We start from the raw sequence: 116,549 nt of genomic DNA on the forward strand, positions 1-116,549 counted from the left end.
CTGTCAGCTCTGTGTCTGCCTGAGCCGAGGGCAGGGGCCTGGTGCGTGTGCACACCACGTGCATGCTTGGGAAAACACTGGTGAACCCACAACAAACTGGCAAAGGGAGTTTCATGGTTCACTGCTGCTTCATCTCTAGAAATTTTTCCAAGTCTGAGTAACAAAAGCTCCCTGCTGCCTGGGAGAAGATGGGCTGGGTAATAAAATCCTGCTCTCCAGCAGCTCCTTTGAGCTGCTCATCAGCAATGTGCTATCCTCAGCGGTAATTGCTGCTTTCTTCTGTTGTTAACTAGATTAAGGTCTTTTGAAGCTGGCAGGTAGAAAGTTGAATACACTGCAGGGCTCACCAGCCACACTCCAAACTCAAGTAGACTTGACCTCCCTTCTCCCTGTTAGCAAAAGTGCTTGTGGTGGGAGGTTCGTGTCTCTACGTAAAGCCTGGAGCCCATTTTCACACGCTTGTGCTACTGGCCGTGCTTGTTGCCACCAACTACTGCTAGTAACTGCGTGGTTGCCACTGAGTCACCAGCAGGCAGGTTGCCCGTGCAGCCCCACGGCTCGGCCAAAGCACGGAGCCAAAGCTGACGGTGAGGCCCCAAGTCAGCGCCGAGCAGGGCCCTGGGTGAGACCCCATCTCTTGGGAGCGGTGGGACTGCTCCATGAGGTATCTGCCTTGCAAAGCCCCCTGGAAGGGGAAAATAAAACCAACCACCACCACCCTTTCCAAACAGAGAAGCAGCCTTTGAAGAGCGGCTCGTTTAAAAATAATGCTGTATACAGCTCAGCTTCCAGATCAAAGTCTGGCTCTGGAAAAAAATTTTTTTTTTTTCTTTCCATAAGAGAACCTCACATGCAGCTGCACTAGCTAGTAAGCTCTTCTGCTAGTAGAGTGTTTGTGGGGGTTTGTCTTTTTTTTTTTTAACACCTCTCTGAAGCTTTAACAACTAGCACAGACAACCAGCAGTTTATGAAGCTGTCCCTGTGGAGGGGATGAAGCAAACACTATGCAGTCATGGCAGAGAGAATAGTCTTAAACAAACAAAAAAACCCCAACCAACAAAAATTCTAAATCCACCAGTGAACAACAGTTGCTGGAGCCAGCCCTTCTTCTCCAGCCTGTCAGCCCCGGGGCAAGGTTAGCTGCCGTTTCCAGAAGATCTGATTTATCCTCCATCCCTCGCACTCTTCATGTCCCAGCACGTCTCTCAGTGCACTTCAAGTATTTTAACGTCAGGTGGCTTCTGACTGGAAAAAGGTAAAGGAGACCAACGGATGGAGTGTTGAGCTGGGACAGCTCTGCAGTTTGTACATAGGCCATGAGAACAGCTGAGGTGACTCAGACTCAAAGGCTTGTGTGAGCTAAAGGCATTCCCCAAGCGCCCTATACCTGCTCTTGTGGGAACAAGGGCAAAGCAGGGCGTTCCCACACCTGCTTTTACTGACCTACATCTCCTCCTGGCCTTGCATGGTCCAACGTAATCACCATCACCATGTCTGCCCGCAACTGCCTGCCAAATCCCCCTATGCATTTCTGTCTAATTTTGACTTCAGTTGTGCAAAGTATCACTCAGGAAAACGGCCCCAGCATGGTCACAGCCAGGCCAGGTTGTTCTGACTCTAGAGAGAAATGACTGATCTAGTTTAATGCCAGGGAAGGACACCTACATCTTGCTCCAACTGCTCGTGGCTCTTGCAAATGCGACTTTCAAGAAAAACTGGCAATTTTTTTGCCTACTGCTTCCATTTCACTCCGTAGCTAAGTATGATGAAGGTCATCAAAAGCAAAGCATTAAGGAGGCAGCAAGAGTTCTAGCTACTTTCCACCCGAAAGCACCATAATTACAGTAGCTGTAGAAGAGGCAGGAGCAACTCTGGAGCAAACACAAGAGGTGCCACGCAGCCCAGAACAGGGGAGGAATTATAGTGTGTTTGTAAAGAGTTGACTGTGGAAGAGGGTTGTGCAAACAGAAAGGGTATTTGGCTAAGGATAGATTGAGCGTGAGCATAACTCTCCTTGTTCCTTTGGGAAAGCTCCACACTCAAGCTAAGGCATGAATCCTACTAAAGGCCTTCAGGTTTCGCTGCTTCTATCGCAGCTGCTCGCTTAGTGTCACATTCCGAGAACGGCCCTTTGGTATGCACCTACCAGCTGTCTTCTCAGAAGCATGTACACTTTGGAGTGAGGTCCATAGGGCAGGACCGCTGGGAAGGAGACTGTCACAAAGACATTCCCACCTCTGAGCAGTCCAGCTGAGCTGTTCCAATCCTCTGAGCTCCCACGAGCGCTGGTTGCACACGGAGGTGAAAAGGACGGGCCCTCGGCTTTTACAGCCAACTTCTTGCTCTTGCCTGGCTCCCTGGTCCACAGCGTCCATAAACATGCCCATGTAAGGTTTCTTAAATCCAGTAAAAGTTCAAAACCCACCGACTGCCAAGGACAGCAGAGCTCTCCAGCTTCTGCACAAAGAGGTTTGGCTGAAGCGGGGAATCCCACCCGCTCTGGAGTCATGCTCTTCAGGACACTGCTGCAGAAAAGCTGAATGACTTGTCAGGTGCCAGTGCGGGAGCAATGGCCTTTGAGTAGAACAGCCAACTGCAGCTCCTCTGAACTCACTCAGAACAAGAGTTTTTCATCACCATCTCTGCATTTGTAGGAGGCTGGCTTGGTCTTCCCCTGGATGGCGGTTTGAGGAAGGGGCTGGTTGGGTAGAGCAGAAATTGCTTAATGGAATGTGAACAATTATGAATGGCACAAGCAGAGATAAAAAAAAATGCATTCAGAATGTCTTTAATCATGTAACACTAAAACTTCTTTACAGTGTCATGGCAATCTACACTTCACCATCTGTTTGATTTTTGTTCTGCCCCCATTTCTCAAATACAGAATAAAAATGACATTTTAAAACAGAACACATGGCTGTTTCTACAAGACTTCACTGCTTCAAGTGAGTATTTTTTGCCTGTTAGTCTTGTATAAACTTCTTAGATTACCAGAATTCATTCTTCCGTAAGAATTTTAAAAGATCAAGCTCTCTCCTCCCTACCCTCAGACCTCCATTACATTACTAGGTGTGCCTTCTGGGTTAGGATGGCAGCCTTTCTTCCAGGCTCAGTATGCACCCCAGAAATGGAAAGTTTGGGGGGAAAAAAAGAAAAAAAAAGATACAATGAGTTATTTTAGGAGTATCTGAGTGTATTAAAGTTGAGAGGTTAGCTAGAAAGATTATATTTGGGACAGAAGGATGCATCAAGCATCCATCAGGGCTTTGGAAGATACTCTGCACTACATTACACACGGAGGGATTTTGTTATGGACCATCAAAGAAACTGTTGCTACGAAAGACAGAAGAGACGATCTTTCCAGTGGAATTTATAGTGCCTTCGCTGTCCGAGCTGGACTCCGAATCGCTGCTCCCCGAGTAGGCGCCCAGGCCAGGCAGGATCCCAATGCACACGGCTGCTGAGGGACAGTGGACTGTGGAGCCTCCCACTGAGCTGCTCCCCAAGGGAACACAGGATGGTTTTTCTGAAAGACAGGTACCTCAGTCAAAAACCAGAGTGCAGGAAAGGGCTTTTAATCAGCCCAGGAACTGCTGCGTGTCACTCACCTGCTATTGCCACAGAAGTGGTGGATGATTGCAGGATTTAATTAAAGCATAAGGCAGCTTTATGCTGCAATACAGCTATTCTGACAGGAAGGACTTGTTACCTCAGGGGATTTTTTTTTTTCCCTCATCACTAGTTTAAGCCCAGCTCTATGCTGGCATTACAGATTTTCATTCTAAAGTTGTCAGTTTGATGCTTGTCAAGTACCAAACCCACTAAATAAGAATAAATAGCTCTGCTTTGTGTAATTGAGTACGTTTTTGTGATATAATGGCATAGTTGAGGAAAAGTTTTATTCCATCATTCTAGTCAACATCTCCTATCTTCCACAGCTAATTAATTATTTCCAGTGTTTTGAAAGTTTGTTGAACAGAAGGAGATTCAGGAGGCACCTTGGGTTGTCATTACACAATTGCAGCTCACCCTATTTGTGTCGGAGCATCTTGACAGCAAATCAGTTGCAGCCCTGACAGCTGAAACTGAAATGCAACTTTTTTCCTAGTTTCCCATAATTTTCTGAAACAAATTGGTTTCAGGACGGACAAGATCACTTTATAGCATGAAAAGCTAATAGTGGATGTATACAAATACATCAAATAGTGCTGTGAAAAGGAAGGGGATGATCTGCTCTCCATGTCTCCTGTCGACAGAACAAGCACTGGGCTCGAAATGCAGCTAAGGAGACTCGTAATACTTATCAGGTAAAACTCTTTAAGGGTAAAATCAGTTAAGCATTAGAATAAACTGCCTAAGGAGGGTGCACAATCTCTATCTGTGGAGATTTAAGAGCAGCTTAGACAAACATCTGTCAGGAATGCTTTAGGCAGGGGATAGGCTGATGACCTGTAGAGGTTCTCTCCAGCCCTATGAAAGCTGTCAGCACCTACAGTTACCATTTCTGCTGCTTTAAGAGAGAACATGCCAATCGCAGTCTGCTGTCTTGCATAATGAAGGAGCAGAAAAGCAAATCCTCTATCAGATTTAACACCAAGTCAGTTGCTGTTCAGGTGAGAGACAGACAGCTTCCTACATGCAGAAATCAGGACATACCTTGATTCTTTTCATCATGATCAGTATCTAGTTTCAACCTCTTCACACTGTTACCACCATCTGAACTGTGGAAAAAATAAGAAAGTGTCTTGTTCCTCAGAAGCAACCACTTAATTACTGTGAAGTTAAAGTCACATTTTTACCACAAATGCCAGCAGGATCCTCTGATGACCATCACCACTTCTAACTGCTGTAAACTGGGTCTCCTCGGGGAACATGCAGGATCCTAGAAAGAGGCAACACCTACACTGCAAGTATCACCCGTTAACCTGGGAAATGGAAACACGCCTCTGGGAGACCAAGTCAGACCTCTTGCACAGAAACCCAGAGCTGCCTATTCAGCTGGAAGTACCCCCCAGGAGACCAGGAATGACTACCTAAGCTTCAGACAGCCCACATGACCACAGGCTTGCACATGTGGATGATTATCACGCTTGCTGGTGCAACATCCATATCCTTTTCCCTTCCAGGGTTTCCTTCCTCTTCTTCAAGCACCCTGAGAGCCTGTTCTAAAACATCTAGAAATCTTGCACCCAGTAAGAAGCCACTGGGCTTTGCAGCAATTCACACACAGCTGCACTGTCTGACCTAAAAAAGAAAGGGGTCCTTTTTGGGTCCAAAGTGATCTTGGGGGAAAGGAGTGTTACCTGGACTTATGACTCTTCAGAGCTCCTACAGCTCTTCCTTGTCACTGCTAGTTTCTTCCCCCCCCCCCACCCCCTCTTCCATGTTCCCAATCCTAAGCCATCCACATAAACAAATGTTTCCCAGCTTCGGCTGTGATGAACTAAAGTGATGAAGTATGAGCATTTTTATGCATTAACTCTTTTCTGTCCCTGTCAGAACGTGCAGTACAGACGAAAGGTTATTCTGTGCAGGGAGGTTTTAATAGTAATACATCCTTTACAGGAAACTACAAAGCTCAGAGAGCAGATGTTGAGCTCACGCTACACTTGGTTTTGGCCAGTTTGCAATAAAAGATAAGATGGCAAAAATAGAAGACTGCAAAGCAAGTCTGCGATGGCACTGACATGTCAGTTAAGATGCTCTCTTCAAATAGATGCCATCTGCAGACTTTGGATGTGCCATTAAGCACATGCCAGCTCCTTCTCTACATCCTACTGGATTAAGTACAAGTAGTTACAAGAAAAAAAAAAAAAACACATTGTTGGCTGCTTGTTATCAGTTCAGGGTTTTTCTTCTCTGCCTTCCAAAAACCCAAACAACTACCCAACCCCCTCCCCCCCATTGGTAGTTGAAGTGCTTACTTCAGTTTTCAGACACGCAGTTACTGCTGTACTGGGAGCTAAACATCACCCTACAAGATAAGCTTCTAAAATAATCTCTCGTTCTCTGGGACAGATTCAAAAACACCGACTGAATTTCGAGATGTCAGTAATCATCTTAAGTATTAGACAACTCATCTGTGGGAAATAAATCTGGTCCCACATGCCTAGTTTCTTCATAACCTGTAGCACACCAGCAGCTGCGTTTGCAGGCCAAGATCAAAACAGCAAACAGAACACAAACCCAGCTGCCATCTCCCTGGGATGGAAAGGGTGTTGATGTATCAGTGCAAATCAGCAACGAGGCAAGTTTACCTGATGCCCTCAGGATCAAATTAGTACACAAAGCTCTTCTCTTGTAACCTATGTCTCCCCCATGCTGCCCCCAGCAGCAATTAAAACAATCTATTTTAGACACAGATAAAATTGGCTGATAGATAAATTATGCAAATCTGAATGAAATTACATGTGTGAGGTGACACTGATGTCTACAAATAGATGTAAAATAGATTCCCTCTAGATCCCCAAGCAGGATTGCCCAAGCCTGGCAGTCTAGAATGAAGAGTCTACCCACTTGTTTTACACACGCTTATCTATTTGAATTGCTTCATGTTTTTCCCACAGTTTGTGAGAGCCTATAGAAACAAGGCTGATCTTTTCTTATACCTCCCCCCTTTTTTCTTTAGGGCTAAGGTTCACACCTCACTCTCTGGAGGCAGTTTTGGCCTGCCTCCCTTTACACTGCAAACTGGGTTCCGTTCCTCATGAATTTATAGAGGTGTGAAACTAACCTTCTGTGTTTCACAGCTCCTGCCAACAGCTTTGCCTGAGAGAATTTGTTCTTGTTTTCCACTGACTTCATGGGCAATTTCTTCTCAGTTTCCTTCTTTGGGTCCATACTGACTCCCACTTTGGTGAGAGTGCTGTGAATTAAGGGTTAAGGATCAACCAAGAAGGAATGGAGAGAACAGACACTTCCTCTCTGATATATTTAGCCAGCTCTGCTGACAGCAGCGACCGAAGTTCATTCACATATTCTATCAAAATAAACTCATTTGTAATGACATTTAGCAGGCACCTTTGGCCAAGACAGAAGAGACTTCACCCTCTGGGTTCAGAGCTCTCTCAACTATCAATAGCAGCTCTCCCTGTAAAGACGTCCAGGCAACAGACTAGGAGTTGCTTTTCTGAAGTCAGAAAGGCACAACACATGACGCATCCAGCACCCATAAACATATCCATCATCTGCCTTTTCCTAAAGGTCTTAGAACAGCAAAAAAGTCAGACTGGACTAAAAAAAAAAAAAAAAATTTAAAAGGCAATGCAGTACTTCCCCCTTCTACAGGGATTGACACATTTGTAAATCAAATTTGCTGCTTCAGCCCCTAATCCTTGCCAAAAAAGCTAAGTAGCAATATGTGGACTCACTTCTACTCCTCAAACCCTCCTTTTGCTGAGCCCAGCAGACTTCAGCCTACCAAAGCAAAACAGTTCAATTTTCTGTTTTGATATTTATCACTCCAACTTTTCAGCTCATCTCTTTGTAAGGGCCACAAGGCTGTTACTGCCAGTTTGAACACCAACCCCAAGAGGAAGACGACAGATCTGATTAAGGGTGCATGTGGTCTAAGATTCACCCAAAAAAGACTGAGACTGCACAGAAAAGCTAAGTAGCTTAAAACAGCGTTAGCAAGGTGGAATGCAGCTGATACCTAAAATGAGGTGGACAAGCTTAAGCAGGTTCTCAGACGGGATGAGGAGGAGCTTGGTCTGTTATTAAGGCACACTCACTCTGCACACACATTGTCTCCTTCTGTGGCAGGATCTAGTCCCATCCCTGATAACAGTTCATGTCCAGCTGTATCTGATGAAATAAGGGCCATCAAAGATCCTGTTTGCTAACGAGGTGCCACTGGAGTCACAAAAGCTTCTGCAAAGGCAAATCAATCTAATTTAAAGGGGTATTTGTTCTCTGACCACAATTCCACTGCTCAGGTGACAACCACAAGCTTAATAACACAGTTATTGCAGATAAATATTGGGATAGTGAATTTCACATTGATGGATCATACAGTTGAAGTCACAGGTTTTCTCCCCCACTGAACATCTGCAAATCAAAAACTCTTACACCTTCCTTTGAATTGACACACTCAAAGTCTCCAATCACTTGACAATTAGGAGTGTTCAGATGCCATTGCTTATTTGATTTACCTGAGGATACAGCAGTAACCCAGACTGCTCTCTACCTCAACTCAAAGTCTTCTCAGTCAAAACCAGGCTGTTAAATTCTATTTATTTTTTAAGATGGCACAGGAGTGCCATCCTGTGGCTATCAGAAGCCATCTGAAAGCTTGTTGTGTGTTGGTTTAATGTTGCAACACACAATTCCACACGCTGCAGTGTTCAACTTCCACATTTAGGATCATTACTTTGTTATATTCTAATACTGCACTACAAAAGCCTGGCTGAGGAACCCAAAGACTTTTCTTTTAAAAGATACCAAATTACAGGCTTTTCACTTCCATCCAGGATGCCACTCTCCTAACACTCTTCAACTACCAGAGACACAGCACATTTTTAACAGAGATTTTACATATATTGCTGCCATTAGCAAATGTAACACTATACCTAGCCAAGAAGCATCTCCTCTCAGGAAGGCTACATTAGAAATAAACCTCTCAACCTCAAACATCAACTGCATTAAAAAAAGCTGTCCTACAGTAAAGCCTGCTTCTTGGAGGGGGACTTTTCCTATATTTACATAGGATTTAAGACAAGAGGATGTTGTTCGCAAACACTTCTTGGAATTGGCTTAAAAAAATATCTGTAAATCTTTAAACAGTCAGACCAGTGGGGTCTGGATAGGGTAAGAAGCAAAAAAACCCTAGTTGTTCATGCACAAGTAAGTAAAATTCCTATGTATCCATGCATATGAATTTCTTATGCTCAAGGGCACATTCAAATATTCCAAGGCATGTTTATCCTTAAGATATATGATTTCATGATTGTTCACCTAAAAAATGAAGAAAAAAAACAAAGAAAAAAAGCTCTACCTGAATATCGACGCATGTTTTACCATGAAATGAATGCCTCTGGGTAGCTTAAACTGGATGTTATACCAGGAAAAGGAGCAAATAATCAAACCCACTGGGTTGGCATTCCTCTTATTAGTTTGGAAGAGCACTTGAACAGTACCTCTAGATCCAGCACGTTTACCTAATACCCACTGTTTTTTGTCACTGTAGTGATAAACCATTAGTAACAACCTGCAGATGCAAAACCACAAGAATACCCTCAAAAATTTCAAACACACATGAGTCATTTTGCAATTTGCTCTGAGGTTGCTTGAAATATTATGGTTAAAAAATGTGGTTAAAAAAATAAAATTTAAAAAAAGGAAATGGAATGGGCAAAATTTCTCAGTTTCTCATGAGATGAGGTGACTATAAAATACTCTCCCTCTCTCCACCCCATCAGCAATAAGTTCCACAGTTTAATTTACAGCCAGACTTCAGATACAGAACCAGATTATATTATTAAGACTGCAAAGACTGAGGTTAGATGGCCTGTACATCTTGAACAGGCCCTGCTCAGTAAACTCAGGGATCAGTGTGTTATGTGGCTAATTCCAGACAACCTAAGATTCCCTCTGGGCTGGTATGGTTCACCCCAGACGTATGTGACCTAACTAGAGCTGTCAGCTGCTTCCACAGCACAACCTCATACTGCACAATCCCTGCATGAGCCAGGCCCACAAGCAACTGAAACTAAATATATCCTATGAACATCCCATTACTAGATCCAACAAATCAAGAAAACATTCCAAATCCATCAACCAACTACAGCCTATTCTTGAAGTAAAACAATGCACCAGTATTGCTTTTTCATAAATGCATTACTGAGATAACTTAGATGCTCTCCACAGAACACACGTTCTAAGTTGTAAATCATTAACTAACACAAGGTAATGCAGGTCTTTGTAGCGTTGGTGCTATTCAGCTTTTTTTGCTGACTGGTCTTGGTTACCTCCTTGTGTCCACAGACTCTTTCATTTATACTAAAGCATCCTTGAGAACTTGTGCTTTGTTCACTGATGGCTTAAAAGCAATGGTTTTCATTAGGAGGCAAAGAAACCACCAGGTTCTGCGTAGATTCAGTAAACCTCAAAAAAACCAACATTTAGCTTAGAACAGAAATCCTCAACTCATTCCAACCTCCCTTGACTGGCACTAATCAGAGAGAAAAAGCATCCTATATTATTTTCTAGCACATCATGAAAATTTGGCATTTAACAGCAGAGGCAAACTCTTCTGCCCTTAGTACTGCCTAAAAGTCTGTATTACCCAAAAGAGCTGAGTCTCCATGGGCACCGACTTCCCAAAAGAAAGTCAGAGCACCTGCACAGATGTATTTAATTTCTCAACCTGCAGCTATCATCAGCAAGGGAGGAAGTAACTAATACTTCAAGAAGAATAACAGAGAGAGCAATTCAAACATTATTTCAAACAGGCATGTTAAAAACAGCCAATATGAAGTCAGAAAAACAAACAACAACACTTACTTTTCCATAAGAAGACAAAAGCAAATGATTAGAATAGGCTGGTTTTTCTTTATGTTCTCTTTCTCTTTTTAGCTATGGTATTGCATGCCCTCAGTAACAGAAAAAAAAAACCACAAAACCCCAAACAAGGGTAGGGAGGAGGAAAGAAAAATGCTAAAGACATGTGGGGACTGAGGGGTGGAATATCAAACATTACAGTGGGAGATCCAAGCTACAACGAGAACATTAAACTTTAAAAGCCTATCATTGTACATGTTCTGTAAAGCAGTTTTATAGAAAGAATGTCAATGGCAGAATAAAACTACAGCCCAGTCTCTTATCCTCTCCTATATAACCACCAGCCATTTTAATACAAAGGATATTCTGTATTCGTTTAGTTCTTTCAGCTCTTCTTCTCTTCGTTGCTTTTCTAGTAGCTCCTGCTGCCGAGAAACCTCATCAAGGAAATGTGTCTCATCTTCATCTAAGCCTCTTACCATATTTTCTGAATAAAGGAAAAGAATGCATATTGATAAGCTAAAACCACTTAGGGAGCAGCCATTTATTGTGCGTTACTTCACCACTCTCTTGGAACATTTTTCCAATGATTTCAAACTCCCCCATAAATGTAGGTAAGCGTCCACATCTCACATATGACATTTCTAATATTGCTGAGGTAGAACAATTTGCACAAAGACACTGGGAACGTGGGGAGTAGAGTCCTGGGTGACTGAGTGACTTGGGTACTCCAGCAGGCGTGCTGCTGCGCTGAGAAAAGGGTACAAAGCAAACTCCACAGGCTGTCTGCTGGATTCTGTAATTAAGGAGTAAAAACACTTCCCAGTTAATGATACTGGATGGTAACAAGCCAAAACTCTTACACACTCAAGCACACAAACTAAAACTAACACAGTTTGAACACACCACCATTAACACAAAGAAAAGCAAGACACAATTCATAGGAAGCCATGAAATGCTATTGGACTTGCTGATATAATTACAGAAAATCGACCGAGTTTTCACACAAGCAGCCTTTCTGCTGTTCTGAAATGCCATTCAGAACAGGTTACACAAAACAAGGAATAACCACATTAAGCAATAATATATATGTCGTTTTGGTTTCAGACACCGAGTTCAAGTCTGTCTCCTCAGAACCTGTTCTTAAACCAGCCGACAACCAGAAAAAAACCACATTACTTCTCCCCATAAATCTTGCCTCAAAATAGGAAGTACATTTTCTTAAAGCAAACAATTAGCAACTGAGATTAACATCTCTTTAAAAAAAAAAAAGTAGAAGCAAGACAATTCCTAACTTCCAAATAAAAATAAATTCTTTCTAAACATGCTACCCTAGTTGAAGGAAAGTACATGCTAGTGCAGTAGGAAGGTCTTATTTTCTGTTCTGCAAATATTCAACGTCTCTCAGTCAAATGATTTAGTAAAAAAGAGAATTTAAAATATTTTTTTAGAAAGACCAAACTACTGTTTGTAGTCACCCTCAGAAATCTTAACCCAAACATCACCTTAAGTCTTCATTAGAGTTTAATTCCGTAAGAGGACTTTTTAGGCTTTTACATGAGGTCACTGGGTTTTTTTGATCTTCACTCACATAGTCAAGTGCTATCCGCTTTAACAGCAAGCTAAGAAATCCATTTACACTGATAATTGGCAAGCTTCTGCCTGACAGAAAAGCTCTAGAAATCAATTCTTATTTGAGGTTATGTTTTAAAGGCTGATCCCTACTCTTTCCAACTCTAAGAATGCAGAACTCATTTATAAATCTTTAAACAGTAACTTGTAGCACCCACTACTACTGCTGAGGGCCCCTTCAAACAGACAGCAAAAGTAGTAAAACTCTGGACATTTTTTGAAGCGAGTGACATGAATTAATTTCATTCTCTGCCTGCCTGATCTGCAAACTAAGAGAAGCGGCCATCGAGATCCTTATAGCTGATGTCATTGAGATTCCCTACCAAACAGTCTGCAGTAGGTTTTGTCCCCCAGGTTAGCAGGTATCTGTTATTCTGCAAGGGTTGCAATAAAAGCAGCAGGTGGTTTACTTCTCAGTTACCCCCCCTCTAGGATGCTTCTCATTCCAGTACTTGGTTTACAGGTTTCCTGAACCAAAGGGAAGACATTGCAGATCTAATATAACTGGGCAAGGGAAACAGTTTAGAAGCCTTTCTCATCCAGGTTGATAGCAGTCAGTTTTCTGGTGACTACTTGGACAAGAATTGCTTAGTCACATCACCAAAGATGACTTGAATCAAAATTTACTGAAGTAAACTGGAAACTCTCCAGCTGGAAAGAATCCTGTAGGTACAGCTGGAGACTTATAATGTGTTAATGCTGCTATCTGTACTTTCCACTTTTCACCGCTAAAAATACAAGCGAAACTTAAGAGACAGGAAATAACTTCCACTTATCATGGCTATCATAATCGTTCAAAAAGAAATTTTTAAAAGTTGTATTTTAGAGAATACTAGTATTAATTTTCATTCAAAATGCTCTAACATTCTACTAAAATTATTTTACTTTGAAAAGGAAGACATTCTTGCAATGCAGAAAGAAGAACTGCTAGTCTGTATATGGTTTTTATCCACATAAAACGTTCAGGGTAACTGTGTGTTTATGCAAACACGATTCTTCAGATTCTTCAGCATTAAGGTGTTTCTCCTCCCAAGTCCCATCATCGAGTCTGACTGATCAGAATGACAAAGCACTAAACTCCTTTTCTACTCCTTCTCTACTCCTAATTCCCATGGATAGAAAAAATATTTATGAAAATTTTAAGGCAAATTCAAGCATATTAGGGGACAAATTTTGTCACAAGTGGCCAAACTGGGCTGAACTCTGATGAGGTAAACTAGTGGTCCACAGTCCACCCAACACTGATCTTTAGGTAGTCAGTTCCTCCCACTTACCTTCTCCCAAAGAAATCTGCGTACAAGAATGATTCTAAAAACATCTACTACAAAACAGGAAAGGCAACCATGTAATCAGTAACACACCTGATAGCATCTGCAGGGGCAGGAAGCATCACTTAAAAGAACTCAAATATTGTGCCATAGTTAAAGGTAAAACATACTTTTGTTGTGATGCAAATACAAGAGAAATTCTAGACAGAATCCAGTTTGGCAAACTAGAGCTTAAAGAACACAGTAGTTTGAGGGTAAGGCTTCCTGCTAAAGAACCAAAATCAATCAGAACCCACCTTAAAATGGAGTCCCACAGTATCATCCTCACTTCTCCTGAGACAGAGCCAATAGCTCCCTTTTTTCCAAAATGGTTGACTAATATTTTTCTAGTTCTCATTATCATCTTTGCACTCAGCTGCACATACACAGGTGGTACAATGCAAAGGATTTTTCTATAAAACCAGAAATTCAAACATCCATAGAAATTATGTTTCCATTTCATTAGAAGAGTTAAACATCTTCGTTCTGAAGAATCAACTTCTGTATGTTTACTTTTTCCAAACAGTAATCTTGAGCCTCAAATCACTTTTGTGTCAACTAATTACGGCTTGGAAATGTAACAGTTGCTGGAACGGGATTTCTTTTTATTCAAATAGAATGGTGTTGTCTTAAAGCATGAGTTCAAGAGTCACAAAACCACGTTACATTTCCACTTTTCCGTGGACTGCCATCAGGGTTTTTTTTTGATTTAATGTGTAAAATAAACCTAGTATCCCACACTTTACAGGAATGCAGCTTCATAACTGCAAGCAACTTCTGAGTTTTGCACGTACGTGGTGCTGTCTCAGTGCCCAGAACGGTACATTATCTGCAGGAACATCTACCATCCTTAAAAAAAACCAAGATTTCAACAATACTTTTCTCAAGTTTCTGTTCATCTGTCAGAGAGGCAGACAAGACACTCAGGTACATCCCTTAGGCAGATGTTGTATACAGCTGTTGCACACAATACATGAAGTTTTGGTACAAAATAGTAACTGCTGGTGCTTACTGAATTTAAATTGCTCCTCAAACTCCTGCTGCTTCTTTTCCCTCTGTTCCTGAAGTCTTTCATACAACGAACGTGGGTCATATGCCTCCTCTGGGCATTCTGAAAGGAAGGAACCAATCAGGAAATGAGACCATTTGTTAGAAATACTAAATCAACAACACTTCTTAGTTCTTTCATGTAAAAACCTTTTGAACTTGTAGAATACAAGGTATTACCTTTTAGTTCTGTTTTCCACAAAAGTTAAATATTCTCCGATCTCTTTCCTATAATTATTAAAATGTATCCCATACCTTCTGGATCCTCAGGTTTTCGGACCTTTTCCCATTCCTCTTGCCTCCTCTTTCGCCGCTCCTCCAGCTCCGATTCAGACACAAACCTCTTGTTAATCACAAGGTCAGCAGTACCATCTCCCCCATCCATTGTGGAACAGTCCGTCCTAAAAACACAATATGAAAGACCCAGGGGCCTGATTTCACTTGTCAGTGCAGGAGACATGACTACACATCCTGAAAAACAGACCTGCTGCACTTACAATAACTTGAGTTCTCTAAAGAACACTACATAGTAAGTACTGATTGAGATACCTACTCACTGCATAACTGCTAAGACTAATAGCACCACCTATTACTCCTTCTTTACTATTTTTCATAATTGTATTCCCTATTGTCTGCCTCAGGCTGCTCTTCTAGAAGTCATATTTTAATGGACTTTTCCCCCTCCCTACTTTGGATTTAACTTGCTTAAATAAATATATTAAGAAAAAAAAAAAAAAAAGAAAAACCTCACACCTACACTCACATCCTTTTATTTCAGTTCTTACACCTCTCTGCTCTGGAGAAAGGATCTGACACTTTGCCCTCACTTTACCTAAGTTCTTTTTGCCCATCCTGTGAAAACTTGAGAAAGCTTCCCTGTTTTCAATGATTTGAATACATATATTCAAATAACAGTGAGATCTTGGAAATTAGCAACTAACTTAACCTTCAAAAGCACTCTGCACCTCTTTGCAGCTCTGGGGAGAGGTAGGCTTGGACAGACTATGTGTGGGGACTGTCGGTGGGGGTACACAGAGCTCAAGAGGTGAGTGAAGGAGGGAATTCCCTTGGGCTAAGACGGGGCTGGGATTAGAAAACAGGAGCAGCACTTGTGACCAAGTGAGCACAGCCCCTTCTCATGCAGTACACCCACCCTCTGCTTCAAGAGATCCTAATACTCAAGTACTGGTCAGATCACTGTTTCAATACTAGGTGCAAGGTAAAGATGCTCCAAGGAGTCATCCTAAGAAGGAAGCTCATGGTCTTGACACCTGTAAGCCCAGGATGAAACAATTTGCTTCCGCCAGCCTTAAGTGGCTCACTTCAAGATTTATTCTGTCAGCTCCATGCTACAGAAGGGAGGCATTAATGCCTATTTTTGTTTCTGACATCAAGCCTGTATACACAAGTACAATGTAAACACAGCATCAACCGCTAGCCATTTAGAGTCACACTACTCTCACACTTTTTTCTAGTTTCTTCTTATTTCCTTGGTATAACTTCGGTAAGTACCTCAAGGACTTGCACCCTGCACTGCCAAGTATTATTAATTTCGGATCTCACCCTGCCTGCATTTCAGTGCTGGAAGTGAACCCAGAACACTTACTCTTCCAGGGAGGGAGGGATGCAGTAACCCAAATAATGGAAGGAGACAATTTATCATTCTTCCTTCATACCACTCCTGCAGGAAACAGAGTCCTGAAATTCTTACAAAAACTGATGCTTTTTGTGAGCTATTGTTTGTAATACAGATGACAAACTGGGGTCTCAGAAGAAATCCAGATCAGAGCACTGGACAGATATTTGTCACAGCAGGATGCATTCTTAAGGCGGGAATTATCAAAAGGAGACAAGACAGAAACATTGTCTTAAGAAGTGGGGAAAGAAAGGACAGACCAAGGGCTGGTGAGTTTCTCTTTTTTTAACTTTTCTTTCTTTCTCTCTCTTGTTTCTTTTTTAATATCTAACAAAAATCCACCCTCAGACAAATCCACGTTTCAGAAAGCATGGAACACCTGCTCTTGGAGTGTCATTTCTGAAGGTGGTTCAAGCTGGAAACCTAGAGAGAAGAAAATTGAATCTTTCTCCTGAATACAGGTTCTAATCACAGGGCTAGCTTTCCTCCCAAATGCTTTATAAACAAGATAACCTGGATCTCCACTTGTGTCATCTCAACCCGTCCATTTAGAGAGGAAATGGAAGGTTCCAATACAATGGTGACAGAAGGTCATAAAAACAAACTGAAAGAGAGGGATTTAGCAAGAGCACAGCATCATCTGGGGATTAAAGCCTTCAACACCAAACCACCTGTCTTCTGGATCAGCCAGTTCGCTCAGACAATGTATTTTAAGATATCTGAAGTGGATTAAGGTTTAATTATGACTTGAAATACAGCTATGGTCTTTTCACTACAATCCTGGAAACTGGTGTCTGATCAAACACATTTCAGCAAATAACGACTTTACTGTGCCCCATCCTGGGGCACAAAGACGTGGGGAAAAAAGTAAAAATCAAGCAGCTTCACATTTAAGTTCAATTGCACTTATGAAATTTGCTAATCTTGGGTGTATTCTTTGCCCTCTCCTATCTGAAACATACCGAATCTTCCAGACCACAAAAAACACATATGTTTGGCAACTGTCCCCTGTTCACCTACTTTTTTGCCTGTATTCTAGTGAGTGATGTGCTGTCAGTGTAAATAACAGAAGTTTATGTCACAGATGTAAACTGCACCTTGGGATACTACCAGACGGTAAAACCACCAGGATCAAAAAAATAAAACTTCATGGCTCTTGCCATCACCTAGGCTGGAACAGATACAGAGCAGAGACGATGTCGTGTGCAGCTTCCAATACGTTCAGACCTCCGTTAAATAACGGCCCCTCTACCCACCACTGCCACAAACTCGGGCAGCCCTCCCCGCAGCTCTGCAGCGCGTCGAATAAAGTGCTGTGCACCGAGCCTGGAGCCACCCTGGAGCCAGAGGCGAAGAGTCGCTCCCCACCATGGCGTAGTCAGCCTAAAACCCGTCCTCGGGATCCAGCACCCGCTACTAACGGTGCCCGAGTACGCTCGGAGCGGGTGAGCCTCCCGGGCGCAGGCCTGGGCGCGCTGGGCCGGGGCCTGCTCCCAGCCCGCGCCGCCGAGCCCTCACCGCGACCTCCTCTCTCTACCTTCTCTCCACCTACTCGCTCCGGGAGCGGCCTCCCCCCGCCGTTCGGCCTCCGGCCCAGTCCGCCGCGCTCACAGGGCCCGGGCCGGCCCTCTCCGCCCCTGCGCCCGAAGGGCCCCACAGCCCAGCCACGGCCGCTTTCTCCGCCACGCTCACAGAGGCCCCGGCCGCTACCCCACACCTGGCCGTCCCCCAGGGCTCGGGCCACCGTCGCCAGCACGTACCACCGCGGCCGCCAGCCCGTTACAGCGAGAGGCACAGCCCGACCCAGAGCGCCGCCATTGATCCCTCCTCACAGGCCCGTCCCGGTTCGCTCGCCGCCGCCGGCCGCCCCGCCCCTTCCGCTCACAAAAGCCAACCGAGTGAGCCCTTCCTTAGGCGGCACCCTCCCCACCACAGCCAATCCGCGCTGCTCTTACGGAAGGCGGAGAAGCGCGCGGAACGGCCGCGCGCACGGCTGACAGACGACGTCAGGGAGGTCCCGCGCCTCGATTGGGCGAAGCGCTCCGGCTGGGGCCGAGGCCGGGGGCGGGGCGGGTCGCCCGGGAGACGGCGGGGGGCGGGGCCAGGCGGGGCGGGGCGGGGCCGGGCGGTGTGTGGCCTCCATCTTTCCGCCGTGCGCGGCCGCGGCACAAAGGAGCGGCGTCGCCGGGCCGGGCCGGGCCGGGGCAGAGGGGTGTGGGCCCCGCGGCAGCGGCCCTGCTGCCTTCCTGGTGGGGCTGAGGTGAGGCGAAGCGGGGCGGGTGCCGTCCGCGGGTGGTGGCCGCGTGGCGGGTGGGCACCGCGGGGCTGAGGTGGAGCGGAGCGGGCACCGGGCTGCCGCTGAGGGGAAGGGGCAGCGCTGGACTGATCTCTGGGGGCGGCGGTGGGCCCGGCGCACCGGGGGCCTGTTGAGGCCGCCCCTTGGGTCGCTAAGGGGTGGGTGCGGTGCTCGCCCCCACCCCGCCCTCCGCTTCCCGGGAGCCACGAGTGCCGCTGCTGCCGGGACAGGGTCCCGGTTGGGGCGGGGGCCGGGAGGCCGCCCGGGTGCGGGGCCGGGCCAGCGCAGCCCTGCCGGCCTCAGGCAGCGGGCGCGGCTTATTTGTGCAGGTGCTCCCCTGGCTTTCGGGGGAGCACGCTGCCCCGCTGGGGTCACCTGTGCCCCCTGGGGAGGGCAACCAGCGAAAAAAGGCGGGTGGCCACGATCCAGCCCTGCTTGCCTTGTGTCCGGCTGGACTGCTGGCAGGCTGGGCTCTCCCAGTGCTGCCCGTGGAGGCCCCGGAGCTGCTAAGAGCGGGGCTCAGGTGTAAAGTTAGGAGCTTGGAAAAGAAAGCGTCAAAACTTGAATGAAACGGGGGTTTGCTGGAATGGGGCACCCCAAGGCTGCTGGTGTTCCGGGCAGTGAGGTGTTACAACTTTCCAACTGCAGGTCTCTGGTGCTGGGAGATCTTCCTGGTACTTGTATGACTTGCAAAACGAGGGCTTTGCTACAGTGGTTTGGTGCGGGTTGGGTTTTGGTATGCAGGGGACAAAATTACGTGCTGCTCTGGGACCTCTTGGGAGCTCAGAAACACTCAGAAGAATTTTGCTGAGCCCTTGAATATTTTTGTATTCATGTAAAAAGTAAGAATCATGAAAACTATTTTACTGCTCTCAATGTGAAAATATTTGTGCAGAGCAAGTTTTCTCTCTTTTATGGAGAAAGTATAAAGATGTGGAGCGAGCTACCCAATGCAATTATTTACCTAGATCTTTTGTTCTGCGTACTTGGGCGATAGATCAGGCAGCGGCACCTTTCCTAGTAGTGTGGTAACAGCACAGCACTGCTTTGCTCAGTTCAGTGCTTATAAAGCAGGTCTCTCACTGCTTGTGTTATGCCAATATCAAGCATGCATTTCTTGTTTAAGCCCTTTGATTCTGTCCTGATGCCCACTGTTTCTATCTTGCATATCTTCATTTTTCCTTTTTTTTTTTTTTTAATATTGCTGTTTCTTCTGTTGTGCAGCAGTAGGTTCAGTGTCCCTTCTGGGTAGAGTCTTAATGTAGGTCCTGAGAATTAACTGTAGTCATCTTGGTTTTAATTTTCTGGTTTGTTACTGCAAAATCTTGGTCTGAATCTCTCGGTATCCACCGCAAGCCCAGAGTTCATTTTGGTCCTTACTCTGTTTAGCAGTATTTCTCACGCAGTGGAACTTTGGGGAAGCACAAACATAAAAGCTGCCTTTTCTCTTCTAAATTTATTCAGCCTTGAAGATACTGCACTGTTTTCTGAATGCTGGTGTGTTTGGTGGTTTTTTTCCTTTTATGCCTGTGTCAGTATTTGTTTTCTTCAACATAAGCAAGAGATTTTTCTTCCACTTAGCACTAGCTTTGCCTCAGGTTTTTAATTTTTCTGTCCTTTGTCTTGCAGTGAATGCATTTATTTGTTTTGGTGGTTTTTTTCCCTCATGCTGGTCCTCAGTTCAGTTCTTCTGTTTTACTTGTAACTTTCTATACATCCCTCAGTGCTATGAGGTTATTGTTGTGTGGCAACCTACATACATTTGTGAACTGTGACTTTTCCCCTGTTTACTTCTCAGTATTAACATTTTTGCTATTTCCCTGCTAAACTATACAAATCTTTTTAACAGTGGATGTTCTCATCACCTACGAGCCATCTGAAATACTCCCTCGCATCTTGTCTCCTGTTGGACTCCTGTATTCGGCTGTGGATTTCTGGAGGATTGTGCATTCTCAAAACTTGTCATATTATTTTAGGAGTCTAGGATGCTGTTAGATGTATTTTTCTTTTGCATTTAGATAAATGCAAAGAATTGATCTCAATCTGGCCCATTCTTCTGCAAGTGCTTTTGCATGTGTCTTTGTTCTCTGCTGAAGCCCAGTCAGCAAAAAAGGTCCTTTCTCCTGCTGGCACCCGTTCCTGTGTCTCTTCCTTTATGACATTACTGTTACTGCTTTGTGCCCCAATCTCTGCTGTTTGGTCTTGTTTGTAAGTCTGGTTGAATAGGTTGTGTATTTCTCCTGGTGTGTTCTCTTTCAGGTGCACGAAGCACAAATGTAGCTACATGATTGCTTCTCGTTGTCTCTTCCCTCTTCATCCAAACACTCTCTTGAGGTTCCTGCTAACTCTGAAAGTTTTCAGTATCCTCTGTCAATCCCTTGTGTAGGAAGCTCCTCCAGGATATTTTAATCCAGTCTTTTACATTCTGCACAACTCTTGTCATTACTCCTGCTGTTGCTGAGTGTTAGCTTAGTCTTGGTTATTTACCTAGTCTCAGATTGCTGATACATCTAATTCAGCTAGCCACACGCCTCCCTTATCTTCAGCTGTGATATCGGTGTGTGCTTCTGGGTAGGTGGGGATATTTGTTTCCTTAACGTTTTTAATTTTCCTTTTTGTTTACCTTCAGCATCCTATACATGGAATTTGACTGCAGCGCTTCATCACTCGGTGGCTCCCTTAATCTCTCTGTTATCATGTTCTGTGCTTTTCTTAATGTGTTTTTTTCTCTTAGAAGGGGTGTGATGGTTTTCTGCATAACTTCTCAGCGCTCTTCCTTGGTACGTTTTCAGTATTTTCACGTTGGATGTCTTGGCTCTCAGCATGTTTCATTTGCTGTGAGCCTAATGGATGTGCTGAAATAGATTACTTAGAATATTTTGGTTCCCTCCTATAAAATAAGACATCATATTCTGCCCATCAGATGATATCAAAGTCCATTTCCCTCAAGCTTTTTGTTTGTTTGTTAAAATCAAGGAATAAAATTTAGTAATGTAAGCAGTAAGTTAGTGGTAAAGGTGGCAATTTGTCATGGAATGCTTACTGGCTTGTTACTCTTTAGGCTTCTTTGTTCAAATTTCCTTTCACATCAGTATCTCCCCTAGCTGACCACATATTGTATTTTGAAACCTCTCCTATTGGTCACTTAGATATGAGGCAGTATCTTCACAAAATGGAGCAGGGCTTGCCGTGTGCACTGTTAGGTTTCCCTCTTGACACAGGGGCAGCAGGTTAAAATACTACTACCACCTTGTAGTAAATCGAAGGCAAGCTAATGTGATGAAGCTTGTCGAGTTCTGCTCCATTGTCAATATGTTGTGTTCAGCATTTTAAACTGTTGGGTTTTTTTTTCCTCTCCTGATTGCTCAGTAGACTTTGAATTTATTCCTTGCTTTAAAGTAGTACAGGCAGAGGTGCTGTGCTGGGATTCATTGTCTTCCAAGTATCTCATTAGAATTGTGTCGTTTAGTGCTTCGTGTTTCCTTGTCCTGACAATGTATTTTGTTTTCCCTTGCCGGTTTGTATGTGGTGACTGTAAAGTTGGCATGGCATGGCAGCAGCTTTGCCAGCACAATCTTTATTTGCTTTTCTATTCTTCATTATGTTGCTGAGGTCTTATGTAAGTCAAATGTTCACACATGACTCATAAGGTTGTGTGACTGACCAATGCATCATGATCTCTCTTCAGCTGGGCTTGTAATTACCTGATACCTTGATCTACCACTTTAGAAGCACAACTCTGCCATGGGAGCTTTGTGTATTTGGTAGGTTTTGCCCATTCAGTAGGGATACCTGACAGTTCAAAGTCTGATGTGAGGTACTGTTCCTTGTTTATTAATGGGGGTTCAGTGAGTTGCCATGATAAGCGACAAGAAATCCATCCTTTTCCTGATATATCTCTTCTCTTGGAGAAGCAGTGGTTTCTAAGCATGCAAAACACTTGCAACTGCAGTTATTTTTCTCCTGTTCTAAGGCTTTTTTTTGATACAGGAAGCTCCACTCTTGCTGTAAGTTTCTGAATATCTTGGTGTTTCACTGGACATGAGGAGAAGGATGTCCTCAACTCTTGTTGAGGACATTTTGATTTGAAGTATTGACCTGGCTTTTTGGATTGCTTGGTTCAGTGCATGTGCACAAACTGATATCTTAATACAGCTTGAATCATAGGTTAGAGGACAGCCAGTAAACTACATGCCAGAAGGCTGTGCCGTCTGTGTGTATCTTACACCCTCCTGTAGACAGTGGGACTTGCTAGAAAGTGGTATTGAAAAAAGAAAATCCATCAGGTATGCTGATGCTCTTTTTTTCTGCCTGGTGGCGTGGAAAATGCTTAGAATTCTTCACTGCTTTTAAAAATGTTCACCTAATGGTGAGTGAAGAGGGGGGTGTGTGTGTGTTTGCACTCAAACTCAGGTCAGTGTATCAGTCCTGGAGTGAAAGATTTAAAAATAATTGAACAACAGGTAAGTTGTTCTCTCTTTAGAGCTTTACCCCTCTGGAACATTTAGTGAAGTAGTATCTACATATAATTATCAAAACAGTTTAATCTTGTTTCTCCTGAAATTTCTCAGTTATGTAGGAGAAGCCTCAGATGACTGTAACTTCGTGTTCCTGATATCATTACAGCTTCTTGAAAGCTTCTTAAATTGTTTTTGAGCTTTCCACCTTTTCTGATGCACAGTCATAACAAACTAAATTGGTTACGCACTCCTGTTTAAACCATTTGTAGACTATCTTGTGAAACACATACGTGTCTTTGGCCCACTTCCTAACCCTCATGTGCTTGTACGAGTCGTCTCTTCTCAGCCACGGGAGCTCTGAAACCCATTGACCAACTTCCTCTGAGTGACGAAACAGGCAGAGGCTTTAAAACACTATAAAAACCAAAGAAATACCACAGCTCAGTGGTAGGAGCAGGATACCTGTGAGACCTCGAGTCAATGGATCTGCTGCTGACAGAAGCACTTGTGTTACACGCGGTTACTTACTCGCCATTGGGATCTCTCCTGCAGCATGCTTTCCTGGTAGACTTATAGCAGGGCACAGAGCAAAGGTCCTCAGGGCAAAACCTGAAGAGACGGATGGGGAGAAATGAAGCTGGGTTCTTGTGTGGGTTTTTTGTTTTTAATAGTTGAGATAAGGGGATCTAGTGACCTGCCCAGACCCGTGCATCAGCTTCTGTAGACTTCAGCTCTGGAAGCCCCAGACAGATCAGGGATTCTGCTTCCTGTGAGTGCTTCTGAGGCAAGTTTGCTAACCTAGTGACCTACATGTTATATTTGACTCGGATGGCAGTCTCCTGAGCAGCTGTCACTGTGGCCAGTTACAGGAGGAAATAGAATCAGAAGGATGTCTCCTGCCCTGCTGGTACAGTGCTGAACTTAGGTTAGCCCAGAGCTGCTGGCTTTCCATGGTTGGCCACAAAACTGGCTCTCGGCTATGGCCACCAAAAGATCGGGCCATCCGCCGATGCTTGAATTACTAAGAAGTGGAACTTTCTTCAGCCTGTTTCCTGCTGCGCTGTTAGGTTTTTCATGTTTGAGATGATAACCAGTGTCATAAAGTGATAAATTTGGTGAGGCTGAGAATGGGAGGGTGTAGACATTGTCTGCTCTGTGCTCTGCTCTCTGAGGCAGTTGTCAGACAGCCGACAATGCAAGCTTCCAACTGAGGCATCACTGAATTTTTCAGCAATGTTATCAAAATCTTTCACACATCCAAAACTGTTCTCAGTGTATTTTATGCATTCGTAATAGCTTAGTCATGCCATCTAGCTGGGCTCATTTCTGTCGTCTATAACGGGAGACTGTTCTGTCTTCTACAGAGTAGTTCAGTACCTAACCTTTCTTTGAGAACAAGCCCAGCTCTGACTTGAAAGAACTAAAAGCACTAAGATTAGTTTACAGACAAGAAACAGCACAACTCTGGGTTGTCACCATTTTGGCTCAGTTACATGAAGCTGGTGGTTTGCTGACAAGAATCTGCCCCTGCTTGTAGCATCTTTCTGTAGCCCGTGGTGTGATTACTCAGCTGCCTCTGTGCTAGCCCTAGATCTAGTTCCCATGGCAGGACTAAACCGTGTGACTCTGCTCGGTCTCTTGATCTGTCCCTCAAAATGCTTTTATGGTTTATATTTTGTTTATGAGGTGCAGGAAAATAAGTATGTATTGTTGCAATTTACTACAAGGAGTTGATCTCCCTGTGATTTCAGAACGCTTTCATTGGTTTCTGCATAATAATATAGGTAAAGCCTTATCCTTTCTGAAATGGACTATTAAATTTACTAGAAAAATGTTTTTTAAAAAAATGCATTTTGTTTTTTGTGTTGTTTCTTTGCAATTCTACACCTCTGCTTGGTACCCAGAGTCTACCCTTTACTCCCAGCACTGTCTGTTCTGTAATTTGTTGGTCTGTCTTTTCTTTTTTTAATTTTGAATTCTGATATCATGAACACTTATGTAAAAACTTAGCAAATTTCTTTATTATTAATATCATCTGTAACTTTCAGGGCAGTGAAGAAGATGAACTTGAATTAATTGAAGGATTTATGTATAAGCATCCAAATGAATGTGCCAAAACTAAATATGGGATAGCTAATCAATTTTATTTCATGTGCTTGTATCCCTTCAGTCTGTAGGATTAGTGTTCCCTGCCATCTGCAGGGTGTTATCCTTATCTTCCTGCCACTTCTGAAGCAGTGCGTTATACTCCTTGGGCAATTGCTGAGCTTGTACGGCTCTGCCACGCCACATCACGTCAGCCTGCTGGAGGCAACTCTTGTTCAACTTCACCGGAGCTGTCAGATACCACTATCTTTTTAAAAGATCGTTATCTTGGAAGTGTATTCATCTGCCTCAAAGCACAACTTACAGCTTTGTCTCTGAAAAGAAACATAATGACCCATGTACAGTTTGGGGAGACGAGAAGCGTAAAGCGTGATTGATACCAGCATTGAAAGGGTGGTTTAGATATAAAGCAAAGCTGAGGTTTTCTGGAGGCTGTGGTACAAGGGACAGTTCCACCTAAATGATCGTGAGATGACAAATTATGATCTCTGAGATGGGGAAGCTTAGAAGGTGGTAAATGCTTCAGTTTCTCTTTCAGAAGGAGCTGTAGCAGAACAGTCTCCGATGCCTGAGGAGCCCTGAGCACTGGTGTCTCTGTATCCAGAGGTAAGGGAAAACCTAGGCAGGGCAGGAGTCTCTTTACCAGGCCTACTTTGGAGAAACTAGTAAGTAAGAAAGTGAAGTTCACTTTAAATCCATGTTGCAATTTTAGCATTCCTGTACCTGCTTAAAAAACAGGTTTAAGGGAAGTAGAAAGACAAAGTAGTCCAGTGTACAGCTGATCGTAAAAATCTGACTTTCACAGTGACTCTACAGAAAAAGAAACTGCTGTGGTGGTAGTTAGTGTCTGCTTCTTTTCCCCTTTGACTATTATCGCACCAAGCTGAACAAGAGATCAGATCCTTCAATTACTCTGTGTTTCTAATGAAGTTAGAATTATCTAGAGTGCAGGATTAAAGCCCTTTTTTTTGTGTAAGCCCTGCACAACCTTGCAGGTTTTCACTGACGGGCACTTGGGCAGAAGCTGGAAAGTTTTGAGACGTGATCAGTCTCTTTCCCTTTCTGTGCAACAGGCGTGCTCAAGGTCAGCCTGCTTTCAGTTTAGGGTGCTTTCGCTACAGCAAGAAAGCAAATGACTGCAGCAGTGGCTTTGTCCTGCGGATGGTGACACACTGCATGCCAGTAAATGCTGTTTCCCATTGAGTTTTGACACTAGTCTTAACCCTCTGGGATATTTTTAAAGAAAATAGAATTGAATTAGGGGTTTGCTTCAGATTACACAATACGATGTTTGGTTACTACGTGCAAAAGAACTGGCAGGGCATTTACTCGCTCCTCCTGAAGCCTCCGGTCTTAGTATTGCGTGTGCTGTGTGGTGGCCACACTGGATGCCAAGTAGCTCTTTCTCTTTAGTTGGACAGGTCTTACAGTTGAGAGGTTGACCTTAGATCTCGATGTGATCTCCTAAGAAAGTCTCAATTTCATGTTACAATTGTATTTAATTTGCTGGAGATTCTTGGTTTTATCACCTACCCTGATCATTCCAAAGCTGATATCCTCTCCGTGTTATAAAAACTTGTAGTTGCTAACAGGCTTCTTCCCCTCTTTTATTCCTGTATCAGAGTTGATTATCTTACAGCAATTCATAGTTGTGTTTCCTTCTTGTGGTAGTTTTAACTTTCATCCAACTGGCATTACAAGTATTTTCATGTCTTCCTTTTTAGGAGCATCATTTCTTTGGGAAAGAAATGCTGAGGAAATATTTCTAATTATTTTATCTCCTTAATAGGAAGCTGCTGCCCAAAACTCTCATAATTTTGCATTTGAACAGCTGTCAACTTTACTGTCTGGTTTGCTGACTGAGCTCCTGTGTTACTCTGCTCTTGAGAGGCGAAATCGCTGGTCTTACTCTTGTAATGGTGGCAGGAGCTGGAAAAGTTCTGGTAGTTGAAACCCTCTCTACTCATTTATGTGCATAAGGGGTTTTTTTGTTTGCTTGGCAATGCACTCCATTTCATGGAAAGGAGAGGCATTTTCCATCATGAGGCAGTATTATGGTTGGCTGTAACCGAATATTTGAGGGGATGAATCACTGACTCCTGGGCTGTGTATTGTAGAGAAAATGAGCCTAATGCTACTTGGAGCTGCCTTCTCCATTGGCGTGCTCTGTCGGATGATCGAGAGGAGGCCTCTCGTGGGTAGGCTGGGCATCCACGCTGCCCGGCAGGTGCAAATCCACTCAAATAGCATTCCTTTCAATGGATGATGGTTTCAGCTTTCCTACTTGGATTCCCAGCTGTGGCAGGTTGGTCAGTCTGTGCAGCTTGCAGCTCCTTTGTGCATCCATGCACATGCTTGAGCCTGCTGGGAGAGCAGCTCCTCTGCTGTGGTGGGGATGGTCCCACAGCTGGTGGGGGTGTGTGGGGGGGCAGGGCTCTGGCCATCTCCCACTGGCTGCTGTTCTGTGCAGGGGAGACATCTGGCTCAAAGAGCACCTGAGCCTGGTGCTTTGTTTAGGAGAAAATATGCCAGGGTGGCTGTTTGGTAGGTGTCCTGCAGATGCTCTCTGGTGTAAAGGAGGAGGAGGAGGAGTCGGGCACTGGCATTCTCTGCTGTTCCCACAGTATCTGCTAAGGGTGAGAGGTATCAGTACCAGGTGGTACTTATAGAATGAAAACTTGTATTTTGATCATATGTTTGGCAGTTATGTAGTTCTGCATCCCAGAGTAACACCTGATAGTCAGAATCCAGAGTGAATGGATGACCCTGCCTATTGAAAAGCAGGTACTGGCTGCTGCCTTTACCATTTCTTGCACTTAAAAACATGGGGTCAAGCTTTTATTAAAATACCATTTCAAAGTAAAATAAAAGTGTTATCACTTTTATAAATCTGGCTGCTGTTGTGAACAGCTTTCATAGTCTTGTTATCGCTTTCTAAATTTGCCAAAGAATATTCCTCGGGCAAGCGCTGCAAAACTGATTGAATGGGGCTTTTTAGCATTGCAGTGTATCTAAATGACAAAATCTAATTGTGTGGAAAAGGGGTCACAGCTTTTAACATGGAGAACCTGTTTTCTTTCTATTCTGTAGCTTAGCTCTTGCTGGTATTTTCATGCACAGTTGCTTCATCTGAAGACTTTCAGTTCTACTTTGACTTGCACTAATTGTTTAAGAAAATGGTGTTTGCACGATGTCGTCGTAGCCCTGACAGGAGGCAGCAGGTTTCTGTTCCAGTGGCCTTCCAGGGAAGCTTACCTTTATTCTTGTGCTGTTGCTTAGGTGCATTTTAGCTGTTAGCTCGCAACAGGTTTGGGTTAAAGAGTGTTTTGATGTGATGTTGAAACATGAAAAGTGAAAGTCACAAGCCACACTAAGTTCTCTAACAGCATAATTTTTAAGAAAACTAGTACACTTTGGTTAACAATTGGTTATGGCCTTATAATGGAAGACTGCTAAATTTTAAAAGCAGTTGCAGAGACTTAGCTGTGTAACTACTGAGAATTTAAGTGGATTATGAAAGATTAGTTCTTTTCCTTAGCTGTGCTTTAATAGCAAAACAAACATGCGACCTTTGTCTCAGGAGACTGAGCTATTGACTCTCGGGCGAGTGCGCTAGGAGAGGGCCTATCTGTCGGTTATTGTATGCTTGCTGTTAAGCTCAGCTTTAAGTATCTGCGGCCACATAGGACAGGAGGCTTATCTTGGCCTATCTTGATACTGCTGTTGTGATATTCTTGTTTTGCTCCTTGAATTTTTTCTCCTTTTAGACAAAGTCTTTAAAAAAAACCCTTCTTTTTTGTTCCCACGATATTTGCAAGTAGACTGTTAAGTATTTTTGGAATTAAAAATCCTCATATTTTTGTGTCCAGGTTTTGTTGAGAGCAGTGATTTGCAAAAACTAGGCTTGAAGTCAAATTTTAAAATTTCTTGCCATCTCTGTGTGCAGAGATTGTTACTTCTTATTGAAACAATATATTTATCTTTCTTGATGTGCAAAATGCTTTTGGTCTTGTGTGTTGGTTGTGTCACTGAGGTCTCCGAGTTTGGACAGAAGCAGAATTGATCACTCTTATCACTTGCATCTCCCTTTTCTATGGTATTTTCCTGTTCCATCCTGCAGCTGGCCTGAACTGCTCTTTACTTCAGCAGTGAGAGTGACGGAGCCAGGATGGCCACTGGCAGCCTAAGGCTAAAGTCACGGTTTGTTATACTGTTGTAAAGCTGTCCTTAAAAAATACGCCAGCTCAAATGCAATCTAGTACATCACTGTTCTAAAATACTTTTCTTACAGAGGTTTTCCTTTGCACTTCAGAACCTCTCTTCGTGTATTCATACCCCCTCCAGACAAGCTGGTTTGTGAGGTGGATCTGTAGCAATCTCTTCTTCTACCTTATGTTCCTAATTACTTAGCCTTTCAGTTCGTTTGAGGCTTGACAACGAACTCCTTGTACACGATGGTAGGCAACAGCTAAGTGAATGCTGTCAAACTTGGCTCTGTACTAAATAAGGGGAGTTTATCCTGTCATTTCTCTCTTCTCTTTATCTAATCAACTTTTATAGTGTACTTGCTTTTATTTTTTGCTGTCCCTACTTGAGGGTGACCTGGAGCAGATATTATTGCTTTGCTGCTTCCTCCTGTAAGCTGTAATTTAAGGGGAGGAGTCGGTCACTGCTCTGCACTTGGTGCTATGGTGTCTGGAATACCAAGGCTGTAAAAACAGATCGGGTTTTCTGTAGCTGTGTCTGGTCCTAAAGCTAGTAGGTGGCAAACTAGTTTTTGAGGCCTTGAGAGAATTTCCCCCCTAAGGGCTGAATGTAGCTGAAAATAACAGCATGGCTTGATGTCATGGTGGGTGTAGGGAGGAGGTGGAATACATCTACCTAAGAGGCAGTTTCCAAGTGAATTGTTCTTTCTTTTCAGTCTGTCTTCAGGGACTCTTCAGCGTAGTTCCTAAAAGTGAAAGCAGAGTCAGCTGTAATGACTTACTGCCCACGATAAAGGCTTATAGAGTGCTGCTTTTCCAGATACAACTGCGTCTGTGCCCTGGAGAAGTACAGTCCACTTGTGTTACAGCACTTTGTGAGCAAGCCCAACTGTTCCTGAACCAATCACACTTAAGGGTGAGTTGATCATAATCACTTGGTTTTAATCATGCTTTAAGTTGTCAACCAGAAAAACCTAGGTTTCAATTATCAGTTTTAATCTTGATTTACGTCTATTTTTGTTTCCTTAGGTAGGTTCTTGTTGCTAATCCCCAAAATACAGCTTTTCTGTACTTGTTTTGATGACAAGGTAGATCCACTGTGTTAACGTTTTCGTGAATTACAGAACAGTTTAATTCAGATTCTTAATCTGTAAGTTTTTTACGTTTTAGTACTGTGTTACTAAAATGCTCTTAAATGATCTAGATTCATAAATGCATGCATATTTTCTCCTTAGGAAGACATGCCTTGCATTTAACATAACTAGCTCTTTTTAAGAAATAAAAAAAGAAACACCACTACCCCCCTCCTCCCCATTTTACAGTACCACTTGTGATCTTACACAAGATCTACGCACTCTGATTGGCACCCTCACATCTGCTTTTACTTGCTGGCTGAAGATAACAGCCGTATTGGCTCAGATGGAAGGACTCCTGAGCCTGGTGGTCCACCTCTTGTTATGGTCGAACTGTTTAGAGTAAGGCAAGCATGTTGTGATGCTGAAACCCTTTTAGTGATCTGTGGTGTAGGAATTTCTTGAACAAGAAGTCAAGATCTTGTAATTTTTTGCAATCCCTTGAGGGATTTTTTTTTTCTAGTTAGCCTTCTGTTAATTTCTTAATACTGAACTCTTCACTGTGCTAAAAGATAATGTACTTCATACTGCAGAAGAGTCTGAGAGCTTGTTTGCAGTGCTCTTCCAGTGACAGCTGTACATCCAGAGACTTGCTCATATAACCAGTGTCTGGCTTCCCAAATAATGTTATTATGATCTTGTCCCAAATGGCAGCCAGCAATTGCATGGTTGTCAGTTGGCTCCAATGGTAGGGGGCCTTTCGTATTTGAAAGGTGGCAACTGTCTTTGACTTTCTTTTAATTTTATGGAGCTACATGTTAAATAGATTATTTAATAATTGTAGAATGGTAATAACCTGTTACAGGATATTCACCATAACTCCCAGCTTAAATGTTAAATTTGCATGTTATTCTTTTAAGAATCATTTAGTCTTAAAAGTTACTTACTTATTCTGGCATGCTTGAAATGCATAAGTAGTGAAAAGATGTCTCAGGGCTTTCTTTTAGCTGAGACTTTAGGTAATGTTCTATAGACGTATACCCTATGGCTTGAAAAGTAACTTGAAATGGGGTTTTGAATCCTTTTACTTGTGCTAGCGTTCTCAATTTAATGGTTCGGAGGGACTGCCCTACAATCTGAGTTGCTAGTGGGCCTGTATTTGATACAAACCATTTGAACTGAGAACAAAAGAATGATTGAATTAGTCTTTGTTCCCAAAAAGGGAAGATTGGTTTGACGCTAGATCCGAACAAGCATACAACCCATACAGAAAACACCATTTTCAAAATCCCAGTTAGATTTGTAGGCATTAAAGTGGTGTCTAATTTCTGTTTGTTTCAGGGTTGGTACTTGGTGCTGCTTTGGGTGAAAATCCAGCTGATGTAGGAATGTTCCAAAAAGATGTGTTTACACACAGATGGACTAAACAGTTCACTGTTAAATCTATTGTTTGTTGAGATAGGCCATAACTGTAAGATTACAGTTTTGGTCTGGAAATGATGCTGAATATTCCTGATGTGAAATGAGAACCTTAAATGTACAGCCTTTATTTGGATGACCTAAGCAGTATGTGTCTATAAAGGGTAAAGAACAAATGACCTGGTTTGTTAGTACTTAGTACTTAAAGGGTAGCAGTGTGCTAGATTTAAGGACAAAGTTGTTCCTCTGCATCCAAAAACCATGGAAGAAATGGGAAATAGCAGCTAGCATAGAAAGGAATGGTGTGTGGGCAAGAGCTACTTACCCAGTGAACTTCCTCCTCCTCTTCCTTTCCCCCTCCCAGTAATAGACTTCAGGTATAAACCTGAAGGTGCTCTATCCACCAAGTCCGAATCTGTTTACTAAAATAGGAATTCTTCTGTTATTCGTTAGAAGTAGTAACACTGACTTTTGTTTTGGGTTTGCTCTTTCAGACCTCCTTCTGGATGACCAATGTGTATTTTAACCGATTATATTGGAAACTAAGTCTCCAACTTCCCATTCATTCCAGCTGGTAGCAACGCTTATAATGCAGGAAAATCACAATTCAGGATCACACAAACATTACTCTTAAAACTTTCTAGATGATTGTAGTTGCTTTGGTTGTGTTCTATGCTAGCAGAAGCCTTTTTCAAGGTTTACTGTTGACTCTAGAGCACCACGTTCCCCGTTTACTGGGAGCCTTGGGGGCTAGCAATATGGGAAACTCATGTGTTTGCCGCGATGACAGTGGAGCAGAAGACAACGTGGAATCTCAGAGTCGGCAAACGGAGAACAGTAGAGCACGCGTACCTGAAGCAAGAAGCCACCCAAGGGACCCTGTCCGTCCACCCAGGAGGGGTCGAGGGCCTCATGAACCAAGAAGGAAAAAACAGAATGTGGATGGTCTAGTACTTGACACACTGGCTGTAATTCGGACGTTAGTAGATAAGTAAGTACCTCCTCAAGGAATAATTCAACATGAATGAAAATGTTCTTGTCTTCTCTCAAACTGTGGCTCCATCCTCTCACCGATCTACACCTGACCCTCCCTGAAGCAGCCGCGTGTTTCCATCTGGAGGCTTAGGAGAGGAGCACCTTTCCTAGGTAATAGCAGTAGCTCCTGAATGCCCAGGTACAGACTCTTCCAGGAGCTGAGGAGCTTTCTCAGTTCCTGTATGGGCCTACACCCAGATGGGATGAGGAGTGTGCTCAGTATTTCTTACCTGGCATAGATACACAGTTTAGAAAGCAGTGAGCACTCCAGAGTTTGGGAACTTCTGTCCTAAAAATTGGTTGTTGTGCAAGTTGTCTGTTTTCAGGCTGTATTTACTACTTTGGAAATGGTTAAGCAAAACTGAGAGCTTTGATCTTTGTTAGCTTGCATAAACAGACTGAGGTTTTCTTTCCAGTTGTAAGTCTGACTACTTTTTAAAGACCGCATGTTGTGACTGTTTAACTCATGATCCCAGTGTTGCATTCCTTGCATGCTCAAAGCATCCATTAAGGGTGTGGGAGATATTTATGGATTCATCCTTATTTTTTTTGGTTTTGCGCTGCTTTCTACAAAGCTTAAATAAAAAGCTCTAAAAGGACCTTAAAATGATGGGTTAAGTTAGCTTATCACCTTTTGGGTTAGGTGCAGGCTAGGAATTGGAAAGGCCAAAATAGAAGGAAAAAACACTTCTAGCTTCACAGCTGGGGTTTGAGTTTAAGGTGGATGAAGCTCAGGATAAGTGAGCTTTGATTCATATACCTGCATTGTTACTCTGGAATGTAGTTTGCCTTCCTGCTATAAAATGTTTTAAATGGAAATACCAGGACTTTTTTTTTTTTCCTGAACATTTAAAGCTAAAGGTTGTTTTTTTTAACAGGTTTTATTTTGTGGTCTGTCTTCAAATCATTAAGTTAAAATCATGGCAAACTTTTTCAAAAGTCTCTCCCTAATCTTGCATGCCTTCCCCTTTCCCCTAAGTTCAGCTCCTTAAGCTGTTTCACAACGCTTTTGTGCATAGTTGATCCTGTTCCTGTGGGTCTTGCAATCGGTTTTGTAATCTTGTAAGTGCTTTCCTATGCTACTGAGGGACAATAAGCATAGTTATTTCACTGATCCTAGACTCCTGTTTCTGACAAATTCCTAAAGTTACTGTATTTTTTCTTTTAGAGAGACTCCAGTGAAATAATTTTAGACTCACATAATCACATAGGTTGGAAGGGACCTCTTGAAGTTCATCTATTCCAGCCTTCTGCTTACAACCCAGGCCCAGCAGGAGCAGGTGGCTCAGGATTTTATCTAGTCAAGTGTTGAACATCTTCAGGATATAGAGATATGCTGCCTCTTTGGGTCCCTGTTCCAGTGTTTGACCACCCCCATGGTTTAAATAAGTAATTATTTTTAAAAGTTGGAATTTCCCATGTTACAACACACCCCTGTTGCCTCTTGTCCTGTTGCTGTGCACCTCTGAGAAGAGCCTAACTCCTCTCTGCTCTTTCCCCTTACATAGTTGCAGACAGCAGTATGATTTCTCCTCCTTTCCACTACCCTCCCTTAAGGATGAACAAACCAATTTCTCTTAGCTCCTGCTTGTATGTCATGTTCACCAGCTCTCAACCATCTTGGAAGCTCTCTGCTAGACATGTTCCCTTATAGCAATGTTTGTCTTGTCTTGGGGAGCCCAAAAGTGGGGTGTACTGGTGTACTAGTTTCCCTTGTTTCATATTAGGCATTTGATAAGACACAGCCCGTTTTGTAACACAGCTAAGTTCTTGCAGATAAGACCTATGGCTGTGAATAATGGAGGAGTCTGTTTGTGAGGCATACTAAATGTCTGAAAAAGTTTAAGAAGCCTTTCTGCTACACCTGAAGCTAATGATAGCCCTTTTTAGACTAATAGGAATGCTCACTTGGAAGGAAAAAAAAGATCATGTCTGGAAATCTTGGTTTTCATTCTGAGTGAGAAACTGTAGGAATAAGTATGTTCCATTATCACCTGTTCGTAGAACCTGATTTTTCAGTTTTGAAAACACAACTGAAGGAAAAGGTAGGGAAGCTGATAAGTCTCTTTTCATGTCCAAAAACGTGCAGGAATGAAGTCAAACTAAAATGAAACCGTGTAAGTAACAGCACGTTGGAAATACAGGCTTCAGTGTGATAGTACAGCCTTAGAGCGCAAAAGATAGCAGTCTAAAGAATGGAAGGCAAAATGCTTTTTCTGACAATTTTTCCGAACTCTATACTGAAAGTTAATACATGGGAACACTGAGATGAATTGTGAATTAGGTTGTTATACTGTGATCTGCAATGAACAGTTGCTTTCCCTGTTTGCTATTTGTTTGGGTTTTCTTGGGTTTTTGTTTTGCTTTATCAGATCTCAAAGTTTGGACCTAAAACATCTGCACCTGATTTTTTTTGATCACGCATCTAGAGATACCTCCTTTCTAGAAGGAAAGGAGTTAAAGTTCATTTCCTAGCCTCAGAAGGATAAGTACTAATTTTTGGACTTTATATGAAGTGCTGCTTTGCAAATGAAGAAATTAGCAAAGTGACTGTTTTGTTTCCATATGAGGAAGGTGTGTGCTGGAGGGGATGTTTGGGAGTTAAGTGGTTAAAATGGCAGATCAGTGGGACAGGACTCTCCTTTGCTCAGTGCCAGTACTACGAACACCTGCTACCCATAACAGAACTGGAAATTTTGCTGATAAAACTTCATCATTTTTATCTAGCCTTTACTTACGGGGTGTTTTTTTTCTTCTTTGAGTCTTTACATCCTTTCTCTTGAGCTAATTCTGCTTCCAGCATTACACTTTTTTCCTGCTGGGGAGATTAGTTTCTAGAAGAAAGGGAAAGAGATGATTGGAGGAAAAAACAAAATACTGTTTCGATTGTTTTTGGCAGTATAAAAATGGGTTAAACTTCACTTTAGCATTTTCTGGTGGAAATATTTAAGAATATGTTAATTTTTTGGTAAGAAAAGCATGTATTTACATCATGTGGTTTTAGTCAAAACTGAGAATTTTCTCTTCTTTTTTAATTAATCCCTCCAAAGTAAGTAGTTTTACTATCTGCATGATTAATCTGAGTTGAAATTTTCTAAAATTCATCTGTATTTCGCATTTCCAGTTTCATTTCAGAGCTGCGTGATGGAAATTGAGTGTGGAGCATATTCTAAGCCTGGGGTTAGTTTGCAGTGCCTAAGTAGCACTGATTAAAGCATTTAGGATGTGCTGCTGCTTAAGCTTTTTCTGGACCTAGAGGCACTTACTGAATAGGATTTTGAGATCTTGCCTTAGGTACTTTCAACTGCAATGCCTGCTCAGATAAACAGACCTGGCCATAGCTTCTTGTCCTTGCTCCAGCAAACCAGGCTGAGGAACTGATCTAATCGAACGTTTTGTTTTTCATGTTGGAAAGGGGATTGGGTTAAATATCTTCTGTTAGACTGCCTTAGCTGTTTCTTACAGCTCTCGTTAATGAGTGTGAAGTCTATGATGCTGTTAGGTGGCTAGCTTTTCAGTTTTGTTGTTTCTGTTTTTTTAAAATGTTTATATATTTAGCAGAGAATTTCTGGGGAAAAAATCATCTTTAAGCTATGTCCCAACTGCTCTTGGTTCATGACCTCTGACATAGTCTCTTGTTAAATACTCTGAAGAACCCTGCTAATGAGTAGCACTAAGCCTAAGCATTATGTTCAGCTTCTAGACATGCAGATATGGATCACCATTTCATTTATCAGCTGTTGTAGATATGCAGATGTTGACTTTGAGCCAGAGAAAGGCTCCAATCCCATCTGTGATACAGATCTGAAAATGGAATTATCAGTCTGCAGCCTATGTAACTTCCTCTTGTTAAATACTTACTGGATTCATTTTCTGTGTATTACCATTTTATTCAGTGTATTATGTTGATGATTGTGCATAAATTTTGACCTGTGTAATATCTCTTTCAGTGACCAGGAGCCTCCATATTCAATGATCACGTTGCATGAAATGGCAGAAACAGGTATCAAGGCACTGTGGGCATTTCAGTTGTGACTCCAAAGCAAAAAAAAAACCCAAACAAGCACCCCTCTTTTCTTTGTGAAGAAAAATACATGCTAGCAGTATGTGTTATGACTTGCCGTAGCTCTAGGGATGTGGGATCCAAAACACAGTTCTACCCTTCAGAAGCTTCACTGAGCTCCTTGCATTTGCCTGAGTTTTTTATGAACTCCTTTAAACTTCCCACGTGAACTCTCCAGCAGCCAGTGGATGGCCACAAACACATTGTAACGGCATTGAACTGCAAGCCACAAAGAATGTCTGTTTGCAGTAAGGCAGAAACAACCCGTATATGTATGTAGACGTGGTTTAAACCCATGTCCTCCAGTGTTGGCAAATAATACATGCTTTTTGGTTTGGGTTTTGCTGTCCCTAGACCTCTGCTTTATTGATGTAGTTGTTCCATCCCTGTCCTGAAGTACTCCTGCAGGATGAGCCAGGTTTGTGCAAGGGCTGTTCTATCTTTGTTACAGCAGGAAAAAGTCTCCCAGCTCAAGACTGCCACCAAATTTCTGGTTTAGGTTAATCTTTGTCTCTCTTAGTAGAGTTGGTACTGGTCTTAGGAAATGTATTTCTCTACTAAAATAAATTAATCAACCTGATGAGATATTACAGCAATTCAGTAAAATGTTTTTCAGGGGAATATGCTAACAAATCTCAAACCCCAATGTGTTACTTACATTCCCTTGTTGCTGAAGGGAGCACTAAGTCTCTTCAACCTCACTCGCTTGTATGCAGAGACAGACTCTTTATTTTCACTTCTAAGGGAACTACTTTCTTGTAAATCCAAATCTGTTTACTTTGAGTAGTTTAACATATGTGGACTGTTATTTACTTGCAGTAGGAGCCCTTGTCTACTCATTAAACAGTGAGAGCTGTTCCTTATGAAAGCAAATTTTCTTTAGACCACCAGGCACGGGACAAGCTAATGTAGTTCCTCTGAGGCCAGTGTTACTTAAGGGAGCTCAAGAAGGGTGCTCTGTTTCTGACTAAAAGAAATATTTTTTCAGTGTCATCGTGGACGCAGCATTTAACACTTAGGAGTTCAGTGTCCCGTGGCAACTCTTGAGTATCACACTGGAGCAAAGTGCTTGTCCATGCTGGTTATGAGTGTTCCTTCCTAATACTGGTGGGAACTGAAGGATGCTCTGGCCTGGGCAAGACTGTTCTTCAAATAATAGAGGTGTTCACTATTACCCAAGCTGCTGTAAACGTCTTTTTTTTTTTTTTTCCTCCTTGAATTTAAACTTCTAAACTACTGCAAAGAAAGACATGGATGTAAAAAGTAAACTGGTTGGTTGTTTTTTGTTGGGTTTTTTTTTTCTTCCCTAGCGTCTGTAAACTCACTAGGTATTGAGGGTTTTTCAGTTTACATTTATGGATATATTTTGAACACTCCAGAATTGCAGCGTTAATTCTGAGTGTTGCTTCTGTTTTGTGGTTGACAGATGAAGGCTGGTTGGAAGTTGTCCAGTCTTTAATTAGAGTTATCCCATTAGAAGATCCCTTGGGACCAGCTGTTATAACGCTACTACTTGATGAATGTCCGCTGCCAACAAAAGTGAGTCTAAAGCGTGTGTATTTATCTGTGGCTGAATTTCAGTTATTCATGGCTGCCACACCCATGATAGCTTCTGGGTGGGTTTCACCAGTGATGCAAGACTGCTAGCTGTCCAGAAAATGGGTGTAACTTGCAGTTTTGAGTAATCTGTGGCGACTTTGTATCTAATAGCTACTTAATGCTAGAAGCATGGGGGGAGGAAAAAAGAAAAAAGTTAAATCTGGTCCATGGGGAAGAACAAGAGGCCTTTGGGCTTTAGCTGGTTTCCTTGCTGTCCTCTCCTGCCGTGTAGTACATGCGTATGCTGTGCACTGAGGGTGTACAGATGCTGCAAAAGCAGTACAAGTTCTGGTTTGTTTGCAAGTTCTGAAAGCTGTGCATTTATAAGTCACTGTTGAATCTGTTCCTGCCCTGCACATGAGGAATGCGACACAAGTGGGTGTGTTAAGTTAAATAAATGTCATTTTTTGGCTATTAAATATCTAGATACAGTTTTGGCAAATAGAATACTTTTTTTACTGACTGCTAACCTGTTTTCCTGGTTTTTGGATGGAATGATGATCCGAGGTGTTCATACTGTGTTGATACAAATGTTTTAGTGAGAGCCTCAAGTACTTCAAGATGCTAACCACTGTTGAATCCCTTTAAATGGGATGATTGTACAGAGAACTTGTCTGTCTTCAGATGCTTGTCATGATCTCATTTATCAAAAATTGATGATGACATCATTGCAGCTTTAATTTATCAATCTACTTCTTTTGCTGCCAGCTTTAGTTTTCAATTTGCATTGTTAGGGATGTAAGAAGATGGCAGCTTCTTGTCTTAGGTAAATGCATGAGTGGCTGGAGAGCTAGTCAAGCATTCTACCTGAAGAGGGTTTTTCTTCTCTCTAGGCTATTGATTAAAGTCATCTGAGACTTTGAACAAGTTAAATGTTGTATGATGGCTTCACATAGACCGCAAAATGATTTTTAAAACAAAGCTATGACTAGAAATTTTCCCTGCTTTGAAAATAGATCAGGAGATGGAGGAAGAGTGTTTGTTTGGTGTTTTTTTTTTTTTTCTCAGCTGTATAATGTACTTGGCAATCAAATGTTTTGTTTTTTGGAAGCCACAAGACTTATTTAGGTATTTTAATTTTAAGGAGTTAGCTATGAAATAGTTGACCATAACAAAACAAAAGGAATAAGATGCCTGTTTCTGGGGTGCACAGAGGTGTGGTTTTTTTCTGTGCAATCTCTTCAGAGCACAAAGAGCTGCAGTTGTGGGATCTGCTGGTCACATGCAGCCTACTGAAGTGTTTGCTGCTGTTCATTTTCTTTCTCTTCAGGATAAGTTTAAGTTTTTGGTCTTAAGGGTTTTAAGTTGGTGCCCTACTTCTGTGACAGCTGGAGAACAGCAGCAGGCTGTATTTCATTTTCTGTTATTGTAGGCCATAAAGTCCATGAAGTTAAAATGGCAGTGCAGTAAACTGTTTATTCTATAAAGTCTTTAACTCAAAATAGTTGATCTCTGTGACAGTTCTAATAATGTCTAAAAGCAGTATCAGAGTATGTCAAGAGTCTAATTTTAGTGAGGCTTTTCCATCCCAAGTCTGGCTCAGTCATCCTTTCTTCTTTCTCTATTCTTCCCGCTTGGCATCAGTCTTGTTCATCAGTTCTGGTTTTGTGGCTTTTCTTTTGGGAATGTAACTACTTTTCAGTGGGATCTCTGTACAAACCTTGCTGTAGTGCAGTAAACTGAGTGAGTGTGGATCAGAACACAATTAAAAAAAAAAAAATATATTCAGCTTGAGCAGTACTCATTTTTCTCCAAATGGCCTGCTGATGACTTCAATATGAGGAGTTCTATTTTAATTAGATCCTAGCCTCAAATTATGCAGCTCCAGTCTGAATCAGCTGAAACTTTCATGAGGTCTGGGAAGTTGAGGGGAATTTGGAACTTTGCGGGGTGGGGTTCTCCCTGTGGGGGATAACTTGTTCTGGCTCTAGATTAACCCCTAACTGCTCTGAAAATAGACGGTATGCTCTAGATCTGTCTTTAATTTTATCCATACTATACTGCCTGAATGAAACAGGTCAAAGCATGGCATTTTAGATTTATTACCCTCATTGGTCACTTCCTAAATTAGTGTGACTACAGAAAGCCACTTATGCTCTCAAGAATACCATTTGACATCCTGTAAAGTTGACAGCATCCTAAATTTATGATGGGGCTGTGGGTTCTCTTTTTGGCACATGTCTCTTTAGTCCTGAATTCAGAAGTCTAAGCTGGCCCTTTTCTTTTGGAAAGGGTGTGAGTTTCAGGACCCTGGAAGCAGATTAGGTGGCAGTAGTGCCATACGTGCTGATGGGTATTGTTTGCCTTTGTTTACTATTCTAGTTCCTGTTGCTATAGGTAGCTCACTTGTGTATGTCCAGAAGTGTCCTGAGTTGTTGATCACAACAACGGCCAACAATCTCATGGTAATTTTAAAATTACAACTCTTGGGTATGTTAAACTTTTCTTCTCATCTGTTCTTTATTATCTTATCTTAGAAGATAACCATCCCATGCTGTCTGTAATATGATGCTGACTTTAGTAATATAGTGTAAAAATAATTTATTGTACTATATTGAGTTAGGAGGAAAACAGTATCTGTCATCAGTAACGTTGAATAGGTTTCCGATCTTTTCTTTTTCAGGATGCATTACAAAAGTTAACTGAAATACTAAACTTAAGTGGAGCTGCTGCTTGCCAGGATGCTTGTCACCCTGCCAAACACAGGAATACAACTGCAGTACTGGGATGCTTAGCAGAGAAGTTAGCAGGTAAAGCCGTGGGGTTCTTCTGAAAGTTTGCATCTGGCTCGCTGAAGCACCTTCTGCTTTAGCGCCCACGATGCAGGCTAGTTCAGAAATATTTTTCTAAGAACTAAATAATATTCTGCATTGAGGGGAGACCTTGCGTGACAGAATCTACTGCTTGCTTAAAATGTTGAACGCTCACTAGCTTGGGTCTGAATGAGCCATTCACAATCCCAGATACCTAAAAAGATTAAATCCTTCTGATGCGTGGTTAGTGATTGTGGAGCAATGTTTGTTTATGGTATATTGCCTTAGCACTGGTGGTCAGTCTTTTCTGTAGACCTATTCTGGCTGTGTGTGAATTACTGAGAACACATTTAGCCAGTGAGAACAACTTTAGCCAGTAGGCAGGAGTATCACGTTAGTAGTCTTAGAGGCTGTATAGAAACGAAAAAGATGCTTCTGCTAAACACGTATCATTCTATTGTAGTTAGCTGAAAAGATTCTCTCTTCTGTGTTACTTAAACGAAAACTGCTGGGGTTCTATTTTAAGGTGACTTTCTGAATAGAACTTTTTATTCCCTGTCACTTCTACTATCCTGCTGGAAACTTGACGATTAAGTTTCCTTCCTGCTGATGGTTAACTTTGAGTCTAGTTTTTTGCTCCTCTTCCGAAAGCGGACAGGAAAAGGTGGAAAAAATGATTGTCTGGTATCACCTAATGGTTATTAAAAAATAATTTCAATATTTCTGTCAAAAAAAGTAAAAGCACAAGGGCAGGAAGCATTTTTGTACTATAATACTTCTACCCTGTTACACTAAGTCAAAATGAGATCCTGTATTTACTTTCATCTTAGTGGACATGGATCTCATTCTGCCAGCTCAGGCAGCAAATCTGTTAAGGCAGCATTGGAACCCGTTGCAGTTTGTTATAGTTTGTAGATGCCAGCGTTTAATTCCCTTGTATCTCTCTTGACTAAGCAGACAGTATTTCAGGGCATGTTTTTCTAAAGTGGCTGCTTGCAGTGGTGCTGCTGCAAATTGTATCATTAACTATCAAGTATATTAGATGCTCAGTTTTGTTTATTTTGGGTTATCATAAAGGGAGCTGGTCTTTATACTTTGAGTCTGAAAGTAAAGGGGAGCCAGTCTCTATTTAACAATAATAAGCATGAAAATGCTAAGCAGAGGCTGGTGGATTCTTACCTCGGAATCTCAGAAGTGTGGCTAGAACACTGTGCCATACCCATTTACAGCAGGTAAACTGAATATGTTTGTAATCTGCCAGTAACTGTAGTTATTAAATGTGTAGCAAATATTTGACTGGGAACAGTGGTAATTGTTCTAGATTATAGTTCTGCTTTGCTGCAAAGTTCTTAGGTGTTCTTTAATTTGTTGCCTTGTGTTTAAAAGATCTGTGCGATGATGAGTAGTATATGGTAGTTCCCATGGATGGATTTAACTGTTAATGTTCTTGTAGGTCCTGCGAGTATAGGCTTACTCAGCCCAGGCATATTGGAATATTTACTTCACAGCTTGGTAAGTGTCTTTTGTGTGTATCCATACATAGCAATTATAATGCAATTTTTTTTTTCTGTTATTGTGAAAGGTTAGGGTCGTGTTTGGTAAATACTGGTAACGTGTTATAGAAAGCTGAGATTCCAGAGAGTCGGTGGGATCTCCATCCCTGGAGGTAATTACAAGTCAATAGGACAAGGCACTGAGCAGCCTGATCTACTCGAACTAGCTGTCCACGGGAGGGTAGACTAGAGGAGCTTTGGAGGTCCCTTTCAACCTAAAGCATTCTCTGACAGACTAACAGCTTTTCCTATCCATCTGTGCTGGGTATTTGTTAAATAACTTTTCTTACTGTCCATGTTTAGAACTTCCAGTCCCATCCAACAGTGATGCTTTTTGCACTAATAGCACTGGAGAAGTTTGCACAAACAAGTAAGTATTAGCCTAATTCTGCCCTTAACAGTCATACTATGGCTTCCACTGCATGATCATCACTTGCTTCTTCCAATAACACTTGTGAGCATGAGAGACTGGGTGGGTGGAAACACAAATAAGAGAGAATTGTTTGTCCACTTATGGGCAAGAAGAATATTTATTGCTTTAGTGACATCCCTCTGCCACCCAAAAACCTTGAGATACTTGCTGAAACTCAGTGCGTTCCTTCTCAGATAAAAATTGCTGTAGAAGGACTTATAACATGAGGCCTTTGTCACTGAAATAAATCTATATTAGAGATGGAGAACAGCTATGACTGGGTGTTTGCAGGCAGGAAGAAAATATTTACTGCTTTAATGACACCCCCACCCACAAACCCTTAAGAGATTTGCTAAAACCTCAGTCCTTCTCATCTTAGAAATTCCTACATAAAGACTTATGACATGAGACATTTGTTACCTGAAAAGAAATAAATCTGTATTAGAGAGATGGAGAAAAGCCGTGAATAGAGAATAGTCTCTTGATGCAGCTCCATGCTGTTAAGTGGTATATCTGAGTGCTAAGTTAATTTCCCATCTGCTTGGGGAAAGAATTTCATGCTGTTTGTAATAGTGAGCTTTAAAGGGGTGGGGGGGGTTTCTACTGTGTTTGTAAAATGTTACTATTTTTAACTAAACTTATTCCTAGTTTATAGCAATTATTCTGTCTTGCTCTTAAATTGCAGGTGAAAATAAAATGACAGTTTCTGAATCGTGCATTAGCGACCAACTGATCTTGCTAGAGAAATGGACAGATAATCCAGACTATTTAAAACGCCAGGTTGGATTCTGTGCCCAGTGGAGTTTAGACAATCTGTGTAGGTATAATGGATGGATTAATTTAATATTAATCACTTCTCCAAAGATAATGGAGGACTACTTTGGGTTTGTTTTTATATAAGCACTTACTGTAAATATACCTGACTGCATTTTTAATCACTCTTTCCCCCCCCCCCAAAAAAAAAAAGGCAAATAAATACAGTATAATTGCATGGAAAGGAAATTTTGGCAAGGAAAATGTTTGTGAAAGGAAGTGGTTTGTAGTCTGCAAGTTGGAGCGGCAATGAAAATTCTTCTTTGCACCATATTTCCTGTAACCTACGCTTCAGCAGACGTGTTTAGCTGCTAAATAGTGCAGCTGTGTCTCTGAAACAGCTGGATTAGCTGGTGACAGTCACTGCTGTGATCATACCCCAGCAGTGCACACTCTCAAAGAATTATTAAAGACATTTTAAAGTAAAGATATGGTCTTGTGATCAAAAGTAGAAAGTGTTTGACAAAGCACTTTACTAGATCTGTCCTTTCGGATGACTGACAATGCTCAAATTCACTTGTGATTTTGAGGGTGCAGCAACTCTAAGGACCTTGCAGTTTCTTATGCCTTTTAGATAAATTTGGGTATAAGTGTTATAACAAGTGTTATAACAAGTTTGGGATATATAAAGGGTCCTAAGATAAGATCTTTGATTTGTAAATTAACACACGTGTGTCAGCAGTTTGACACCTGGCAAGATAAATGCCTCTGATCCTTCCACGTGAAAAGGGGATGCAGGGACAAAGGGCTGCTTTGGCTCAGTTCAGGTTTGTCACCTACCTGAAAATGAGAGGGTAAAAAAACTTTAAATCTTTCTTTTCCCCATCCCCAAAATCTCTTCCACTGTGAATCAGAAAAACCCTGCCCAACTGCTTATACAAATACAATGGTAAACCATGAAACAGTGGCATCTTGGTATGAACTTGGATGCTTTATGTTTGCCCGTGGGTTTCCTGAAAGTACTAATTAGATTGTAGGAGCTCTGGTCAGAGGCATAAGTTGTTTTCTCATGTTTAGAGGATATTTAAGTGATGCTGTTTTCACGTAAGCAAAATGTCAATATATCATTCAGTTATGCCAAAAATTAACTGGATCCTAGAGAGATTGATTGCCACTGTGCAAAACATTTAAAGTTTTTCTGCAGCAGTGATTAAAACTAGTTTTATTTTGCAGTTTTAAAAGAAGGCAGGCAGTTTACGTATGAGAAGGTTGACTTGACCAACATCAGGGCTATGCTGAACAGTAACGATGTCAGTGAATACCTGAAGATCTCGCCACATGGATTAGAGGTAGGATATCAATTTGTGATTTCAACTTAAAAAGGAATCTGAAGAAAAAGGCAAGTTCTAACTATTTTTATTTGCTTCTTGCTCCTGTGACTTCCTAGAATGAATCAAAGTTCTCTACCAGCCTTGTATAGAAAACTTGCTTTGTCAGAGGGTTGTAACATTGCTACACTGATCTTAATTGTGGAAAAGTTCATACTAAAGTGGCACCTGTATCTGTGCCCCAAAATTTCAGAAAAGTGAGGAGAATGCTTAGGAACCAGCTGGCGCTTCACTCATTTTGACTAAAAAGTATGATTCCTATTGTTCTCTCTGGTCTTAAAAAGCCCATAGCCATGTGTTGGGTATTCTTTTTTTTTTTCCCCTGTTACTTTTTCTTAAAATTTGTTTGACTGCTTACAGATGAATTTTCATGAATTAACACTGAATACCTCTCCATCCTTTGTACCAGAAGTCCCCAAACAACCCATGACCTAAGTCTTCCTGTGGTGGTTATAATAGGCTTTAAATCTTTAAATTGACTCTGTCGACTTTCTACTTTTGGGAGGGGTTTTTTTTTTTTTTTTTCCCCCTGTGGCTTACCACTGAACAATTTTCATCTTGCCTACTCACTAGTTTGTGTGACAGTTATTGCTACAAAAAGAGGTCACTTTCTGTCTGAAATGCCTCTAAAATTATGTTGGTGTATTCTTATATGCAAGAAACTTGATGTAGGGAAGGAGGGGGTTGTTTGCATGATAATTTTGTAGAAACTTAATTTTTGGTTTGGTTTTGGTAGGCTCGATGTGATGCCTCATCCTTTGAAAGTGTTAGATGTACGTTCTGTGTCGATTCTGGAGTTTGGTACTATGAAGTTACAGTCATTACTTCGGGAGTGATGCAGATAGGATGGGCTACCAAAGACAGCAAATTTCTCAATCATGTAAGTACGTGTAATGTCATCTAGCTGATGATGTAACTTCAGTATTTTTCTACTCACGACACCTATGAAAATAGTTCTAGTTATTCTGTGGTAGTAATTGAGCACTTGGGTGTTTCCTTCAATTTTTCTGTACTTCTGCAAAGCTATTTTTGCTGAATTTAGTGGTACGAGAAAAGGCAGTATTGTCGTTGCTACAGGCTGACACTGTTCACACAAGTCATGTATAGCTGCTGGCATTGACAGCTTGTTATCTACTTGCTGTTGTCTGGAGGCTACAGGGAAATTGTTACTTATTTCTTGTGGCTTAGTCTCTTGCTGGAAATTCTTTAGATAACAGCAGTGGTTACTGTCTGGTTTTGGAAGTAAACAATTACTCACTAAACTAGCAGATAATCATGCACTCAGTTCTACACAGGTCACCAAGCAGCCATTAGGTTACACTCTTTAACGTACTTTCCTATTAAATTAACTTTCACAAGGGAAATAATTATTTAAATTGACTCTGGGATAGCATGTATCATTGGATCTGCTGGTAGCAGAAATGTGGTATGGTTTGGATATGTGACAACTTATTTTTAATTAAAAAGAAGGATTATAAAGAGATTAAACCCTCTACCTTCTTGCCTTTATTCTGATAATACAGAATAATAAGTACACTGTATTATTTTATAGTTTGATTTGCTCTCCCTCGCATCCAGATAACTTAGTATCTTAATTCTAAGTATTCTTCTTCCTACTGTTTTACTTTTAAAATTATGTACTTACTAGCATTAAAGCAAAATGTGCCATGTGCACATGAAGTCCAAACCTATAGTCAGTCAAAGAATAATCTCGAATGTAGCAGAAAGTAACTAGGACTTCTTTCTTCTTAAATCTCATTGTAATTGTATGCTGTAGCACAATTTGCTTCAGTATTTCTATAATACTGAGAAAGCGTAATGATTACTACCCAAAAAACTTCTCTGCTTCAACTTAGAGAGGACTTCCCATATTATCCCCTTCCAAACTTCCAGTAGAGTTCATTAAAGTGCAAGCTAGAATTTTAGTACAAAAGGCATTGTGTGGCCTAGCCTACTGCCACCGACCACAGTGGAAATACAGCACTGGGATTTTAAGCTGACACTTCTCCTGGCTGAGCTTGAATAAGAAATGTATCTGTAGCTCTTTTTTATTGTAATTGCATGGCTTTCTGTTCCTACTTGGAATTTAATTTAGGAGAAGAAATACATATATATGTGTGTGTGTGTGTATATATATATGTATATAAAAAACCCCACAGAGATAAGCAGTTAAAACTGCTCATTTCTGATTATTATAGAAAAAGTCATTCTACAGCTGAGTCAAATACAGAAGCTAATATGAAGATAGGCCAAATACATACATGTCAGTAAGTGTTGATGGTGGGGGGTATGAGAGAAGTAGAACAAGGAGATGGAAAAACACCAGTGTCAAGAAACCCATCAGGAATGGGAGAGTAGCTTTTCTCACCATTTAACTTAAGTCTTCCTGCGAGTTCGATGGTCTTGTTCCACTTCCAATTATTTATGTAAATAGCATTGTCCTCTGCTGGTGTAGAACATGCATATATCTCTACATCACGTCCAAAGTCCAGTCCCAGGGATTGCAAGTGTGATTTAAAAAAAAACCCCAAGCAACCAAAAAAAACCCCACAACAACAAAACCAAAACACCACAGCCAAACAAAACTACCGTACAGACCTGTCCTGAGCACAGGCGTTCTAGCCACTGAGTGTGGTGGAAGCTGTTTGAAATAAAAGGCAGTGTGTCTGCCTTCTAGACTGCTAAGAGGCTTAAAAGATTTTTCCCACTTACTGTGAAGGAGCTTGGTGTATGTGCATTTTTCTGTCTGTGCTTCCTGTACAGTGTATGAAAATAGGAGATGTCACATCTCTGAGCAGGATGACTTTTCTGTTCCTACAACTGTTTTGCTGGTGGCTAAATGCTACTGTTACTTAACTTCCTCAGGTGTCTACCTGAAATACGAGGATATTATCTTCTGGGTATGTCACAAACACAGTCATCAGAGTAGCCATATGCTCTTTATTTACAGCATGTGTAACAAAAAGACTAGTCCTAAACATGATGTTAAGCATCCATTAGCTGGGCTTAACTTTAATTTGGGACATTGGAGGCTTGTGTAATCAGTCGCTTGTCTACTATTTGCACTCCAGACAAACCACGCTGAACATGAGGAAGTTATTTTCTATAATGCTTTTGGGTTTCATGTTTGGACTCTCCTACGTGACAGATTCTTCTTCCACTCTGAAACCTTTAGTTTTGCATTTGTCTTAGACCTTGGGACTGTCGCTTGATAACCTTTTCACAAATTGAGGGAAGCTGGCACTGAAAGGGACACAATATGCAACAAATTCAGTGAAGGGACTATGGGTTTGTCTGCTTTCTGTGTGCTGTATGTTCTGGTGGCACTTGGATATCTTGTGGGGGAAGGTGTCACAGTTCTGGTACTGGGACTTTGAGATAAGAAAGCGGTTATGCTTCTGTGTTGACTTTTTAAGATGTAAAATTAGCTATTTGGGTACTAGCCTTATTAAGTATTTTAATATACAGGACTGATTTGAGCTCAGAACAAAAAACACTTTGGAGACAATATCCCTTTCTTCCCCCCCCCCTCCTCAGCCCAACAAATTCCTTTTGATGTGAAAAATCAAACTAAGATTAGTACAAAAAAATTACCTTCGCAGGGGTGGGAGAAAACCCGTCCTGCTCTTGGATGAATGGTTTAGTTGAATAAAAGTAGACTTTAGCCCTTCTGTGTGAGGAATGGCTGCAGACTGAAATGCTTTACCCTTTTCCTAAAGGAAGGTTATGGCATCGGGGACGATGAATACTCCTGCGCATACGATGGCTGCCGGCAGCTGATTTGGTATAATGCCAGAAGTAAACCACATTCCCATCCCTGTTGGAAAGAAGGTATTCAGTCCATCTTTTGCTGTCTGTTCTCACTCGATTTCTGCACAGGGTTTTTTCCTCTTGCAGGTGTCTAGAAAAAAGTTTGTTAGTAGGTACAAACAGAGCAGTTACTGCCTAATCCTGATGATACTAAAGGTTTAATTATTGTGCTTTTACTACTATTTGCAGTGGTGTAAATGTACAAAGTGGGCACCACGCTCCTGTTCTGCAATCTGTAAAGAGAGTCTTGTTGGCTAAATGCTTCTTTACATAGGCAGAGTACAAACCATAGCATCAACTAACCCTGCTGGAAACTTAATCATAAGACTTTTTTCTTAGATGTTTGTAGTCCTACAAACAGGGTTGAAATGTTCCTTTCTAGGTTGAAAGAGTTATTTTAGAGAAGTGGAAAAAAACTGTCTAATTTAGAGATCAAGGTTAAGGGGGAGTTGCACTGTCTTGCTTGCTTTAAATTGTTGGATAACTACTGGGACAGCAAAATTCTGTTCTTGATCTGAGCTTTGAAATCTTGGTAGGAGTCTGTGCATGCCATGCTTGTGTGCACTGTGCTGTCTTTTCTTCTATTAAAAATTTCTCCCAAGGCTAAATTAAAATGCCTCTTAAAAAATAAGCATATGTACAAGCATATATGAAACTTGGACTTTAGCTAGTATGTGTTCTGAGGATATCTTCAACAGGTGTAAAATAGCCAAGGAGAGACAGAGTACACTTTTTTGGGCTCTGGCAAATACTCTGCAATACTTCTACAGCTATGAGGTTTTAATGCTCTGGCAGACTAAAATATTTTTTTGCTATTTTGTCCTGTTTTTTTTTTCTTGAGTTACTGTCTGTATCTATTTTTTCCTTACGCTTTTGCAAACAGTTTTTTTTTAAGTGAGACAACTTATAGTGAGATACATGATACTTAAATGCCAACAGCTGAAACAGTTATTGTTTTAACAGAAGTGAAATCTTTAAATTATCTTTGTTCTGCATGTAAGGAGACACAATAGGATTTCTACTAGACTTGCAAGAAAAGCAAATGATCTTCTATTTAAATGGAAACCAGCTTCCTGCTGAGAAACAAGTATTCTCATCTGCTGTGTAAGTATGTGCTTGTTTGGAAGGACAGTGACCTCTATGGATAATTGTTTTAATTATATGAAGTGTTTCCCATTTGAGATGTAAATTCATGTTTGCTTACCTGAAGCCATCATTAAGCAGGTTTCCCAACTGAAAGTTGCTTAGAAATCAGTGAGAAGGATATAATTTTACAGGTGGATTTCAGGGTCCAAAATAAATACTTTGGACCTTCCAAAGGTAGTTTCACCTCAATGTTTTCTACTGTCAAACTAGCACAGCGTTGAAATAGAATGGGGCTGTAGCAAAGGCAAAGAGATTTCTAGTAGTGCTTGAGAATTTTTTTCTTTTTGAAAAAATAAAGCTTCAGTCGTGTAAATGCTGAAGAGTGTGTATTAACTTGCTGCTGTTCACTGGGGCCAGTTCCTGTTACTGAATATTCATGGCAGGACATCTCTTGGGTAGCATTACAGAAAGGTGTTAGGCTTATTTTGCCAACTCTTAAAATTAACACGTGGCTAATTCCTCTGACTCTCATGGAGTCGTTCAGCCTTTTAGTTCTGGAAAGATAAGCTGGTGTGATGCTTGAGAGAGAAGCTATGCTGTTTAATTCAACATTACAGTACTTTGTAAATTAATACTTCTGTGCTGATTTCATTTGTCTTTTCTCCTCAAAATGAAGTTCAAGTTGCAAGCAAAATAGTTCAAAGTCTTGCAGAATATCTTGTCTATTCAGCTTGCAGTACTCTGTTCTTCATGTGGAGTATGTTATTTATATACTCAACGGATTCTGTTACTTGATTAGAACTCAAGGTATTAGTCCACTTGGGCCCTTTCAGTAAATAAAACTGCAAGAGGTGATAGTTGTGGTGTTTTTACAAGATGTCTGTGTGGCTGTGAAGAAAAGACAGCTGCCCTGAGGTAATCCTGCAAGGGCGAGGAGGAACAGATGGGCACTGTGCTAAGAGAGCTCAGACCTGGATTCATCCTGCACAGGTCCCACACAAGTGTATGAGTGTTGCAAGCTCCTCAGATTTGTGCCTGTTCAGAGCAGCAGGAGTGGTGGACGTGGAGGTGTCCTTTGCAGTTGGTACTGCTCCTTGTAACTCTGCTAAGCAGCAGTTGTTTGGAAGAAAAATACTTTTTACGTGCTGAAGGAGATATCTGAGCTGATCAGTGCAAAGAGGATCAGGTTATAGGCTGTTTGGATGTATCTGCTCTTAATGTAAGTGTGACTAATCCTAGGTGTAGAGTAGGCAGCCTTTATTGGCTGACTCAGTAGTAAATTCAGATAAACCCTGAGAGTAAATTCAGAAGTTGAGAACTAAATAAGGAAAGTATGTGCAGATGAAACTGGATGTATTAGAGGTTTTTCTCCCAGTTAGCTGTAGAACACTTCTACTAAAGGAACTTGTCTCTCTGTTTCAGGGTGTATTTTTGTCTGGTAATAGTAGTAACATGTCTGGAAAACTCTATTATTAAGTCATTCTAAAATGTCTGTTGTTCATCATATTGCAGGTCTGGCTTTTTTGCTGCAGCTAGTTTCATGTCCTATCAACAATGTGAGTTCAACTTCGGGGCAAAACCTTTCAAATACCCACCATCAATGAAGTTTAGTACCTTTAATGATTATGCCTTTCTGACAGCAGAAGAGAAAATCATTTTGCCCAGGTAACCCTCCCATCTCGTTTGAGTGCGTTTGCATACGGAGGAATAAAATGCTTCACTTCCGAGCTGTATGTTATGTTGTACTTAGCAAAGTTAATATTTAAGGGGGTCACACCTCCATAGGTCTCTTTCAGAAAAGGATTAGACCATAGGCATCAGTGCAACATAATGAGCAGGACAGGAGATATACAACCAAAATCCATTAAATTAAAATATTTTTTGTAATGCTAGCTAAATTTAAATTAATTAGTACTGTACAGTAAACTGTTTTTATTAAAAGTGCCTCCTGCTGTCTAAGAATGCCTAGGTTGGTTGAGGAAGTATAGTCTTAATTAGAAAAAGATGTCTTATTTAAAATTGACCTAATTTATGATGTTGGCAGCATGGAGGTACTGCGTGATTGTGAGACTTGAAGTTGTCCTTGTTTTCTGATCCAGATGAAAATTTCCCCATATGTGAATGATAGTACCAACAAAGATTATTCAAATTTAGAAGTGCTTTCCCAGCTAAATATAAATCAAGCCAGATAGAAGGAGGTTTGGATACATTTTTCCTTAACTTACCAAATTTCTGTCAGGAATGAAAACTAATAGCTTTTCTAGTTTAGATCGTTAGTAGTAAATAACTTACTGGAACACAAACTGTAACTATTTATACAGTGTAATCTGGGATGCTGCGTACCCCAGATTTGCAGCTTTGTCTAAAGATGGCCCTCTAGAGTGGTGCTGATGTATGTGGTTGAAATAATCTTTTGTTGCATCTAATTAAGTGGGGGCAGGGGTTGTTGGAGGTTCTATAATAAAATTCAGAGGCTGATTTTGAATTATGTACCTGTTTGATCAAGTGTACTTGAGGTACTTAAGTGTATTAGTGTTTAAAAAGAAAACAGAAAACTGATGTCATTCTGGCATTAACTCTTGTGGTGTTGAAGCATTTACCTGTGAGAGCTGTTACTTGATTGTGCCAAATGGCATAGAAAGAAACTGGGGGAAACTGGTTTCCTGTTGATACCTGACTGGAGAAACTTGGCCTCCTGTGTTAGAGCCTGTTTAATATGTGATAGCTCTGAAAGGCTCCATTCAAGGTTGGACACTGTTGCTCTTTGTGTAAACAAAAATCATCCCTGCCCTACAGCCTGAACTGTTTGGAAGATGATAAGCCAATCCTAAATTAAACAATAGCTTTGATCTTAAAATTGATAGGAAAAAAAAAAGGCAAGGGGCCTGATTGGACCCCAATTATCTATTGCAGGAGTTAACATAAACTCATGTAGAGTTGTGCTGAATTTAACGCATCTAGTGTTGGGGCATAGTCTGGGCTAGACGTGTCACCCTGCCATTGCACAGTTCTGATGGGTAGTGTCTGTGTTCCAAATTGGAAGTGTCTTATTTCATCAAATGGGGGATTTTTATCCATTTACCTTATGGCAGTTGCCATACTAGGCTGTTGATTTTATTTTCAATTTCTATTCTTTTAAACTGTGTTACAGCACTATAGGGTTTCTGAATTTTGTTGATACACAGGTTTGTGCAGGTTTTTTTTTTCCATAACTCTTAAAAGTACACAGATAAAGAAGACTTTTTTTGGAAGTGTTCAGCTGTGGGAGCTGGAAGAATTGTAATCTAACACCCTCTTTGTCCCTTTGTGACAGAGCAGAATTCTGACAGTCGAAGGCTGTTCTGAACATCTCTGGGTGTAGTAAGCCTTCTGTTTGTGGGGAAGTTATGATCGATGTTTATCAGCAGCAGTGTTGAGCAGCACACGGCAGTGTTGCGTTGGTCTTGATGCAATACTCAGAATAGTGCTGAATCTATCATGTTGAGTCAAGCTAAAGTGTGTGTGTGTGGGGGGGTGTCTCTTTCTTCAGACACAGGCGCTTGGCTTTGTTGAAGCAAGTGAGTATCCGAGAGAACTGCTGCACACTTTGCTGTGATGAGGTAGCAGACACCGAACTCAGGCCGTGTGGACACAGGTAAAACCTTAAAAATAACCCAAAACCTAAGAAACAGGAAAATGTGTGTGTTTGATATTCAACTTGGGTGAGACCTGCTTATCTTGATTGACTCCCCAGCATAAAGGAAATAGCCTCTCCTTTTAAGGGTGTGACAGATAGAGGTTAAGCACAGTATTTCCACTGTTCCCCTCACCCTACCCCTGAACAGATTTAATCCCTAATTGTGTGTATGTTTGGGGTTAGAGAAGTCCTGGGGCTATGTACGTCTGCCGGGCTACTGAGCCGTAATTCCCTGATGTCAAAGGTTTTACCAGTGAGTAGTGGTTTAGTACTGGTGCTGCAAAATCCAGATTACATGAGGAGAGCAGAAAATTCATTATATACTCAAATACTCGCTAAATGCTCAATAAATGGATTGTCTCAAGTCACAAATTCCTCTAAAAGCTAAAAATGGGACAGCAGTATGAGTAATACCATAATAGCACTTTCCTGCATTTAAGCAGCCTACTAGGAGTTTAATCTAGTTAAGTCCAGTTCTTAGTGTGTTTAGAGCACTCGTGGAAGCGGTCTTGCCATGGGTCTTCTGTCTGGATGCTGCGAAGAGACGAGATGTGCCCAGTGTGCCCCAACAAGAAGCAGGGACAGCTTCACGCAGGGCACCGGGGCTGCAGTTCTCCAGACTAGAGAAGTGTTAAGATTAACAAAAGCATGCCAAGTATAATCCCGACCAGCTGCCCTAGCAGTTTCACATCTAAGATGCTGAGCAGCAGGAGCTCTTCTCTAAACCTCTGGATCCACAACACCTGACTTGCAATTCCTAATCTCCACACTGAAGGACTTATCTTGACTGTGTTCCTAGCAGGTTAACTAAACTGCTTAGTGCTCGGATCAGTTTTTCATACTGTAAATGCAGGCTTTAACTGATTTTTCTTCTCCTTCAGTGACCTGTGCATGGAGTGTGCCTTGCAGCTGGAGACCTGCCCTTTGTGTCGACAGGAAATACAAACCCGAGTCAGACAGATCTCTCACATTTCATGACACACGTGGAGAAATACCACAGACTTGTTTTTAATGAACTCCAACCAGTACTGAAAGGGGAAAGCATCTCTAACCAATCTTTACGCACATAGAACCATAGCCACGGCCAGATTTCATGCTAAACTGTAATCTGTTTATTTTAAAAATGAAATCTTTAATAAGCTATTTCAAGTTACCAGCAGTGGGGACTGGTGTCAACAGTTAAGGAGAGCTGGTAGGTCAGTGTGCTATGGCTGTTGGTTCCTCCAAGCAAGACCATAGGAGAGTGTCTCTCTTCCTCCCCCTTCTCGCCTGTCGCAAGTGCTGAAAAAATTTGCACTGGAAGTACACGTACAATGCATTTTAGAAAAGAAGAGAAAAGAAGTATCTCCTACAACAGGGCTGTTCTGTCTTGTGCTCAAAAGTCTCTATTTTTGGCAGAAGTCAGTACTAAAAAGAGAATGCCAATGTTTTCCTGTTTAATGTAGCCTCCTGCTGGTCAGAGACTCTGTATTTTCCGACAGTGGATATTAAACTGCTCAAAGACTTAATCTGTACACAGACTGATTTGAAAAGACAGTGTGGAGACTGTAGAGAAACTCACATGTTTTAATAACTCGGTGATTCCAAAGAATGTTCTGATTTGTTTTTAAACGTTAAAAGATCGGTGGTATTTTCAAGTACATAATGTTTCTGATGCTTTTAACTTCAGTACCCACATTTTTTTGTGAGGATATAATTTTCAGGAGGTATTCTTAACTAATTATAACGCTGGACTGGAATTAATTTGATATTCTGGGTATTTTTTAAGGTATCATCGAACATCTTTTTTAATCAGTGTTGTTTTTGAAAGTTATATTCACTTTGGAAATATTGAGCTGTCTTAAAAGGTTGGAGGAGAATTTTGGGCCAGTTTATTTAAAAAAAAAAAAAGTGTTATTTGGATAACAAGTTCAGTCTTATTCTGTAACTCTTCAAAAATGCACCTTGCTTGCCATGTGTCAGTCCTGCTCTGAGCAGGTTTGGGGCCACACTTCATATTTGTGGTAGGGATCATACAGTGGGAATCTCTGCTCCACTTTAACACATTTGTGATGTTTGTATATTAAGGATGCATTTCAGCAGGCACCTTTTGACTGTTTTACTAGGTTTCTACAAGGAATCAGGGTTCACAGCTGGTGTCAGTGAAGTAGCACAAAAATCGGTGGAGTTATGCTTATTTTGCACCAACTGGGGATATGACTCAGTCTCTTCCAAGACTTGTACAGGTTGCTTTTTTTAATTACCTGGCTCTATAGAACTTCACTAATTCACACACAACTTAAACTAAGACCGTCTCACTTCTTGGCAGTGGTTCAACAGCAGAGGCTGTTGTAGTTAATTCTCATGCTGTGGTGTGTCTTATTTTTTTAAATCTTTCGTTATCTTTATTGTACTATCAAGTATTAACAAAGCAGACCTGCTTCCTACTGACCTGAATAGGAGCCAGAGCTCTGCACACAGGTCCCAGAATCGAGCGCTCTAACAACTCCTTTCACCTTCTGCCTTTGCTAACTCAAGGGTGCTGAATTTCATCCAGAGATACTAATTAAAAAAAAAAAAAGGAAGTGTGTTTCCATTGAACCTCTGGAGTACAGTGTGTGAATTAGGAAAGCTCTGTCCATTTTCTTGTTGACTTCTTTTCCAAATATAGACTGAATCCAAGAACAGAGTGCTGGTTAGTCTTTTTGCTGAAATTTGAATTCTCTTCCACCTTGAATGCCTGTTTTCATTGAAGTCAGACTGGCAAATCTGTGCCATGGGGATCTCATTTCCTCACTGACTGTCCTTCACCATGTTTTGCTGTAATCCACGTTGCCAGTCAGGGCTGAGTCCCTTCCTGCTCGGTGTTGAATGAGCAAACATGTGAACACCATCACTGCCATAAGGATCTTAGAATTTCAGAATAACTTGAAATGAGGTTTTAAATGCTTCCAACTGCGATGATAGGTTTTTATCCCTAAGGTACAAAGATACAAACCATACTTTAGGGAAGAGGTGAGACAGAACCATTTTGAACTCTGCCTTAATAGATTCTAGTAGCTTCAGGGCTTTGGTTTCCCTGGCCAGGATTAACTGAGGTAAAATTTTCAGAAGTGCCTAGGACTCCTGATTTGTATCAACTGCTGTATGAGATTAAGCTCTTAAGGCCCAGGTCCACAAAGACTTCGAAGTGTCTGGTGTCCCCTTGAAAGGGAGGTGACCCAAGAGCCTTGCTGCCTTTGTGGACACGGGCCTAAGTGCCTGTGTTCTTAGTTGAAAAGATGTAATGCTTTGGAAAATTTTGCCCCAGGCAGTCTTCCATGCAGCTGGTGCTGGGCAGAGGAAGCTAACAGCACCAGAGGAGGGAGCTGTGTTGCAGAGAACTGTCCTGTTCATTTCACAAAGGGAAAGACACTACAATTCAACGGGCTTTCTGTTGCCATCCACGATGGGGGTGGATTGATCTTTGTAAAGCTTGATCCTCCATGCCTGGTGCAGCGCCCCCCTCGGTCCCCCTGTGCCCCAAAGGTGCTGGGGAGGTGAGGCAGAGGCTCTGCAGGCCCTCAGAAGGGGAAGTGAATTGTAGCGAAGTTGTCCATTCAATAATAAAAACGTCTTGAAGGCTATTTGCTGTTCTTTAATTCTTTCACTTCGTTTTGGTGCTGGAGGGTGATGGAGGCAGCCTCGGGAAGCGGAGTCCTCCCTTGAACAAGACGTTGGCTCTGAGGCAGAAGGGCAGGTCCTGCACCAGGCAGGTGCCCGCATTTGTGTGAAACGTTTGAGCACAGGCTCCTGCCGAGGAGACACGAATTCCGCCCGGGTTCGGTGGGCTTGTGCGCCTGAGGCCCTGGCTCGGTGTGCTGTCCTCCACCCCCGCGGCCCTGCTTTGTGAGGGGAAAACCCACTTTAAGTGGGTGGGGAGGGCTGCGTGCGTCATAGCGATGCACGTTGTTATCTATGTTTTCTTTTTATTTTCTTCCTGGGGCAGCTTTGCGACGCCCGGACACTAAACTCGCTCCAAGACGCCGGTGCCCGGCGCCCCGCTGGGCTCCATGGCCCACCGTAGGGCGGGCGCCACCTTCCCGCCCGGCGCCGCCCGCGCGCTCTCATTGGGCCTTCGGGCTGTGGGCGGGCCCTCCGCGGCTGACTCCGCTCTCCCATTGGCTGCGGGCGGGGCGGAAGGAAGCGTCTCCCAGGAGACGGCCGGGCCGAGGGGAAGGGCCGCGGGCGGTGCGGGGAGCAGTTCACTGCCGCTACCGGCGGTAGGTGCGGGGCAGGGCCGGGACCCTGGGACCCCCTCCGGGGCGGGGGTAGGTGACACGGGCCCGACGCTCGTGTTCCTCGGGAAGGGAGGGCTGACAGGGGCGGGTCACCTGGGTGCCTTTTGGAGAGGGAAGATGGTGGCCCGGGTCCCTTTGAGGAGGGGGAGGTGAGGTGGGCCGGGTGCCTGGGTCCCCCTGGGGAGGGACAGGGCTGGGGGCTTCGCTCTCCCCGTGAGCCAGGACTGGGAAGGGGAAGGTGAGGGTCGCGCTCATCCCTCTGCGGGGGTTATGAGGTGATGCCATAGAGCTGGCTCCCACCCTCGGCAGGCTGCTCTGAAGGCCGGCGTGGGGTGTAACCCACCAAGGGTGACAGGAGCAGGGTGTCCCCAGCACGCACCCAGAAGCCAGCTGGCCCGTCTTCAGTGGCCGTGGGGTGCTGTGTGCCCGCTCTGGTGTGATGGGTCAGCAGCTGCTGACAGCCACGGGCCAAGGGCCTGGCCAGGACACAGCCCAGTGCTGGCCAGAGCCCCTAGCCCAACACATGGGATTGCTGTCCAAAGCCTGGCCTGCAAGCTCTCTGGGATTTTTTCATCTTAGCTGGCTTCATTTTCTTGTATCTTTATAATAGTCATAGATGCTTCAGGAGAGAAGATATACAGGTCACCTAAAACTCCTTTACAGAGACTAACTGCAGGTCTGTGCAGTTTTGAGCCTGTTGTCTGAGTAGGTGGAGAAGGTTCCTAGAGAATTTTGAGTTACTAGGGAAAAGAAGTAGCAGTAACTTTGGAAGAACATGATTTTGAAATTCCGGTGTTTAAAAATTAAAGATTCTCACCTGATTTGAGAAGTGCATGGTAATTTAATAATTGAGTTTGTACTAATGCCAAGTCACATGTTATTCCTCAGTGCTTTGTCTGAAAAGAAGTAACCCCTAACAGCAGTGATATAGCAGATTGCCTGTCCTCCAGTCTGGTTATGCAGTAACAATGGAGACTTCTGATGAAGAAAATTTCAGTGTAGCTGTGTGAGTATGCTGTGTTCTGTGTCAGATTTTCAGTAAGATAGTTATTAGTTAAAATATTTTGATAGGAATACGATTACTCAAATGAATTTAGACTACACTGATTAGCAGATCCTGCCTCTTAGGAGAACAAGGGCGCAGAATGCAAAGCTCCAAGAAGGAATAACATCAGTTCAGAGTTCAGGGGAAGTTAAACTAAATATAGCTGCAATGAGCGTAGCACCAGGTAGCCCTGGCTGAGTGATCAAAATAAGCACCGTAAGGCTGAAAATTTTTCACTGTGTGTGTTCATTTTAAATTCAAAATTTCTTCTTTTCAAGAGCATATGCTTTCTTATATCGCAAACTCTAAGAAGAGACTATTCCTCTGTGTTTGAATGTGCTCATTCTAGACGTGTGAGACCTTTACAGATAGCCTCAACGAAATTTTACACCGGCAGATGCTAAAACACTGCTTTATTCAACATTTGTCTGGCATAGTTGTGGCATAAAGCTTGTGGCAGAAGGGGACGTGTGCCTGTGCCTCTGTTGCTCTAGTTCTTTCACAAATGGCCACGTGCCTGGACTTCTTCAGCAGCACAGGTTGTGCTGGCCTAGACTAGACATGATGAGGTGACAAAGGCTTAAACCACAAGATCTGCGAGCGTGTGTTTCTTCAGGTGTGTTGTATAGAGAGATGGAATCACTGCTATTTTGGAACAGTTAAAATTCCATTATTTGTCTCCCAAGCTTAAACTGGGGCTTAAATTAATACTTTAAATTTTATGTTGCTGTTAGTGTAAGCTATAAAACCAACAGTAGCACTGTTTTGGAGGAGGAAAAAGAAAGTGGGAATTATCCATATCAAAATCTCCTGTCTTTGCATGTGAATGGAAAGTGAGGAGCCCTATGCCTGAGGTCCGAAGTGTGGTGCTCAGGGTATATAAGGCCCGGCTCCTGGCCTGGTGGTGTCGTGCCCTCTGGTGGAAGAGCACGCTTTTCCCGTCCCTCACCTTGGGTCTCCCAAGGCTTAACAGATCAGAAATGTTGCTAGAACATCACTTGGTGATCGAATGCCTTTTTAAATCAAATATATTTTCATTTTTCCTGGTCAGAATGAGCCCTGTGGCTCATTCTAGTTAAACTGTTGTTGGATTATTTTCACTGGAGTATTATTCAGTAGCAAAATAACTGTAATGAGTTTTTAAAAACTTAGTCTGAAAGAGTGTTCTGCTCTGGTTACTAAAGAGAAATTTGAAAGAAAAGTAGAGAGACATTCAATTTTAATTTAATTTAAATGGTGCTTTCACTAATCAAAGCTAACTTATTCTTAAAGACAAATGTCCTATGACGCTTGTTTCCCTTATGTGAGAGAAAAGCCTGTCTTTCATCTGGAGAATATAGGAAGACTTCACCCCCCCACTAAAGATGAACTCTGAATGCCGAGGCCAAGGAGATCCTGTGGATTATTTAATGTGTCTGAACAGGCTGCACAATAATTGTTTTAGCAGAGGGATCCAGAGTCCTGAAATGCTGGTACCAAAGGTTTCTTCCTTGGATGACTTCAGATCCATAATAGTGTTTAATATTTGCTCATGATGAAATGACCTTAGGAGATTATGCCAAATGTAGCATGCAGGGATGTTTCTTGCATAAGAAAAATATTTAAGTTTCTTCAGTTATATAATATTGTGTATAAAGACCAAGTGTTTCAAAGTATTCTCCAGTGTCTAGAGTTCTGCAATCACCATGTAGATACACAAGAAGAGAGCAGAAGAAAGCTTGTGGTAGCAGCTGGGATTTCTGGATTGGAAAATGCTTAGTTTGATGTTCTAATTACACCCTTTACATCCTTCTGCACCAGGGCTGGAATTACCTTCACAGTAATGCCAGTAAAACAACATTATTTTTTTTCAATTAGGCACCTTACTGGGGGGAAATACGGTAGAGGCCTGATGAGAATCCCCATGAAGCAGTTTTACCATCACTGTCGTGGATTATTTTGTAGGTTGAAACTAGGAAATGATTCACTTATCTTGTAATTACTGGGTTTATTTGTGCTTAGGCTTTTGTTAACACTTTTTAACTTTTATTTCTGCTGTGGTTGAAATATATATTTATGCTGTACCGTCTGTCTTTGCTTTCAGCTCCTCCCCTTCTGATGCAGAGTTTGATGCAGTTGTTGGGTATCTGGAGGATATCATCATGAGTAAGCTCTGCAAGTAGTTACAGACAACAAAATGGGTGCTAAACATACTCCACGCTGCTCTTCTGTTAGCAGACATACAGAGCTCAAATAACCCTTGCCTGCTTTATGGAAGCTTTCCTTCCTTTGTTCCCATGACCCCTAACCTGGTAGCATAGTAAAAATGTACACAGAAGTCTTTTGTGTGCTGTTTGCACAGCAGTGTGCTTATGAGTCCTGAAAATTATTCTCTGCGCCGCTGCAATACACTGCTGCTTAAATAAAGAGTAAAGATACTTGTAAATCTCACATAGAAGTCAAAGCTTTCTGGGATTTTTATGGAAGAGACTGTGAGAGGTAGCCCTCCCTTCCCCAGCCGTGCCTAAACCTCTCCTAACCTCTCCTCTCAGAAGCTGCCATGGTTTGTTCAGGCAATTTACAGTAGTGCCTGGCTGCTGCTACTGCAGGCAGCCTTTTGTAATCTGTAGTATAAAGTGCCCGTGCTGCACTGTAAGCATGTTGTTCCTTATCCTGTCTCTGCTGAACACGGAGAACAGTTTATTTCTTCTGTTTCTGCAGCAGGATTGCATAACTGGAGATGAGTGTCATCACGTCTTGCCACTTTGCACTTTTTGAGACTATCCTTCTGAGTTGATTTTGTTGCATGTAACTTGCATGTATGTGTACAGCTGTAATGTGGCAGGACCTGTTCGTAGCAGGAATGTTGAATGGAGCCAGTCTCATGGTGTGAGCTTAGGCAGTAAAAGGTGCTCCATTCTCAGAACCATAATTGTAACTGAGAAGTCAGTGTGTGCAGGGAGGTGGTTTACAAGGTGCCAAGACAGAATTCATCATAAGCCATCAGCTGCTTCGTATGAACAGCATAGAATCTTTTCATCATAGAATCATAGACTGATTTGGGTTGGAAGGGACCTTAAACATCATCCAGTCCCAACCCCCCTGCCACAGGCAGGGACACCTTCCACTAGCCCAGGTTGCCCAAAGCCCCGTCCAACCTGGCTTGAACCCTTCCAGGGAGGGGGCAGCCACAGCTTCTCTGGGCAACCTGTGCCAGGGCCTCACCACCCTCGCAATAAAGAATTTCTTCCTTATATCTAATCTCAATCTACCCTCTTTCAGTGTAAAACCGTTACCCGTCATCCTATCCCTACCCTCCCTGATCAAGAGTCCCTCCTCACCTTTCCTACAGCCCCTTTCAGTACTGGGAGGCTGCTATAAGGTCTCCCTGGAGCTTTCTCTTCTCCAGCTGAACCCCCCCAACTCTCTCAGCCTGTCCTCACAGGGGAGGTGTCCACATCCTTCCCAGAGAGATGTAGATTCTGCAGCCTGTTGCCTGGTGATGTAGTTGAATCTGGAGAAGGGGTAACAAAGCTAATTTTGAATGTGGTAGGGTTTAGAAAGCTGAGACTGATGTATTTTAACACTGTGTATAAGTAAACTTTATACCTGTTCTGTTGAATTTGGTGGTGACCTACCATGTTCATTTTTATTCTTACTTCCTTACACAACTGGAAGAAAATTCTTCAGCAATTGAAAATCAATATGGGAATTTCATTAATATTTTTTAATTCAAGGGAAAAAAAATATTTTGAATTCTTGTAGGGAAGAGATATTCACTTTATAAAAAAATACAGTTGTTCTGCTGACTCGAGAGCCTGAACAAGAAGGGGTTCAGAATAAATAACATTAATAAAACATAAAGCAGGAGAACTTTTTTCCTGTTACTAAATGTAAACGAAACTTGCCAGAAGTAATTGCAGACCTTGATAGGTAGATGTGTTCACCCCATTCCATGCTGAACACACAGCTGCTGCCAAAATGCAAACTGATGTGCTGCTGCCCTTAACTGAAGTAGCTGCCCTCCGCCAGCAGCTTCTGTCTTCACAGCTCAGCAGCAGCTGCAGTGCTGGTGTGACTGACGCCGCACGTGTACAGGGCTCTGTGGTTACAAGAGGGGAGCAGAGGACTAGTGAATGTGGGTTTTGTGTTACAAAAAGAATGACTAAACTCGTAACTGTATGATGTGTTTTTGTTGTGTCCAGATGATGATTTCCAGTTAATACAGAGGACTTTTATGGAGAAGCACTACCAGGAGTTTGATGACTCAGAAGAAAACAAGCTTGTCTATACTTCTATTTTTAATGAATATGTAAGATATTTTTTCCTATTTTTTGTATGTGTTGCTTTTTTATTTTTATTAAGGTCTCTGTCAGGTCCTGTATTCCCCCCTTTATAAAATACTGGGTTTATATGGAGTAGAGCCAACATACTGCTTGCTGTCTCCTTATGAAGCAGTGAGCAAGAAACATGTTTTCTGGAGCTCTACATTCCTTTCTTTGTCTCACCTGAAAATTTCTGTAGATAGTTTGGAAGTTGCCTACCTCTCTTGAATAGAAATTTAGCCTATTGCTGTAGTGAGTAATGTGTTTAATGTGTGTGCATAACAAAGTTTGTTCTTTTCCAGTTGTATTGTTTCATGTATTAGATACTTCAAATACATTCATGCAAAGCATAATTATGAAACCATTAGTCAGTAGCATTAAATGAGTGAAAAATAATTTGTTACTAGATACAAATAGCCTGTTTGTTCTTACCAATATTCCCAGCAAAAACGTTCAGCTCTGTGCCTCAGCTAAGGAATCTGCAGTTGTTTTGCCAGTGAGGACAATACAACGTGTCAGTACGGTGTCGGTGTGAGGAAGATGCGCTGAATTGAAATTTGTTACGATGTTACAGGGTGGTTTGTTTGGATTTTTTTCAGATCTCTTTAGTAGAGAAATACATCGAAGAAAAGTTGCTTGACCGGATTCCTGGTTTTAATATGACTGCTTTCACAATGTCATTGCAGTAAGTCTCTGCTTTGCTTTTGGCTGAGGGGTGGCTTATGTGCCTCTCAGTTAATTCTTTTTATCTAGATTAAAGCTTAGGTTTGACAGTTTTCCCTTTAGAAAGAGGTTCCTCTTTAATCAAAAAGAAAAGAAAAAGGTGCCCATGCAGCCAATGACTGACCACTTTTCTTGCCTTCAGCATGTCCTGCTAACTCTGTATTTTTGAACTGTCATGCTGAAATAGGTTGGGTTTTAAGGGATAGGAAGAGAAATCAGAATGAGACCACTAGAGCATTTTCATAATCACCGTCACTTTGAAGCTAGACCCTTAAAAGGTTAGGGTCTCATTTATCTCTTTTAGGCTCTGTGTTGGACACTGCAATAGCCTGGTAGACTTTCAAGAGTCGTGATGAAATGCCTTTATTGCAATTCTTGTACAAAGCATCCAGAGGAGAGTTTGGTTTGTCTTAAGCTTTTGCATTTGGTCACTTGAGCTTAACCAACTTCATAAAAATATCCCTTTTGAAAGGTCACTGGTCTTCCCCTTGAATAAGAACATCAAGTGTAATTGGGAACTGAATCTTAAAATATTTGAATCAATTTCATTTTTATTTTTTTTAATAATACATTGGGAAGTTGCTATGAATCACGTAACACGCTTAGAAGATCGACTGTTTTAAGGTAAAGCTCCTTTTGATAAAACAAAACAAAGAAAACCCCAACCCTTGACTGTTGAAGTCTTGTTGAAATATGCTGCTATGGGAGCACAGTCTTTCTTCCAAAGTGTTTTCATCAGAAGTCCCTTACATCAGTACAGTCCCTCACTCTCAAGGGATGTGTATGAGCATCCTGTGCCTCTCCCCAGCTTTTCTCACCTTCCAAGGGACTGTCTAGCTGTTTCAGTGCTCATGATAAATAAATAGATAAATGCTAGTTGAGTTTTACTTCTGTTGACTTACAGGTCAGTTTCTCTGGTTTTCAAGGACAGATGTGATACTCTTAGCTCTTGGATTTAGAGAAATATATTAATGTATTTGGATTAGAAATACTGCAATGTAATATTTAGCCAAAGTTTTGCTTTATGATAGACCTGTAATAACATTCTTGTTTAAATTTTGATATTGTTCTACTCATCCTGGTATCCTTTTTGATCTCATACCATTTTAAAATAATGAATTTATTTCCCACACGATTTTCTAATTCCCCAACTTCTCTCTATAGACAGCACAAAGATGAAATGACAGGTGATATATTTGATATGCTTCTCACATTTACTGACTTTCTGGCTTTCAAAGAAATGTTCTTGGATTACAAAGCTGTAAGTATGTCAGATTGTTGATTTTCATTGGCATAAGGGCTGTTGGTTTTGTGTAGCTCTGCCTGAGAGAGTACCAAAGGTACTGTTACTACAGGAGGTAGCAGTATTTATTCAAAGTCTGTACCAGGGTCAAAAGGAAAAATAACTGCAAAAGGAAAATAACTTGACTGAGTGGTTATTTAAACTCAAAATGCACATTTAGTAATTTCTAGAAAACATGAATGAAGCTGGCATGTTCTTCGGGAACACACGCTTTGTGCATCTCTGAATGTTGATTTCCAGTGAACGTAAGGAAACACTTTTTCACTGTGAGGGTGACCGAGCACTGGCGCGAGTTGCCCAGAGAGGTTGTGAAGTCTCCGTCTGTGGAGATACTCAGAAGCCATCTAGACATGGTTTGGACCAGATGACCTCCAGAGGTCCCTTCCCACCATGACCTTTCTTTATTTTTTTTTTTTCCGGCCAATACAAAATTAGCTTTTTTAAACTTACTCCATTTGTATTTCTCCTCCTCTCTGTCCAGACTAGAGAAACATTTTTGGATGAGCTTTTTCCTAAGGAAATGAAATACATGTAAATGCTGTCCGGTGTCTGTCCAGTCACATTTGACAAAGGAGCAAAAGACTCAAAGTTGTCAGAGTCACGCCCTCTGCCGCCTCCCCCCAGCCCTTTAAGTTTTGTGAAAATGGGGGCAGGCTGAGGAGAAAGAGACGGTCTGTGCCTCAGCAGCAGGAGTAGTTTGAGTTGGGGGTTGCGCCTGGGGCTCTCCTGGGAGGCAGCCTGCAGAAGCTAGGTTTAACTAGTTCCCTGAGCACGGGCTGAGCCTGCTGCCTGGGCGTTCTTCACCCGATGTAAGCAAGGCTCTGCCCTGCCCTGGACGCGCCGCTGGCAGAGCGACAGCGACCTTACTCCAGGGATTCCTGCACAATGACATTTGGGTTCGTGTTCAATTGTAGATGCTCAGGTAACATGTAATTTTATATTGATCTGATGCAACAAACAGAATATGTGTTGCCTGTTTCATTTTTTGAGCTGCTTATTCCAAAACAGCATTAAGTCATGGATTTTTTTTTTTCTTCCATGTCTCTAGGAAAAAGAAGGTCGAAGTCTGGATTTAAGCAGTGGGTTAGTTGTGACTTCATTAAATAAATCATCAGTATCCTCCTCCTAGAAGAGTTTACGCACTACTTTCCTTCTCCAGATGAGTGCTGCTGCACTGTACATTAAACACTGAGGGTCATGGGAATCGAGGTGCTTTTACACGATGAAAACTCATTCACTCTCCAGACTCTTACCTTCAGAGGCCTGACCCTAAAACCATCTGTTTGTGAATTCTGGTTGGCGTTCAGTGACCACAGGGGAAAGACAGTTTCACCTCTACCAGATTAATTGTTGTTAATAAATACAGTGTTTGTACACCAGCCTAACTGTTGCGTGTTCTGAGAGGCCCAGCACACTGAGAGGACAATAAATAGACCTCTGTGTGTGTTATTTGGGTTGGCATCTTCACCATCTCCCCAAAATGTAGCACTTTTCAGAATCAAGATGGCAGTGTAAAATGAATATGTCCCTCCAGCTCTTGGATACATAACCTCCGAGTTCTTCCCTGTCAATGTTTTGTTGTTTTGGGGTTTTTAAAAATATTTTAATACGATCTCAATTGCTACAGCTTTCTAATGGAAGGATGTGTTTTAATATGTAGATATTCTAGCGTAAGACTGTCTCTTATCTCTGACAGTTGATTTATTTTTGCGTAAATCTGTCTGCTACCTGGCTTTTATAAGTCTCATCCTTATTATGCAAGGCTCTCCGAATCACTTTTGTTCAGGCCCCAGCTACACTGGGAAAAATAACCACGATAAACCGAAATCTGGCCTGTGTATGCAATTTCTTTTTGTCAGTGGCACAGCTGCATTAGTTCTTGTAACACAAGCTGGTTGGGCACAGACGTGTTTGCCACCATGTCATTTACTGCTCTAAATAACATGCTGATGAAAAGGCGTGTGTTTACTGTTAAACTGCTAGCAACATTAGTGCAGCAAGGCGTTTTTCAGCATCCGTTGAAGAATAGGCGAGGGGCTTGCTGGTGGAATTGCAGCCATTAGCCTGCTGCAAAACCCCAGGCACACCTCTGGTGGTGGTTGGAATTAAACTGCGTTTGGAGCTGTAGGGACCCCCTGTTCTTAGGCTGTTCAGGCACATTCATCTGCTGCTTAATGGCGTGCTCAGGCAATGTGAGTGCATCTTTAAAAGCCTAAGAGTAGTTAGAAACACAGGCTGGTGAGCAGAACCCTCCGCTCTGTCCCACAGCGGGTTGATGCAGCAGGGGAGATGTCCCTCAACAGCAGTGAAGGTGTTGCTCAGGGGCTGTCACCTGATGAGAACCCGGCCTAGACAGAGCAAAATTATGGCCAGGCTGTGAGAAATTTTTGTTTGTGGACAAGAAATGTCTTACAAGAACAAACGAGATGAAGTCTTGCTCGTATTGACATCTGACAGTAATTTCAACAGTGCTGGGATTTTGTTCTTCAACTGAAATAGTTTTTGAATACTAGTGAAGACTCCCAGCCATGCAGGTAAAAATAAGCCATACTTGCACTACAAAATATGATAAACAGGTTTGTGAACAGACCATAATGGCTCTTTAAAGGCTTGCTAGCAGTGCTAAGTGTAGTGTCCTAGTATTCTGACTGTATACCACGTTTATGAGTGCTGCAGTAATGGATCTCATTAGGTTTCTAGTGTGGTGTTTTATGGCTCTGCATATTTTTGTCTGGAATTATTCTAGAATGTTGAAATGTTCATAAGTATACACAACCAGGTATAGACACACACGCTACCCTTTAGAAAAAAAAAAAAGTCTACCCCTTCAGAATTTTTTTACCTCCTTCAATAAATTTATACTTCTTGAATTTGAATGATGAAAGCCAGAAGCTTTAATAACAAAAAAAAAACCCCAACCAAACAACAAAACCCAAAACAACACAACTTCTTAGAAATCCCTCCAGGTGTGTTTTGATCAAAGGCTTTTTTTTTCAGTGAGGATGTCACAAGCTCAGTTTGATTCTCTTTTCAGCCACAGTAAGCTGCTAAGGCAGCGTGAGTACATCCCTAAAAATGCTAAGGTGCAGTGCCATGGTTTGAAATGCCCGTTCCTGATCCTTCCGACGGCAGCGAGGCTCCATCAACTGGGGTCGCCCCACCACGATACAGGGTTTTTACAGGTCTACTGACCACCCGCTGTAAAAAACAGCTGTTCTGTGAGCACAGAAGTGGGTGCTCAGGCGTGCGTGGGCAGTTAGTGAGCAGAGACGATGCTCTGAGATGCTTATTCCCAGGAAAAAAAAAAGTATGAAAAATCGGGGTTTGTTTTTAATACAAACTAGATGCAGCTCCCCTGCCGTGTAAATCCCGAGGTTAACATCAGAGAAATACAAGGCTTAAATCTAGTTGTTTTTCTACTGTCAGTGTACGGGCTGGAGTTCTTCAGTTAAGTCCTTACCTCTTTGTATAATGTTGACTTTTTGACATCAGGAACAGATTTTATCAAATTTTAAAAGGATCCTGTTGACGTATTTTAATTTTTGATGGTTGAGCTAAAACAATTACTTGCAACTAAAGCTAAAAATATCCTTGTCATTTTTTTTACTGACAAAAGTTTTCATTCTTTTCCTATTACAATGGCTTCAATTAATTACTTAAACTAATGGCAGTGTAAATAAATACCTCAGGCAGTTATTTTCTGAAGGGAGTTCTGTTGTATTTTAAGCAAGGTCTCTTGGAATTTCAGAGCCATCAAGGCACGGTTGGCCATGAATTGTTGCTCTGATGGGGAATTGTATCTCGGTGTTTCCTGCAGTACCTTTCTTCCCCTGTGCCACTCTCTTCTGTGTTTTCTGTGGGCTGCTGTTCCCAGAACAACTCATCCCTCTGTGACACTCCTGTCACTTGTCCCTGGTTCGATGCATTTTCCACCAGGCAGAGGGGCTTTTTAAAGAGGTTAAGATTTCTCTATATAATGGACCAGCTGTGTGCAAGTCTGACTTTGTGTTTGAAGAGTTTTAACATTGTCATAACAATGCATGAGGAGGCTAATTTTTTTACTGATTTATATATATATATTCATAGTTGTGGAAACTTGACCTCACTGGAAACCAAATAAAGGCAGATTGGCCAGGGGCTAATGCTGTTTGTCCAGTTCTTTTCAATTCACACCTTCCATTAAATTTCCTGAGCCTCTGTAGACAAGCTGCTCAAACTTTACCCGTGCAGAGCATGCAGTAAATTTTGGCTCACTGTGCACCAGCTTCCCTCTGCAGAAATACCCGGAAATAAACTGAATGTGTTTCATCTCTTTTTATTAGCTTGTGCAAGGAGGGCGTGGAGGGGAAGGTTGCTGTGTCTGGCTGGGCTTGGCTTCTAGTTCTGACCAACGCCAGTGCGTGTCCCCAAGAAATAAAAGGTGAATTTGTCGCCTGCAGCGTGGGGGAGCAGCACGGCTCTGTGTTCTTCTGAGGCGCTGCCCCTCTGTGTGTTCCCAGAGCATCTGCAGACTGAGTTTGGATTTTTGAAGACCACCTGTAGCTAACAGGCAAACCTGCCTTGCCGGTTAATAGGTGGTGTGTCTGGTGCTGAGCCCGGGGGAGGGAGCACGGCAAAGCCTTGGCACGGCGTTCGTGTTCTCGCAGTCTGGAGTGCAGCTCCGCGTGTGCGCGGGGATGGATGGGTGTGTGCGTGTGGGCAGAGCAAAGCCAGGTCAGCCCTGGGCACTTACTGCCCCCTCCCCAGGGCCGGGCTGTAGTGTCCACAGGCAGTGGGAAGGGGCAGCTGCCTCTGACGGTGCCAGCTCTGCTCTTTGCTCCATGTATCACCTTCTACCAAGACAAATTTTTTATTGACCAACTGCAGTGCTGGATTTAGGAAGATTTTTATTTGAAGCATAAAATTTGTACTTCATGTTTTCAGAAATCAATACAAGAAGGGTTTAGACGTTTTCCTTTGCTTAGCCTACATCCTCCAGCTATACCACTGTTTATGTATCATATTAATTGCAATTACTTACACTGTAGCTGCGAATGACCAGAGACAGGAACCTGGGCTTGGTTTAGTGGATTTTAGTAGTGGAGCATGCTGATTTGGCTGAGCCCCCTCAGTGGAGCTGCTCCAGCGATGATCTGGATGAACCCCAAGGACAAGCAGGAGCTTCAGCCTCTAGCGAGTCCAGGTCCTCCTGTCAGTGACGGTGCCAGCGGGTTTGTGCTGTGGGTGCATCAGCCGGAAGCATCATCAGGGACCACAGAGCAGTGTCCATGCAACCCAGTACTGATCGTGGCTGCCAGCACAGGCTGGCCCAGGAACGAGACCTGGTGGCACGCGAGACTCTGAGCCACAGAGCCTGGCATGAGCTGACCCAGGGTGGCCCGTGGCTGGGCTCTGCTGTCTGCTCCTTACATGTGGTCAGTCACTTGGCTGGTGGCCGCGTTGCTGCCGAACCCTTTCCAGGCGCGGAAGCTGAAGAAGGTGCTCACCCCGTAGGTGATCATGGTGAGGCAGGCAAAGAACTGGAAGAGGAGCACACCCCGGGCGTGAGTGTGGCAGCTGCCCCAGCCCCATGGCCCTCACCTGCCCGCCGCTACTTACGGACGCCGCGGCTCTCCGGTTGTAATCCCACTGCCGCCAGGATGTAGGCTGGACGGCGGCCGCACACGTTACGAAGGCAGTGACGTACAGGATGGTCGCTGCAGCATTGAAGATCATCAGCTGTGAAAGAGAAAGAGGAGGTCATGAGGCTCAGACATCGTGCGCACTGGGATGAGGGTTGAACAAAAAGCTCAGTTTCGCGTTCCTCCCTCTTCCCCAGGAGAACCAGAGGAAAAGGGTCCAGCCCCTCATGCTGGGAACAAACCTCAGGTGAACATCTCATTAAATGCACCCCAGGTTGCTCTGAGGGTTTCAGGTTGACACCATGACTGCACCAGTGACATGGTGGCTGTAACTTTCTGGATTGATACGGGGCTCCCTGTTCTGAAAATTTTCTAAGCAATTGAGGGGCAGAACGAATGTCATTGTGCAAAGTGCAGGGGACTTTGTTCCATCAGCCCAGAAGAGCCTGAAGCCCTGGTCCTCTTGGAGCATCTCCCCAGGATGTTTCCCACTTGGGACCCCGCCTTGCTCACTCTCGGCTACGTACCACGAGGGGCCAGGGGATCACATAGAACTTTAGCTGAAGCTGCAGGAGGTAAGTCATGAAGAAAAGGACTGTTACTATCCAGAGGAAGATGGACACGAACATCACCCAGCTGTATGCCGCGTGGAGGTAGTACGTTGTGTCGGCGATGAGAGCCCACACCAGTAAGCCAAGCACCTGTGGGGTGAAACGGAGAAAGCGTTCGGGTGGTGGTTCCTGCAGGGGGGGAGCAGAGAATCACCCACAGCACCTACAGCAGTTGGGTCAGCCCAGCTCCAGCAAAGCAGGGACATGCGAGAGCCCAGGATGGGGACCCCACCCAGGACCCTCCTTGCTCCAGGGATGGGCTTGTCCACCCCTTACAGCAACCCCAGGAGCTGGTACAGGGATGTCCTGCAAGGCAGGGTGGGGAAACCTGGGCATCCTCGTCACCAAAGGTTCCTTTTCAACCATGCCCAGGGCCAGCCTATGCAGGTAGGGACAGTCTGCTCAGGGGTAGGGACATCTCATGGGCTGGATGAGAACTGGATGTGTGGGGGCTCCTGAGGCTGCAGCTCAGCCTTCATCTCCCCCAGGTGCAGCTTCTTAGCTTCTCTCCACTATTTGGTTAGGTCTGGGCTGGTCTGGTTTATACCTCCTGTATATACAGCTTCACGGGCTCACCTTTCACCATTCAACAGGCTTAACTGCACAGTGATCGCAGCATCGTGTGCCTGCAGAGTGATCCACAAAGACACCCCGGTACGTGAGTCTGTTTCTGGGTCTGCTCCAGGAGAAATAAGCAGAGCCAGGGCAGAGCTGATTCCTCCCCTCCCTGCAGCCCCCAGCAGAGCCCGCAGGGCAGCTGTGGCAGCAGGGAGCAGGTCTCTGCTCTTGGCTCCCTATCAGGCAGGGGTGGAAGAGCCCAGCACAGGTGGCATTTCATTCATTCTTTTTTTTTTTTTCTTTCCCCTCCCTGTTCTGTGTCCACCCCTGATCTTTGGACTCTGGAGGAGATGCTGCCCTGCTTCACTCACAGTGATGGGGCCAGGGAGCAGCCGCCTTCTCCCCCATCCCCTCCCTGGGGAATTCTCTGGAGCACCAAGTTTGTGGGTGTTTTTTTATTTGGAAAGCCCCCAACCCATGACAGAGCAAGCAGAGAGTGAGACACCAGCACATAGCGCTGGAGCCTGGAAAAGCAAAGCAAATGGTACTTTCTGTGATTTGCCCTGTTTGTTCTGCAGCCTCAACCACAGCCTGTGCATGGGGACACAGAGCCGGGGCTCTGGCAGGGTGCTGGTGGGCTCTGCTTCACCGTCCATCACCTCCCGGCTGGACCAGAGCAAAGTAGGGAGCCTGGGGAGCAAGGAGGCTCCAGCCCTGCACCCTTTGCGCTTCCCAGCATGACCAAACATCCTGGGGAGATGCCCGCAGCAAGGCTGGGGTGTGAACATGCCCCAGACACAGCCATGATTTATTCTGGTTCCCAGCTGGGGTTGGGATCTCTTTGAGCAGAGCCAGGTGAAGGCATCAGCACCACCCGGCTCGTGCGCTCACCTCCGCTTTGGCAGGGCGTCGGCGGAGTCGTGTCCCACTGGTGGGGAGGAGAAGGGCTCTTTGGAAAGCCTCTGCCCCTGCGTAAGCCTGCATTGCTTATTGTCACAGAAGAAACACAACAGCCTTTGTCCTGCCCGAATACAACACCCTGGTGCTTGGCTGCCCCGACAATGCCTCCTTGTCTGTCACATCGATTTCTAACACTCGTGATCGCAAAATATGCGTTGGGGGGAAGCATGATTAGGAAGAAGTCTCTGTGCTCTTGGAGTGGGAGGCGGCATGTGCGAGCTGCCCTGCTCTGGCTGCTGGGGGGAGAAAAGCCTGTAGGAGAGAGGTTTGGGGAGCAGCAAGTCTTGGTGGGAGCTGGGCGAGCGTCTTTAATGGTCCGGCCCCAGCAATGGGCTGGAGAGGGGGGGGCAGGTGTGGGGTTGAAGGATCCCTTCTGCTGACCTTGGTTCCATCTCTCTTTCCCGATGCTTCTCCAAGACACCCCCTGGCCGCATCCTTCCCCGACCCTTCCCTGAGCGTTTGTTCCTGTGTCACAACCGGCCCAGCCATGCCCAGGGGTCAAAATCTGGAGCAGGGAGCCAGGTCCATGTCAGCTGTTCCACAGCGGCTGCTCAGGGCACATTCTGCTGCTGCCCCCGCCAATGCTGTCCCAGGGAGAGGGGACGAGCCAACAGGCTCCCACTGGAGCAGGGCAGCACCGTGGGCAAACACCGGGGCAGGTGACACGTGGCCCCGTCCGTGGCTGAACTCCCACCTCTACGTGCACACATCGCACTCAAGGTCCCGGGCACCAGGAGGGAGCAGCAGCAGGAGTTTATTCTGCAGTTGCCTCCGATGCTGAAGCCATGGAGAGGTGATGCCGCTGCTCGGTTCGAGGCACAAAGACCCTTGGGCTTCTCTGAGAGCGGCCAGAGCCTGACGGCTGGGGAGGACACCCTGGAAGGCCGGGAGCGCCCAGGGAGCGTGAGAGCCCCGCGGGCTCCCCAGGGGCAACCCCAACACACCTCGGTTGCCACGGTTCTCCATCCAGCCCCCCCTGACCTTGCGGGGCAGCCCCTGCCCGGTGCTGGGAGCTGCCAGGCGTCGAGCCGAGTTACCACCGGCAAAGGGCGTGAGGCCGAGAAGCCGGACCCCCCTCCCGGTGCCCTCTCCCCGGTACTCACGGCTTGGGCTACCATCAGCCCGCCGAGGGGCGAGCAGAGGAAGGCGCCGTCCAGGGCGGCGGCGGAGTCCGGGGAGCCGCTCCGGGTCCGCGCGGTGCCGGGCAGCCCCGCCATGCCCCGGGCACCGGCACCGGCCCTGGCGCGGCCCCGGGACGCCTCCTGCCCCTCCCCGGGCGGGGCGCGGGGCCGGCCCCGCCGCCTCCCCCGGGCGTCGCCAGTGGGTCCTCCCCATCCCCCGCACCGCGCTGGGAGGGGGGGGGCGCCGGGCGGAGCGCTGGGCTCCCCAGTACGCACTGGGGAGCCCGGTACCGGGGCCAGCACCCCCTCCCTCCTCCTCCTCCCTGCAGCGCTCTGCCTCGGGCTGCCCGGACACACGAGGCTGGGTGGCAGCTCCCCGTGCCCGCCAGCACCCCTGCGGCGGTTTAGTGGCCCCCAGCGTGTCCCGGTGCCTGGGGTCGTTCCTCTTTGCGCATCTCTTTGTTGAATCATAGAAGCATCGAATGGTTCAGGTTGGAGGGGACCTTTGAAGGTCATTTAGTCCAACCCCTCTGCCATGAGCAGGGACATCTTCAACTCCATCAGGTTGCTTAGACCCCCCATCCAACCTGACCTTGAATGTTTCCAGGGATGGAGCATCTGCCACTTCTCCGGGCAACTTGCACCAGTGTTTCACCACCCTCAACTTCAGGACGTTCCTACCAGCTCCTTTCTCCAGCCTGTCCGTGTCCCCCTGGTTGGCAGGACAACGCTCTGGAGTATCAGCCACCCCTTCCAGGTTGGTGCCATCTGCAGACCCGCCGAGGGTGTGCCCAGCCCCGTCATCCAGATTGTTAATGAAGACGTTAAACAGGATTTGACCCAGTACGGAGCCCTGGGGTACACTGCTAGTGACTGGCCTCCAGCTAGACTTTGTGCCTGGACACCAACAGCTTCTCTAGGAGGATTTTATGGGAGATGGTGTCCAAGGCCTCTCACGAGTCCGGACAGACAATACCTGCTGCTCTCCCTCGTCTGCCAGGCCCATGATGTCACAGAATCACAGAATCATCTCGGTTGGAAAAGCCCTTGAAGCTCCTCCAGTCCAACCATGAACCTCACACTGACCGTTCCCAACTCCACCAGATCCCTCAGCGCTGGGTCAACCCGACTCTTCAACCCCTCCAGGGATGGGGACTCCCCCCCTGCCCTGGGCAGCCCATTCCAACGCCCAACAGCCCCTTCTGCAAAGAAATCCTTCCTAAGAGCCAGTCTGACCCTGCCCTGGCGCAGCTTGAGGCCATTCCCTCTTGGCCTGGCGCTGGTTCCTTGGGTCCAGAGACTCATCCCCCCTCTCTGCACCCTCCTTTCAGGGAGTTGTAGAGGGCCATGAGGTCTCCCCTCAGCCTCCTCTTCTCCAGACTAAACCCCCCCCAGTTCCCTCAGCCGCTTTTTTTTTTTTTTTTTTAAATTTTTAAAATTTTAAATAATTTCTAATCTACCCGGAGAAATCCACAATCCATTCAACTCGAGCTCTTACACCAAATGAGAAGCCGCACGAGCATCACTGAGGCACCATCTCATCGCAGAAGTTTATCAAGCTGGTGGCTGCTGCAGAAGCCGTGCCGGATGCTCCTGAGGACCTTCACTTGCCCGGGGACCGTTCCCGGGGGGTTCCGCCACCTTCCCAGGGGTGGGGGCGAGGCTGAGCGGCCCGCAGCTCCGCGGCCGCCCTTTGGGAGTCGGGGGTGACACCCGCTGTCCCTCGGGCCGCTCTCCCCGGTCGCCGTGGCCACTCCGGGACGGTCGCCACGGGCGACCACGCGCCCCAGGAAGGCGGCGGCGGGCGGCGGGTGCCGCGGCGGGTCAGGATGGCCGAGCGGTCTAAGGCGCTGCGTTCAGGTCGCAGTCTCACCTGGAGGCGTGGGTTCGAATCCCACTTCTGACAGCTCCTTTTTGCGCCGCCCGGTAACGGCTTGTTTTATTTGGAGGAGGAGGGGGCTGATTTATTAAAAAAATCCCACAGCTAAGCGACCAAACCACAACAATTAAAAGCAATTAACGAATTAATTTTAATTAGCGGTATGAGGCCACTCGCAAAAGAGTTGCGAGTTGTCAGAAGTGGGATTCGAACCCACGCCTCCAGGGGAGACTGCGACCTGAACGCAGCGCCTTAGACCGCTCGGCCATCCTGACAGCGCTGCGCGGCTCAGCCCGCCCCGCGCTACGGGGCTCGTAGGCGGCCGCTGTGGCCACTCCTCGCCACCCCCTTGCCCCGAGGGGCTCCACCGCCGGGTGGGCTCCTCCGTGGCTGCGGGGGGGGTCTGTGCGCCCCCCGGCCAGGCGCGGGGTGAGGGTGCCCCCCGGCAGCCCCCTGCGGTGCCGCTCGTCGGGGTTTGCAACCGCGCTTCGTCTGTGCCGCGGGGGTTTGTGGCCAATTCTCAGCGGGCAAAAAGCTTCTCAAAGGTGTAAACTCGCTGTCATTGCCCTGGTCGGCTCACAAGCCACACAGGAGTAGAAAGCACCGTTAAGGTGAAACTTTTAGAGCAATGTAACAATATTAGGTCAAGAAAGATGTTCTTTGTTAAAGCCAAAGGCATCCCGAATCAGCAGGACAAGTTGATAGCCACCTTGGAGCAAGGACATCCCGGAGCCGTTAGACCTTGAAGAGCGCCAACTTGGCAAGCAAACACGTGGTCCATGTATTCTTCGCTGAACTGCCCTCATTCTAATACTAAAAATCACACCTATAGGTCAAAAAGGTGAAGACCCTTCCCCTGAGCATGCGCAGTAGAAGTATTGTCAGCAGTATTATAATTGTATGTAAATTAACTATTGTAATTTACATTATTAAATGTAAAAAGTGCTTGTAGCGCTCAGACACAGGAGGTGGTTTAAGTTTCCTATGAGCTGTCCTTGCTCTCTGCTGTCTTAGTAAAAGTCCTTAAACTACTCACCCACTGCAACGTTCGCAGGCTCCCACCCACCCCGGGACCCACGCTGGGAGTGTTTCTTCCAACTCTCATGTCTTTCTCTTGGTGTTATAGAATCACAGAATCATTCAGGTTGGAAAAGCCCCTTGGGACCATCGAGTCCAACCCTCAGCCCGACTCTACAAAGTTCTCCCCTACCCCACATCCCCCAACAGCTCATCCAAACAACCCTTAAACACACCCAGGGATGGTGACTCCACCCCCTCCCTGGGCAGCCTATTCCACTCTCTGACCACTCTTTCTGGGAAACATTTTTTCCTCATGTCCAGTCTATCCGTACATCTGTGACATGGCAATAAAACCACTTCTCATACCTTTTGCCTTAAACAACCAATCTCCAGGCACTGGCGAGAAGCTCGGGGTATGAGCGGGTGCACACACCTCACACAGCTGGACTCGAGTCCTTGCTTCACCAAGCAGTGGTCTCAAAACACCAGTAACAAGCCATAGCAGCAATGAGAACAAGGAGTTGAGAGCCTCACAACTCTGGATATTAACATTTTTCTCAAAAGACACAGAAATAGGAGCTTTACTCCTTACATTTGCTTACATTTATTGGAATATTAAACAAATAATCAAAGAGAGGAGAAACTTGGAAAACAACAACGCCTGCAAGCTTTGTGTATAAATACAGCGCAAAAAACCCCATTGGTGTGCTTGATTTGGGGGAAACCACCAAGCACCTAGGCTTGCACAACCCTAAAATAAATAAGAAATGTCTCAATATCTCTCTTGAGTGTGTGATTATTGACCTACTGCACACCAGGTGATGAATCCACTTTTCAGACACCACCACCATGGCTGTGCCCCAGCGAAACAACGCGGCGGGTTAAATCAGGAGGGCGAGCTCACCTGCCACGATTGCTTCCACCTCTCAACAGAAATACCCCGGGGAAGCCCCGCCAGGGTGGGAAAGGGCCTTCGCCCTGGCTGGTGACAAGAGTAGGGGGCCAGAGGGGGGGCAGTGCCCAGACCACACAATGGTGGGAAGTGTGAGTCAGCATCCCAGGCGGGGCCGCCATCGGCAGTGCGTCAGGAAGCGGGGGGAGGAGAGGAAACACCCCAACCATTCACACTGTATACCAGCTTATTTATGTATTGAAAAGGGACCAGAAATATCCAACAGTGTCCCTCGGAGGATGTGATGGAGGATGACTCTTCACTATGTGGGCCAGTTGCAAAGAAGTCAGCACTTGGATTTCAGAATCACAGAATCACAGAATCATCTCGGTTGGAAAGGACCTTGAAGATCCTCCAGCCCAACCGTTAACCCAGCACTGACAGATGGCAACTACACCAGATCCCTCAGCGCTATGTCAATCTGCCTCTTGAACACCTCCAGGGATGGGGACTCCCCCCCTGCCCTGGGCAGCCCATTCCAACGCCCAACAGCCCCTTCTGCAAAGAAATCCTTCCTAAGAGCCAGTCTGACCCTGCCCTGGCGCAGCTTGAGGCCATTCCCTCTTGTCCTATCACTTGTTCCTTGGCTCAAGAGACTCATCCCCCCTCTCTGCACCCTCCTTTCAGGGAGTTGTAGAGGGCCATGAGGTCTCCCCTCAGCCTCCTCTTCTCCACACTAAACCCCCCCAGTTCCCTCAGCCGCTCCCCATCAGACCTGTGCTCCAGACCCTGCACCAGCTCCGTTGCCCTTCTCTGGACACGCTCGAGTCATTCAATGGCCTTTTTGGAGTGAGGGGCCCAAAACTGAACCCACTCATCGAGGGGCGGCCTCACCAGTGCCGAGTACAGGGGTAAGATCCCTTCCCTGTCCCATTTGTCTACAGAAAAACCTCTCAGCACCTCTTGGCAGCTCCTCCTTCTTTTCTGGAGTATATTTAATATTGGTTTTATACAAAATGCGGTATTGCATATTCTGGAGAAGTGAGGACTGCTAGGGGACTGACGAACATGCCAGGACATCTGGTACACGGGACTGGAGCGTGCCAGGACAGGAGGGTGTCGCAAGGTTGCACGTCCCACCGAGAGCAGCTGCAGCTGGAACCCCCTCAGCCACTGCTGAGCCCCAGAGGGTGACCCGAGGCCCAGGTCTGACCACTGGGCATGTGCTCCCCAGGGCTTGATTTAACCCTTCCTCAGAAACGGCTTTTTCTTGAAATACTTCAGCTGGCAATTAGAAGGAAGATCTGTACTGAGCCTGCCCGCAGCTCCCTACCCTGCCTGCCCATGGGTATGGCTCGGAGGAGTTCTTGGCTGTCTTTGCGTGAGCTGTCACCACGAAAGCAAGCTGGGAGAGCAGCCAGATGGGGGAGAAGTGAATGGGGATGGAAAGTGAAAAAAAAAAAAAAAAACCACATCCAGACCGACATAAACAGCCAGCAGTGAAAGCTATTTTTTGAACGCTATTTTTTGAACATTTTGCTCAGCCCATTGTCCTGTGGTGAAAATCCGGTCGGTCTCAGAGCGGAGATGTTTATCTGCATGAACATGCTGCACCTCAAAGAGCTGGAAACGACACAGCAGCGCTGAAATCGTGTCCTCCACGGTGCCCCTCAATGTGTGGGTCCAGCTCCTGCGTGTCCTCCACGGTGCCCCTCAATGTGTGGGTCCAGCTCCTGCGTGGGATCCACGGTGCCCCTCAATGTGTGGGTCCAGCTCCTGCGTGGGATCCACGGTGCCCCTCAATGTGTGGGTCCAGCTCCTGCGTGTCCTCCACGGTGCCCCTCAATGTGTGGGTCCAGCTCCTGCGTGGGATCCACGGTGCCCCTCAATGTGTGGGTCCAGCTCCTGCGTGGGATCCACAGGAGCCTGGCACCTCCACGGGCTGGGCTTGTCCCAGAAGGTCTCTCTCCTGCCCCGGGGGAGAAGCCCAGCTTCTGGAGGTGTCCAGGACCCGCAGGGAGGTCAGTGTTTGGGAGCCCCGGTCCATCCACACCAGCTCCAAGTTACCAGCACCCAGCTGGGAGATCTCCTTGTGGTACAGAACCACAGGGCATAGGGCTTTGCTAATTAACTCCAGGGCAGAAACAGCAATTTTTAGCGTGGATGCTTCAGCCAAGGAAGCAATAACCACCGCACGATGGCATTGTCTGCTGCAGCATGACACAGAGGCCCTTCCACCTCAGGAAACTCCACAAGAGCCTTCGCTGGGGGCAGCTGTGGTGTGGGGTCCTTGGGGCAAGCGGGACCCTTTCAAAGGGCAGGAAAAGCCTCGTGGCTCCTGTCACCTTCGGGCTGGCGAGGGGCCTTGGCTGCAGGCCAGGAGCTGGGGGCACTTCGGGTGGGTTTGTTCTTTATCAGCCATCCGGTGCGTGTCCAGGGGAAGTGGCGCATTCTTTGCCGATGGGGGTCTTTCCTCTCAGCGGATGCCTGTCGGTGGTGGCTGGGGGGGCTCGCGGGGACCGGCTGCACCACTGCCCTGCACCCCTCCCAGACAGAGCCTTTGCTCAAGCACTTACCAGTGCTCCCCCATCCCCTCTGTCACAGCTCTGGGGGTCCTTGGGGGGTCTTGCTGCCTGCAGACAGGCTGTTCCCTAAATTTCACCCTACTGGTCCGAAACGGTTGAACCTGCAGCGCTCTGGTGGTGGCGGCTGGATGTGGAAGAGACCCCCCAGGGAGGTCTCTGGACTGTGGTCTGGCTCAGGGAGAAGGGGCACCGGCCCATCAGCTCCTGCAGCAGGCGGTTTGTTTTAGTTTGGCACACAGGTGTGATCAGGACTGTCGTCCATCCCAAGCCCTGGTCTGAGATCAACCCTGTCCTGGGGGGTACTAGTTCACCAAACAGCATCCTGAATCCCAGACGTGCCTCATTTCTGCTTCCTTCAATTCACCCAGTGCCTCCTCAGGTTGATCCAAGGAATCACGGCCCTGGGCAGGGATCTTCCTTATCCTTACCTCCAGCAACCCCTTTTTTTAACTATCCCAAGCCAACACTGAAATGCTAATGGCCAGCACCTGTAGCCTGCTGCTCTGTTAGGGGGTGAGACAGCTGCATTGACCCTAAAAATACACCCCACAGCCACCATAGCTGATTGGGAGCCCAAGGAGCTCCTGCACCAGGTAATGGGGCAGGTGTGATACTCCCAGAAAGAAAGTTTGGGTAAGACAAAAGCATGTTTCCCTGGGATCAAGCTGGTGAGGGAGCAAGTCACTAGTGGAGTTATAGCTGAAATCCAGAGGGAGTGTGGAGGCTCTGGGCAAAAGCAGAGGAGGAGATACCCTGTTCCTACAACGTGGGGTACAGAAAAGCTGGGGTGGCAGAGGGAAGGGGTCTGGTGACTCCCTGGTCTCTCAGCTGAGCCAGCAAGGCTTGAAAAGGGTTAAGAGCCTGAGCAAAGAAATGTGTGTGTCTGGGTTTGTTACCCTGCCCAGCCCTTGTGTTTATTGTGCTAGTTCACGTAAAGGCTTGTTGCTGTTGGAAGCCTTGCAGGCTCCTGAGGCTGTTTGCTGCTGCTCATGTGTCCCTGGGCACTGTCGGGGAGTTTGGCACATGCCCGTGGCTGAAGCTTGGCATAAAGAGCCGCTCGTATGAGCGCAGTGACAGCTCTGGTCTGGAGGGCTGTGATGTCCCATTTCTCTAGGAGACTGGCTGGGATTTGAAAGTTTGTGGGATGGGAGGGCTCAGCTCAGACCAGGGGGTGCCAGTGGCCCCAGCACAGCCATGTCTAGCAGGTCACAGCACTGCACATGGCACTCTTGTCCTTTGGGGCTGGCCCACAGGTGCCACCAGCTCTGATGGAGAGGGGTCAGCTCCACCGGCGCCGCTCAGAGGGGTTTTCTGGATCTCTCCTTCACCCACCATCGCGGCTTAGCGATAAGCTCACATCAAACTCGTCCCACAGAAACTGTTGGAAGGCACACATCCTTCTCGTGCCCTGAGGAGACGGGAAGAGGTGAGCCTTTCTGAGAAGGCAATAAACAGATCTGCTTCTGGTAAGCTTCTTTCTTCATGACTGGCAGGATTCATGTGCAAACATGTTGGATGGAGAAATGAGAAGTGGGGATGTGGAGAGGTGATGATTGTGCTGGCCCATGCATGCTGTGGGATAGGGCTGAAGGGCTGAGTCTGCAGCAGGTGGGATCTCCTGAGTCCCTGAGCACAGGGCTGTGGCCAGGACCTGGCCGTTCCCACCAGAGGAAGGACTCTCCCAAGACAGGGGGGTTGCTGGCACATGCACTTTCTGCTCCTGCTGCTTCAGGAGAGAGGGATGGGGCAGTAACTGGGGCTGCTGCGAAGAGGCACTGCCTTATCCTGTCCTGCAGCCAGGGCAGCAGGCACTAGCCTGGCCCTGGGCTCTGGCAGAGGTGAAATAGCAGAACCATGGCACTTTGCTGCTCCCCACCTTCCGCCTGTTCCCACAGTGGCCCTGGTAGGACCCTTTTCCAGGAAGCAAAGGAGGGGAGACACCCCTCTACTGCCCTGGGGTGAGACACAGCACAGCCACTCCTACACCAAGGGAAAGCCTGGCAGCAGCTCCTGTGGCAACTGTGGTCTCCCACAGCGCACGGGGGTTTCTGTCATGCCCATCCTGACCAGCCCTGCTGCCCCTCTCCCCTCTCTCCCCTGCAGTGCAGTGGTGAGAGACCACCCTTTCAGGGGTCAGCTGGCAGCTCCATGGGAATCTTGCCTTGGGGGCCTGCAGCTATGCAGAAGGATTGCCACATCGGGACGTCTCTCCAGTTCCGTAGGGACTTCACAGGATCCAGGGGCCTGATGTGCTCAGGCAAGCCGATTCTGGCAGGGTCCCAAGCATGCTCCTTCCCCTCATCTGAAAAGCTGCCTTGATTTTATCTGTGCCATCCAGCCACATCTCCCCAGAAGAGCCTTCCCCATCCCCTGTGCTAGGGAAGAGCTTGTGCCCGGTGGCTGCCTTGCTCTGTGGGGCACAAGTGACTCTTCTCTGTTTAAGAAGAGCTTAACCATGTTGTGGACTGAACAGCTCTGTGTTTGTTCCTTTGCATGCAATATTTTCAACCAATTTAAATCTTCTTTATTGCAGCAGCCTGTGGCAGACTCCATGGGACAGTCACAGAATGAGTTGTCCTCAGTTCTGGCTGCTCCGGCTGCCGAGGAGAGGCACTGACTCCCACTGCAGGTCTGCACCTCTCCATGTAATGTCCCACTGGGATCAGCCACCAGTTTGCAGCTCAGGTATGATGCTGCCAGGGGAAGGAGCCACGTCCTGCAGCCTAGCTGGCTTGGGATGCTCACTAGTAGCCGTGGGCTACCTCACTGTGCAAAAATTAGAGTATCAGCGTTTTGCACTGTGTGCTGGAGCCCAAATTTGTTCTTATTCGCAAGGAAGGAGGAAGCCATTGTGTTCAGAGAAGTGAAAGCCTGTCTCATGTTCTCTGCTATTTTTGAAAACATTTTCTAAGTAAAGCAGTTTCTTAAAAACACAAGGCCTGCACTGGTCAATACTGCCCAGACAGGAGTCGTTCCACCTCCTGTGGAGATGCTGGCTGCAGACAGCCCCAGACATCTGCTCCTCATTTCCTGCCTTTTGCTTTAATGTGAGAAAATTCAAAGTTGTGCAGTGCCAAACAGATTTTCTGGATCCCCTGTCATTTAATTCTCCCTTATTACAGTAACAGCTCAAGAGCTGTACATTAAGCATAGGCTGAGAGCATTTCCAAAGCGAGAGGCTCCCTTTGGCTCTAAGGAACCATCTCCTGAGTCTGGCACTGGTTGCCTTGGCCAGGAGAAAGGAGGTTGTTAGGTCGGTTCTGGACTGCTCTGGGCCATACCACCCAGTGCCATGTCATTGGAAAAGCCATTGGAGTTTCTCCAGATTGAAGTCTGGGAATCTGGTCCCACACGTCGGGGACCAGCTGCATGCACTGGCCTCATCTGCAGTACAGGCACCACCAGTCCCCCCTGTCCTGGCTCACAGACCTTGCTTGCGTGTGTACTCCTCGAGAGAAGCTGGAGGAGCCCAGTTCTGGTGGGTGTGGGAGCTCTGCTGCAGAGGTGCTGCTTTTGCTTCCTTGAGTCTAATGCACTTGGGCTTCAGTAAGGGGGATTGTATCAGAATGGTGGCTGAGCTGCCAACGCCACTGAGGAGAGCTGGGTGTAGTGCAAGGAGCTGGGAGCATTAGCAGGGCAAGGGGAATCTCATGATATGTCAGAGTTGGAGTCTTGGGTCAGCCTGTCTCCTTTGCAGTGTTGAGACGGGCTGGGTCTTCCCAAAAGCTAAGTGTTCCTGCTGCTTCTTTCCAGCAAGCCTCTGGGATGGAGATCATGGACAACATCATGGACAGCAAAGGATGCTGTTGATCCCTGCTACCAGGGGTGCTGGGCTTCCCTGCTCCAGGAAGACCAACTCCTGAGGCCTTGGGAGCTCCCAAACAGACCGTGCAGTGGAAATCATCAGCATTGTCACCTGATCACCTCTGGCATCTCTTTCTTCCAGAGCACATACAGCCTCCTAGGTCTCACTGACTTTTCCTTTTTCTTCAGACACCACCTGATTTCCAGGAAGACAAACCTACTGCAACAAACAAGGCATAGTCCTTCATGCATGAGGACCCAAGAATAACCAAGGGACACAAACTACCACGGAAATCCCCTGAAGGAGGCGGGCCATGTCCTGTTGGTTTAGGATACAGCCCTTGTTGTCTTTGCATGTTGTTTTGCATATTGCTTTTGCATGGTCAATTACTTTTTGAATTGCTTCAAGAGGAATTCCCCCAGCATTAGTCATATGTTCCTTCCACGTGTGAGGACCTTGACCCTGTGCACAGCTCAAGCACCTGCCCGTGCACAGCCCTGGCAAAGCTGCCATGGGTGTGAAATGTTGGAGCTGCTTTTATGTCTCTCAGGGCGAAGACAGATTCTGGCCCTTTGGCCCGTGGTATCTGTGTTTTGGAGCAATAAACCAAGCTCCTGGCTAATGGTTACCAGTGAGCAACCAAAGGTTAGGGGTATGACATCAGATCAGGCTTCTGAGCACACCTGGTGCCATCACCAACATCCAGTCCACACCAGACCTTGTTCTCCCTTTCTCCACAGCAGAGCCAGTGTTTAAGTAGCAGGACATCCATCCTGGTATGAAACTGTCCTTAGAGCAGAGCAGGAACAGAAGCCAGAGAGCCCAGAGTCCAGCTTTGACACTGAACTGTCAGGCATGAGCCACCGAGTCCTTCTGTGAGTGCTGAGGCTCAAACCTGGCGCCGTGTTCGATGGCCCAGAGTGACAGTCCCAGCCCCTGAGCGTGGTCCCTCTGCCCACACTCGGCAGCGGGCGCACAGACCTGTTTGCTCATGGTTTTCCTTGTCCGGTTTCAGATCAGCCCAGGGTCCTTCCTCATTCATACTACAGTTAAAGTTACATGGGGGGGAAAAAACAACCCTCTTCCTAGTATCTACTGCTTTTCTTTGGCGCTGTACCACCACTTCAGAGAGCCTTTGGGTGCTAAGGGTAACCTCAAGAAGTTTCCTTCCAGTCCTCCTAAGGAAGAATGGGGAAGGGCTGTGGTGAACTGCCCCAGCCTGCGGCCTTCACTGGATGTTCATGGTGAGCTTTCTTCCTCCTCAGCTTTGGTCTGCTTGGTTTCATTTTCTTAGCACAGTCTGTGTTCTCTGGTTCCCAGTTACTCAGTTCTTCTGCTCTTTGTTTCCTTGCAATATGGTTGTCCCAGATTTGGAGGGTTGCACACTCCATTGCTTGGGCGCTGTGATTATGAACTGGGGTTGCTGGTGTCCTCCTGTGCCTGCCCTCATCCACATCACAATTTAATCTACAGTCCCAGACCCATGCTTGCTATTCCTAGAAACTAAAGGAAAACTAAATCAGACAACAACAATTGCATCGACAATTTCTGTCATAACTAAAGAAGCTAAAATCAGCTGAAGCCAAGATGAGTCCAGAGAAGTCCTGAGATCCTTCAGTGTCAGATCAATACAACGCCTATGGTTTATCTCTAGTACAGCTGAAATATCTCCTGGGCTACAGCAGGTCCTCTGACTTTGTTTTTTTCAATGCTGCAAGACCTAAAAGAAGAGCAGCAAGTGGCTGGCACTGGTGTGCTGGAGGAGCAGATGTGCAATGGGACAGGGAGGGTGGTGTAGGGAATGGCTTGCGAGTGGTGATGCCAGTTTTCTGCCAGCTGCAACCCAGGTTTGTCACTGCTCATTGGAGTTGCCCACTCCCATCGGAGCCAGTTGCTGTGCCTCATGTCTCGCTTTTGGTGGGAACTACAGGGCTTGCTGGTGGCTTAGACCCACACGGCTGCTGGCACTTGAAGGCTCGCTGTGTCCCACGGAGCCGTGCTGCAGCTGCAGCTGCCCTCCACCTCCTGCTGCGGGACCTTCTTGGGCAGATGCCGCCTCCAAATCCAGCTGCTGAGCTCACTGGGAGCAAAGGGAGGTCTCTGAGGGTGTCCTGGAGGAGTCATCTACCAGGTAAAACACCACCGGCCCCATCTGCACAGGACAAGCAGCTGTGTTACCCTGCCAAAGAGCTGTTTGTGCCTTGAAATAACAATGCCTGCGGCAAGCCGTGCCTTTGGCAAACAAAGCACTCACCACCCCACTGTATGTGCATGCTGGATCCTTTCCTCAGTCTTTTATCCATCACTGGCAGTAAACCTTTTGCAGAAGAAGCAGAACCTGTTTCTTCAGGTGAGATGTGAGCACCTGTGGGCTGTGCCATTGCTTCCAGCAGCCAAGGCGCCCGACAGCCTTGGGCGATGGCAGTTCCTGGAATAAAAGTTTCCTGTCAGGCTCTGCCTGACCTGAGAAAACACCATTTGGGGAAGGGGCCAGAAAACATCCCAACAGATGCAGCATGTTTTGTTCTGTCTGGATCAAACAGACTATTAATTTTGATTTCATTTCCTTGAAATGGCTTTTCTATTAAATATAAACAAAGGCTGAAGTTACAGCCTGGGGGTTTCACCCAATGTTTTAAAAATGCATCATGTGGAAACCTAGGGGTTTTCACTCCTTAGGAATCAAATCCTAACTGGCAGTGTTGGAATTTCCCACAGCACAGAGAAGCCAGGTTTCCACCAGCCCTGAGGAAGCTGGGAAAAAAGATTTCAGGGGCTGTCTGTCATTTGTCTCAGTCTTGATTTTATCTTCATCCTTCAGTTGGGGCGGTTGGCAGGGGGAAATTCTTACATATTCCAGTGGGATCTGGATGAAACAGAAAGTAAAGGTGCAGGATGTGACTGTTGTGTTGGTACATCCGCTTCAGACCTGGCTTCGAGCTGGTGCTGGGAAGACCCCAGCCAGCCTTGGGTGCTTGCAGATCTGGGGGGCTCATACTCCTGCTCTCAGTATCAGCAAGACCCCGATGGCAGAGACCCTGCCGTACATCGAAAGCCAGGGCTGTAGTAACAAGCAGACTCCACAGACAGCGTGCCCAGGGAACAGGCAGCTGCTTGGGGAGGCCACTGGGTCCCTGCTCGCCCCTCACTTCGGTGATGCAGCCTGGCATGAGCTCACCAATCTAGCTGATGAATTTGTAACCCTGATTAGCCTCTTTTGGCCTAATAACCAATGTGGCTATTATAAGATGGCTGACAAAAAGGAAGGAAATAATTGCTTTTGCATTTGGGGTAAATAATGAGCTTAATGTGCATCCGGGAGCTGTGAGTTGGAGGTGGGGAGAGCTTCACAAGCCTAAGGACAGTAGTGCCTTCGTACAGGTTGTGTGGCCAAGAGACACATCGGTGGGAGCAGAGGATAGCTGACTCCTGAAAGTTCCTGCCTGAATAAGCTGCCAGGGAGGCTGGAGCTCTTCTGTGTGCACTAAGAAAGGATGATGTAAGCGCAGCTGGGGAATTCCAGGAGCAGGCGTCATTCCCTCCTCAGTCCCACTCTTCCCTCCGCCTCCTGTCGTCACCCTGAGACGTGTGGAGTGGAGAGGAGCTGAATAAACAGCCGAAACCTCATCTCCAGGCTCACAATCCTGGAATGAGCTACAGCAGCTGTGTTGCTCCGGAGGATGCAATAAGCAGTCAGGAGGGGGAAATATTGCCTGTAATCCTTCCCTGCCTACCCTACGGCAACATGAACGCGGTTTCTCTCCAGGTCCTGTTTGCGCTGACAGTCTTGTGCCTGGCAACCCTGGCTGGAGGTGAGCCACAGCTCTGCTTGCCAACCCCTGGGCTCCCTGGGGGAGCAGCCGGGTTCATAGGGGCTGGTGAAGTGTGTGAGAGGGGAAGGTGGCACTCGATCAGGCTATGGACATCTTCAAGGGACCTGTGTGGGCTGCGGGAGGTCTCGTAGTGGGATCAGGCTGGGTTTGGGAAGGGGTGGGGGGAGCCTATGGCAGCAATCCTGGCAGCAGGGAAGTCCGAGCAGCCCCGTGATGGCTTTTGTCACTCTGGAGGGTAGGTGGAGAGAGTGTTGGAGAGACTTTCTGATGAGCCGTATTAGAAAAGAAGCATAATGCACTTCTTTTCTTCTTTTTTCATGTCCCCTAGGGATGTGCCATGGGGGCAGGCGGCAGCCTTCCAAGGGTGGATGTTTGTCCGCACAGGCTCCCTATCCTGAGGGTGCCAGCGTCCCCATCGCTGCAAGGGGAGAACTTTGTAGAGTAGGGCTGAGGGTTGGACTTGATGATCCCAAGGGTCTTTTCCAGTCTGAGTGATTCTGTGATTCTGAGGCCAGGGCGTGCTGTCACCTGCAGCTCCAGTGCCTGTGCAGCATGTGTGCAGCGTGTGTGCAGTGTGAACATGTGTGTGTGTAATGCAGAGGTGGGAAACGCTCTCCTGTTTACTGGATAAAGATCTTTGCGTGCTCCAGGCTGGTGCTGAGCGGGGCCAGGGACCAGGAGGAGGTGGGCGCACCTCTACCTGGTCTGGTCTCAGTTTGAGATGCCTGTGGCACAGATCAGTGATTGCTGCCCAAGGCAGAAATTAAGAAGGGTGTGTTGCCAGGCTGGCAGCCGGTTTCTCAGCAGCACAGGCAAAGCTGGACTTTGCCCAGGACAAAGGGATGATCTATTCCCACCATGGGAAGGGAGAGGGACAAAGAGCCCTTAAGATCTGTGCCATGCTGCCACCAGACAGAAGTGAAGACAGCAAGAAGGGCAGCTGGGGATGGAGTTCTTCTTCTCCTCACACTGCCGGGCAGGTTCTCCAGGGCTGGCTTGAGTAATGTGAGCAGTGGGGGTGCTGGGCAGCTTACCCTGCCCTGGGAACTCGCTGCCTAGCTCTGCTTGCCTGCAGCCAAGCATCCATCACCTCTAAAGTGATGAAATCAGGCTGGGTCTGCAGCAAGAAAGGCTGGTGGTGCTCCCTGGGGAGGGTCTCTTGAGACACCACGCTGAAAAGCAGGTACCAATGGCTCCCAAGAGCAGTGTCTCCGAGGAGCAGCGGTCCTGGGTGGATAAGCTCTCAGATCCCACGTGTCCCTGAGGTCCCTCTGGCAAAGGCTCAGATGCAGCTCAGAGGAGCGGGGTTGTGTCCCCCAGGAGGAGGGCAACCACCAGGGCTGGGTCCATGCTTCCTGTGACACTGCTCTCTCCTTGGAAGGGGCTTTCCAAGCTCCTCCACGCTGGGAAAAACTCACCAGCAGCTCAGCTGATTGCAAACCATTTGCATTGGTGCCAATAACTGGAAAATCAGTTAACAGTTATGAGAAGGGCCTTTGGGAGCAGTGCCTGAGCACTCCCTGCCACACACCTCCCCGACCGTCCACAAGGACGGATGTGGCCCTCTTGTTGCTGGGCCTGTTTTGTTGAACAGTGCTGCTGGAAGTGGAGGACACCAGCAGTATGTCCTCTGGCTAATGAGAGTTAATTGGAAAGTAGGTCGCCCCTGAGCAGGTATTCTTGACCCTGAAGTGCCATGGAAGACATTATTGTGTGAACAAAGAGTTTTGCTTTAACGTTACAGAGACCTAGAGATTGAAATGTGCTTCTGTAGAGGGGCCACAGGAGTGTTTGCTTGGGATTTCTTTGCAACCATGGGTTTTCCCAGAACCTTGATCACAAGAGGGTGCTTCTGCAGCCAGTGGCTGGATCGTTCCCAACTGAACTGCATCAAATTCACAAAATTCATTTGGGAATCCGAGACAATGTTTTGTAGAGACTACCTGATCTAAGACAGACTCTATCTGCTTTCCTCACAGGGGGGCTCAGATAAATCAGGGCTTGTTTTTCTAAGTCTTGCCCCTTTGATTGTCAGAAACAAATTGCCAGGCTCTGTTGTGCAACCTCCTCCTCTCACTTGGCAAACGCCTGTTGTTGGAGGCTGGGGGTAGGTGCAGGAATGAAGGGCCCACAGTGCTGTGACTGGCTCTGCCCCTTGAAGGGGTCAAGTGGGGTTTTATTTTTGCACTTTGCAAAACGAAACCTGTATTTTCTGGTGGAGGTGGAAAACAGATGTTTGGTGAGAAACTGCGCTGTGAAGCTGGGCTGCTGAGGTATCTACGGGAGCAATGTATCATTCTCCAAAAGGTTCTTTCTCTGCACCCTTCCTCTGAGTTCTGGTGGCATTCGGGGACTGCAGACCAGCAAACAGAGGGGCAGGATGCTCACCTTCCCACAGGAGGAAGAGATATGACTAATCCAGATAAGGAGAGGACAAGCATCCTGCACCAAGAGCCCGTTGGTGATGGTTGCAGCAGGTCTTTTGGGGATGAAGAAATGTGTCTTCTGGGCACTGTGCTGAGAGCAGCCTTCTTGTGACCCAAAGGGGAGAGGACCTGCAGGTCCAGGTGCTTGCACAAAGGACCTCCAGCCAGCACTTGCACATCCTATAAGGCAAGCTGCAACAGTGCCCCATGGGCCCTGCAATTTTCACAGTGCTTTTTTTGCAGTCTCCTGGGTATCTTATCACCATCTTATCTTATCTGGGTGGTACAAACAATCGTGGCCCTGACAGGATATGTCTTCATCTCATTTGAGCTTGAGCTCATAGGTCTTGATCTCATTGAGGGACTGGAAACTTCTATGGCAAGATTTGGACGCCTCTCCAGAGAAGGCAAAAAAGAAACTGCCGGTTTTTATAGTAGCTAATAAGAAGCCAGTGTTTAATATGTTGAAAACTTTATTTCAGGGCAACCCAAAGCACCTCTGAAGTGTTCAACAGAGTGCAACCATTTTACATCTCAGAGGGTGGAGAAGCTGGTAAGGAGCTACCGCAAGACGGAACCCGGCTGCCGCAAACAAGCCATCATGTAAGCGCTGCCCCGCCGCCTGCCTCCCTTGCCCTGCTCCCTCCAAGCTTTGGCCTGTCCGCAAATGCTTTGGAGCAAGGAGCAGTCTGCAAACAGAGCGAACGCTGGTATTTATTTACTTGAAGGGTGGGTGGGGTTTTTTCCTTATTTAAAGACCAACAGCCTCCAAGCGAGATCAGGGGCTCGTGCACAGAGTGAGACAGGGACGAAAGATGGGGAACGGGACTGATGGACGTACTTGTTGGCAGAATGGGGCAGTGGGAGCAAGGCAAGAGCTCGTGTGTCTCTGTGAAAGCAGGTGTTTTCTCTGGAGACAGATTCAGACTTGAGAGCTTGTCTGGAGATGAGAAAAGCTAAGTTTTTTCCTCAGGATAATTGTTTTCAACTTACCCTAATGATGAGGCACCCCCAAGACCACTTTGTTGCAGCCCAGGAGGTTGCTCCAAAGTGAACCTGATGGGCTGACCTTGGAAAGTCTCATCTCAGTAAATCAGAGGGTTTTGTCTTCACGTGTGCTTGCCCCTGTGCAGCCGGTGCCTGCAGAGCTTCCTGCTCTGAGCGCTGGAGGCAAACACTGTGTCCAAACATCAGGGCAATGCTTTCAAAAGAGAAAACCTCTTAGGGGAAACCCCTTCACTCATGAGTCACATTCAGCTGCTCCTCACTAAATCAGATCTCAGAGGCACCTGCCCTTCCTGAAACAAATAATCCATCCAGCCTGGTGGTGTTTGCTATGGGCTTGAGAGGGTCAGTGTTGCTGTCTGCACGCCTTCCCCATTACACTGATCATCTAAAGCAGTGTTTTCTTCATCCAGTAAGTGATCCCTTTTTATTTTTAGATTTATTACTCTGAAGTCCAGGGAGATTTGTGCAGATCCAGAGGAAGAGTGGGTGAAGAAAACTATGAAGAAACTGGACCAGAAAAAGGCTGCAGCCTCCCCACTTCCACGTGATGCCACCTCACCAGAAGAGCCTGGTGTTTTTCAGAAACACGTTGGTCTTACAGTAACAGCTCCATCTCAAGCCACTACTCCAACTAATTTCTTCCAAGGGACTGGCACAACAGTTTTGGAGAGAATAGACGTTCCTGCTGCCAGGATGGAGGGATCCAGCAAGTCCCCACCAGCCATGCAGGACACTACCCAGGTCCCTGCAGGATTGTCCCCCGTGACATGGGAAGTTGCTGCCCACTCTGAAGTCACTCCAGAAGCAAACGGAGATTCCTTAAAATCTCCTGCACCTTCAACAACTTTTTCAGCAGGCATGGTTTCCAGCCAGCCCACCCCATATCCCACAGCTCTTGCGCGTGGCTTTGACAACACCATAGGATCTACGGAAGAACCTGTAGGACATACTGCAAGTGCTATGGTTGATGTTCAAGACACGACTTCTAGCTCAAATTCAGAACCCATGGCCATTACTAAAGGATCAGACCATCCTGTACTTTCTACAAATGAATCCCTAAACCCTACAAGCCCAAGAGCCAGAGCTCCAGACACTGCTTCTAGCAGTTTTAGTTCGGATCTCCCCGCCATCCTGGACAGCACGGGGATCACCACAGCCCCAGCGACACCAGTTCCACCAGAGACTACTTCAGTTTCTGTGCTAAACTCCACAACTGCCATAGACAAAGGTCCTTTTGTCCATACCAACAAGGTTGTCAGTTCCTTTGCAGATGCTTTTGGTACTAGAACATCTAATTATTCATCACCTGTAGGAAAGCAAGAGTCTTCAGATAAGTTAATTTTTACTAGTCAGGCATTCTCAGGCCAAGCCAGAGTGCAGATGACGACAGAAGGACCAAACAATCTGCCTCTTCCCAGCATGTCAAGATCAACAACGCACTTTGTCATCCCGGTTTCTGTGGTAGGTGGTCTGATGGCTTGCAGTGTTACTGCCGCATGGCTATATCTAAAATTTGGAGTCAAAACAGAAGAAATGTCAAGAGAAATGGTAGAGGGCTTGCTCTACCAGAATAAGGGACACCAAAACAATGTCTATCTAATGGAAGTAATCTGAACGCTTTATGGAATGGACATTTTTGACCTAAACTATATGTGTGTCGCTGCAGGAAAGCTAAGTTTATGCTGAACTGGTGACCAGTAGGAAGCAAGGCAGGAAATAAAAATACCAGAGAAAACTGATTTTTTTGAAGAGCAGAATGTCCAAAAACACATCTAATTCGTCAGTGACCAATGACGGCATTTTGGAAATCAATGAGATGCTTTTTTCTTCTGGCACTGTTACGTACAAAGGCTATTGCTGTTCTAGATCTGCTCGGTGGCTCTTCGCCAGGTGGTGGGCAGAAGTGAATTTCCAAACTGCTCTTCGGAATTTTTCTGTGTTTTATCATGGCCCAGCTGAGAAGCCACCCACTCACCCATGCTGCTGGACTCGGGCTCAGCCACCTTGAGCAATCTTAACACCAAAACCACACAATTTGCACTTAAACTCTGCTGCTTCTTTCTTTGCACTTCAGGTTGCTGGTCTGTCAGACCAAGACCAATGCTGGTGGTCAGCCGGGTGCTGGTTCTCCTTGGGCTGGTCAAGTACCCCATTTACTCTTGCTGGAGACACGAGGGGTAGTCTGGCTCTTCAGACAGAGATGACAAAAACTATGTCTGATTAGGGGACTGAAGGTCAGTGCTACAGATGTCATGTTCAGAGGAGCTGGCAACCCACAATCCTTGGGGATTCAAAACCCTTGAAATTAGGCCAACTTGCTCTCCAACAGCTGTGGGTATTTCTTCTAGCAGATTTAGTCTGAGACCCTGGGTCTTGGCAAATCAATCACAATAAAACCCTTCCACCAGCTGATGCACCCTGTGTCCAGCTGCATCCAACACCAGGACAGGATAATGTGGATGAGCCTTTGCAAATGGGAGAAATCAAGACGTCGCCCTATAGTTTTGCTATTCCTGTGACAACATTGGAGGGTTTTTGCTGTTCTCTACAAGCACAAAACTGAGGAGATACTCTCTTGGAGGAGTTAAATGCAGTTCTGGGTTTAGTCATACAGAAATCGCTCTGCCACAGCAGACGTAACATCCTTCTGGTTCCACATTCTCTGTAGAAATAAGCACATTTCCTGATCCACAAAAAAAGCACAAAATGCCTGTTCACAGTCCTACACTTCAGCCGCATTTTAGCTTTTCTTTTGTTGTATAGCACTGCTCACCAGGCTGTTAAAGCACCGTAGCAGTACCAGGGTTTTTTTTTTTAACCCAAATTGTTTTTTATTTTTACACATCTAGACACTGTTGTATGTAAACTTTATCTTTTTTCTGTGGTCAAGTCCTGAAAGCCCTTACTGAACGTTGCCTCCAGTATGAATTTTGCTGGGGCATGCAGCAAATGATGCACTTCACTATATGATGCTTTGTAGATAGAGACACGTGTCAAGGGTCAGATCCTTCTCTAAATAACCTCAGTGGATCAGATCCTGGAGTATAAATATGCGTATAGAAAAAAAGAGAGCAAAACCACATGATAAGCAAGATAATGAAAGCAAAAATTATTGGCCAGCTGTAAAGCAGGCCAATTAGATCCATGAGATCGCACCTTCAGGACATCCATCCAGCCCTGGAGGTGGAGAGGATGGACTGCGATGGTGTTTGTTTTCTGCCATGGTTTCTCTGTTTTGTTGACTTGAGAGAGGGGAGCCAGGGATTCTTCTCAGGTTTTGCAAGTACAGAAGGCAATCAGATTAATTGTAATTAGGAATTTAGGGTGAAACCCCTTCTTGTGCAGCAGCACTCCCGTGCAGCCCAGCTGTGTAACTCTGTCTGGGGTTGACTTACCGGGAGCATAAATTGGGGGTGGTAAGTGCCACCTCCCCATCCGCCCCGCTTGTTCATGGCTGGGGTTCATGACCTCGCAGTTCGTGAGGCAGTGTACTGTGGCATTATTTTTATTTGAAACACTAGAAATGTTATTTTTGTAGTAAACTTTTGTAGCCGTTTGAATGTATGTAATGTCTTGTTCTTGCTACTGAAGCACTGCGGAGTCGAGACCTTCCTGGGAACATTGGAAACCACCGTGCCTTGTCTATTTTCTTGCTGGTCTTGGATGGCTTGTGCATATCCATGGGAGCTGGGTTGCTCTACAGGCATTACAGGAAATGGAGTGGACGGTTGTCTGGCTATGGGTGAAGTCCTTGGCTTGGAGTAATGCTGGGGAGATGAATGTGCACCAGGCAAATCTGATCAAGTCCCACCACGGTATTTGTAAGGACACTGGTTTCAGCTCCATGGCCAGCTCCCACCATCTTCCAGCTGTGATGGTCACACTGGCACTCATCAGGAGGAGCTGCTCTTCCAGCCTGGATCTGTCCTTGTGCTCACCTTGCTCCCCTCTCCTGTTCCCAGGCTGTTAGCAGGCGGGGCTCTGGCACCCCTCATGGGGGACAGCCAAACCCCAGGGCAGGGGGGACCCCGCTGTTCCTCCTTGCTTTATGCTGTGCAATGGGCAGTCTGGGAGGTGAATTCTGGTGCAGAAGGACAGAGCCTATGGGTGTCTCCAGTTCCTGAGGCTTAGATGTCATTTGCTGTAGAGTGCAGTGAGTGTTACAAGTCACTGATTCATTTGTGTATCGAGTATATATGAGTGTGTGCATGTGATATATGTTCTGTACCTTTTCTTAGAGTATTAAAGTCCTTACATTAAAAACTCTTGTCCTCAGGGGATTCAGTTCAGGGCTGGGTGACCAAGTCTGGTCCCAACAGAGGTACGGAGATGAATACATATGATTAAGCACCATGGGGGGAATCCCAGCATCGCCAATAGACAGCAAAACTGGTGCAGCTGATGTGGCTAGGCTATTGCTCCACCTTTTGACTGTTTAAGGGCTTTGGTCTTGCCAAAAATTCGCAGGGAATATATTTTCTCATGGGCAGTCACATTTCCCATCCTGCTGAGGCAATACTGAGAAAACAGCCGGGTTTACAACCAAACAGCAACTCACAGAAAACAAACGTTATGCTCCAAGTCTGTTCTGTAAGGGGGCAAGCAGCCAAGGGTTGAGCTAGGACCTCTACCACCCCATCTAGGGCTTGGGCTGCCCTTGTGTGCTCCTCTCTAGCGTTGGGGAGGGGAGGTGGGAAAGGCAATGCAACATAAGAGTCAGTGCCCAGGGACTTGCCTGGAGTGGGGAGCTGAAAGGAGAAAGAGGGTCAGGGACGAGCATCTCCCCTGCATCCCAGGAGCCCTCATCCTGGCCATGTCCCAGCCCCGTGCTGTGCAGCCACCTTGCCCCATGCTCCGGCACCGCTGGCATGCTGGGAAGATGGTGAAGTTTGTGAAAATTTTCTCCAGATTAATCATCAGGCTAGAAAGGTCGTTTGGGGTATACGAAGTTATGTGGAAAGAAAAACACTTTTTTTCTCCTCGCTGTTATGGGGAGAGGGTGGGCGAGAGAGGGGGAGGCTGTGTAAACAAGTCAGCCCTGACAGTGATGAATCATTTCCGACATGCAGGCGCTGGCGTGGGGCCATTCGGGGCTTCAGCTCCGGAGCTGGTGTGGGGCCATTCGGGGCTGCAGCTCCGGAGCTGGTGTGGAGCCATTCGGGGCTGCAGCTCCAGAGCTGGCGTGGAGCCATTCGGGGCTGCAGCTCTGGAGCACTGAGGGAGCTTTTGGACACCTGGTCCCTCGGCTGGCTGGTGGCACACACTTGCTGGCTTTGCTGCTGCTCCCTGGCTTCTCTATGTCTGACAGTGCAGGGAACGACCTCATGCAAAGATTATCCAACCGTGTACCTTCTTGTGCTCCTCCTGGAGGTTCATGGGCTGCCTCAGGTGTAGAATTTGGCCCAGGTAATAACTAATGCCAAGTCTGTCATGCTGAGGTGGGCCAAGGTGTGCCTTCTGCACCTCGAGGTTTCTCCCCAACCCACAGGAGATGGGGGCCCATGGTCATGGTGTGCCCCTTCTGGTCCCTTCCTGACCCACGTCTTTGATTTCCAACTTCACATCAGCGCAAACCCTCTCCACCACTTTGTCAGACAGCCATTTCAATTGACCTCAAGATGGAGTCCTTACAAAGAGACTCTCCTGTTAAGAGAACAAGGAGTCACTGGAAGTCCACACAGGCTCACCTCCATGCCTTCACAGCCCCACAGGATCCATCAGATGCCATAGTGGCAGGCCTTGAGGGCACTAATTGGCCTTAATCACCCTGACCAGCCTTACCTGTGGATGGACTCACCCCCACACACCCCCACCCTCTGCCCAAGGCTCAGGAGCCCCATTTAAACTCAGGCTTGAGCCTCTAGTCCCTGCTTTAGATGTGTTGTAAGAGTCCTGATCTTCTGTCCTGGCTCTGGCCTTGTCTCTTGGATAGACCTCGGACCTATGCTGTCGGTGTCTTGTTTCCTGGCTGGCTGGACCCTTTGGTGATGTAGCCCTGTCTCTGTCCTCATTTCCTGCTGCTACTGACTGGGAGCCCCTTAACCCTCTCAAATGGGTGCTGGACCTTGTTCCTCATGTTGGTGTATCTGGGACCTTTGATGGATGCTGTTACCGGCACCTGGCTCTGCCCACCATGCTCAGACCCTGTGGTACCTCCCCTCACTGATGAGGACACTGACTGTGCTGGGGTTACCCTTGGCTCCAGGCTTGTCCCCTCTCGCTGGCCCCTGCAGCCTGGACCTGGCAGTGAGACACCTCTGCTGTTGTTTTCTCCAAGCCCTGACTTCTCTCCAGAGTGACGTATGAGGAGCACGGTTATTCCTGTGAAGCAGACACCCTGCAGTCTCCATCCTCTCTGGTTTGGGACTTGGATTGTGACTTATGAAATGTCTGTCCCTGCTCAGCGTGGTGGTTTTTCTATGAAATGTTGCGTAAGCACTCTTATGCTTAGGGCAGCCTCTGATCAAGCTGACGTACCACCACCTTCATAATGCTGGCTTAGCAGAATGCAGGCTGTCCCCTTAGCTGCTTTGGCTCTCTGGTTGCACAACTGTGGTTCTGCTCTGTGGTTGTGGTTTTTCCGTGCTTTGTGTTTGCTTAATCTCCACTTTTATGAGGATTGTGTCCCTGTTCACATCACTGCAAGGGCTGCTCTTGTAGCTGAAGTCTTCCTTGGGTAAACACGGAGGTTGTCACGACTCTCCAGAGTCACACCTCGTCAGTGACCAACTTGGGTGACAGAGGAAGCTTCATTTCTGAAGCACCCTTGAATTCTGCCAGTTGAGCTACAAGGTCACGAAACAAATAATTTAAAATAATAATAGAAAGAAGTGAGAGGAGCCCTTCAAGGAAATATGTGATGTCAGCTTGCCAACTCAGACCATAGTCGGCACAATTACTTTGTTATTACAATATCTAGGGACCTTAATCACATTCTTTCAACTGAATTTATTCTGGTTGCTGGGTTCTGTCCTAGTCAAAAACTAAGGAACAAATGAATTCGTAACTTCTACTGCCTCCTTGGAGTTATCAGGACTAATTCTGTTCAGAATTAAATCACTAAAAATTAGGCTGAACTTGCTTCCATGGCCTATTCTTTTTCTGTTATCACAGTTTTGCTTTAAAAGCTGAGCTGAAGCAGTTCTCCACTGCTGTCTTTAACTCTAGGAGCTCAAAAAAAGGTCAGGGTTGAAAAAAGGAGGCTGGAGTCCTCACCAAGCATCATTTCCCCTGATTGCTACCTGACATAGAAGCCTCGCCCACGCGGTCTCCCTTGGGAGCAGCAGCTCCTCCTGACACCCCAGATCCATCCTTCACTTAACCTTGAAGCTGTCAATCAACCTCACAGGAGAAAAATGGAAAAATGTCTCCTCTGCAGTGCATTTGAGAAAACTGACATCACATATTTTTTTTCCTCTTCCTTAGTGAAGTGGCCGCTTCCAGTTTCTGGTCCAGGCGCATCCACCCCTGCGTCTCTGCTTGGCCATCGTGGTGAGAGTTCTCTGCCCAGCTGTGGTGAGTTTCTGCTCCATCCCCTGTGTCGGTGGGTGAGCTTGCCCAGTGACTCAGTGCAGATGATCCCCTGGGGAAGGGCTCCTGGACACATCCTTCCTGCAGCCTCCGTGTCTCGTGATGCTGGGCAGGACTTACCGCACAGGATCTGGCCTGGATCACCAGCTTCCAGTACTTGGTGGTCCCCAGAGTCCAGCTGTAGGAAGCAGTTTTTAGGAGAGACCCTCATTTGCCTCTTTTTAAAGTGTCTTTCCAGGCTGTAGGACCTGGCAGGGTTGTACGTGGAGTCACAGGGTGAGTGCTGGCTCCAGGAAGGAACGTGGTTTGTGATTGTATCCTGAGTCAGCCAGAGCTTCAAAATGTGGCTGGGCAGACCCCAAAGAAATGTGGAGGGGCTTTACACTCAGAAAGCTAAAGTCTTAATAGAAGAAAAACTAGAATGTTTCATATTGTGAATGGAGAAGACTCAGTGACTGGGTAGCCCAGAAGATAACAGGGAACAGCTTATTCCTAGCCCTCCCATCGCCTCCTTGGGGACAGGTTTCAGGCCCTTGGTGAAGCCCAGGTGATGCTCAGCCACCTCTCTCCCACCTTGGCAGCCCAGCTGCTTTTGCAGTGCAGAGCCTGTGTTTTTCCAAGCAGTGTGATGACCGTGTGATTGTGTTTTCCAGCACAGCTGGGTGTGCTCTGTTATCTGCTGAGACCCCATTTCCAAGCATGGGGGCTTGTTCTGCCCAGCTCCTTCCTCCCCCCACTGGCATCATTTCTAGCAAAGGCAGCACCTGAGGTGTCCCCCAAGCTTCCCTCCTCTTCCTCTTGCAGAATCAAGAAGATGCTGTTTATTTTTTTATGTAAACAAGCAAATTCTCCAGAGCCCATTCAAATGAAAAGGGAACTTGGCCCAGCAGTGGGGCTTTCCAGCACTCATCAGTTAATGACTGCACATCAGCTTTTCCCTTCCCAAAAAGTAAAAGAATAAACATCAAAAGGTCTCCAGGGAGTCGTGAATCCTCTTGCTGCAATAGCAATGGCTTGAAAACTGAGAAAGGGGAAGCAGAGCATCCCAGGCCAGATCTTCTGCCAGATAAGCAAGCACAACTCTGCAGAAGCAGGCCCTCACTAGTAGTTTTACTTCTCAAGGTCCTCTCCATCCAGAGCAGTCTCTTCCCTGACCCTGGCTGCTGGGTGCCCCTGCACTTGTTCAGCCACCAGCACTATGTGCTGCCCTGGCCACCCACCCGAAGCATCCCCCTGACCTGAGGAGTGGTCAGCTGAAGCCCCGGGCCACGGGGAGACATGCCATGGGCTTGCAGCAAGACCATGCTTACCCATCCCCAAAATCCTTCTGCACTCATCAGGGCCCAGCCCTGGGATGGTGGCGTTGCCCCAGGCATGGCCAGGGCAGGCTGTGAGCTCTCTTGGGCCCTGTGTTCCCCCAGCTTGAGGACATCTGCCATGGGTGTGACATCATCATGCCACCGATGCTTGGTGGCCCTGCTCCTGTGCACACCACAGGCAAGTCAAAAATGCATCGGGAGCAACAATATGGCCCAAGTCCCCAGCTCAGTAGTGCCAATTTGTCTGCAGCTCACAGTGTTGTGGTCTCCAGAAGGCTGCCTGATGGGACAGTCTCCATGGGATGGGAGGCTACTTTGGGCCCAGCAGCCATGGCCCAGGTCTGGGGAGAAGCTCCTGGAGAGGCGCACGAGTCTGCAAGAAGGGAGCCTGGGGCAGAGGTGGGGAGGTGGCTGAGAAGGGAAGGGAGCACCTGCAAAACTGTGGGAGAAAGGAAAGATGCTTTCAGGGATCAGCAGGAAGGCACAAGATGTTTATCACAGCCCAGGGAGACACTGAATCGCTGGGTTGAACACATGCAGGAAGGAATGGCACTGTCTTTAGGGGTTGTGGGACCTGTTTATAAATGCTTTATTTGTAGTCATCTGGCTACATCATCTACACAGCATGAGTGGCCTCATGCCAGGTCCTCCTGGGCCAAGTCATGCTCTGAGACATAGGGACTCCATCTCTCCACAAGAGCTGAGGCAAAGCACAGCAGCTACAGGGGTCTGAGTATGTATTTTAATAATTTCTACTAGGTTGGGGAGAGCCTTGGCATACCCCACTTGGGGTCCTTGAGCCTTCATCAGCAGGAGATGTGTCTCCTACTGCAGCTGAGGTGGAGAAGACCTCGACATGACCAGATCAGTTCTCAGCATTGGGTAGATTTTCCCCCAAGTTTCTGTGATTCTGTGACGTTTTTTAAAAGGCAAACTTAAGGATGACACAGCCCCAGGCATAATGGCCTGCTGCAAAGGGGCAGAGGGTGGCTGGGGGGTGCCAGTGTGAAGAAGGGCTTGAGGTGTCCCCTTGGGTAGTTCACAGTGGATGAGGGGGACTGTGGTGCCTTGGGGATCTGCATGGGACCCTGCTGCTCCATGCATCGACTTACAGCCTGGAAAAAAAGGGGGAATGGGGACATAAGCTCCAGAGCAGGGACTGTGCATGACTGACAAGGACCTGCACAAGGGTCTGGTGGTCTGAGCACCCGGATGAGGAAAGGGGGGTTGAGCGTAGTGGGGTGAAGCTGTCCCCAGGTTAGCACAGAGAGGCTGACCCCCTTTCTGCAGGTCCCTGCAGGGTCTGGGAGGCTTCGAGGCTGCAAAGGGGAGAAGATGTTGGAACAACACCCAAGAACTTTGAACACCAACTTTTCCTTCCACCTCCCTCAGCCTGGTTCAGCCTCCTGCCCTGCTCTGAAGCCAAGGGGCTGAGCCAGTCTCATCTGCAGGGCAGGGCTTGGCTGCACCCCCTTCTCCTTTCACCCCACACTTCCCAGCTATAAACATGGATTTTTGGTGGAAAACTTGTTTTTCTCTCCATAGAAACAACATGGAATGTGATGCAGTTTCTGGCAGTATTTGACATCTTGCAGCTTTCGAGCCGCAGAGGTCTGGTGGCAGTAGAGGTCACTGCGTTTCTGTTTCATGCTGCTGGGGGAGTTCACAAACCATCCAACCATCTCCAGCACGTTTATGTTGGCTCCAGGGCTGAAATGTCATGGAAAGCCAGGCTTTGCCTTCCCTATCGCCATGAATCCCCTCTCCACAGGTTTGGGAGCCCTTGAGTTTATGCCTCTGCGGAGTAGACTTTCATTTCCCTCATGGACCCTGTGGCTTTCCCTCAAACCCGTCTCAATGAAAGCAGAAGTTGCTGAAGTCTGTTCAGTCTTTCTAGGTATCGTCTGGGTCAGTAACTCTGAAGATCCCACGCAGCATGGAAATCCCCTCAGCCAAACACACAGGGCTTTTGCTTGAATTTGGTCGAAATTCTTTGGAAAAGGGTTAATGTGGGGAGGGGGTGGAGAGGAGAAATTGCAGCACCTCCTTGCCTGAGCTCATGGTTGAGCTCCTCTGTGAGGAACAGCCCTCACACAGCCACGATGCTTGGGGCAAGGATGGTCCTGGTGCTCACGATGTTACTCTCCCCATGCTGTGATGCTGGTAAGGCACCTCACGGGCCATTGCTGTGGATCAGAGCTCAGGGTCATCCCGCTGGGGAGGTCAGGCAAGAAGCCTCTGTGTGGAGTGTGGATGGTGCTGCTGGCAGGAGGAGCAACGCCCTGGTTGGGGCATGGCTGCACATCCCAGGATGCAGGGAAGGATGGAGACTGCTCCTGGGCCAAAGCCAGCTGCAGGGCTGTTGGTGCTGAACAATAACCTGGAGCATCCTCCTGCCCCGGGAAGGAAGGACAGCACCTGGGGCTCCTCATGGCAGAATCTGCAGAACTCAGGGGATGTTGTGTGCATCAGCCGTGTCATGGAGGAAGGTCCTACAGACCGCTTTCCAAAGCCAGTGTTCACTGTCTCTCTTTGTCTTCTCCACCCCCTTACTCACAGCTCAAGTGCTGCTACAGTTACATAAAGTTATGTCTCTGGCTGGCTAACCTGAAGGCTAATCCCTGGGGGGTGGGGGATGAATTGGAGGGATAAAGGGAGACTCATAGGTTGAGATAAAAACCAGTTTAGTAATTGTAATAAAATAAAACAATAATAGAAAGTACGAACGGGTAATGCACAATGCAGCTGCTCACCACCCACTGACTGATACCCTGGCTAGCGATCCTGAAAAGCCAAGACCCTGCAATAGCAATCCTGGAAACAAGAGAGAACCCCCCTCTCCTTCCCGGCCGCCCCTCCTGTGTGTACTGAGCATGACATTACATCCCACTGGCTACTTCGGGTCCGGTGCTCTGGCTGTGCCCCCTCCCAGCTTCTTGCACACCTGAGCACGGATGGGACACGGGGAGTTGGAGAGACCTTGATCTCTTAACAACCATAAACATCAGTGCGTTATCAATCAGCGTTCTTCTCATACCCAATCCCACACTGAATCCAAAACACAGCACTATTCTAGCTACTAAGAAGAAAAATTAACTCTACCCCAGCTGAAATCAGGACAGGCCTGCAGAGGTCCCTGATGCTGAGGGATGGCCCTGACTCCCCAGAGCCCTGCACCGCATCGACCAGTCAGGCACCAGCTCCCCATCAGCACCTACCCATTGAGCACAGCCACAAAATAAAGGTTTACTTCATGTGGTATAGGAGAGTGGTGTCCTTCCTTCTCCCAGCCCCAGGAACTGTGCTACTGCCGGCTGGTCGAGGCATGGAGCTGCCCAAGGGGCTGGGGGCTCTTCGCACCACCTCCCACAACCTCATGGGTCTCACTGGGGCAGGCAGGGAGGGGGATGGAAGGGTGCTGCATGGATGCTCTAGGCATTTGGGTACTCGCTTCAAGGGGACCCAAAAGGGGCTGAAGACTCCTCTGAGGGCTTTTAGGTGCAGAACTGCCATTGGTTTGGGGCTTAGAGCTTTCAGCTTGTCCCTTGCATTGCCCCGTGCATGCCATGAGCACAACCTGGCTGCCACCTCTTCCCCGGGGCTTTAGTACATCTCTGAGCTGTGCTGCAGAGGAAGGATTTCTCTGCAGAGCTCCCTGGGCAGGTAGAACGGACGGGGGATGCTGAAGCAGACAAAGGAATCGCCCACATACAGCCATGGACATCTCCTCCATGATGGGGCCCACAGGGAGCTCACCAGTGATCCCCGACAGGGTTTTGGGATGGGGAGGGGAAGTGGAAGGGCAAAAGTGAGAAAACTTGTGGGTTGAGATAGACAGTTTAATAGGTAAAGCAAAAGCTACGCACAGAAGCAAAGCAAAATAAGGGGTTCGCTCACTCCTTCCCACCTCATCCATTCCTGCTCATCCATTGCCAGCAGAACATGGCTCCACCCTATGTAATGGTGACTTGGGAAAACAGATGCTATAACTCCAAACATCCCCCCATTTCCTCCTTCTTTCCCCAAGACAGTTTAATAAGGGGAAAAAAAAAGAAAACCAACCAACCAAAAAATGAAAATGACCAAAAAGCCCCACCAAGTCATGCAAAAGCCATCACTCACCACCAGACAGGTGGTGCCCAACCAGACCCCAAGCAACAAGCCACCCTGGCAGCCCTGCTGCCAGCACTCCCAGCTCCTGGGAACAGGATTTTGGCTGCAGGACCTCCAGGGATGCTTTCACAGCAGAGACAAAAACCCATCCGGAGCTGAGGGATGAGCCTGACACACTGCGGTTCTGGGAACCAAAGGTCTCACGGGCACCAAGAGGCAGGTGGAGATGTCTGGGGTGCCCCAGGAGGTGCTTCAGCTTGAGGAAGCCTTTCAGATTGTTGCCTTTGCTCTTCAGGAGCCTTCAGACCATGGAGACACCCTGTTTGCTTGCTCTTGGTGCCCTCTCCTGACAGCTGTGGCATGGATGCAGCACAGACCCCAGGGCTCTGGCTGGATGGAGAGGTGCAACTCAGCACGATGCAGGGGATGAGCAGAGCATGCCTGGGAGCCCAGAGCAGAGTGAGGAGGAGCATCTCCTCACCTGGAGGAGCCATCACTGGGGTCAAGCAGGGCCTCACCTCTATCCTGGTCCTTCATCCACCTTCCTCAGCATCAGCTCCCGGCAGAGACTTGTCAGCACAGAACAAGCATCACTGTGACCTTAGCCCTGTCTGAGCCCATCGAGCGGCCTCTTGTCCCATCCCACGGTGCATGTGAGTCCCACCAGCCCCTGCCCCATGGTGCGTGTGGGTCCCTGCCAGCTCCCCGGCCAGGGGTCATCCTGCTGAGCAGGAGCAGGTCCCCACAGGACCTTGCCCTGCCAGGCTCCCTGGGAAGGTCTGACCCAGACCACCTTTCCTACCCAGTGGTGTGTGCTGGCTGTGCTGTGCCAGCAGTGCAGGGTGGCCGGGCCACCAGGAGCTGAAGGAGGTGGGGCTGAGGAATAGGAGGCAGCTAGTGCCCCTGAGCAGGGGGACCCAGCTGTGGGACACCAGCCCCATGTCATCCAGCATGGTGGGGTGGGGGCCAAGGGCTTGGGCCATCCTTTGGAGCTGCTTTCTCTGACCAGCGCAATCCTCTGTGACTGCTGTCGCCTGGGGACGGGGACAGGACTGGGGCTGTGAGGCCACTGCCAGTGCTGCAACGCCATCATGTGCATCAGAAACCCCCGGCAAGCGGGTCCTGCACAGCTGTCAGGAGAGGGCAGCAAGACTAAGCAAACTGGGTGTCTCCATGGTCTGAAGGCTCCCGAAGAGTAAAGGAAACAGTTTAAAAGGGTTCCTCAAGCTGAAGCACCTCCTGGGGCACCCCAGACATCTCCACCTGCCTCTTGGTACCCGTGAGACCTTTGGTTCCCAGACCCACAGACACCCCACCTCTGATTCCCCCAAACAGGGTCCACGGAACCCAAGAACAGACACAGGAGGGACACTTGGGACCTCAGGGCAGCCTTTATACCTGTATATTAAAAAGTTGGGTTTCTTCTGCTTTAATTTTTTTTCTCTCCCATGCATTTGCATTGCCATCAGCTTTATCTCTTGCTGAGTAATTGCCCACTGCTTCGACACATAATGTTAGCACAACCAATAATTAATTGAACAGACATGTAGGTTGCTATTATAGCCATTAGCCCTATACATATAGATTTGAACAACGTTTTAAGTACATTTCCCAACCATCCACCAATATCTGGTGTCCCACCCCACCCATCAAAAGGGCGTGGGTTTTTTTTTTTTTTCATTTTATGAAAAACCTTTAGGTGGCTTTGGATTGTCATTACATCTGTTTCTATTCTTTTGTCTTGGTCTACACAGAAACAACTGGTGTTAATGAGATCGTTTAATGCTAACTGGTTTTGTATCACCACTTGAGATCTAGGTTTGGCCTCTCTTTGTAAGGTCTTTTTGCTATCTACTGTAGCGTTTGTGACACTATTTCCCCCGACAATTTACTATTGCCTTTTCCAATTCTATTGTTCTCAGCCATGGCACGAAGGCTCTGGGTGAATTTATGAAAGTCGGTTGTTGTTATAGTTTCACCTTTGCCCTTTTGGCCATGGTTGATGGTGATGAAGGCTTCCTCCAGAGAGGGTTTTGGTGGCATCAGTGTCAGAGACCAGCACCCCCAGTGTACAAGTGCCTTGTGCTCTTCTGTTTCCTTTGGCATTTATCATATGCAGAGGCTTCACATATCCTGTTAAACTATTCATTTTTATGATTACTCAAAAAACCAAATCATTGTATGAGTCAGAGAATGTTTCCCATCTCTACGCTTCTTTTCTTTGTCCGTGCCTACCCACTTTAATTTCTAAAATAAGGTTATTCCTCAGTCAAAAAATTTGTATTTATAAATTATAGTGAGTTTGCAGTTGGTCTGGACACCAATAAAATCATGTGCACGGCCCATCTCTCGTTGTCTATCTACACAGATGGCTACTTGCCTTTGCATTTGCCTAACAGGCGAATCTGGGGGAGGTCCTGGAGCTCCACACCTGGAGAAGAGGCTGTGCCACTGGAGGGGATGGCCTGGGAGGTCGCTGGGAGCACCCCAGGCACAGCAGTTTTGAAGGGGCTGGAGAAGACTAAAGCCAAGTCCAAAGGTCCACTGCAGGGACAGGGACACGGAGGAAAGCCCAGTCCTCCAGAGAGCCTCACAGAGCCTCTCCAGGCCTCCAAAGACCTGACATGCACTGATTTCCTTTATGAAGAGCAGATGGTGGAGACATCTACCAATGCTTTTGATGGGACTGGGGACAGGATTCATTAGCTAAGGGAAAGGAGGAGGCATGTATTAACACTTCTGATGGGACTGGGGACAGGCTTGATTAGCTAGGGACGAGGACCGTGTGCCTCAGACAAGCCTGAAAAGGGACTCAGAGCTTGGCAAATGAGGTTTCTGTGTGAGATGTTGGCCGGAAAAAGCCATTAGCTCAGTTCTCCCTTAACTACAGCCCTTCACTTTTAATCGATGTCCAGGAGGTGGCTTGTGGGGCTTGAGGATCTGTACATTGGGGATGTGGTGGGAGCTGCAAAAGGAAAGGTGGGAGAGCTGGGAGGATGCAGAGACTGTAGAAGGGGGCTCAGGGGCTGCGTATTAGGTGTCCTCTTCCTGCAGAACACTTTCCTGGAGAAAGTGGCATTAGAAACCAGCAGTATCATGCCCAGCTCTCCGCATGGTCACCCTGCTGCCACGACAGATCACCAGACCCCATGTCCTACAGAACACATCTTCCAAACCAGAGTTGTCAGCACATTTGATTTGTTTCCTTCTCCTTTCTTCTTCCAGACAAGTCGTGCAAACATGAGATAATCTTCAGGGCATTCCATTTCAACCTTTCTTTTCCTCCACGAAGCCCTGGCTTGCCTCATTTCCAAGCCACAGCCAGGTCCCTTCCCATGCTCCTACTCACCATCATGCCACATGGGTTCCCACCGGGTCCTCACCCCCTTCTTGCACACAGACCGCAGCCACATCTCACCTTCCTGGGGAGCAGATCTCTGCGTGGAAGTTGGGCTGATGTTCACCAGTGCTCCATGGTGCTGCTGTTGTGGTCTGTGCCACCTGCCCTTCCTGCCCTCAGGGTCCTCTCTGGGGCCTGGGCTGACTCTCTTGGGGCTGTGGTAGGGTTTGTCCCATCTCCCTGCAGAAATGACCTGTCTGTGCATTGATGAGCTGTCTGATGACCACAAGCCCTCATCCCTCTGACCTGACCTTCTCATTTAGATCCCATCACCAGTGTGGGAGGCAGAGGCAGTGCTTGGAAAGATTTGGGATCAGCCTGACTCTCCTCAGACATTCTGTTGCTGTTGCCTCATTTCTTCCCTTTCTATAAAGTCTCCTGAACCCACCAAAATCATCTCTGCCACCTCCTGCTCTGGGGTCCCTTCTAGTTTGGTCCAGCATGGCTTTTTCTGCCTGACATCCCATCCCATCCCATCCCATCCCATCCCATCCCATCCAAACCCAGTGCTCTCGGTAAGGCCAGGGTAGTTGCCAATGCTGGTTTGGAGGGGACTCATTAGTCACTTGCCTTTGATGACTCAGTCAAACCAACCAAACCTGTCAATGACCTTTTACTGCTCAGAGATTTTGGGTTGTGTCTCCTGTTAGAAATAAACATGCAAGCATTAGACTTGATGTCTTGCCTTCACAGAAAGTTGTTTTTAATCTGATTTCCTGGGTAAATTTCAGTTCCCCCAACACCTCCTTGGAAGTCCCTTGCAGCCTCTTCTGCAGAAAGCAGAAGTGGCTGCCCTGCTCCTCGGCCTCTTTGCCGCTGGATGTGACCCCAAAATAAACAATGACAGAAATCCCCTTGTCCCTGGGAAGAGGCTTCTTAGAACATGTCTGAAATTTTTGGAAAAGCGGTTAAAGTGGGTGGCGTGCAGAGTATAAATTGTGGTGCGGCAAGAGCCAAAGCCACGGACACTGGCAAGGGCAGCACAAAACGGGACAGAGGAAGAGCCCTCACGCATCCACCATGCTTGCTGCAAGGACGGTCCTGCTGCTTGTGCTGCTCCTCACCTTCTCCCTGCACCATGCCACAGGTAAGGCAACTCATGGGCCACCACTGCGGGTCAGGGCACAGGTTCCTCACTGGGGATGTCCCGTTGGGGAGGTCAGGCAAGAAACCCCAGGGGGGAGCGGGGACGGTGCTGCTGGCAGGAGGAGGAACCCCCTGGTTGGGGCAGGGCAGCACATCCTGGGGTGCAGGGAGGATGGAGAGGGTGCTGGGTGGCCTCAGCAAAGCCAGCCCTGGGGAGATGCTGCGGGAGCTTGCAGCAGACTCTGGCAGCTCTTCCCCAGGTCTCAGCTGGGTGAGCAAGTGGTTGGAAGAGCAGGGGGGATCATGTGCGGCTGAAATCCCCAAAACAACCGTCCCCAGACCGAGCACCCTGACCTCACCGTGCACTTTGGCAGCTGCAGCAATGCGGGCTGTGGGGTGCTGGGTCCCACGCTGTTCCCCTCCCCACCGCTGTCCTCGTTTCCCAGTCCTGCGCTTGCTGCCATGAAGGGAAACAAATCCCTGCCGTGGGAGGGGGTGGGAGCTGCTGAGAAGCTCCACGGCCTCCAACCTGTGTCCTGCAGTGTCATTGTCTGGTGGTGCAATTGGTTGCAAAATGCTGCCAAGGGTGCTCAGTCTCTCTCTTCCTTTCCCAGCCCACTTCTCACCCTCTGAATGCTGCTATGAGCATGTGCAGAAACCCATCCGAAACATAAAGAGTTTCTACCACACGCCCAGAGACTGCTCCACGCCTGCAGTGGTGTGAGTATCCCCGGGGTTTGTCTCCCACCCCTGGCACGGTGTCACGGGTGGGAGCTACAGCAGCTCCCCCCATCCTGTCCCACCAGCAGACAGCCCAGTCCCAGCTGGCAGCACGTGCCGGGGGGGGGCTGTGGGAGGAAAGTAGCTCTGTGGGGTGGGCAGAGGGGAAAAAAAATAGGTTTTGGTGCTTTCTGCTAATGCCAGCGGTCTGGGAAGATTCCAAAATGCACTATCAGCCCAAGGAGGGCACAGGCTGCTGGAGGTGGCTCCAAGCCTCCATTCAGGATGGGGCACAGGGAGGGGAGTAGTAGTGTATGGGGAGGGAACAGCTCACAGTTCACGTTTTCACTCTTTCCTCACTTTCTCGCTGCAGGATTGTGACTGTCAGCGGTGCCAAGATCTGTGCTGACCCCCAGAAACCCTGGGTGAAGAGAGTCATGAAAAGAATTCAGGAGAAAAAATGAGATTCTCCTTCTGCCGTCCACCATCCGACTCACCCATCCAGCCCTCCCACCGCTGGAGGGAGCAGATGGTGCTCAGGGAGCTTCTCCCAAGGGTCCCGTGGTGATGGGTGCTGTCACTGCAGGGCGAGCCAGGCGTGCCCTGGTGGGACCGGGTGTCACAGCAGCATGGACCAGCTGGCTGCCACGTCCCTCCCGCTGTCACTGCCCTCCCAGGATGTGCCCAGCGGAGCAAATATTTATAATAAAGACTCATTACCACAAATTGCTCTTTGAATTTTTCCCGACCCTTCAGCCCAAGGAGCAGATCCTACAAGCCCAGGGCACGGTGCAACTGAAAAACCATGGCGTGCTCCACTGGGGATGTGATCACTGGGGCTGGCTCTTGACCCCGAGGTGAGGTTACCCTTACCCCTAGGTAAGGCCGGGGAGGGGTGGGAGCAGCACGGGACCCCAGCTCTTACCACCAGGCCATCATTTCGTGTGAGGGGTGCAAGGTGTACGTGGGAAAACCTCAGAAAGGTGAAGGCAAGACATGTGGTGCGTGCCGTGGAGTGATCCTCAACCCAAAGCTTCATCAAGTGTTTCACACTCAGGATTAGAAAACAGGGCAGGGCTGTATTTTCTAGGATATTGAATGTAGGCAGGGGACAGTAAAAAAGATCCTGCATGGCATTTCTGCCCACAAATCATAAGCACTGGTGAAAAACGAAAGCTGAAGCAGAATCAGATTCTGGGGAACACACGTCTCATGGATTGTGCTTGGCTGTTGATAGACACAAAGTTTCTGGGTTACACCTTCACAGCACGTAACACTGAAGGCTGTGATGGTCATGCTGCCTCTGAAAGAAAAAAAGGGATGTGTAAGGAGCTGTGCAAGGTGCTAAGCTTGTGGATGGACACCCCCAGTCTGCGTTTCATAAACTCTTTAAACACTTATGAAACTAAGCAGCCTTCTCGAACCATTCGAATTTGAGGGTTACAAAGATTATTTCCCCCCCTTTCTTGTTAAACACCACTGAAAAATAATCACAGAATCACTCAGGTTGGAAAAGACCCTTGGGATCATCGAGTCCAACCCTCAGCCCGACTCTACAAAGTTCTCTCCACAACCAGAATATTACAAGTGGACAACACAACGCTCAAGGGGAAATTCTTGCCATGGGACACAGCTAATCCAGAAGTTTTTGACCTGCAAAAAGAGTGGTGTTGAACAAGATGTGAAAGGTGTTATTGCCAACATGGGGTGAGGAAAGCCAGCAAATCATCTGAAAAATATTAGGGGGATGACACATCACACCCTCTATGAGAAAGGTGGTGATGGGAAAGTGGGACAAACACCATCTGCCCATATTACAGAGCAGCCCCTGATGAAAAAAAAAAAATAAAATTATGATTTTACTGGTCTCTATCCCTTCGTTAACAAAATAAAGCAACAGTGCACACCAACATTATTCCTGAGGATTTTACCACCCTGACCTCCTGTTTTGGGCAACAGGGAATGGAACTGTGGTGACGTTCAGGACTCATCCAGACCCCAAGGACCTCCTGCTCTGGGACCACTCGTGAGTGAAGCTCAGGGATCACTCACATGAGCTGACGACAGAGATGCTGCCAGGCGGGAACGGCACCGAACGCGTGGTGGCATCAGGACCCGAGATGCAGGATGCCCATGACAAAAGGGCACCAATTAATAATTTCCAGGGTCTGCCCCAGGGGTTTGAACACAAGCACATGCTGGAAGGGGCCCTTGTCCACTATTTCTGGCAGGATTTAGCAACTGTAGGAGAAGCAATTTTTATGAAGGTTTTGGAGGACAGTCATCACGTGCTTTCACATGCCAAAATCTTATAGCAGAAACACACAGATGTTGGCACCTGCTGCATCATGAACTGCCCCATAAATACCTGTTACCAAAGCTGGGCAGGGCTTACCTGAAAGTCTCAGCAATAATTGCTTATTTCCCTCTAATAATTGTATGTGAAGCAGCAGTGCCCAAACCAAGTGCGTGCCCTGACCACCAAGGGACCTGCCTGATGACAGGGACATGCTTCTGCTGGCATCTGCTCACCCTTGGACAGGGAAAACTCATCCTGGAGCCAGCTCATCCTTGCCGGGCACAGCCCAGCTCCTTCCACAGAGCCCACCTCCCCACCGTTCTGCCTGAGGGCAGCCCCGCTCGCCATGGGACCCCATCCCACCTCGGAAGGGACACACGCTGCTGCCTGCGCCTGCCCCGCCGCCTGCCTGCCTTCCCAGCAAGCAGACTGACAAAGCACACGGCTCCACACTAGCTCTTGCACATGGATGTGTATTTTAATAAAAATAATTCTGTCAATATACAGCAGAACGTCGATTTCTTTACCATATTTCCAGTATATTTTCATAGGCTTTTTCTCAGTTAAAATCCCCTCCCCCCCCATCCCATTTTGGAAGTTTTCATGCGAAGCGTCAGATAACTTAATTCACAAATACTAAGCTTAGACTGAACCAATGTGCACAATTTGTGTAATGTCCATTTAGCCAATGTTGTACCAAAGAGGAGAAACCCCCCTCCAAAGGCGATGAGAAGTCTGGAGCCGCAGAGGGAGATCTGCTCTGTCACAGCCCAACGGTGGCCATTCCTTCAGGGCTGGCTGGAAACCTGCAAAGACCTCGCACCCCGTGCTCCAGCTGAGCATTTCATACCTGAGTTTTGAACAACCAGCAGAAGAGAGTTAACTGCGTGGTGGGCAGGTCCTGGGGCTCGCACCGCTGAACGGGTTGTGTGCAAGAGCTTCAGGTACCGGCAGCCTCCTCCTGCCTCCCCTGGCTGGGGAGCTGTGAAGAGCGTGCACAGGTAGGACCGAGAGACAATCCCAATCAAACGCCTGTGCAGAGTCCTTGGTCTGGAAGAGTCACCACACTTGTATTTTTAAAATTTTCTTTAAAATCCTGATTATCCCCAGAGCCACTGCTGCTTGTCCTTTCTACAAGTTTGAGCCTGTGAGAAGCCCAGCCTGCAAAACCCTGCTGTGCTCCCTCCTGGAGGAAGGATGCAGCTAAAGCCCTCCAGAGCAAAGGGGTCAGAGCACACGCCTGGACCCGAGCGGAGCGACCAGAGAGAAGGTGTCTGCCTGACCAGAGGAAGTTCAACAAGGAGCAGGGGTTTGAAGGGCCTCCAGGAATGTTTCTGCAGCAACATGAGTGTAAATCCCACACCAGACTCGGCTTCCTGTGAGCAGAAGAGAGTTAAGCCTCCCTTTTGGAAATAAACCAGCTGGCAGGACAAGTGCTCCTCAAGCCTGGATGAACCCTTGGCTTGCCGGGCACTGCTACAGCTCAAGGCTGCAGGCTCTGAGCTCTGGTGCGGGACGCAGGGAGAGGGACACACACGCCACGTTCGCTCATCCATCACCTGCCACCTCTTGCCGCAGGGAAGGATGGTGGAGAGCAGCTACTGCTTCCTCTGGAAGAGGCCTCCAGGCTCTCAACCACCCCCCTTTCCTCCCCAGATCTCCTGTAGCTCCTCCCACACAACCCACCAACACCTCCTCCAGCTCTCTGACCTACACAGCAGATGGGACATGGCTCACAGGCAGCTTTTGGCTCTGAGTAAGAGTTGCTGGACTGCAGTTCCCTCCATCACTCATTCTTCTGGGGCAGAAGGGTCCCAGCAGCACGTAACACATGTCCTCTGTTGTGCCCCAACCCCCCCTTTGCAGAAACACCTAGGGACAGAGATGTACAGCTGCAGTCCCACCACCAGCTCTCTACAAGAGACCTCAGGATCCACCACTCAGGCTGCGCTACCACGGGCAGGGTTTGGAGGAAGTTGCTCCTTCCGCAAAGGGGACTCAAGGTGGAGCAGACCCACCTTTTCAAGGAACATGTTCCTTCTCTCATGCCGTGACCAGCTCCTCACTGAGCCCAGGACCTCTCCGCCTGCTGCCCCACGGGGCAGTTGAAGTCTGCACACTGCTTGTTCACGGGGAGAACTTCCCGATACCTTGTTGTGCACCACGCAGCACCGTGGCATTTACAAGCTGCTATACAGCCTGGCTACTATGGTTCACCTTCTCAATCAACCCCATGATGGCAGAAGGAACTTCTTCGGTTCCTTCAGCATCTAAGCAACACGTGCTACGTGAGGATTAAGAAAGACAGGTACCAAAGCACCACAGCATCACAGCAATCCAACAAGGCTTGCTTTGCTAGAAAAGGAGACAGTTCATCGTCCCCTATGCCTAAGGAGGAAAATGATAAATTCAATCCCCAGAGCTAGTTACACCAGCTCTGGTTGTTCTAGTTGTTCAAGGGAGCCTCAAGAACAAAGCTATTTAAAGAATGGTGAAGATGCCTTAATAAGACTACATGAAAAATAAGGACACAGCTTGAGGACAGGTTGAGATGTCACTGTAAAAACCAGAAGGAATAAGGAGGCAGATGGGAAAATCCTAGATGTACACAACCACGAGGAACGATACTCCCCAAGCGGCCCGTTCTCCACACCAGTCCCAGCTGCATCTCCTGGTGTCCAAATCAGGTCGGCAGCAGCACAGCAAGAACCACCAGGATGCTGGAAATAGGAACAGGCTGTAGCACCGATAACCACACATCTTCCACGTGTCCCACAGCAACCACATGGCTGGTACACATGGGGGGCAGGAGGGGAGGGAAGGCAGCCACTGGACAACCTCCCCCCAACAGCTGGATGCTGGGGTGCTTCACTTTGGAGGTCCCTCTCCATTCTGCTGGCCACACGCAAAGGCTCCATTTCTAACCGGACTCCAAAAGAATGTCAGAAGTGCTACAGCCAGCCCAGCTGCAGGCTGATGGGATCCTGTATGATGACAAAAAGGGATTGTCGCACACAGATCTGCCCCTTCAGGCCAGCCCAGTGGAAGCAAGCCCAGGAAGAGCAGTTGGAGTTGCCATGCCTATGCTCGACATACTTGTTGTGGGAACAAGCCACAGAGCTGACCCTGGTCTCAAAGCAGCTCACACAGTGCCAAACACTGCAGACACCACTTCTGTGTGGTCACACAGGTGGGAGAGTGCTGGGATTGTGGGAGGCAAAGGAGCAAGAAGGGAGCCCTGGCAGCAGTAAGAAGTTCTCCCAAAACAAGCTGGCTCTGAAAGCACATCTAAGGATGCAGAGGAAATAGACTGCTGCCCCCCCTGCTCACAGGAGAGCTTGGCTGAGAGCTCACTCAACCCTGTAAGCCTTGAACCAGCTTTTGTTAAACACCTGCTAGGATAGGATCGTGGAGCGGCAAGAGGAATCATCTGGAACAAGATGGCTCCAAGAGGAACAAGATTTGGCTCCCCGGTACAGGAGAGATGTCCACAAACTGGAATGCATCCAGCAGAGGCCACTAAGATGGTCAGAGGCTGGAGTACAAGGTGTATGAGGTGGATACACCTCCCAGAAACACTTATCCCAGCTACTCCAATGCTTCCAACTCCCAAATCGATCCTTTGTCTCACTCCAAAGTTTGCCCATGTTACTGCTGATGTGACTGCTTTCACTCATTGCTTGTGGGGCAGCATGAACCCTTGTCCACGGGGAGAAAAGCCTGGCAAGGCAATTCAGCTCCAAGAAGCTCTCTTCACAGAATGCCTCAAGCACTTTGACCAAAGCTCCAGGTCTGGAGTTCCCAAAATGTTGTTCTCAAAGAGCCACCTAACAGGCAGGGCATTAGGCTCAAAACCAAAGCCCACGATGTGCAGGGCTGCAGTTTACCACCCTTGAAAACAGGTTTTCACCTGTCCCTGGGAAATGTTATCCTTCTGAGAGGCCCTGGCTGCAACGCTGGGTTTGAGGAAGGCAGGTGGATTGCTTGGCGTCCAGGGTACGTAGCTGGAGTGTGCTTGTCACTCTGTAGATCACAGCTCTTTAGTGGTGGCTCTGGACTGATCAGTTGAGAGCTGAGACCCTCTGAGTGTGCAGACAGGGCAGAGCTGGAAGAGGTTCGTTGTTACAGCCATGGCATTTCACGTGTCATGGGAAGGAGGGCACAGCTAGAAAGCCTCTGTTGAACCTGCATGGCGAGAAATGTTGCCTGTAAGAAGTGTCTGGCTGTGGTCTGGGAAACCTTCTTCTAGGATCTGAAGTCAGCCCAGTCAACCTCATGGGATGGAAGTCCTACATCCAGTGCCATCAGCACTGTAACACA

At 46.6% G+C, this 116,549-nt stretch overlaps 6 protein-coding genes and 2 non-coding genes across 11 annotated transcripts; 5 read left to right on the top strand and 3 right to left on the bottom strand.

Moving 5' to 3' along the window:
- Window positions 1-2,772: 2,772 nt before the first annotated feature.
- On the bottom strand, window positions 2,773-17,989 carry PSME3IP1 (proteasome activator subunit 3 interacting protein 1). 2 transcript variants are annotated; one of them, XM_074882153.1, is made up of 7 exons: window positions 17,883-17,989; window positions 14,742-14,887; window positions 14,452-14,550; window positions 10,865-10,987; window positions 6,734-6,866; window positions 4,657-4,721; window positions 2,773-3,526 (listed from the first exon to the last, which is right to left on the bottom strand). In XM_074882153.1, the coding sequence occupies exons 2-7, from the start codon at window positions 14,869-14,871 to the stop codon at window positions 3,309-3,311; spliced, it is 768 nt and encodes a 255-aa protein (XP_074738254.1). In that variant the 5' UTR covers window positions 14,872-14,887; window positions 17,883-17,989; the 3' UTR covers window positions 2,773-3,308. The 2 variants fall into 2 exon arrangements, with proteins under 2 accessions (XP_074738254.1, XP_074738255.1); XM_074882154.1 differs by lacking the exon at window positions 17,883-17,989 and adding an exon at window positions 17,840-17,857.
- Window positions 17,990-18,264: 275 nt separating this feature from the next.
- On the top strand, window positions 18,265-57,414 carry RSPRY1 (ring finger and SPRY domain containing 1). Of its 3 annotated transcripts, none has more exons than XM_074881369.1 (16): window positions 18,265-18,382; window positions 29,906-30,105; window positions 32,176-32,672; window positions 36,667-36,719; window positions 38,206-38,318; window positions 41,002-41,128; window positions 42,585-42,643; window positions 42,988-43,054; window positions 43,782-43,913; window positions 45,083-45,198; window positions 45,974-46,117; window positions 48,957-49,068; window positions 50,049-50,151; window positions 51,646-51,798; window positions 53,663-53,767; window positions 54,691-57,414. In XM_074881369.1, the coding sequence occupies exons 3-16, from the start codon at window positions 32,326-32,328 to the stop codon at window positions 54,785-54,787; spliced, it is 1,728 nt and encodes a 575-aa protein (XP_074737470.1). In that variant the 5' UTR covers window positions 18,265-18,382; window positions 29,906-30,105; window positions 32,176-32,325; the 3' UTR covers window positions 54,788-57,414. The 3 variants fall into 3 exon arrangements, with proteins under 3 accessions (XP_074737470.1, XP_074737469.1, XP_074737471.1); XM_074881368.1 differs by having other exon boundaries at window positions 29,917-30,105; XM_074881370.1 differs by having other exon boundaries at window positions 30,010-30,105.
- Window positions 57,415-57,953: 539 nt separating this feature from the next.
- Window positions 57,954-69,580, top strand: ARL2BP (ARF like GTPase 2 binding protein). Its single transcript, XM_074881675.1, has 7 exons — window positions 57,954-58,050; window positions 58,957-59,074; window positions 61,197-61,258; window positions 63,298-63,404; window positions 64,017-64,102; window positions 65,305-65,401; window positions 66,492-69,580. The coding sequence occupies exons 2-7, from the start codon at window positions 59,037-59,039 to the stop codon at window positions 66,570-66,572; spliced, it is 471 nt and encodes a 156-aa protein (XP_074737776.1). The 5' UTR covers window positions 57,954-58,050; window positions 58,957-59,036; the 3' UTR covers window positions 66,573-69,580.
- Window positions 69,581-70,312: 732 nt separating this feature from the next.
- On the bottom strand, window positions 70,313-74,462 carry PLLP (plasmolipin). Its single transcript, XM_074881474.1, has 5 exons — window positions 74,297-74,462; window positions 71,592-71,765; window positions 71,042-71,161; window positions 70,853-70,962; window positions 70,313-70,764 (listed from the first exon to the last, which is right to left on the bottom strand). The coding sequence occupies exons 1-5, from the start codon at window positions 74,408-74,410 to the stop codon at window positions 70,635-70,637; spliced, it is 648 nt and encodes a 215-aa protein (XP_074737575.1). The 5' UTR covers window positions 74,411-74,462; the 3' UTR covers window positions 70,313-70,634.
- Window positions 74,463-76,137: 1,675 nt separating this feature from the next.
- Window positions 76,138-76,220, top strand: TRNAL-CAG (transfer RNA leucine (anticodon CAG)). Its single transcript has one exon. It is a non-coding gene; the product is annotated as a tRNA-Leu (tRNA).
- A 165-nt stretch (window positions 76,221-76,385) lies between these two features.
- On the bottom strand, window positions 76,386-76,468 carry TRNAL-CAG (transfer RNA leucine (anticodon CAG)). The gene has a single exon. It is a non-coding gene; the product is annotated as a tRNA-Leu (tRNA).
- Window positions 76,469-88,067: 11,599 nt separating this feature from the next.
- LOC141948857 (uncharacterized) lies at window positions 88,068-96,025 on the top strand. The gene is made up of 3 exons (XM_074881790.1): window positions 88,068-88,307; window positions 91,237-91,357; window positions 92,197-96,025. Exons 1-3 carry the CDS (start codon window positions 88,145-88,147, stop codon window positions 93,374-93,376), a joined length of 1,464 nt encoding a protein of 487 aa, XP_074737891.1. The 5' UTR covers window positions 88,068-88,144; the 3' UTR covers window positions 93,377-96,025.
- A 12,874-nt stretch (window positions 96,026-108,899) lies between these two features.
- LOC141948760 (C-C motif chemokine 22-like) lies at window positions 108,900-110,656 on the top strand. Its single transcript, XM_074881589.1, has 3 exons — window positions 108,900-109,211; window positions 109,825-109,930; window positions 110,304-110,656. The coding sequence occupies exons 1-3, from the start codon at window positions 109,145-109,147 to the stop codon at window positions 110,392-110,394; spliced, it is 264 nt and encodes an 87-aa protein (XP_074737690.1). The 5' UTR covers window positions 108,900-109,144; the 3' UTR covers window positions 110,395-110,656.
- Window positions 110,657-116,549: the final 5,893 nt, after the last annotated feature.

The sequence above is a fragment of the Strix uralensis genome, chromosome 12 (genome assembly GCF_047716275.1).
Source record: "Strix uralensis isolate ZFMK-TIS-50842 chromosome 12, bStrUra1, whole genome shotgun sequence".
Taxonomy (NCBI): Eukaryota; Metazoa; Chordata; class Aves; order Strigiformes; family Strigidae; genus Strix; species Strix uralensis.

Coding starts and splice junctions, on each gene's coding strand:
- RSPRY1 (XM_074881369.1), top strand. CDS start 32,326: ATGATTGTAGTTGCTTTGGTTGTGTTCTATGCTAGCAGAAGCCTTTTT. Junction 43,055..43,781: donor GGAGAAGTTTGCACAAACAA/GTAAGTATTAGC, acceptor CTTAAATTGCAG/GTGAAAATAAAATGACAGTT. Junction 49,069..50,048: donor CCATCCCTGTTGGAAAGAAG/GTATTCAGTCCA, acceptor TCTGCATGTAAG/GAGACACAATAGGATTTCTA.
- LOC141948760 (XM_074881589.1), top strand. CDS start 109,145: ATGCTTGCTGCAAGGACGGTCCTGCTGCTTGTGCTGCTCCTCACCTTC. Junction 109,212..109,824: donor CTCCCTGCACCATGCCACAG/GTAAGGCAACTC, acceptor TTCCTTTCCCAG/CCCACTTCTCACCCTCTGAA. Junction 109,931..110,303: donor TGCTCCACGCCTGCAGTGGT/GTGAGTATCCCC, acceptor TTCTCGCTGCAG/GATTGTGACTGTCAGCGGTG.
- LOC141948857 (XM_074881790.1), top strand. CDS start 88,145: ATGAGCTACAGCAGCTGTGTTGCTCCGGAGGATGCAATAAGCAGTCAG. Junction 88,308..91,236: donor CCTGGCAACCCTGGCTGGAG/GTGAGCCACAGC, acceptor ACTTTATTTCAG/GGCAACCCAAAGCACCTCTG. Junction 91,358..92,196: donor TGCCGCAAACAAGCCATCAT/GTAAGCGCTGCC, acceptor TTTTATTTTTAG/ATTTATTACTCTGAAGTCCA.
- PSME3IP1 (XM_074882153.1), bottom strand. CDS start 14,871: ATGGATGGGGGAGATGGTACTGCTGACCTTGTGATTAACAAGAGGTTT. Junction 14,551..14,741: donor AAAACCTGAGGATCCAGAAG/GTATGGGATACA, acceptor CCTTCCTTTCAG/AATGCCCAGAGGAGGCATAT. Junction 4,722..6,733: donor GGAGCTGTGAAACACAGAAG/GTTAGTTTCACA, acceptor TTTTTTCCACAG/TTCAGATGGTGGTAACAGTG.
- ARL2BP (XM_074881675.1), top strand. CDS start 59,037: ATGGAGACTTCTGATGAAGAAAATTTCAGTGTAGCTGT. Junction 63,405..64,016: donor CTTCTATTTTTAATGAATAT/GTAAGATATTTT, acceptor GATTTTTTTCAG/ATCTCTTTAGTAGAGAAATA. Junction 65,402..66,491: donor TGTTCTTGGATTACAAAGCT/GTAAGTATGTCA, acceptor CCATGTCTCTAG/GAAAAAGAAGGTCGAAGTCT.
- PLLP (XM_074881474.1), bottom strand. CDS start 74,410: ATGGCGGGGCTGCCCGGCACCGCGCGGACCCGGAGCGGCTCCCCGGAC. Junction 71,766..74,296: donor GGCTGATGGTAGCCCAAGCC/GTGAGTACCGGG, acceptor TTCACCCCACAG/GTGCTTGGCTTACTGGTGTG. Junction 71,162..71,591: donor TGATCCCCTGGCCCCTCGTG/GTACGTAGCCGA, acceptor TCTCTTTCACAG/CTGATGATCTTCAATGCTGC.